Source organism: Salminus brasiliensis, chromosome 12 (assembly GCF_030463535.1).
Source record: "Salminus brasiliensis chromosome 12, fSalBra1.hap2, whole genome shotgun sequence".
Lineage (NCBI taxonomy): Eukaryota > Metazoa > Chordata > Actinopteri > Characiformes > Bryconidae > Salminus > Salminus brasiliensis.
In genome coordinates, this window is record NC_132889.1 from 11,859,906 (window position 1) to 11,996,725 (window position 136,820).

Below are 136,820 nucleotides of genomic sequence, written 5' to 3' on the forward strand. Positions count from 1 at the left end.
TTGCAGGAGGCCTATCGGAAATAATACGAACACCAGGGCCTTCGCTAAACTAACCCGTCGAGTCCGGTGCATTTCGATAGCCTGCGGAATCAGGAGTGCAGTGGGATACGAGGCTCTCAAACGCCTTTCAAAACATTCTGCCCAGAGGAACGGATTGAGAGGGAATGGACCTGGCAAAGGAAGCTAGGCTGCCAACCCACACACACTGGCAAAATAGCCTGCATGTACCACAGCTCCACTTTGAGAGAAAAAGTACATTTGTTTTAGCATAATAAACGGGCCCCACACCTCACATCGATACGCTCAGCTAAGCTTTTCATCTGAACACCATCATCCAACATATTGAAGCTGATCATGCATAAAGTACACTGCTAGAGAATGCCAAACCTTTCACACTAAATAAGATGACATAATAGCTGACAACCAACGATTAGAAGGGGAAAGGAAGACTCACCCAAATGGAGCTATTACAGTCGCGTGGTGGAGTGGTGAGTGTGCTTTAGAGATGGACACACGTATTGGAACCATATTAGTATTGACTGATTTAGATGTGAATTTGACCGATATATCTAATCATTTGATTTTACACCATCTGTAGTCCTTTACAAATGTTACATAAAAATGCAAAATGACATATGTTGGCCAGTAACTCTCTTGTGATGACTTTACTCGATCAGCTGTTGGGGTAATAGAGTGTTGGAGAGGTTCTACACGATAGCCCACTTTAGATGTTCATCTTTGATAAAGTGCTAAGATCAGTATCATACCATTTCTAAGCAAAGTACCTTAAAGCTTAAGTATGTGTTTGCCTGCCCTGTAACAAATTGGAGAATATTCTTGGAGCTGTGTTGTAAGTTCCAAGCTGTTAATAAGCTTTAAATAAAGAATAGGCAGTGTTGCAGTCTAAATCGAAAGAGTCCCGTTTGCTCCTGTTAAAAAGCAAATATCACTAGAGGCTACATTAATGAACTTGTTCTGAGCAAACCAAATTTGCTTGAATTAATATGTCCTCTCAAATAATTTATGACTGGTTAATAACTGCACATTGTGTTGTACTAACCAGTAATACACAGGGGGACACAAGGGAACTGTAGTTCTCTGAAATCCTGATGAAACTGTATCAAACATAGTTTCGTCAGATGATTGTAACCGTGATGGACCATCATGAAACTACGTTTGACAAGGAAACACTGCGGAAAATGGTAGCTTCGTTTGCGTTCCATTACTGCAAAGCCAACAACATCTGCACCTAAAACACACATCCCTCCACAGAGAGCCGCTTTGAAAGTGCAACATAGCAACAGCAGGCGCAAGAAAGTGCGAAGCCCACACTTGCAGCGAGTTTCATCATCAGCATCCCCTCCCAACACCCCCCAAATATTCCTCTTGATCTTCGCTTTTTTCCCCACTCTGTACTCTTCATGGCTTTCGCTCTAGGCTCTCTCAATTCTCTATGCAGATTTAGCTGTACTTTTAAGGACATGACCCCCCCCCCCCAAATCAAACTCAAGACTTTCTCAAGGACTGTCGATGATGTAGGAATGGCATTAGTAACTTCTGAACGTGCTGCATGAGCCATGCAAGACAGTGTGCAATACATTTCCTCCATGCGCTAAACTCTTTCTCCTGGTTTCATCAACTTCTCCCCCCACCCCCTCCTCTTCTCTCTCTCTGCCCAAGCACACCTTAGCCAATGAGCTCCAGCTTCAGCATCACCCGGGAGTAGGAGCAGCGCTTATACACACTGCTGTGCACTGCGATTGGTCTTGTGGTAGCCAGTTGTATGTGATGGACCATAAATCTCTCAGCCAATGCCCACAGCCTAGTCCCCCACAGGTCCACACCACATCCCCTCTCCCCACCTTCCCAACACACAAATACACCCATACTCCCCCTTTTTACCCACACCACCCCCTGCTGCAAAGTGAAGTCCCCCATCTGTTCTTGTAACCTGATGTGGCAGTAGAAAGAGAAATTACAGAGAGCCAGGCTGGGTCTGCTGACACAAAAGGGTGTCCAGCCGAGAATGCCTGGAGCGAGGGAGCAATGGGATACATTGCAACGGTGCCCATGTGGCATCCTCATTCCTCCATTCTGAGTGGTGAGGGTGTTGAAATCCATTAGCTGGTCAGACCTGGCAGTCCAAAAGCGGCGCAGGCCAGCCCATCGTGACCGCCACGCAAAGGTGTGGCACAGATTACAATCCTCCTTCTTCCCGTCAGAAACCAAAGAGCTTCGACTGAAGCCCTACGCGTCCGCTTCTAAAAGCTTTTACATTCAGAAGTTTGACCGCAGCCTAGAAATAGAGAGCGCGTTCATCTTAATTGGGAGCCCTATTGCAGCCACTCAGAATCTGCAGTCACCAGAGAGAGGCTATTGCAGGCTTGAGGAGCCACTGCTCCTGAATGTTTAATGATGATCATATTCTTGGGAGTAAACATAGACACAGGAGATGAGAGTGGAAATGATACAGTTATTGCAACCAGAAGCCATTTACAGGGAGTTCGTCTTCATGTTGGATTAAGGCTTCAGGCAAATTCAAGGGAAAGTGAAACACACTCAAGATACATTCTAACAGGTCCCCTTTCTTCCAGCTGTTTATAAGGGAGGATGGCAGCTTCTCATAGAAGACCCAACCTGGCCTGAAATCAGAAATAAACAAAGCTAAACAAAGCTCCAGCTAAAGATAAGCACCCCGATAAGCTCATGGTCAGTGCCCCCCATTCCCCTCCCGAGACCAAGGAGAGAGACAGATGCCCGGCTTCGGTCCCCGTTCTCTCCTCTCGTCTGTCTCTGGTCAGACCTTTGTCCGCTCGCCTGGTTATGATGAATCAGCACGGGGGAAACAAAAGCGCGTTCGCGACGCCGGCATCTCGCCGTAAACAATGCGGCGTGAACGCGCATCCACAACGTAAAGCTCGTCGGCGAAGCGGCGGCGCCGACGGTTAATTAACCTTCAGCTTGAACGCGATGTCTAGAGAGAGAGAGAGAGAGAGAGAGAGCGTCGAAGAGCCGGGAGGCTCGTCTCTTCTCCTGTCCCTCAGTCTGTTTTCCATTTCTCTGCTCGAATTTGACTTACATTTGATTACACAGGAGCGCAAGACAGAAGGTACTTTCCGCTCGCATCGATTAAAAACAAACGCAGGCAGCCCTACCTGATGGCGCCGTGTGTGCCTGAATGAGGAGCTCCGGATCTCGCCCGACGAAGCAGCAGCAGCAGCAGCAGCAGCAGCCGTGCGAGCAGGCTGAGGACATCAGCTACTGTCCACCACTGAGTCCTAGACTAGCCCTAGTCGCACGTTTCTCGACACAAAAAGCCCCTCTCTAGCTGTCACTCTGCCTCCCACCCGTGGCGATAGAAGGGAGAGAAGGGAATCCCCCTAAACTAAGCCCCCTTCTCCGCAGCTCGGCTTCAACGGTTTTAACGGAAACCTCGCGCGCGTCAATCGAACGTCGGGCTCGCTCTGGAAATGAGCGATGAATCAGCACGGGCTGTTTCAAAGCGCGAGCTCAGGTGGCCGGAGCGCTATGAGCTCACAGCACAGCGCGTACCAGGAGTGAATGGGAGGAGGCGGCGTGCGCGTGCACACTCAGCATAACGGGGAGACATCTCGCCACGCAACTTCCACTGCTTACACTCACCGGAGGGAGAGACGGTCGCCCCGCTCGGAATCTCTCGGTGTGTGTGTTTGTGTGTATGTGTGCGAACGAGCGGTCGTCGTGTCCTCTGTGACCCCGAGCGCGTACAGATGCACATTTGGGGGGGTGGGGGGGTGGGGGGGGGTGTTCTTCGCGCTCCTCGTCCCCCCCTTGTTGATTCCCTTGTAGCGACGCCGCACGTCATATGATGTTTGGTCACGTGGGTTCATTCATGAAGCCCTTTACGCAACTGGCTAATTTAAAGGAGTCCGGCACCACGGAGCTGAAGTTAAGAAACACTTTTATTCCCATAAAGAACCAGGTTTAATCAGTGAGATCTTCACACAGTGTATACATGTATAAAAGAGTCTAAGAAACTATACATTACTGTGGCATGCAAAGGTTTGGGCACCCCGGTCAAAATATCTACTACTGCGAACAGTGAAGTAAAATATTTCATACAAAAAAGTATGAAGTTGAAGACGTCACATTTCTTTATTATTTTTAAGCAATATTAGTTTTTATCACCAAAATAGCTGAAAAGGAGAATGGACAGAAGGAAAACTCTATGCTACTCTACGGTATAGATGTGGGCACCTAAGAAAGCGAGAAGAAGAGACCTGTTCCCTCAGTGCTCCCTCCAATCACGCAAATAACGACTGCTGTACTGAGAGTTGAGCTTGGGTTCGTTTTCTACAGCATGATTTTTATGTCGCACAAACTTTTTTACCCTATCCCCCCCCCCCTTTTAACAGCAGGGGATGCTACTAAAACCTGAAGGTTTGACAGATTCTTTAAGAAGCAAGCATAGTGGCCAAAATAGATGTAAATACAGCAGGTCTCAAACATATATATACATACACACACACACACACACACACACACATATATATATATATAGAGAGAGAGAGAGAGGGAATAGCAAGGTATGCTCAAAAAATGTTAAAATTGTTGTGGCATTATGGGAATATGATGAGAATTGGGCTAAATAAACTAACCTTCCGTGTGGAATTTTTAAAAAGTATACACTGAATTTTCTCGCCATTTACAGTGGTTATAACAGTTGTGGCAAAAAATAGTATACAGTGAAGTTTCCCCAACTTTGCACTGGTGGTCAAACCGCTGTGGCATTGTGGTAAACATTCTGAGAAATTCCAATAAATTGAATAGCAGTTAAGATGGATTTATATATATATAATTGCTTATAAGTGTGCGTATAAAGCCAGTCACATATTTACCTTTACTTTTCGATGTGGTAAGTAAATTTAATCTATTTGCCTTTGCCTTGTTACAGTATTTATCTGTGTGAATGTAAAATAATAAATTAAATATGTTATAGTCCCATCTTCTCTCTGCTTTTTGGGAATATTCACAGGCATATATATATGAATTATATGTGAAATATACACTGCTCAATAAAGGGAACACTTAAACAACACAATATAACTCCAAATAAAAAAAAATATCTGTGAAATCAAACTGTCCACTTAGGAAGCAACACTGATTCACAATCAATTTCACATGCTGTTGTGCAAATGGAATAGACAACAGGTGGAAATTATTGGCAATTAGCAAGACACACTCAATAAAAGAGTGGTTCTGCAGGTGGGGACCACAGACCACTTCTCAGTACCTATGCTTTCTGGCTGATGTTTTGATTACTTTTGAATGTTGGTGGTGCTTTCACACTCGTGGTAGCATGAGACGGACTCTACAACCCACACAAGTGACTCAGGTAGTGCAGCTCATCCAGGATGGCACATCAATGCGAGCTGTGGCAAGAAGGTTTGCTGTGTCGGTCAGTACACCAGGAGACGTGGAGGAGGCCGTAGGAGGGCAACAACCCAGCAGCAGGACCGCTACCTCCGCCTTTCTGCAAGGAGGAACAGGAGGAGCACTGCCAGAGCCCTGCAAAATGACCTCCAGCAGGCCACAAATGTGCATGTGTCTGCACAAACGGTTAGAAACCGACTCCATGAGGATGGTATGAGGGCCCGACGTCCACAAATGGGGTTGTGCTCACAGCCCAACACCGTGCAGGACGCTTGGCATTTGCCAGAGAACACCAGGATTGGCAAATTCGCCACTGGCGCCCTGTGCTCTTCACAGATGAAAGCAGGTTCACACTGAGCACATGTGACAGACGTGACAGAGTCTGGAGACGCCGTGGAGAGCGATCTGCTGCCTGCAACATCCTTCAGCATGACCGGTTTGGCAGTGGGTCAGTAATGATGTGGGGTGGCATTTCTTTGGAGGGCCGCACAGCCCTCCATGTGCTCGCCAGTATAGGTATAGGTAGCCTGACTGCCAATAGGTACCGAGATGAGATCCTCAGACCCCTTGTGAGACCACATGCTGGTGCGGTTGGCCCTGGGTTCCTCCTAATGCAGGACAATGCTAGACCTCATGTGGCTGGAGTGTGTCAGCAGTTCCTGCAAGATGAAGGCATTGAAGCTATGGACTGGCCCGCCTGTTCCCCAGACCTGAATCCGATTGAGCACATCTGGGACATCATGTCTCGCTCCATCCACCAACGTCACGTTGGACCACAGACTGCCCAGGAGTTGGCGGATGCTTTAGTCCAGGTCTGGGAGGAGATCCTCATCAGGAGCATGCCCAGGCGTTGTAGGGAGGTTATACAGGGGGGGAAGTGGTGGCTCAGCGGTTAGAGCGCCGGGATATCGATAACAGGGTTGTGGGTTGTGGGTTCGATTCCCGGGCTTGGCAAGCTGGCTTGAGCTCGGCAAGCTGGCTTGAGCTCGGCTTGAGCAAGGCCCTTTACCCTCTCTGCTCCCCGGGCGCTGGCTGCCCACCGTTGTGTGTGTGTGTGTGTGTATGTGTGTGTTCACTACCAGATGGGTTAAATGCAGAAGACGCATTTCGCTGTACAGTGACAAATACGTGCACCTATACAGGCACGTGGAGGCCACACACAATACTGAGCCTCATTTTGACTTGTTTTAAGGACATTACATCAAAGTTGGATCAGCCTGTAGTGTGTTTTTCCACTTTAATTTTGTGTGTGACAAATCCAGGCCTCTATTGGTTAATAAATTTGTTTCCAATGATGATTTTGTGTGATTTTGTTGTCGGCACATTCAACTTTGTACAGAACAAAGTATTCATTGAGAATATTTCATTCATTCAGATCTAGGATGTGTTAGAGTGTTATTTTTTTGAGCAGTGTATATTGAAGCACAGATGGCTTGACTGAATCGTCAAAGCACAGATAGCTTTTTATGAACTATTTGGAGCTAGAAAAAGAAATGAAAAGAATGATAGGACTGGTAAGAATTCTTCATTTCACTATAGTTAAGGTTAGGCTAAGAATAAGGGTTAAGCTAAGGTTAACCTGTAGATTAAGGTGTAGGTTAAGGTTAGGTCTACATTGAGTTTAGGTGTAAATTAAGGTAATCAAATTACATTTTACTTTTTTGTAGTTTTTCCTTGGTTACATTAAAGTTGGGTTTGAAGAGTCAACTCTAAGAGGGGTCATTTGTAGTCTTTTCTTTGCTGATAGAAGTCAGGTTTCCTCTTGTACACAGCAATGGGTTGTAAAACAGTAGACATTTTCGCTAGAAGATCAGTCTCGACATCTCAAAAGCCAGTTCAACGTATTAATAGAAACATTCATATTCTAGTTTAAAAGGCTAATAAGTCAATAATGAAATGCTAAATGTATTATAATAAACATGTTTATTGTAGCATCTATTAAAATGACAGTCAATATATTCTGTAACAAAACTGTGCAATAAATCCTTACAGGGTTAGGTATGTCAGTTCAGTTAATACATAAAACAATCCTGACATTTTACAAAAATCCATTGATGTGATCATGCATAATAAAGAAGTATAACAAAAATATATAAGATATCAAAAGTATATATACATACACAGGTAAAATATGACACCCAAAAGCATTGCTTGTTAATAAGTTTAGACATGTTTGCCAGTAGAAATGTCTTGTTACATACCATGATAGCTACACAAAAATCTCATCCAATCCCATCTGTTTTTCAGACTTATTCAATATAGATCTTCTTTTTACTCATTAGTGAGTCTGTCTGGATCTTGCCTCTACTTTCTCACTGTGATGTCATATGCAACAGGTCCTCTGAAGGTAAAGCCCAGATAGAATGAGACATTTTCATTGCCATAGGGCACTGAGGGTACATATAGAGCCTGAATAGGAAGCTTTTTCTTTTTTGGACCCTCAAGGTACACATTTCCATTCTCTGTCCAGCCACTGACGCGCTTCAGCATTTTAGCAATTTCTGGTGTTCTGAACAATTCCCCATGTAACCACCTGAGACGTTTTTCCGAAACGGAGGAAAGTTCTGTGGTTATTTCAATCTTACTCTTGTGGACAAATTTGTCATATCCAACTCCATGCCCCAAGAAGAAGTGGGTGTAAATCCTTCTCCTTCTGCGAGGGATGTCCTTCATTTTCTTCCAGTACACAGGCTGGAGATAGTCAACAGCTGAGAGGATGGTTTCATATTTGCTCTCCTTTTCATCATCATTGTCATGCTCTTCCGGCCAGTATAACAGGATGCTTAAGAAAAGAGAACTTGCCATGCACCTTGATTTGTCTTGAGGAAACTGGCGGCTGAGCCTCCGTAAGTCATTGAGGGGAGCCAGCTTCGATGAATGGGTTGAGGCTGTACTTAAGGCAATGTGGGAAGCTATGCAGTTAACAATATCCACCTGATCCATTTTAGCACCTGCTGGGTTTTTTGGATACAGTGAGATGATTTCCTCTAAAATGTCTACTGCATCTTTCTCTTTCTCCCTTGATTTTTCGTCATGCTTTCCTGTCTTTTTATCTTTCTCTTCTGTCTTTTTGTCTTTCTTGTCTAGGATACAAAAGATTGTTGTGATGTTTCCTCCACCAAGACGATTGATGATCATGCGCTTACTGAAAGGAGTCAGTTTAGCTGGATCAGACTGATACTGGACAGGTACATTACTGAAGAACTTGCCATAAACAGAGGACTTATTTACCAACCAACTCTTTGGGTGACGTATTTTCAGCTCAACAGTCTCAGAGGTTTCCTCATCTGCACTTATGTCTGTCTGGAAATAACTCAAGTCTTCTGATATCCACTCCAGCGACTTTTGCATTGTAGCTTGAAGGCTTTTAAGCTTGTAATGAAAATCCTTCCACGGTTTTTCGATTTCTTTGGGAATGTGTTCCGTAACCAAGTATTTCACACATTCAGAATGGCCATTCATTTTGTTTGAGAACATGCGAAGTGAAAAAATTAGCTCCAACAAGCTGCATCCTACCTCTACAGTTGCAAAAAATCCTGAATTGTTCATTGTCTCAGCGTCTTCAACTGCTGCTTTCTCACTTGCTTCAAAGCATTCCATGGCTTTAAGAGCAGTTTCAATGAGCTTGGCTGTGTTCTCAGGTGTTTTGACCTGACTATCCACTGCTTTGCATTTTGCTATGAACCATCTTCTATATACCTGACCTTTGGTGTCAAGAATGTAAGAGTTGTTCGGCTGTTTTGTTGCTGCAATGTCTGCCCAGTGTTCTGCATGTTCAAAATTCTCATACTTGTAACTGAGACGAGCTATTTGCTGAGCAAAAAATGCATCCTTGTTGAATCTTTTGTATGCCTCCTTGAGAAGCTCAATAGCCTTTTCTGGCTTTTCATTTTTTCTCACATGCTCAATCAGGGGAGAGAAGAGGCTGTCTGATTTATCACCTCTGCTGATCCTGTAACGCCTCATGAAAAGTGCACGCAGGAATTTCATGTAATCTTCTCTCCCAAATCTGTGTTCAAAAAGTACATCGTTGTTGAGAAGTTCAAGTGCAAGGTCACTTTGTTGTCGCTTGTAACCTAAAAGCTGATGAAGAATTTCCTTTGCAACCAATGGGTGAATGATTCTGATAGACTGAATGTGGGTTTTTTCATCTCTTAGGTGTATAAAGACCAATTTTGCCTGGTCACTTAGAGAACCCTCAAAAGTGTGTTGTCGAAATCTCTCTGTTGTGTTTTTAATCTTGACGGATAAAGCAAGGAGGTCTTCACAATGTGACTGAGAGATGAAGGAGTTCTGGACATAAGTGTTGAGTAGAGCTACGTAGCAAATGAGTTGCGTGACAACAGATGCATGATCAATGTCTTGCAGCAAGTGTTCAACAAATTGTTTGACATATGTAGCAATGGTCTTATGTTCAAATTCCTCACTCATCAGTATGAATGTCAGGATGAACTCTGGCGAGAAGTGCTGCTCAAGCGTCTGTCGTTTTCTTGCAAAATGTCTTTTCTCTTCTTCTGAAAGTTTGTGAGTCACAGACACATTCTGCAGAGGTGAAGCCTTACACATTTTCTCTGGGCTGTAGGATCGTCTACAGCTGAGGAGAATGAAGCACACTGTTCCATGTGGAATTTTGTGGGCGTAGACAGCCATTTCTAATTCATTCTTCAAGTCTTCTATATACTCCTTATCACAATCCTCAATAAGCAAGAGGATAGGGAGGGATTTCTGTGGATCTTTTTCCTCGTACTTCCAAAGCTTGACAGCATGTTCCGAGACGGTATTAACGGAGTATGATGTTTTCACAACTGCACACCTCAGCTCTTTTTTGTGGTTCCAAAGCACCTGCCTTGCCACTGTGCTTCCACCACTGCCAGGATGATGGTATATGTTGATGCAATGAATGTGCAGCTGATCTGGACTCCACTTGCGAGAATCCTTCAGAAGGTTGGTCACTTCGTGGTAGGCATCTCTGTGAATAAGGTCACCGACATACTTTTTCTCTGCAAGCCAAAAGTTCATCCAAGTCACTTTTCCTCCAAGGTAAAACTGTCTCTCTATATCCTCCTTCTGTGAATCAATGACCTCAGGGATGGTGTCTTCACACTGGTTGCTGCTCAAAATCTCTAATGAACACATCATTTCCTCCTCACGCTTCTCAAGATAGCACTCTCCCTTGAAATGCACAGGTAAGAGCTTAGCTGCACGGATTGTGGTGGTCTGGATTCGCTGTAAAGTTGCGTTGATGTGGCTCATTTTCATCCCGACAACACTTGAATCGTTCACAGTTTGTTCTTCACAAGATCCAAGAGCAAAGCTCTTCCATTTTTGAAAATTCTCTTCGGACTCTGAGATGCAGATAATGTCTTCATGCCCTTCCATGTCAGTGAAGAACTCATAGAATGTGTTCAGGAGGGGGGTCTCAACTGGAGAGGTGAGGAGGAAAATCACAAGAAAGGTTCCCTTGGGCAAGATGTCTTTGCAGAGCAAGGAGACACAGTCTTTTAGGAAGGTCCTCCTTGTTTTAGACCAAGTATGTTCATCACAGGGAGGCTCGTTGCCTTTGAAATCACTCCGTCCATTACAAAATATCCAACTTATTTGTTCAAACAAATGGAGATGAGACTCAAATTCTCTGATGCTCATGCCACTTGGAGGTTTGTAGTTCTGCATGAAATGAACATTCACTGCATGGTGTTTATCATATTCTTGACATAATCCAGAAACTTTGGAATCTGGGTCAAAGTCAAACACGCAGAAAATGTTCATGTTCAGCAAGAAATTGATGTTGTCAAGATCTTTCTTGGGAAACCTGTTTGTAACAAGTATGTACCATTTCTCTTTTTGCATGATTTTCTTCCCACTTGTTACAAGCATGATGAGTTTTCTTCCAAGATCTTGGCAAACTTCAGGATTTGCCTGCTCTTGCGCTTGCTCTTGTCCTTCTCTGTAGGCATCCCTGGTCTGAATTCCTTGGTAAAATACATTTGCATCAACTGGGGTTGTTCTGGAACCTTGTCTGCAATAGATGGTTTCCTTTTCCAATTCAATTTTGTTCGATGTCTCTCTAAAGTTTGGCAAGCGGACAGAAAACATTTTATTTCTGACAATGCTTATTGACGGAACAATGTCAAACTCAACTACATACCGTTCTTCTTCATTGTCTGTGCGAGATACTGGAACGAACTCTGGTGGTCGAATGCACTGCTGGATTAGCTCAGTGTCAGTGGTGGAGAAACTTCTGTTAATGAGGTTCAACGCGTCAACGTACCAGCTCTTTTTTTGAATCGGAACACCAATGATTTCACCGTGTACATAAGAAGAATCATCCTGTCCGTCCATGACACCAAAGTGTATTGTGCCATTTGATCGTATGTTTATGCAGCCTGTGGCAAATTTGAAAACTTCATTTGCCAGTTTTGCTTGAATTCTTGGGCAGTCCAGTGTAGCAGCATCAGTAAAGGCCTTGTACTCGTGACATGGAGTTATAAGATCAATGGGACCGGATTCAGGCTGAAGAACATTGTGCTGCACATATGTAAAGTCACTACCGCTTTTACAGAAAGGTCGAGGCTTTGAATCCATTTTTGTCTGCACTGAATGTCGTTTCAGCTTTCCTTTCTTAGCAGTGCTGATGGCTGAATCACCCTTGCTGGGTGCTGTTCTTTGGTCACTCTTTTCAGCATTCCTTACATGCATCTTATCGTGTTGCCCCTGAACTTTGTGTACCATTCTAACTAACTCATTTCGTTTTGTAATTATCAAATGTGCTGGGCCAGATTTCATTCCAGTCTCTTTTTTCAGAAAATCCTCTGTGATTTCAAGCAGGATCTGACCATCCACTTCTTCGTCATGAAGTTTTTTAATGTACTGTTCTTTCACTCCTATTGATTGTAACCATTTGCCCACCATGGACTCTGTCCATTTTTCAATTGGAATGTTGTAAAGTTCTTCTGTGAGGAAAAGAAAAACAATAGATACTGGCACATTTGATATAATAATACTAATAAAAAAAAACAATATATATTTGGGTTCATTTGACATTAAAGTTGGAGTATGGTGCATATCATAATACTTGCCCATTCTTCGTTGTGCATTAACAATTTCCACAAATTTTCATTTTAAGGCACCTGAAAGAGGGAAGCATAATTAAGTGATTAGGTAAATCATTAGTCACACATTTTAAAGATTTCTTTATTTGAATCCCAACTTCAACCCATTCCTTACAAAGCTATCACAATGTAACATTCCCAGTGCATGCACATGCATCCCGCCTCCAGCCATCATTAACATTAACAATAACAATAAACGTAAAACTGAACCTTAGAAGGAAAGATGACACAACTGATTTTTTTTTTCCTGTTAGGAACATTAAAGCTACATTGTGGTAAATTAGCATAAGTTAAGTTAATCTGTTGATCAATTCACAATTTAGAGTTAAAATATTTGAATTATGAACAGATTTTTAGAATTAGGATTATTACTATTTTGACATTATGATGTTCAGGGTCAAAATAATAATAATTATTTAGTTTTTTTAATACACTGAAGACATTTGGGTTTAAGGTCAAAAGATGAATATGATGATAAAGAGCCTATAAAAAGTATTTACCTCCTTGTATGTTTTTCCCTTTTATTGTTTTTACAAATGGAATTGTGGGCAATATAGTATTTACAAAAAAACTCAACACAAATTTCTACAAAGTTATGTCATTAAATAATGTAAATTAAGTGATTGCATAAATGTTCACCCCCTGCTAGTATTCTCACAATTACTAAAATGGAGATCAGCAGGAGTGCAGTGAATGTGTCTCAAGTCTCACTGCAGTAAAAAGGTTACTGAAGAGTATAGAAAAAGGGGTGGATATAAAAAAAGTCACTGAACACCCCCTGGAGTTCAGTTAAATCAATCATTTAAAAAATTAAAGGAAAATGGCACTTTTCTAAGTCTACCTACAGTAAGTCGTCCTCATAAACTGGGTGACCATGCGAGAAGGAAACTCGTGAGGGAGGCCACTATGACAAAAAAAAGCTTTGACTGTTGAAAACCCTGGACATCTCAGCTGCTGAAGCCTTTAACTCCTTCAGAGTTGTCATAGGTCTCTTGGTGACCTCCCTTACTGGTTTCCTTCTTGCACGGCCACTTAGTTTGTAGAAACTAATGACCCAAAGCCTTCACTTCATAAGTATAGCACTGGTGTGAGAGCTCTGGCTTTAATTCAAAGTGTAATAATTACGTTTTTCTCATCTGTGTGTAGAGCAATCCCTGTGGTTCCTGTGAACTATAAGAATAAGCCTTTTGGACCTTTTCTGGTGTGCCTTCTAGGGTCGGATCACGCTGGAAGACATTATTACTAAAACACTGGTATTAGGTTATGTGGTAGTATTGCCTGCACTGGTGGCTCGTGCAGTTCTTTCCTCAGGGCACGTACATGCTCTATACTGCATGTTTTGCACTGGGTGAATCAGCATATAACCACAGTTTTCTGAGCAGAAGGAGGGAGGTACAGCACGTACTGTGACTCATTTGCTGTTTTACTCTGTGAAAAGTCGCACGGCATGCTGAACTGAGGGAAGATCAGGGACAAGGGGTTTACAGGTAAGGCAGGGCCATCTGTTCTCGTGACTATGAGTCATCTGTATACAGGTGTCTGCAGCTTATGACAAAGGCCATATTTGACACATATAACATTTCTACATACTCCACATATAGAGATTTACTTTTTTTTTCAGTTTGGTGTCTGCAGACCGTAAGTAAATTTACATACAAACGGTAAAATTTGACATCTTGCCTGAATCTAATAGCCCAAAGTGCCCGTTTTTCACCAATAGCTGGCGATAATTACACAGAAGTTTATTTACTCAGATAACTACAATTATTACTACAATAATAAACCCCGAAGTGGCAGTTTTCCACCAATAGCTGGCGATAATTACTCAGATCTAACAGATGCAGGTCTATTGTGAGGCTTTGAGCACAAACTGTGGGTGTGTGTAAATGTATTGTGCATCATTTTGTACTTTTATCAATGTCGTCTTTGCTAGTTCGAGGTTTCAGATTAATCTTAGATCAGAGTTTTCAGGCAAAACATATCTAGCCAAGCAAAAAAAAAAAAAAAAAAAAAAAAAAATGACTAAAATAAAAATAATAAAAAAAAGTGCTGCTTAAATTTGCTATAGACAAACTATAGACAACCATGAACATTAACCGCTTAAAGTAAACATAATTCAATCTGATAACTTGACACTGGAGTCTGCCTCAGGGGTAAAAAAAAAGAAGAAGCTGCAGAACTGCCCTGGTCGGCAGAAGTGGGGAGAGGTGTTGACTCGCTGGGTGAACCAGACTGGGGTTACCATTTCCCTCACTGTTACACCAATCTAACCGCTGTATTTAAGGTGGAACGGAAAACTTGAATACCACTCCACCTCTATGAGAAAGTTTCCAATCCCGAGGGAATAAACAGGGAACACGTCTAAATTTTCGCCACAAAAACGGTCAGCCAGCCCCAGGACAGTGTCCAGAAATGACGCAAGTGTGGATCAACAGGAGAGGAGAATCAGTGTGTGTGTGTGTGTGTGTGTGAGAATCAGGAAATGAATAGCTAACAAGATAAAAAGCACAGACGAGGAACTACAGATATGTACATTTTGTTCAAGGACCATTTCTCCAAGTCCGTAACTACTGAAACCAGCAAACATGTAGCTAGCTTAGCTAAAAGCTAATGCAGCACAAGCTCGGAATGTAACAGTTAGCTACTTCGAAAATAAAGCAAATCACACTAAATCAGCTTAATCAGGCACTTCTGCACAAATTCACAAACCTTTCGAGGAAATAATCTCCCGCAGATTGATGTGATCAGAGCAGTGTCTCCCCGCTCCTCTTCCTCCTCCTCCTCTCTGAAGCTAATCTCCTGGATCAGTTTCTATAGCTAGGACAGACCCGTCAAAACACTAACAAGCTCTGATCAGTGTGGAGATAATCTGCTCAGGTTTCCACTAAAGGTATCATCAAGTGAGACCTGTGACCACTTCCACTAGCTCATCTAAAATACGACAGAATACGCAGCCCCGCAGTGTGCTCTCTAGCACAGCTTCCTCTGCATTGTTGTAGGATGACCCATGGCAGGCTGCTGAGCCCAGCCCAACTCTCATTTGCCTGAAAACGAAAGTGAGATCTCTCCAGCCCGAGTAAAGCGGACAGGCCCAGAATAAGATGTAGATCAGAAATTGTAATGCTTTATTTTGCATTTTGGCATTGTACAGTAGCAGCTTGTACAAAAGTAAGTCTCCTCCAAGAACAAAAACAAAAAAATATTTAATAAATTAATGTGTATAAAATAAACCATTGGGAAAGCCACTACATATATAGTGACAGTTTAACGTGATTATTCATTTTTTCCCTATTAATGCATTGAAAAATGCCCAAAATAAATTCCATGTGTGCTCAAATTGAATAGTGTCAGCAGAGAGGAGAGAAACTGTAGCTACATATTTCCTGAACATTTCCTGTGATAAGTAGTATTTCTCTTTAACCCTTTTTTGAAAGGCTCAGCAGACAGCTGAACTGAAATCTCATTATATAAACCACACGACCCTGTGTTTTCATTAGGGATGCATGAAGATATCAAAACTTATCAGTAGATATGTGCTTAACTAAGTATTAGTATCAGACATGATTAGATTTGGCTGACATTGTCAGCTGATGATGAGAAAGACTATTGTATTTTCAGGTGTATTTTAGGTATTAAGGTGATGCAGGACTACTATGCTAAATGTTTGCGGTGTTAAACACTGCTAGAATATCTGCATCTGCCCAAAGAATTAAATAAAATAAAATAAAAAAATACATCAGACATCAACCCACAATTCTCACATCGGCACATCCCTAGTTTTCATGTTCCTGCTGATCGATTAGTCTGCCTTCAAATAAAATGCACACGTTTACTGGCAATGAGCTGTGAGAATATACTGAATTGCACTGACTTTTTCCCCCCTTGGATTCAACAAAGGTCAAGAACCAACAGCAGCACAGCGACAGGCAAAATAATACCTTCCCTGACCTCACAGCTAAGCCACAGAGCACAGTGGGATTTAAAAAGGCACAGTGGCCACACGGACTGATTATCACCGATCAAAATATGTACAAAAATATATACTCAACAGTGAGGTCTCTCACCAAGCATCACTGACATTGCACAGCAGAATTACTCTTGACCACTTTTGTGTTTAACTAAATTAATCATTGCCTCATACATGTGAGCATCACAGTATTCAGCCTTTACAAAACAGTTCTTTAGAAAGTGAAATAACAATTAAAAAAAGATTCTTAAGGAGAACATGGTCCAAAAAACAGGATCAAATTCAGGCATCCTCCAGCCTAGCTTCACCAGGAATCGCTAGGCAGCTCTGAAAAGAGCCGTTTTGTCTAAAATGAACACATAAGGCACTTAAGACGGGGCGGCTGCTCCCGTAGAGACATGGTCGGGCACTGCAGGCCCGGACCACGCACCCTCAGAGAGGCCGCACCCTGGAATGTGTCTATTCGGAACAGCAAAAGACTCCCAAAGGGGTCGCAGTCGAGCAATCTTACAGAGCACCGTCTTCTCGCTTGGGTGCCATGGACGGAGCGGGTAACTCTGCAACAGGTTTGTACAGTTCAGTTTGATCTGATAGCGGGGAGACGTCCAGACTGGCTGGAGGTGCCGTTTGTGTGGATAGACGTGGATCCTGCTGGCTTGTGGGTTGCTGTAGCTCTGGGGGCTTGGGCTCAGGCTGTGTGTGAACAGTCCGGGGGAGCAGCTCGGAGCTGTGGTAGTAGGGCAGGAAGGGACGCTCCTGGGCACACAAGCGCATGGCCAGGTGCGTGTGTAGCAGCAGGTGTGGGAAGCGGGAGGTGAAGTAGGAGACAAAGTCATCTGGAATGGAGCCCAGAGTCTCCTGAACCTCCTCAGGTAATTCCCTGTAATGGTGCTTCTGCAATGGGGAAAAAAGCAGCTTGAATTGCATGGCTGAATGAAGTGTTTCACAAAGTTTCACAAAAATATGATCATGCTAATCATGAACTGTAATGTGGCCGTTTAAACTTCTTTTAAAATAGTAGGACTGTCTTAAATATCATAATTCAGCATTTATTTGCCCAAATTTGACCATAAATATATATTTTACCACCATTTCAGTCCTTTTTTTTTGCACAGCGGAGAAAATAAGATGCATCAATGTATTGCTTTCAATAATTTAGTACACCATTTTGAACATGTGAATCAGGGATTAAACTGAACAAGAAAAGCATGTGATTTCAACATATGGAACTATTGGAAACTACAATTGCAGATGTCAGGAAGACTGCATCTTCCAATCAATCTATGATATACACAAGTACAGGCTTTAAAAGCCACATTTGAATGAGAGATACTATTTAGTCAGAGCAAATTAGCCTGCATTAGCAGTATTACAGATGGTGTGAAGGGTGTTGTAGTAAAATGTTTATTATACCTTGTGTTTGTTGACAAATTATCCTTAAATAATGATTACTCAACTTAGTATCAACAACTACATAATCATTGTGTGAAACCTTGTATTTTATATGCATCTATACAAATGATTATCCGATACTTATATCATGTAGGCTTACACACATAGCTAACAATGTATGGCTTGTTTCTAACCCACATAATACCCACTTGTAACACGTATTGGTGTGCGACATATAGAGTCACTTTGCATGGCATATTACTCACCCACTTACTAACTTACATGATATTTACTCATAAGATATATTATAACCTTATTACATTGTATGGCCTACTAACTCACATGACATGGCCTCCTGAGACACATTAACATGTAACATATGGAGTTCTATGGTAAAGGCGGGTGATTCACGCTTAAAGACATTTGCGTTACTAAAACTATACATCAGCATGACAAGTGAGGCCACTCCATGTGTCCGAAGTCACTGTCATGGACCATCGTGTTGGCCCCAATTGGGACTGGTGTACTTTGTTTGAACTGAAGTGATATGGAGGGGATGCTGATAGGGTCGGACGGAGCGGCCTTCTCTCTGTGTGGGTAGAGGGGATGCTGATAGGGTCGGACAAAGCGGCCTTCTCTCTGTGTGGGTAACTCCCTAACCTGCAGCTGCCTCGCACACACATAGAGAACGCTACACTGTCCAGCTTTGAGAAAATACAAAACATAGTCAAGGTCAAGCATGATGGTGGAGTCAGACACGTGAATCTGAGTACTAACATGTGCCATCTTGCATATTCACATAGACTAATCTGTAGAAACGCCTCATCGGCAGGTTTCACGTCATTTGGGGTATAAACGTGGAGTCAGATGAGAACGGGGTCAGAACTTTGCTTTGGGATGGTTGATACACTGTCTTTAATGCATTTGTTCTCCTGGATGCAGCATTCTTAAATAAATACTTTGGTTTGCTTCTAACTTCACTCCACTCGTCTGCGACTCTTTCCACAAAACGAACACGCAAGGTGTTGCGCCCCGGAAGAGGGGTGGGGTACGGGCAACACTATGTAGACATTTTTCTACAAGGGTCAAGCCAGGAAAATGCAATAGCGTTTATATATTAAAAAAAGTTCATGTAAAAAAAAAAAAAAAAAATTTGAATTCAAATGAAGCACCCTTACCTTGTTTCTCATGGCACGCAGAAGATCTCGAACAGACCCACCTTTGTATGAGCGAAATTTGCGTAGATCTGTAACAAACAGAGGTGTAAGCACAATCACAGCAAATCCTCCAATGCATTTATTACCAGCATGGGCCAGCACAAGCAAACCCATATAGACATTTTATTTAGAATTATATAAACAATTTAATAATACTTATACCTAATAAGTAGAACAGTCGTGCGTAACACTGTAATAAGAATGAACAGATTCACAACTGACATGCCCCATCTTTTATCCCTTACCTGTTTGTAGAGGCACAGTGATATGTTCCCTCCAGTCTCCTTTGACCACAGCCCGTCCTCCCCTCTCCAGCTGCCTTACAATTGGGCCATCTAGTGGCTCCTTCTCTATTCTGTCGCTCACGTCCTATAAGAAAGATCAGAATTGCACATCACATTACAGTGGTCACTTTCTGTCAAGCAGCTTAGAGAGTCTGCTTTGCTACAGGCTTAGATGTCCTTCCTATATAAAATGAAGATTATTCGAGACTGTCCACTATTAACCAGCGATGGATCTCCCTGTTGGTTGTACATGACGTACACGCACAAAAAAGTATTTAGTCAGCCACCGATGGTGCAAGTTCTCCTACATAACAAGATGAGAGAGGTCTGTAATTTTAATCATAGGTACACTTCAACTATAACAGACAAAATAAGAAAAACAAATCCAGGAAATCACATTGTAGGATTTTTAAAGAATGTTTTTGTAAATTATGGTGGAAAATAAGTACCGCATAAGTAATGCGTGTGTGTGTATATATATATAAAAATATTCATCTAGTTTGTTGTTTTTAAACACAGAAATAGTGTCCGCCAATTCTGCCCCATGTCTCGTGTTCAGGTATGTCTCAGTGCAGGTTTAGAAAATTGAAGATGTTGATGTGAAGCTGTTAGGGTCAATATTTCATTACGTTTTGTCCAATGTGATTATTATTCTAGTTTGCATTGTAAAATCAGGTCTCCATCCATTTAGTTACAGCTGCAGACTGTATATGTGCATGACTGTTAATGTGTGAAATGCATTTTCACAACTATTTACAATGTCATTTTGTTGCATTATTTACATTACATTTCCAGATTGCTATTTGTTGCTGTGTAATGGCATACACTTTATAGGAAACAGGACGATGGAAAAAAACAAAAACAACACGGTGAATATTCAACGGGCTAGAGAAAGTGTACATCAGAGTGTGTGTGTGTGTGTGTGCAGTAATTTTGCCCCACGTGACTGATTGCTAAAGCCCTGAACTGTCTCTTCCATTCTGTTGATGCCTGCTACATTAGCACAAAGATGATTCTTAAAAAGCGAGCATTACACTGGTCTCCCACTTTGCCAGTTAAGATGTATCTGAAAACTAAAAGGCTTGTTGGAATCTGGGACCCAACTAGGACTCATTTTAACATCGCCAATTCAACAAAAGGGAAAGTATTGCATTCTCTTCTGAAACTGAATCAACTGGTTTGAAGACATTTTAGAGAAACATTGGCTGCTCATACCTGGAAGAACTGCAGTTCTTTTTCCAGGGACCAAAAGAAAGGGTGTTTGAGAACTCTTTCTGCTGATGGCCTCTTCTCGGGCTCCATACTCAGCATCTGCTCTATTAGGTTCATGGCCACAACATCTTCTGCAAAAAAAAAAAAAAAAAAAAAAAAACCCTTAAAGCACAGATTACATTTATTTATTTATTTTATACTTCTTATTACTTTTACTTGTTCATAGAGGTTCATATGGTACAGTTCACAAAAAGAACTAAGCCTGATACCTCAGAACAGTGCTCTTTTGCTTACATACCATGTTTGTCTGGCTGTAACAGGGCTAAAGAATAGGCCCCCATGAGTATGTTGGCTTGACGCTGTAAGGACTTTCCAAATGGGTGACTGCCCTGCGACACCACATAGTAAAAAACACAGCCAGCAGAGAAGATGTCCACCTTGCAGGTCTGTAATGGAAAGAGACCAGAGATGATCATGAGCAGTGAAAAGGGAGATACATAAACCAGTACCCTGTAGTGGGATCTGGCAGCACCATTAACAGAAATGAAATATTTACTTTTATGATTTTAACAAGAAATAAATCATAATTTCAGACCAGAACTAAAATATACACTGACTTATATACTTATACTTACTGTACTACAAATATTAAATACTACAATTGTAGGTTGGGTGAATAATAATGTGAGCTGCTTAATGGCCACTGCTAGCATTGCACTGCATGGACATTACACATGCAATTAAACTGTTTATTTCCCGGTGAAGAAGGAAAAAAAAGAAAAGAAAAAAGGATTGCTCACTGGGTTGTGCTTAGCATCCTCACTGAGAACTTCAGGAGCAATCCAACCCTCAGTGCCTGGAACTCCAGACCTCCTGCTGAAGCTATGTCTGCCCACTGCCAGCTTCTTACACAGGCCAAAGTCAGAAATCATGGCACGCACACGCCCGTGAGCGTTCGGCATGGACACAAGGATGTTGTGCGGCTTCAGGTCTCTGTGAACTAGGAAAAGGGCAGAATGAGTCTCTGAACTACTGAACTTTGAACCTTTACTCAGATTAAAAAAAAATAATAATAATCCCTTAATAAGTCCCTCAATAAGTCTTATTTGTTTTGTATTGAGTACCTATATTAAGAGAATGAAGATGTGCTAGTCCCGACATGGTTTGCTGCAGCAGAGTCACTGGCTCCAGACCATGGCGATTAAAATCCTTCTGCTCCACATACTGAAAGAAACACAGGATTTAAACAGACTGAAAAAAAACTTTACAATCGTGATTCTAAAAATTAATCAATTATGCAGACCGGAATGTCTAAACTAGTTTAAACATACAGTTACCGAGTAATTCATTAGGAAGACCGGTACACCTATTTATTAATGCAAGCATTTCATTTGCGTGTCTAAATGCTTGCGGACACCCCTGCTAATGAATGCATTCAGCTACTTTAAGTTGCACCCATTGCTGACACAGATGCGTAAATACAAATATTTGCAGCTTGTCTAGTCCCCATAGAGAATCCATGAGCAGATAAAACACAAACATATTGACAACAGCACTAAGCTGTGGAGAAGTCGAACTGTGTTTTCTGGAATGATAGTGCTCCATTCAATACTTCTGGAATGAGCTGGGGAGGCAGTCAATCAAACATCCCGACCTCACTAATGTTCTTGTTGCTTAATGCAATCAAATCCTCACATCAAATCTAGTAAAAAGCCTTCAAATATACAGTGGGGAAAAAGTATTTAGTCAGTCACCAATTGTGCAAGTTCTCCCACTTAAAAAAATGAGAGAGGCCTGTAATTGACATCATAGGTAGACCTCAACTATGAGAGACAAAATGAGAAAAGAAATTTAGAAAATCACATTGTCTGATTTTTAAAGACTTTATTTGCAAATAATGGTGGAAAATAAGTATTTGGTCACCTACAAACAAGCAAGATTTCTGGCTGTCAGACCTGTACCTTCTTCTTTAAGAGGTTTCTCTGTCCTCCACTCATTACCTGTATTAATGGCACCTGTTTGAACTCGTTAACAGTATAACTATACTGTAGACCTATATATTGCAGACCTGCACCAGGCTGGGAAGACTGAATCTGCAATAGGCAAGCAGCTTGGTGTGAAGAAATCTACTGTGGGAGCAATAATCAGAAAATGGGAGACCTACAAGACCACTGCTAATCTCCCTCGATCAGGGGCTCCACGCAAGATCTCAGCCCGAGGGGTCAAAATGATCACAAGAACGGTGAGCAAAAATCCCAGAACAACACGGGGGGACCTAGTGAATGACCTGCAGAAAGCTGGGACCAACGTTACAAAGGCTACAGTCAGTAACACACTACACCGCCAGGGACTCAGATCTTGCAGTGCCAGACGTGTTCCCCTGCTTAAGCCAGTACATATCTGGGCGCGTCTGAAGTTTGTTAGAGAGCATTTGGATGTTCTGGAAGAGTATTGGGAGAATGTCTTATGGTCAGATGAAACCAAAGTAGAACTGTTTGGTACAAACACAACTCGTTGTGTTTGGAAGAGAGTGAATGCTGAGTTACATCCAAAGAACACCATACCAACTGTGAGGCATGGGGTTGCAACATCATGCTTTGGGGCTGTTTCTCTGCCAAGGGACTCGGACGACTGGTCCTTGTACATGAAAGAATGAATGGGGCCATGTATTGTGAGATTTTGAGTGCAAACCTCCTTCCATCAGCAAGGGCATTGAAGATGAAACGTGGCTGGGTCTTTCAGCATGACAATGATCCCAAGCACACTGCCAGGGCAACAAAGGAGTGGCTTCGTAAGAAGCATTTCAAGGTCCTGGAGTGGCCTAGCCAGTCTCCAGATCTCAACCCCATAGAAAACCTTTGGAGGGAGTTGAAAGTCTGTGTTGCCAGCCGACAGCCCCAAAACAATCACTGCTCTAGAGGAGATCTGCATGGAGGAATGGGCCAACATACCAGCAACAGTGTGTGCCAACCTTGTGAAGACTTACAGAAAACGTTTGACCTCAGTCATTGCCAACAAAGGATATATAACAAAGTATTGAGATGAACTTTTGTTATTGACCAAATACTTATTTTCCACCATTATTTGCAAATACATTCTTTGAAAAATCAGACAATGTGATTTTCAGATTCCTCATTTTGTCTCTCATAGTTGAGGTCTACCTATGATGTCAATTACATGCCTCTCTCATTTTTTTAAGTGGGAGAACTTGCACAATTGGTGACTGACTAAATACTTTTTTTCCCCCACTGTAAGTCAGTAATGAAATGCTATATTATCGTACGAGTACCTGATAAAATGGTCAATGAGTGTAGGCACAAGGTAGGTGGCCAATAAATTATAATTATATTAGTGCAAACAGTACCAATCAATCAGACCAATCAATTAGATACACATTGTGTCCTATACCTCCTGCAGTGTAGCATTGCATAACTCAATGGCAATGTACTGGAACTGGCGGTCCCGTTCAGTGCAGAAGTAGCGGATGACATTGGGATGCTCGTCTGACTCACGCAACAGCTGCACCTCTCGGTCTGCAAAACTGAAGCATTCTGGGAGAATTCTCTTCACGGCCACTGGTCGGTTATCAAACTGACCCCTGGCACAGAAAGAACAGAACTAAAATAATTACCACACAAAGACAAAAGAGACTAATCTAGAATAAAAGCATTGAGATGAGAAAGGATCAAACTCAAGAACAATCTGGCCACCCCCCCCCCCCCCCCCCCTTCTTACCTGTACACAATGGTCCCTTCAGCACCATGTCCTAGAACATTCTTTGGTTTGAAAGTTATGTTTCCAACTCGAACAATGTTGGACTCATCCTCTGTTAAAAATAAAAATAAATAAATAAATAAAAAATCAGAGTGTGTGTTAACAGATAGATCAATATGCAAGACAAGGGTTTGGACCGAATTAGGTCAAGCAGGGACATCCTTACCTCCATCCTCATGCTCGGTGGCAGAGCTACCCAGCTCGGACACAGAGAGGTTGGAGTGATTGGAGGCACGCGGTGTACCGTTGGGGGTGCTGTGGGTGGAGCTCTCTGTGCGGGTGCGGGCCACCTCCAGGAAGTCTGCGTCAGTCAGCAGATCATTGGGCGGCTGGAAGAGCATCTGCTGCTTCTGCAGGAGCTCCAACTTTTCCTCCATTTGCCGCTGGAACTGTTGGTGCTGGAGCTGCTGCTGCTTCTGCATGCTCTAGGCACAGAACAAGGAACCACAATCATTAGTTCCAATTTGGGACACTTTCACATGTGCAAGACATGTGCAGGCAGTCAGTGAAAACAAATAAACATGGCACTGTCTAAAGATAGTTCAAACTAATCAGCAATTCAAACATTAGCCCAAAACAGTGATGTGTAAAGCTTGTTTAATGTTATGGGTTTTTAGTTTACCAACAAATGCTTTCTTGCATCTTGCAGACTTTAGCCTCTGGAATTTTACACATTTCACTGGACTTATACTGGGCCAATATAAAATGACCAAGCTATAAAGAAATAACACAAAAATCCACAGAGATTCAAACGAATAAAGCACAACAAATCCTACTGAAAGGTGGCTTCAAAGCCAGAATTACATACTTCTACATTATAAAGCAGGTGACCCTAAAGGAAAACTAAACAAACCATCCATCTCTCAGTCTATTGTTGCAAATGTTTTGGCAAATATGGGCTTATGTCCATTCACTGAACATAAACCATCTGTGTTTTTTTCCTTTACTTTGGGGTAGGTGATGATGAAGGCCACCCAGCCAGCAAGAAGAAAGGTGCTGAAGATGATCGTGGCCATGTCTTTGAGCATGCTGTCCACAGGGGCCTCTGTGCGGGGCAAGCGCCCAGGCTTTTCCTGAAGAGAACGGATGGGAGGGGGCAGGGGGGTGCTGTCATCCATCCCACTGTCATTTACCTTCTGATTCAAAGGAGAACAAATATTTATTTATTTTTTAATAAATATATATATATATATATATATATATATATATATATATATATATATATATATATATATATATAAAATAAGTCTGAGAGACAGCGGTGTAAAAAATGTCTTATAATCTAATAATTAATATACAGGACACACAGTTAAAATGAACAGAGACACTAAAACATGTCAACTCCATACAAAGCAGATTAAGGAGTCCCCCCTCCTTCCGCACTTAAACCTTCCTGGTTGCTAGCTTGTGCATAACCAAGCGTAAGAAGGGAGATGGCTGCAGTGTCTGCAGAAGCAATTATCAATAGTTTTTACATCTTTGCCAGAGACAAGCAACTTCTCCTGGTCATTTTAATTTGGTTTGGAAGGCTGGCCCTGGCTCTGCTGCCACACTACAGACTGGAATTACTTTAATCATTTTAGAAGTAGAATTTCTATCAGAGAAGTGATCAGAAGTCACCTAGACTCTCTGAACATGGGATTTTCTTATTCTGCAAACATCCGCTTCACCTGGAGAATTTTCAGCTATATGTGCCACTTCTGAACCACTGTGTATGTTAACAGAGGTAACATATGTAGTTATTTTACACACACACACACGCCACCTACTGGACAAGGTATGAATTACTTATTTACTGTAGATTGCACTTAGTTCTAATAAATGAAAACAAGGGACAGTCTTTAGATTTTTCCACCATCCTTTAAAAAACATTAAAAAAATAAAAAAGTACCTGTTTATATTAAAACACATATTAACAAAAGCTTAAACAATAAATATATATTTATTTTTTGTTTTGGTATATTTATTTGCTACTAATAGCATGCTGGTTGGAGTCAAGTTAAAGTCAGTGCACCATAAATATACAGTTCTCACCTCTTCAATAGTTTTCTCTGTGGTGGGAGGGATAACATTGCTGTGTTGGCGAGGAATACTTTCTGGAAATCTTTCCAGAATCTTTGTATGAGCCTCAGGTGGAGTCTCATGATGACCTAGTAAAAACAAATGTCTTTACTTATTACTTACAATGACTTATTAACTTGTGATACTAATGTTACATGTAAATGTTATATTATGTTTTATATACACTATTATCTGTAGGTAAACAGTACACAAGCATAGTCACGCTTCTACAGATCAGGATAAAAAAATAAATAATAATAAAATCTTTTCATGCACTAGGGGGCAGAACAACCACAATGTTTATGCAGACAGTGCATCTCTAGTGTACAGGCTATTCAACATGACACTGTTTAAATGACACTGACATTGACACACAGTCTAGCTGTCATGGCTGTAGATTTATTTGTGGTATAGTCATCCCAGGTAATGGAATCTCTAGGTAAAAACAGAAACTGAAAGATCTGCATAACTGCAAAAGTACCTATAAGGAGAAGATAGTTCCTCATATAATTAATGTGATTTCGCTTCTTCAGGGCTGCATTGAATGTTACACTGGTGCTGGGAGTGATGACACACTCCTGGTCCTCCTCCACATTTGTTTTTTGGCTATTGGGGCCCTCCAGCATGGGAAAGGTGCTACCACGTGGCTGAGTAACACAAAGTAACAATGGTTTAGTGGTGAAATCAGGTGTTTTGTTTCTCAATGTTGTCTTTTCACTTTTGCCATACTGTTAAACTGCCAGTTATTTACATTGTTTCAAAATTTCATTGAAAACGAAAGGTTTTTTTCAGAACAAGTCCCTTTAGGACCACTCTAATTCCAATGAACACATACTGAGAAATACAGCTATTTCCTCCTGTAAGCATTCTCTAGACAGACCCTAGCCAGAAGTCAAGTACAATCTATATGGCACAGATTCAAACTGCTAAAACTGGTCACCTTGCAGGGCATGATCACTGTGACTTAAAGCAAGCATTGGGGCAAAAGACCAACACAGCTAGCCAGAGGCTTTCTTAAAGTGAAAAAAGCCTGGTCCTAAATTTACAATTAATACAAGTGGAGTTTTACTCACCACAACAGTAACACCATCATGTACCAGAGAGGGAGAAGCATACAGGCTGGTGGAATACTCGCCCACATAAAGGGTAGACCTGCAGAAAATATATACATGCTCATCCCCACACTTTTATTTGTGGTTCCTAAATAGATCCTCATCTGTACATTTGATTAAAAAGAATATTAAAGTGTAAATATATGAAACACAAAGCTTTCCAGAAAGAAAACTTCCAACTTGACACATGCTGGACTTACATGACAACACTCCCACAAACAAAATGTGCTTGTGGATCTTGCCAAATGTAGCATGTGTGAGCATTAGTTTCATCCTCAACAGATAATCTACCATGAATATGTTTACATAAGAGGGAGTTTAAGGAGGAATCTACCTTAGTATTTAGTACTACTTTAAAAATTCAAGTTCTGAAATTCTGAATCTTTATATTATTAAAAAAAAAAAGGAGCCAGAGATGGCACTGCTATCAACAGTGCTCTGAACATGAGGATTTTCAAGGTAAGTGAGGTCGTGCATTCTTAAATCAATCATCAGTGACACGGCTGCTTACATGAGCTTGTCATCTGTTTTTTTCTCTCGAGGGAAAGGGTACTTCCACTGTGTGATGCGGCCCATTTCACCAGATTTAAAGGTGAGGTAGCGCAGTGTTTCCACGGCCACATTGGTGTGTGGCACCTTGCGCAGACCCTCACGCTGCCAGATGTACATGGCCACCACAGGTGAGTTGTAGTTTTGCACCCACTTCACATCACCTGACTCACTGTCCACTGTCACCACCAGGCCTTCACCATTTGACACGAAATGGGCCATTTCTGGGGAGGGGGAAACAAGCGCATCAGCATGAGTGGAACTATGGACCATCTTCAAGCAGATATCCAAAATTTCACTATATGATCTTACCACAAAAATATAATTTAGTGGGAATTAAGTAAATCAAAATAAAAGATGGCAGTATGGCTTGTTACACTGTTAGATACACTTCCCCTATGCTCTTCCTTATCACTTGGATGACAACTCATGCAAAAACAACAAGTTCAGTTTGAAGAAGCAGAACAACTTGACTCAGGATTTCCCACAAGACTAATTTAAAGTGGAAAACCTAGCTTGCTCGTTACAGAATTTAGCAACATACATGGCAACTCAAATTGCAAAAAAATATGGAAGTTGCACAAACTTACTGTATTTGGTGTCATCATCTGGCAGTGTGGAAGCATAGTCTGAATAAGTAGCATTCCACCTCAGTTCTCGGCTCTTGGTGTCATACATGGTGATGGTGTACTCTTAATAAATTTCAGAGGACAGAGACACATTATGACCTTGCACTGCAAAGCTAACATAATAAATAACACCAATCACAAGGTTCTATCAAGCTCTGGTTAAAGGTGAAAAGGACAAAGGTGCATTTTCCTGTCTTTCTACTACACATCATTTATCTTGTGTTGTATTATTGTGACAGGTTGAAGTTTCCACATTGCACTGTCAAAACAGGTGAAACAAAAACAGTGGGATGCCATCCTAATGTTAGTAGTTCTCCATTCCTATGACATTTTGTTACTACAGGAATCCAATAAGTGAGATTCTAAAATACAGTTTTTGATCCAGCATTAGTTTTTAGTAGCACAACCAGCACAACTAGCGTATACCGTGAAGCAAGCTCATCACAGTCAAATTTGTGGATCTGGAGCTCGAGTCACCAAAACAACCAAACAACGAGTGACCAAAACAATACCAGTTCGCTTAATCAATATGACAAAAGTGGATACAGATTACAGAGTCCAATGTATAGGCAATAACATTTCAGTTGCAGATAAAGGGAATGCTGGCTGTGTTCTTTGGGCTTAGCTTTCAGAGTAATATAGACGAGGCAAGCCTCACATTATGTTATAGCTAGAGTTGGGCAGATCAGTGTTTTTGGGTCAATCCTGATCGCAGATCGTCTTTAAGCGCTGTGTAGCTAAAAGGGTCATTACTTGTCTTTGTTAACACGGCTGTTAACAATTAAAATTTTATAGAATCTGACCAGCTCTCATGATTTATATCATTTGCATTCTACATAGCTGATCGAATCTTTTGTTAAAAAAAAGAAAAAAGAAAGAAAAAACAGAACATATATTTTAAAATGAAAAAGCACATTTGTGGATAAGCTGCAGAAGAGGAAAGAAGAAAAAAGATTTATTTATTTGATCATGCATGCATGTTGGTTCCAACTATGGCTTTAAAATATAGAACTCTGTAAAAGTAAAGACAGTCAGCATAATGGTCATCACAACATAGGATCGATGACTGCACTAAATTTGCTTGCTAACTCAAATATACAGTACATGGTATTCCACACAAGGAGGAGCCGACTGGCAGTCAACAGTATGCTGCCGAGACATTTAAAGAAGTATGTCTCCAGACTCACCAGTGCGCCCCAGATAGAGTAGAGATGATGACGGGCACAGCATCTCAGCAAAGGAGGAGGTCAGAGTCTGCTGTTTCTCTCCCGTCAGCAGATCTACCACATACCACACATCCTGCTTCTTACCTGGAAGCAAACAGACAAAATACACTCGCGTCAGCACATACATGTGTGGACACGATAACAGTGATGTGCTACCAGAAGCAAAACAATACAGGATCTGGTTTATAATGTAGTAACAAGATATTTTGGTTGTAGTAATATAACATCACTTAATGACATGCTCCCTTACTATGTTTCTTCAGTAAAATTGTCTGGCAGGGGCTTAAGTGCTTCAGTAAAGCCTTGCAAAGTTTCAAAGCCAAGCCTGCACATAGTGGTCAACAATTTCAGCTCTATTTCATCAGACGACTTCTTCAAAAAAGCTTTACACCATTCACCACAGGGATTCCTACAGCATTTGCTGGGTTGCAGCAACACATATTCAGTCCCCACACGTTAACCACACACACACACAAAAAAGAGAAAACTTTCAGTGGAGCAAAATTTCTAACCTCAATCGTAAACAGATAAGAACTGGGCAGAACGCCATGTGTTTTTATCCACCTCAAACTGAGGTGTCAAATTAGGCGACTTCCTGAGGTTATCGGTAGTGAAGTGTTAAGACCCAAACTGCAGACAGTGCAAAGCACATCTTAAGAAACATTAAACCTTTGGATAATCCTCATTCACAATCACTTAACAAGTAATTGGATTAAGTCATTATTTGCTTCTCTGAATCAATGGCTGATTAAATCACTATTTAACCTACATCCCAATGGTGATGGATGAGTGTCACTTCAAATACGTATGTGTTGATTGCACTATGAGATTATGCAACAAGGACACAGCCCATCCGGGTGGAGGCCACAATGAACAGATTGGTTCCTTAAGGGAGCTTAGCTCCAGTGTGTCTCCCCATTTAACAGAAAGTCGGTTTGTCCAACAGTTGGGGGTGGAAGGAACAATTGGAAAGTGAGGTCACTGGTCTCTTAAGCTTATTTAGTTTAACTGGGTAGCAAACAGTAAGTGGGTTTGGTGTGGCACATACTAACCATCCGGTATAGCCAAATAAAGGTGCTGAGTAACAAACTAAAATGGGGAGGAACAGGAGCCGTTTATGGTCAAACAGAGACAACTCAAATGCTGTGGTCATCTGGGGGGAAACCCACTTCTGACCACATGCACAATCTGTCTTTCCCCTCCCAGGGCTCTGACTGGTTGGTTTAAGTGGTTAAGAAACACAGAGGTGGAAATAACAAAGAGTAGTGTTCTATTTTCACTGCTTTTGTGGCAGCTCTCCTACACAGTTCCGGTTTTACTCCAGCATTTTAAAATAGTATTTCAGTAGTTCCTTTTCATATGCCAGGTCAATCAATGGCTGGTGTTATCTACAGGCAAAAAAAGGATATAAAATTCATGAGCAGTGAAAAAGGTGACAAGTTCATAAACCAGTCCTAAGTTGGGACCAGTGGTATTGTTTCTATGAGAAAAAAATAAATTATTTGAACATAAAAAATTCCACTGCAAAATTCGGACTCACCTAGAATAACCTAAAGACATAGCAGCTTTGGCATTATGAGTTGAATTTGCGTAGTGTTTGAAGTCGTGCCTTTTATTATTAACAAAGGAAATTTAAAACAGCATGGTATGTTTGACACCAATGGCTGCCACTTGTAATGTTATTTTAAGGGGGATGCTCAAAAAACAGGGAAGTCAAAAGAAAAGGCCTGCTATCGATATGGGGTGTTATAAATTCATATTATGCCCCATGATGTCACAGCAATATTAAAAGGAGCATTTAACAGAAGAATGTTTTCTTTTTCAGTTCTCCTGAAACCTCTCTGAGGAAGTGAAGAAAGTTTCGGGCCCTTACCCATATAAAGGATGCCATCAGAACTGCGACAGGGAGAAGCCTGGACCAACTCAGGGATGGTGAAGGGGAGTTTCTGCAATGACACCCAAATACATCAGTCATTCGTTACACCACACAATCAACCCACTCAAACATTCATATACTTTTAAACAAAAACACAGATGGAGTTTCCCAATCGGTCAAGAACCAGACCTGTTGTGGCTCTTTCCCACAAGTGTAAACGAGACAGTAACATAAACCGTTTCTGCACGCTGTCCATAGCAACTGACCAATATTGGACCACAATTCTAAACTAGAGTTTCCTTCAAAGCCCCTATACTTACAGCCCTGTGGGCAAGAAAATCAGTTTGAGCGTTCTTCAGAAAAGGGAAGCATTACTTTTGTATGCATGCTTGCGCTTACCGTTAGTCCCTCATTGTTCTTGCCTCCCAGAGAGTACAGGCTGCCATCATTGGGGTCAGGAAGAAACGCAGGCCTGTAAACAAAAGGCAGACATAACCAATATGAAACGTTCAAAAGTGACCTGCAGCCCACTGAGAATTATCAGAATTATTTGATTCTTTGTTTTCATAAGTAGAAGCCTCATAAAATGATCACACTATATGATACACTCAGGAAGAGTCATGCAAGCTCAGCAACTTGCACAGTTCCTGTTTTCTTTCTCTTCCTTTTACAGACACATACACACACAATCAAACAGTGAAAAACTACTTACTCGGCCACATGGGTTGGAACTTGAAGAACAGGATCTGCAAAGGTAAAAAGGCAGATGCTTTTCAGTTACATGTGAATGGTGCTATCGCAGAGACATACAAATGTGTGAGCAGTTACGCACAGATAAATGACCTGGGGTGAAGGCCAACCGATAGAGTAGGTACTGCACATCTTACTCTAAGGAGTAGCCCTGACAACTACCTTCTCATCCTCAACTTACACAGACAAATCTTTAAGACCCAGTATGTAAATAGTTACACTACTTACTGTGAACCTGCATTAGCTTACACTAAAAGCACACACATTACAAATATTTAAATACTCTATATACTGCATTGAGAAAGACACGAAAGTGAGACCGAAAGACAAGAGTGCCTGGGACATCCAGCACACTGCTAAGAGACTGCTACTACTACACAGCTGGAAAACAACAGCATGTGCATACAAGGTTGGACTTAACAGCCTGAAACCTAACAATCCCAACAACCACTTGGAGAAAATGCTGCACATGTATTACCCCACCCACAGATTCTGCCAGTGTGTGGGACTTGCTAAGCTAGTGCATCTGGTTTCCGAGACCATTCTTCATGACTGTGAATGCAAAAATCACGTGGCAAGAGGTCGAATCACAATCTGCTCCATGCTATGTGAATATTAAAGAAGCGGACCACATCTGATGGGAAAATGTCCAGTTTTGATGCATTTTAAAAAGGGACATTGAGCGTGTGCAATCAGGAAAGACAAAGGGGGCACTGCAGGTGGAGGCAATGTGCTCCTGCCCGCCGCTTGGCCTTGACAATGCAATGTTTGTGCCCTACTAGATGGGTTAATGATTGCCTGTGAGCATGTGTGACAGAAGCGTGGACTGTATTTAAACACGCATGACGGCGGCAATGTAGAGGGCACCCTAAAAAGCCAACAAACATACAACAAACTTCTGCTCTAAGCTAAAACTGTGGAAATGTAAAACCAAATAGACTGTAAGCCTGCCACGCAATCATATTTCCAGTTCACAGCATGTTCATTAGCACTGTCTGCTGTGTCTGAATGTCATGATACTGTAGGCTTGAGGGCTAAAGCCCCTTTCCTGAAAGAGAAATGCTGCCTTGACTTCACCATGAGATACAATGTGCTACATGCCGATGTTTTTCACCTGAGACAATAGCAGACTTGTATTCAGGACCTCAAAGCAGCCACTGCCCTCCATGCGCTTTCCCATAGCAGTGGCATTGTTGCAGAAGTGTAACTGAACACTGGATAGGGATGGAATGCCAGGACAATAGCACTAGGTCTCATAGGACAGGGTTCACTTACCTTCCTTCAGCGTCCACTTGATCAAGCCAGACAGTTTGTTAACGGCGTGGAGGTTGCCATCCAGTGTGGAGACAAAGAGTAAGCTCTCGGGCAGGGAGACAGTGCTGGCGTTGCAACGTTCCTGAAAGACAGAAAAGAAGTAAAGTCAATTTGACAGATCATAAATTTAACCTAAATGATAAAACAGCATAAACATGCAAATAAAATCATTTATCACAGGTTTTATGCAGTTCATAAAATGACACGTTGGTAGCATCTAGAAGACTCACGATTGCAACTGCAGCACAGTCAATAGTGCTACATATAGGACTCCCAACCACAATTTTAACTATGAAGTCATCAGCTTGAGGAGTTGGGAAGCTTTAGAAAAACACACAGGAAATTACACTGACTAGACAGATGCTGTTAACCCAGAGCCAAACCCACAGTGTGATGAAGGCAATAAGCTGAAAAGCATTTTAGAGCCTTTCACAGGCCAGGTGCTGCGTAGGCCGAGCACCACTTATTTCCATGTGGATGTCAATCATTCCAAGTTCTCTCTTCAGGCAGGAGAACTGGCTCACATGGGGAGGCTTGGATTTAATTGCAGAAAAGACATGAGGGAGTATTTGGTACATTTGGAGAAAGAAGAGAGAGTGAGTGAGAGTGAGCGAGTGAGAGCGAAATAAAGAAAAAGAAGAGAGAGAGAGAGACAAAGAAGGAAAGAGACAAGACAGAAAGAAAGAAGAAATTAACCACTGGTCTATGAGTCAGCCATTTCAGACAAAGCAAGGGGGTTGTACATATAAAACTGATGTGCTTGTTTCACCGAGTTGTTGGCAGAGAAACTAATCAGAAGGGTGGGGTGGCAGGATTGCAGAATCTTCTTAGTTGGAGGGCCTCTGCTTCTTAATATTCCCCTAGAGGCACCATTAGGTTACAGCAGCTGTCCTCTGAGACGTGTACGTATGTCATAACAGATAAGTTGAAGGTGGTCTTTTGAGAGGACAACCCCTCCCAGTAATAAGACAGACTTCTTGAACTTGAGTCTAAAGATTGGAGGCGGGTCTCTTCCCAGTTGTTAAAAATGGTCAGCTAGCCTGGAGAAAGGTCTAATCACCCTGCTGTCATCAGGTTCTTCAACTGAAATACAACTCAACCAGGAACAATGACACATTCAGTTGAACTACAACCGTCTCTCATACAGAACCTCTCCCTGCTGTCAGCAAACTTGTCCGGCAGGCACTGTTTGTGTGTTAGAATCCTAAACCTCTCTTTGATCAAGGCCAATATTTTCAGTTGCATAAAATATCTAGTTTATCTAATCAACCCTTCATTAAAGCAAATCAGATGAGCTGCAACCAAACCTGTTTTATTCTAACCAACATATCATTAACATCACTGACAACATATCACCACATTCAGACAACTTTTTTCAGGCATTCTTTATTTTTACTGTATCAAAAAACTGCGCTGAACTCAGACACAGCTATACTGCGTCTCAATTCGTAATGTAATCCTGATGTCATCGATTTCAAAATAATATTATACATTACCGTAGTTTAATTTATTTTCTTATATTCCAATTTTAATATTTGAACATTGCTAATAACTTAGACTCAAAATTACAATATCATTTATCACACTTATTTCTGAGACAGTATACTAAATCATTAATTTTGTAAACTGTAACACCCTTTAAACAAACCTCATTTAGCAAAATAGCAAAAATAAACGGTAATCAATTATTTATTTTAATCGACTAAAATCCTAAAAGATTCAGCTAAAAGGACAAGGTGACTCGTTTTCTTGTATCAGTATTTGTATAGCTGGGATGAAAGGACAAAGTATGCACATTTTTCCTTTGTTTCATTACTCTGACTTGGCAGCGTGCAGTGCTAAGCCTGTGCAAACACCACACACCTGCAAGCTCTCCCACTCTCAGGCCTCACACGGACCTGAAGACACTTGAGAGATCACAACCTGCTCTCCCTCCTCAGCGAAAAAGTCAAGTTCTCAGTTTCTGAAGAACACAAAAATACAGAACATCTGCGCACCCCACAACTTCCACCATGCCAGGTGCCTCAACTAACTACGCTGACTGAAGCACAGCCTTATTTTCAGAGCCCAGCTCTAAACTAGAACCAGGCTGATGTCAGTGCAGGAGAAAGCCAAAGTTGCACATTCCTCTGATATCAACGCTATGAAGCCTTTTCATCCGACCCAGGCAGACATCGCGTAATCCCATTGCGTAATAATGTACACATGCAGCAAAGGCAAAACAAAACATTTCTTTTGGCAGTTTTTAATACTCCAAGAAGAACGACTTCTGCTCTGCATGTTGTGTCCACCCACTAATTTAATACAACGGTTGGGTGCTGGAGGCTTTACGAACCATGTGATTAGCAGGCCCTCCCTCCATTTTTAAAAGAAGCCAAAACATTTCCGAGGCCTGTAACTTGAGCATCTAAAATCGAATCTGCATTTCCATTGTTTCTGTAAAATAAAAAGCACAACTGATCCAAGACAAGATCTGATTTTTGTACGCTGAAGTGGCCTGAGACTTTATTATTAGCATTCATAATTTCTCTACAGCTGCTGAGAGAACTACTACAAAACGGAAGTGGAAAAATGTTATGTTAAATAGCGGCAAAGTGTGTCCGCTTAGAGACAGAGATGCTATATCAGACCAACAGTAGCAAAAAGGTGCTGGATGAGGTAGTGTAGCAACTATTTCCATTCTCATGAACATATAGTGGACAGTTTTATTCATTAAATACAGATAAGGTTGCAGGCGGTGCAGACTCTAACAACATTACCATCCTTATGGTATACCGGACTGAAGTTTGATTCCCTGGCCAAACAATCACACCACAAAGAAGAATCTTTGGGCAAGGCTCCATACACTACATTCGACAACCTGTGTCAGCTAGAGGCCATAAATGTACATAATATATAAAAGATTTGAAGTGCCTCTTTTCACATGTATCAATTTTGAAAATCTCAATGGTTATTATTGGTCATCAAACCTGTTTACCCCATTAGTCGTTGTACTCCCAGTGTACTCATGTAACTCCGCCCCATCCATGAAAGCAAAATGGAGAAGTCAAACACAAAGCCGACTGAGCAACTCAAGCAGCTTATATAATTGTTTATTAATTATAATAACGGTAAAATGTTTAATAAATTGTGAAACTTATTTGTGGTCTTATCACCCAGCACTACTGCAGCCACACTGAGCCTTTCCGGAAAAGATTGGTGAGCCCTGCTCCACAGCGTAACCAATGAAAAGTGAAAACATGCAATTCTGCATAAGCGCCTCTTCTGAGGAACTCCTGTACTGTGCAAATTTGACATATAAATGGAATGAATATATTGTTAATAGAGAAGTGATATCACATTCATGGCATGATTTTGGAATGGTTCACAGATATCCCCTCACATCTCCCATCAAGTCAAGCAATGTGCATCATTACCGGAAAAGAATAAAGGGGTATCTTGCCATCTCCACTGAGAGAATTTTTTTTTACTCAGTTAATGTGTTAAATAAGAAACCGTCATCAATGTTAAACATAGTCAAACTGGATTTTAAACTTCTTTACACTAGTACAAGTTCACACAGCTACTCCAGCTTTAGATAAACATTGCTTGGAACCTTAACAGGTATCTCAGTGAACAGGATGTGTTTAGGAAGGGGAAACAAGACTGCAAAACTAACAGCCATAAAAAAACAATTAACCCACATAAAACCCAAAGCAGAAGTCACCTTGTTTCAAACGGCCACTCCCTCCCTTAAATGACCTAATAAATGCTATAAAATTAATAAAATGCTAAAATAATGCTTTTGGGCGCAAAGTTAATTAAGACAAGCTTGTTCTCCAGTCTAATAAGAGCACTCTAACTGCAGTCTGGGCCTATCTCACGTGGCAACACCGTTCAGGGGTCACACACTTTGCTTACACACACACGCACACACAAGATCCTGTGATAAGACTTAGTACACAGACCTCAACGTACTCTGCTGACTGTTTACAGAAAAGCAGCCATACGCTCTCCAGCATAAGTCAGTCACTTCTTATTCATGGCCATGAACTGACTTGTTCCACAACACACTCTGCATATTCAGCTGAACCTGGAAAAAGGTGGACTATAAGAGGGCAATAGATGATTAAAAGATTAATTAGATGCTTATAAGAGAAATTAGACAAAACCACGAACATAAAACCAGTATCAGACCTTCACATGAACATACTGGACCCAGTTTCCCCAAAAGCATCTTAGTGTTAAGATCATCTTAACTGGTGGAGGGACTTTTTCAGAGAAATATGCTGAAATTATTTGCCAAGGTGCTCTGCCAAACCCAGCCCTGATCAGAAACGTGAGAAAACTTGACTGAGGGGAACCACTGACATGTAGATCATCGCACGTAGTAGACAAACAATACTGGAAGCTACATTTCAGGTTCTGGATCATTTAAGAAGAAGAATGCACTCCCGTCCAGGAAAAAAAGCAACATCTGCTATGTTTGGTGGCATTGCATGTTAAAATCTGGCGGGTTTCCAAAACAGTTAAATCCATGCCCACCTACTGTCTGGATTAGTCACAATTTCGCAAGGTATCAATGACGGCCTTGCCGGTAAACAGCACCATCAGCGATGGGTTGAGTATCTCCAACCAGTACGAAACTAATATAGCTAGCTAAACATCCAATATGTACGCTGCCTTGTTCAAATACACAATGTTACACTAAGTAAGTAAGTACGTGGTGTGATGTACCAAGGCCAAGACAGTCACGCTTCTTTATCTGATGTTCATTGTGTGCTAGCGTTAAATTAGCTGTGAAAGAAGTGTTGCTTTCGGGGCTAATTATAGACTTGGTTTCACTGCATTCACAAGTCGTGGCATCTACCTTATAACTGGACACTATCACTCGCTACATGCTATCTATAACATCTTTAAAATAAGTCAAGCGACACGTTTTCGTTGAGTTATTACCTGTGACTCGATCATTAATACGTGCTGTCTGAACTAGCCACCAACGTTAGCTCCCTATCCAGAGAAAAGCACCCTCTTTCGTTTCAAACCTTTCTAAGTTAGCTAGCAGCTATCTAGCTATAACTACACCACTGGAGTGTAAGAACTGGTCTTATAGATGTCACCGCCTTGAGTTGTAATGTTAACAGTATGGGCACCATCATTAACAGTTCATTCATTTTTCAAATTCAGAGAATAAAGCTCCCCGACAGCTGTGTAGCAGCGGAGCTAATCTCCCCAGCGCTAACATTAGCTAGCTAGCTAGCAATCGTACTCACCGTTAGAAGCAGGTTGCTGAAAAGCGCCGTAAAAATGCACCACACAAGGGCCCTGCTACACACACCCCAGTTCATTTTGGACGAATAAACCCAAGTTCACATAGAGTACGACTATATAACGCGTTTCTCAGAAGACTGGCTGAAGAGCATCAACACCCAGCGTTTTCCATGCCGTTCGTTTCCTACTCTGGAGCTATTGAGCCGAATCCATTTCTCCTGTGGCGATGTGCGACTCGCGAACGAATCGTTCTGTTGAGCTGATTCTTTCAAATGACTCCGTCGAGCCGATTCACACGTCCAAACTCCTTTGACGCACTATTTAAACGTTGCACGATGCACTAAACATTACAGGTGATTATATGCTACACTGTCTGCTTTTATTTTGATTCAGTTCCAACAGTAATGTTTTGCAGCAGACGGAAATGACAAAATATACCGCCCCTACCCTGCACTTCTATTTAATAGCCACTTTATTAGAAACGAATCCCTTGGACTTTCACTCACGGGGCAGTTTATTTTTTACTAATCCATGTCAGAACAACAACAAAATATTTTTTACCTTTTCTTTGTTTTCTTTGTAGAGGCAGGGGGTCCTAATTAATATGTCCGGGACCTAAACATGGTGTTACGCCCCGGGCAATTTCTCTTACTTAATTTTTCAGCTGTAGTACATCTGTGCATTAAACAGTGAATTGTAACCAATTGCATTGTCCATTGTAAACATGTTAGTTACACTAAAAGTGTCTCTACAGTTGTTGTTGTTTTTTTTCTTAATGTTGCTGTATTTATTAAAGTATAGAAATAAAAGTTAGATTTATTTAATCTATTCGGATGTAGTATCACTTTCTGTATTTTATAAATGTTTATTCATTAATATGGGCAGAGATATGTATACGACCCACTGATTCTCATAATAGGTGCTTTTTTATATACATATAAACAAAAAAATACTATTACAATTTAATCTCATAAAATAAAAATAATCATTCTGTAAAACAGGTTCAGAACACGGTTGACATCGCTCATAGGCTATGTTTGTGAATCAGATGTTTGATTAATTTAATCAGAAGCTTTGGAGGAATCGGTTTATTGAACTGATTCGAAAAAACTCTCCTGTCGTGTGCGCGTGCGCAGATTTCGTCAGGGGGTGGGGTTTAAAAGAGACCCAACTTCCGCTTTTATCAATTCCAGAAAAATTGTCCTCGGGTGTTTTTCGCTTCAGCCATGAACCTCGACGTGCAGCGTATAGCTATGCTCTCCAAAAAGATCGCATCGCTTCGTTTAATCTACCTTTTTAATGGTTGTGACGGAAACGCACACACTGCTCCAGTGTTCCGCTGAGATGAGCTTTTGTCGTGCTGCCAGACCACGCCGGCGTAGGCGTCAGTAAGGTTAGCTATATTGCTTAAATTATACATCGTATGTTGTCTTTAATTACGTTGTGGCTGTGTCCTTAACGTGTAATTCTTAATAGGTTTTAGCTAACTGCATGAGAATTGTGCATTTACATGGTTTTCTGTGGCGTTTTAGGAGGCGGAATCTGAAATCCTGACCCTCAGTGCTAAATGGCACGTGGACAAAGCATGGTTGAATGAGGTAACGAGCCATTTTAAAATGCGAGGTGGGGCTTTTTATGAGAAAAAAAACATTTATAATAATTGTGTATGACTATTGCATATCTTAGTTCAGGTTAAAATAATAGCTATTTTGTTTGCGGTAAACTTGCTGAAAGGTAAATCTTCAGGAGGGGGTTGATGATCTGATTTGATGCGGTGTTTGTACTTGCACTGATCAGATCAGCTATTTAATAAATGTTTTTGACTGAATTTCACAAATGTGGCTCGTTTTTACCACAGGAAAAGACGTTTGACCTGAAGCAAGTCTTCACGTGAAGAGGCCCTATCCTGGCCCGAGATTGGTAAGTTGCAGAAAAGGTCCTGTTCAGGCTTGGTCTGAGATGATGTGACTAACGCGTTAGACTTCTGATTACCAGTGAGGTCACTTTTAGTGTCTGATCAGACCAAATTGCTTGCTTTAATTTAGTTGAACAAAAATGTGCATTGTTAAAACTACCCCCCCCCCCACCCCCTCTCTTTTTTTTTTTTTTTTTTTTTTTTTTTTTGTGCAGGGTTTAATGGACTTGGAGTTTAATGGAAAGGAGTGTCATGTAGCATCATGACTTGAGGATCGTCAATGCATCAAATAAACCTTGATACATAAACATGTACTTCGCGTCTTGAGTATTTTCTTCCCCCCCCCTCTGTGTTTAATGGCACTGTCTTTGAACCTTTGCCGCCCTTCTCATGGCGTCTGAGGCCAAGCTACAGTGCAAAATCAAACGTTTGTTATAACTGGGGCTTCTTGGCATTTCACCCCCCCAAGTTGCTCTTTTAAAAGCAAACTACAGTCCTCGCAAACAATCTGTGGCGTACATCTGAGCGTAGTTTCAGTCTTGACCCACAAAATATATTGTGAAGAGATTGTATTGAAGTAGTCCAGGCAACAGTTGCCATGTTTAAGTACTGTATTACTCTACTATAAGATCTAAAGCAAGGTCCTATTTGCTCTGTAGGTAGAGCTTTACTCCTCAGTAGAACGCAATAATTCTCAGAAGCTGCTTACAAATTAAAGCTTGTTAAATGGAAAAGTGAGTGAAATGCTTATTGCTAGTTTTTAGTAACTTTTAATAGACTAGTTAAGCTTTAGAGGGAACAGGCAGATCTATACTTTCAGCAGTTGTTGCTACTGGTGTGTTAATGGGAAATGACCACCCATTATTGATAAGGAGATATATATAATTTTTTTTTTACATGATTCTAGTGGCAGGGAGCTCAAGCATGGTTTCGGGCTCTCCTGAAGCCTATACAATAGTTACGCAAAGGATTTCACACTTAAGCAAAGTCATTTTACCAAAATCTGTTTATAGATCCCCACACACAACAATATGGCTGAACACAATCACTTAAAAACTGCAATAATTCTCACAAAGTGCAAATGAAATAAGCAGTTGGCAAAGAGAAGCACATACATTGTTTAACATTGGCTGGATTTACACAAAAAACAATGGCACAAACAGTATGGCAAGAATGAGATGAGTAGAATGAGACGATTTGAAGTCATTGTGGAAAAACTCTGAACAGTATTATGGAAACTAAATGATTGCAGCTGCTTCTGCCTCAGTATAAGTGCAGACAGTGGAACAGTATTCTGTTCTTTCTCAGAGGTTTTGAATTGGAACAAGAACTGATTTGGGAACTCCTACTTTGTCAGCAAGCCAGACAGTATTGTATGTTCAGAGATCACTGAAATAAAGCAAAATTATAATAACTGCTATGCAGATAAAACAACTCCACAGTCTTTATCAACACAACCTTAAGAAACAACACATTGTCAGCAGCAAATTGCTGGTTCAAATCATCAAGAAAAGCAAACAAAAACAGAGATGATCAGGCAATTATTTATACATTCAGATGGCTTCTCCATATTGCACAATGATCTACAAGTTCATGGCAGAGAAAGTTTGTTTGTAAAATTCCCTCATTTCTTTTGGCACTTGGAGGTGCCACTTCATTTCCAGACAGTTGCAGAAAGGCAATGGTTGAGAGAAGACACTCAAGGTCTACAGAAAGCGCCTTGTTTGTACCCACTATAATAGCCAGCTTGGGTAGGGACACTTTTTGGGGTGAATGGGGTAGTAGCTGGTGTCCTTGAGCACAGTGAAATTGATCTAATTGCATAATTAGATGCCACATAGATGCCTCAGGCAGCGATGTGATTGGCAGAGGTCGGTGGCTGTAAGTACCTATCTATATGTTGGTGGCTAGGTTGACAAAGCACATTTTCATCAGATGCAAAAAGCAGGTAATCTCCCATCTTGTCTTACAATCTGACATAAAAATCCATTCATCCTTCATAGTTTACATTATTAAGAGATTGCTGGGCTGCAGGGCACTAAATTAGGACCCTCCAAGACTGTAAGTATGCACTATGTATATACTACCAAAAAGTGCATCCCACGGCCATGAACGATCTCAGTACAGAGTAGGAGGGACAGGTAATGCATGGTTTGAAACGAGGCATTGGGATATTGCAGTGGCCAGCACAGAGCCTGACCTGAGCAAGAGCAAGATGGCCATCCATCCCCACTTGCAAATGAGAGAGGTAAAAAGCTTCTGACTTTGCCAGAAAAGCACAAGAGCAGGGGCCTTCCATAGGATAGTGGGCATCACAATTAGCTTACAGGTTTGCACACCAACAAGAGGTCTCCAGTCCAGATGTTTGGTGCAGCTGCTGTTTTTTATACATTTATTCCACTGCTGTATGGTATGTCACATACCATCAAACGGTCTCTGACTTGTTTACCAGGACTCCATTAACTTAGTTGTATCTGCTTCATTCTGTGATAAATGCATTATTAGTTTGCATTTAAACCCATCAAAATGTCCGATTAGAATCTAACCACTTTTGTGGGAATGTAAGGATAATTACCCTGACTAGACATGACTGGTAACATGTTCCTCAGTTTTTCACCATTTAATGAGCTTTCACAGGTCATCTGTACTTTCTTCAAGGTCCAGGGTCTCCTCACCTTTCATGGCATCGGTTGTCACAGTAGCCAAGTTCAGGTTAGACCGTGTGTCCATGGGTGAGTGCATGATTGGTAGCCATACGTCATCCATGTTTGGCATAACAAATATTTTCTGTGACAGAGTAACAGAAGCAAAGCAATGTTTTTGTTTATCTGCAGACATACTTCAAAAGAGCTGTGTATGCAGGATGGCCCAAGAATCTGAACTGCCAATTCTGTTATGTCAACTAACAGTCACCTGCATTGGCTAGTATTGTGCTTTTCTGCTTTTGAGTGCCACAACTGTCTTAAACTATTTCATAATCAACTGAACATGTCAAATTGTGGTGTAATAACAGTGAGGGGGAGGGGGCATCCAATCCACCTAGAGAGAGTGGGCAATTGTTAGACTTGTGACTACAGATGGCTGTGGCATTACTGGGGATCAAAATTGCAATATTCTGCTGATGGGGAGAAGATAGTTCTGCCACTCAAGGGTCCCAAATATCATATGATCACCAGCCTAATTCCTGGTGAAAACCCAACAATGCAGTTTTAGGCCTCTGTGGCAGCCTATGTGAGATAATATTTTCTATATTTTAGTTAGATGAATGATCTTAGATGTGTTAAAGCACTGAAGCTCATTATAGGTGTACTCTAGGGCCAACAATGGAAAAAAACAAGAAGTGCCTGTAACTATGAACTACTTTAATCGAAATGACTGGTATTAGAGTGGAATTCCAACAATTGAATTATGCAGGAAAATGGGTAAAATTCTCCTTTAGGCAAAAATATATGGCACACCTCTTTTCTTTGAAGTTGAAAGTAATTACTTTGTATTTATACATAAACATAATCCATAAAGTGTACCTGAAAATCCAGTTCATCTTCTGATGACAGGCTTAAAAAATAATTGTAAAAATAACATGCTTCTAAACCACTCCCAGTAAAAGAAAATTAACTGAATCTGGTTGTACCTGAAACTCCTGATCCAATTTCTTCTCTATCCAGTCTGTCACATGGGCTAATGTGACTTCCCGCTCCCCGAGCTTAGGTCGGGCCTTTAGCTCTAGATGTGGTGGACTTCTGAATCCATACCTGGAGAACAAACCAGAAACAGTCCAGAAACAGGCAAAATCCCATATCCCAAAAGGGTCATGGTGTAACGATGAGTGTACAAGCAGTAATAAGGGGAATACAAAGTTCCAAAGACACATTACAGTAGTTAACTTTTCTTTTGTTATGTTAGTTAAATGTACAGTGTTTTCTATTTCCACTGACTAGATTCTGGATCAATAATAAAAAAAAAGCAGCATAAACTGTTCATATTTTAATCTGCATAACTTGGAGTGTGTTCTCAGTGAAGGCAGGTGACTGGCTATTTCTTTGTAAATGGAAGTACTGTTTCACTTGTACCTTTCAGTAGGTATAAATGTGTTTTAGACAAGACAAACACCGTTTGTGTTGGACACAAATGTAATTCTCCATTTAACCTATTCATGCAGTGAGCACATGTGGGTATCCACTGCTGCCATTAAAAGCTGCCTTGCTCAAGAGCCCAACAGAGCCTAAGGGCCCAAGGGCCCAAACCCGGGTATCGAACCCACAACCCAGTCATCAATAGCCCGGTGCTCTAACCGCTGAGCCACCATTGCTATTAGAGAGTAATGTAGAAGTGTGTAATGTAATGTAGTAAATTCCATTACTATGTTTTTTTTACCAAGAAAAGAGTAAAGTAACCCCGTTAAAGTTTGAGAGATGTCATTGGAAATTACTTTTTAAGGAACTACACCAACAGTGGTTACAAGCTGCATAGCATACAAAGTCACAAAAGAGCACACAAAGAGTGATTTCCATATACTGGTTGCTGTTGCGCAGTGACTGTTTACCATGTGTCTATCAGATCAGAATTCAGATGTATATTTCACAAAGCAGTTACATAATGTAGGCTAAACTTAAACTCTATCCAATAGGAGAGGTAGGTGGCCCTCATTTTGGTCCGTTATGTAGCTTAGAGAAAACTTTGTAAGAGAAATGCTTTGTAAAAAAACAAAAAAACAAAAAAAACCCTCCAGTCTGGAATCAGACGTAGCCTGGGATTTCTCTCTATAAGGGTTCTTTAGTAAAGGCAATGGTTCTATGTAGAACCTTAACAATGTAAATAATTATATGACATGGTTCATTAAAGAAGCTTTTAAAATGGTTTACTATAGCACCAAAAAAAAATTTGAGTCAAAAAACCTTAAATTGTACCTTACACGACCAGCAGAGGGCACACAAAGAACAGAGAGAGAGAGAATTCAGGCAGGCCTGTATTTATACAAAAGGCAAGTTTCATGAAGCTAAATAAACTATGCTGATCATACCATATTCTGTCTGTAGGTGGAGGCGGAATGTTGACGGCCAGCGTGCCTCGACACTCCTGCACTTCAACAGTCAGAAGTAGAGGGGTATTGGACACCTCCTCCATCTTCTTCTTGATGAACTCAGTCTCAGTGGCCTTCTGGAAATATTTTGACTTAGCGATCTTGTCCACAAAGCGCATGATCTTGCTTGGCCGGTGTCCCCCGACGTAGCTGCAGGGTAAGGGAGACGCAAGCTGACTGTGAGTCAGGGTCATCACTTATTCATTTAGCTCTTTCTCCTGCTGCCCACAATGAACAGCAGCAATGACTTGGCCATTTGAGTGGGCTGCTCAGGTCAGTGGGGCATTTTGTAAGGCAATAGAGTGTTCCTGTTCCTGAGACATCAAATGTAGATTAAATGAATACTACAATACTGGAAGACTACATAGGCTAGGCTACTGGTTCCCAAACCTAGATCTGGAGAACCACCAGCAATATATACTGGTAACATTGATCTAATATCCCTAATCCATGTAATTGGCCAGTTCACAAGTCCTTGCTGGGGTCAATCGGGCAACACATTTGTGCAAGGTTGGGATGATTCAGGATTAGGACTGGAAATATGTGAGGTTCACCTTCTGGGCCCAGTTTCCCAAATGCATCAGTCTCTTCCAAGAGCCTATTGATTATCTCTATCTCAAAACTAGGCTTCTGAATGCAATCCATTAGAATAAAGTGGGTGGCGAGTATAGCGGCTCTGCCCACACCCATAAAAATAATATCCTGTACAAATGTTGACATATGTGACGTGAGTGGTCATTTTATGACATTAAACAGATACTTAATAACTATGAATCAGCCAGTTAAATCTTTTACAAACTACAATAGCTCTTCGGACTCACCCCTCAACTCCCGATATTTCAGGTACTTCTGCTGGATCCTCTTCATCGGACGATCCTGCACTGGACGACTCCTCATCACTGTCAGCCAGACAGTATGTGCGTGGTCTGGGCCTGGCATACACACATCTTTTTTAAAAATCTAGCCCTCTGGCTATTCCCTCTTGTAGCTCTAGATTTATTCCCTATATCTGCGCAATTAGTACACAAATCTGGACCTTCTGTTCAGTACTCCATTAGTACACCCACACATGCAGCAGAAATGGATGTATTATTTTATTAATGCACACACAGAATGCTGCAGATTCCACTTCTCAGGTTCAAGCGTTACAGATTTTCAGAGGCGCGGCTGTTATGCAGTAGCACAGCCTCTGCACAGTACAGTAGTGAGCAGTAGCCATAAAACTCAAGAGGCGAGAGGGTCTTAATAAAACTGAGATTCAGGAGATGGGCAGAGTGCCTGGCTCAACTCACCAATAAGCGAACAGTTCCACATAGGGTTGAGTCCACAGACAGCAGAATAGTACAAGAGAGAACGAGAGAGAGAATGAAAGAGAGGGAGAGAGAAATGCAAAAATCACAATACAGGAGATTTAAGATGACTAGATTAGTGTAATAACCATGTACCCAAACTGTCTTTCTTTCTGTGTTCATAACTCTGTGATGTGCCATTAAAAAAAAAACAGCCCTTACCCCTCTTTTCCTTGTTCTCCTAAGCCCTCTCCTTCCTTCCCAAGCCTGGAAAGGTTCATCTTGGTCTCCAGAGTCATCAGAAAAGAACCACTGTAGGAGATCTCCAAGTCAAACCATAGGCCTTAAATAGAAGAGGCAAAAGCAATCAATGACTGTTGTACTTAAGTGCATGTAAGAGAGCCTGGATTGCTCCCAGGATGCCATGTTGCCTCTTTATATTACCCTATGTCTTTTAATGCCATGAGCATGGGTAAATCTTATTTTAATGAAATCTATTTTAAACACTCTTCAGAGAAAAAGATGGTACCCCATCCCCCTTATACAAACAGCAGAATGCTACTAAATTAAATAAATTACTGAATTAATCTACAGTCACTCTACATTCCGAAGCTTCACATTTGAAGAAAAATGTAATGCACATGTCTAATACTTGTGTGCTACGTGAAAATGTGCATTTAGGGGAAAAAAATCTTCACACTTTATTATAACTTTAACAGATTTTTGGGTAACTGAGTGTTCTTCAGTTCTGATGAAGACCCAACAGGGTGAAACATCTGGAAGCTAATGACCAACCAAAGATTTTTCTATTTGTATTTTGTTCAGGAACCTTGCCACTGTGAACTAGAAACCTGACAACTGCTGGTAATACAAACAGACAAGTAGAAGGGGTTTGTGCACAACAAGCCCTCCCAACACTTTACATTACATCATCCTTCTCAACTTTCCATTAACTTTCACAATCAGACTGGTGCACTAGTATGTGAGGAATCCAATTAGGATTCATACATTCCCTGTACCAGTACAGAGTCCTGCTGGCCCTCAAGTAGATGTTCCTCTAATGACACATCACACTGCCGCTCCCTGCGGCTCTGTCCTAAATGAGGAAAGACTTCAAGCCTTCACTGTCACGAAGCACCCCTCTTCCCTCACACCAGCCCATGAAAGGTCAATTCTCAGACGCACTCATCTTCGATTGGCTCAGAGGCACGCAGATCCTTTGAGCTCGGCGGGCAGCTTCCTGAACGTCAACAGAGAAGTTCACTAGCCCAGCATGAGCATGGCTGCCTGCCCAGCAGCACTCTCCTGCTCTCCCTACTGGTGAGGAGAGCATGCTGCTGGAAACGTCTTATTTTAACGCAGCCACATGAAGAGACTGCATGCTGTTCACAAACAGTAATATGTTAATGCTAGTTAGACAACTTGACTTTCATATTAGGTAGGTGATCAGCTTATTGCTTTTTTAGTGTAATAATGGTGTATTAATAAAAGCTTGTAATTCAGAATTTCACCTTTTTTTACACCAGCTTCTCTTTGCAATGTGTGAACACTTCATGATTACTTAAATTTAAATGCTTGGTGTTAGATTACATAAACATAGAGTTAACATACCAGTGCTTAAAAGTATCGCTATGGATCCAACAAAAGCAGTAAATGCTGGATCAGATATGGGAGGAAAAAATTTATCCAATCCAATATCCACACTGTGTGATATCATGATGTTGAATGTGTATTTCTTCGTAGGCAGGGGTAGACATTAACTATTGCCCAGTACTCCTGGCTACAACAGTTCGCATTTTGTCTTTAAAAATGCAGCCTGGGATCAAAGTATGCATATTGGTTTTGGTATCAAAAAAAGAAAAAAAAAAAAAAGAGAGATATCATGCCATTTCTGTTAAGAACATCTTTGTCCTTCTCTCTAAGGTGTGTCTCTGTCTCTTCGGAAAGAGACAGAGACACAACGCACAAATCAAATATATAGTAGACTTCACATATTTTTGCTTTTAAATTCAGAAGAATTCCATAAAGACAAAATGCAATAGAGCTTTGGTAACCAAATACCTCGAAGAGCTCATAATAATTGCACTGTCTGCACAGATTAAATCCTTTTATCGACTTAAACTGAGACTCGAGGGACTTGAGAGAACATGGAGTGAAAAATTTACACTAATCCCAATGGTCTCATTATGAGTTAGCAAGAGTACTGATAACACCAGAGTGAAATCCTGAGCTCAAACCAAGCCTTCCAGGTCACACTATTTTCCTACAGCTGTAATCGTTATAATTCGCAAAACAGTAGGTTTAAAAACTATATATAAAATGTTATTGTTAATAAAAGATTATTGTTATTATTTGTTGGTATACTATATTATGGCCATCTCATATAATATTAAATGGCAAAGTCTTCATACCCATTGATTCACAAAATCAATTTTATAAATCACAAAATATTTAAATTATATATGAGAAAGCAGACATCTAAATCCAGAGAGAAGAGCAGAAAGCTCCCATTAATATTAATATATGCAATCCAACAAGATGTGTCTGGTGTAAAACAAACATGTTGAGTAATGAAATAATCAGAATTACAAGTATTAGACATAGTGGACAGTGGCTTACCTTGATGGTCCACTGAAGGCTCAGAGGACCGAAGGATCTTGGGTATGGCCATGCCCATGTCTAGCTCAGTAAGTGTCAGCTCGTTCATGAAGTATGGCAACTAAAATGTTTAAAGATTCAGTTTCAGACTCAACAAGCAACAAGATGCCCAAAGAATAAGTCCGGGAACAAGAGCTGAAGTACCTACCCGGATCTTGCTCAACTTCATTTGGATTTTTTTTGACACCACATCAGCCCAGTACTTCTCCCTGAGGAAGTCCCAAAAGATGCGCCCCAGGAGAGCATTGACCCAGGCCTCAGACGCAGCCTCTGCACTCAAGCCATCTGAAAACTGCAAAGCATGTGCAAATAAAGACCATAACAAGTGCCTGTAGAACAAATGCAGTGAGTTGTAACATGCAATATCACAACACAACAAAAAAATGTGCTGAAAGCTTTCGGATAGGCTTTGACATTGGGTTTCACAGAGACGTTATCCCCGGAGTAGTCTCTATTGGCGAGGTGCCAATATAATAGAGTCTTCAAGAATCCTCTCACATATCTTCTATATTTCTTATAGAAGCAATGCCCAGTCTTGTCAACAAAGGGGGGTTTTGGCCAAAGCCTTCAATCTGACAACGGTCATTAGACAGACATTGTAAATGAGATCCGAAGCCGTGTGATTGGCAAGCTTAAAGTATATTTACAGACAAGACTGGATACAAACGCCTAAAAGGAAAGCCAACTGTCCATTAGTAGTATTCAATACCTTCTTTACAGTCCTTGGGCTGCTATCTGTACTGTGACCAGGGCTGGCAGTAGGGCTTCCTGAGGAGTGGCTGATGTATTTTGCCATGTAGACATTGTAGTCCAGAACTTTTAGTTTGACCCCCACTCCTACATCTTTCTGCCGGGACTGAGACTGAGACTGGAGCAGGTCTTCCAGGCTGCCCCGACTACTACTGCGACTGTGAGAGAGGGTGCCCGATTGGCTACTGCTGCGGCCATGGGAGGGGAGGAAAGCTGTTGGTAGAAAGAACATGCAAAGTTTTGCATGCAGTCTCATCTGAAATAATTGGAACAGCAAGGCCAGTTGTTTTGTTTTTTGGCTGTACACTGAAGACATTTGAGTTTGAGATCAAAAAGTGAATATGAGACCATAGATCAGAATTTCAATGTAATCAGCTTTCATTATTGCTGTTATTTACAACTAGATATGTTAAACAACTTATAGAGCAACTTTGCAGCATAAGCCATCCCAATTTTTAGGTGAGCAAATATGTGGGAACAAAAGAAAATTAATAGTAATAAAACACTAATAAATGTTTACGTAGACTTCTACATTTATTCTGCTGCAACCACAATCAAAAGGGCCTCATCTTCCAATTGCAATTTGGCCTTCTGATGCTAGTGTACAGGAAAAAAGTAAAAACAAAATAATCAATGTCAGATTAAATGCAAACAGTACATTGTAATTTTATACACGGGTGTGTAAGCTTATCCTCTTTATAAGCTCTTGTCGAGGAAGTACAGTATTTACCATAGAATACCTAGTTTATCTAAACAACCCTGCATTAAAGTAAACCAGGTGACCTGCTGGTGCACCTGAACACATTTTTCTCCTAAAGACATAATAACATTACTTATAACATCCTTCTTTATTTTTACTGTATTTATGCTTATTTGTGTTCTTCTATTTTTCCAGGAACTTCTTGCTATGATAAACAGTTTTTAGCAACTGTATGTTGCACATGGGTGGCCAGTATGCAATAGTCATCAGAGATCTGAGCTAGCAGCCAGGCAGACGTCTGAGAGTTCTTGATCTACCTAAAAGACTAATTACTAACATCCTGAGTTTAACTGGGTGTGTTTTATAAAGGAATGTGGACAGCAGAGGTGCTCAAAACCAGAGCCAGAAACCACTGTAAAGAAGCCATTTAAACACGTGTTGTGAATTAAGATCTATACTGCCTCCGGTCTTACATGAAGGAAGGCTGGAGGGCTTCTTGATCTCAGCTTTGAGCCTGGAAGCCAGCAGTATCCTTCTGAACCATTCCTCCTTCTCCCTTCCTGTTCTCCCAAACAGGAACAGGATGGGGTCGGTGGAAGGCCGCTTGTTCTCCTCGCTACCCGCTAAGCCCTCTGTCTTCTCCACAGCAGCGAAGGGCTTCTCCTCCGTGGCTTCAGACCTGTCTCCCTGGGCCTTGGACATGAAGTCATCCTGCTTGGCCAGCTCGATGCAGATGGGATATTTCTTGTTCCACACACGTTTCCTTGCAAGGCTGTGGGGTACCAAGTAGATCTGTGGGGCCAATAACACAGTTCATTGGTTTTGCACAGTTCTATACTGAATACAACACATTGGTATTTATTATTATGAGGATCAGGAACGAAGGCTGTGCTAAGAACACTGCCCCAGGTGCAACTAAACATCCCTCTGAACACAAAACAGATGTTTGTAGGATGGGGTCTTGAATTTGAATCAAGAAGAGAACAGTTTATCAGTTTCCAAAATGAGTCCAAGTTTTTTTTTTCATTGTTTTTCCTACGAGACTGATATCTAAACTAAAAAAATCTAATTTTCTTCAGAATTATATAGTTTCGATTTTTTATTCAGAGTGGTCTGAGGTGAAATGATGCATTGTAGAGGTAGAGTCTTACAATGGCAAATATGTCAACTTGACAATGTAAAAGGGTAGTAAATCTGTGCTATTTTGTATCAAATGTATTTATACCAAAATACATTTTATGTCAAAAGCTTTGTGTAAGCCTCTTGTAAAATAATGTTGCAGACATCAGGCAACATATTCAAGACCACTTCATGCACTTTCTGTGAGGCAGCTTTTAAAGCTTTTAGCCTGTTAATCATTAATGTCTGGTTCCTATCACTACCACTGTAAACAATTCTGACTCTAGTAAGTTTTTTATGATCTAATTATAGAGGCCTGCAAAACGCTGCATATCTTATCTAAATTTATATTATTGTTGTACATAGTACATAGTTGAAGATTAAGTAATACATTAAGTAAATTTCTTAAAGTAAAGTCTGGGCACCCAAAAAGCTCCTAGATATCTTAGATCCTAAATAACTTCTTAAGAGCTATGGCTTGTTCACAAAATGCCAGGTAAAGACATTTTCCAAGCTTTATATCTATAACCTTCTCCTCAAAAACGAGCAGCAATGGCCTCCTATAAGCAGCCGCCCAGCACTGATGCCAGAGCAGGGGAAGGCATGAAGCTGAAATTCCACCTTAAAACAGCACTGCGTTCTGCACCATGTAAGGTGGGACAGAAAACTGCAGTAAGAAACTGTAAGAATAGCTCCTGCCTCGCTGCTGCAGCCGTGTTTGTTTAGCCTGTCCTGAATCACCATATTCTGAATTTAAAGGCAGAAATGTTATACTGAGGTTATAAGACTAGATTTCCAGAAGCACAACCAACAAAACCCTGCTTTAGAGAATAACAAGAGAAGCACATCACAGGAGTGTATGTTAAGCACAGAGCTTAAACTAGCGAGCGCATTGATTAACACAAGTGTTTCTGTGTTTAAGGGACGTGCTGCGTGCTGGCAGAGGCAGGTTAGATAAACTAGTGGAATCATCTAGTGGAATCAAGGTAGGTGGCTTAAACATATTGCTAACTCTGATTGGTTCTTTTATTTAGTTTAGTTCCACCCCACTTAAAACAGAGGAAATCTCCAAAAACTGTGAAAACTCTCTTCACAGAAAACACCAATATCAGTTATTCTGTGCCAGTTCAAAGTAAATCCATCACAACAACTATAAATAATAGTTAATAAATAACAGGGAATTATTAGACAGGGGCACTTACTCACAGTCTACCCAAATAAACTGTGGCAAACTATAAAATGCATTAAAAAAACAAAACAAACGTAAATGTTCCCCCACCCTTAACCAATTTTGCATTTTTTCACCAAATGTATAACATGGTAACCTCAGTGTCCCACCTTGCTGTTGGTCAGGTCGTAGATCTTCTGGCTGATGTATGTGACATCAGGTTTGGGCTCACTGAAGCTGGCACGACGGGGAATGTTGCGGTTGGGTTTGGAGAGGCGCAACACTGAGCCCTCCAGACGTACGTATACTGAATGAGTGAGTGTGGCATGATATGTCTCTGGGTCATAGCTGTGGATCTCATTCATCCAACCCTGCACACAGCACACATTGCACATTTGTACATAGTTACTTAAAGGGCTTCTGTTTTCACCTTAAATAATGTTCATTTTTTTCCCATTTAATTGTTCACCATGTTGTAGTAGTGGAAAAGCATTAAAGTTTCAATAGCTCTTACAACACTAGAATAGACAGGCTCAGACAGATGCACAAACACACCATCACTGCAGGATCAAATGAGATGGGAAGATAAACCCTTATTGCCACCCAAAGCTTTGGGAGTTCTGTGGTTTAAGTATAAGTTACCAATTAGACCTCCAAGCAGAAGTCATTGAAAACAGCAAAGGAGTGATGTGCATAATCACTCCTCATTATGTCAAAGGGATTTCTGCAAGGCATTTAAGTGCTGGAGAGAGTATGTGATGTAGTGCGGGAGGGGAGTGATGGCATAATGTTGAGTGGTAAGCAAGAGGAGAACAGGTACAATTCTGCATGACCTACACTCTTCTGCAGCACTGACACCTCCTCTCTTCTCTCTCTGTGTCGTTCTCCCTCCACTCTCTCTCTCTTTCACCCTCACTCTCTCTCTAGCTCCCCACTCTTTTGCAAAGCAGCTGACTTCAGGCTCCAGCCCACACACACAGGTTCAAAACACTTGCATAAGCTCACAGGTCATACACACCTACACTAGACACACACACACACACACACACACACACAAACACACATACACACACGCTTACAATGTAAGTACATTTGCTATGCCAAAGGCAGCAGTCTCACATCTGTGTGTGTAACCTCCCTTGTAGCATTTGCATCTTGTTCCCTGTTAGCACATCAGCATTTCTCATCAAACAATGTCAGAATGTGATATCACCATCATCCATCCTTTGGGTGCTACCTTTGCTGGCCGCAGCGGTTATCAATAGTGTATGTGTGTATTTCAAAGCTTGGGTAGAGCACTTTTCCAGGCTTAGATTTCACCTGACAGCTTTAGACTCTGCTGTGCTGGTGCGCCTACTATCTGTATGATGAATTGCATTTTTATTTTCTGCTCGCAGGTAAAACACTGTGTTTGCAAAACTGGGGAGAATAAAAGGACACATCGTGCATGATGGGTAAAATTTCACTGCAACAACAGCTGTAGACCCAGGCCAGCCTGGAGCTTGTTTTTTTTTTTAAGGTCAGGCAGCCTGCTGTTAACACGCTAATGGCAAAACCAAATAAGAGCAGTGGATAGGAGAGCAGCAAAAGAGAGCAACATGACCTACCTTGTAGATGCCTGGCTCTTTGATGTCCAAGGGGACACCAGTCCAGCGCTCTGTCCTAGACCGGCTAAAGCAGCGACCCCACGAGGGCCGGCGTGGGGCAGAGAGCCACAACACCAATATTGCTAGCATGAAGCCAGCAGCTACTCCCAGCAACACCCCACCTATGTACGCGGGCAGTGGCAGCACAAAGTAGCCATACACAATGGAAACGAGCAGTATAAGTCCGTTTTGTGGTACTGCCGGAGACTCATCTTCCTCCTCTTCCTCCTCCTCTTCCTCACCCTCAGTTAGTTCCTCGCTGCCTGCTGTGCTTCCCTGCTGGAGTAGGGTTGAGCCAGCAGGCTCCCCTTCAGCCTCTGTGTCTGTGCACAGCTCAAAATCTTCACTGTAAAGTTCACAAAACTCCTCGTCCTCCTGCCGGGCCAGGGCAGACATGAAGCACCTGTCTAGGCCCAGTGAGGGTGACCTGGGCAGGGCCGGTACTGGTTCAGCACCCCCTAGAGGACTGTCACCCTCCACATCCTCCTCCTCCTTGATGCAATAGTCATTGTTGCTTTCCAAGTGGCCATTGAGGGTGGCCAGAGTAGACAGCTCTGTGGCACTGGTGGAGAGGCTTTTGGGTCGGTGGCTGCCCCCTGGCGTCCCAGTTGTGGAAGTGCCGGTGGTGGTGCTTCCTCCTTCTTCACCGATGATCTTGCTTAGCAACTGCAGAGGATCACACATGACCTCTGAGAGACGTCGCTTGGTGTCCTCGATACGCGCCTCCACTTCCTGCACTTTAAAGAAGGAACGCCCATCAGGTGAGGTTAGAGGCGAGGATGGCGCTGTCTTAGAGTCACCACCAGGCGCCGCGGTGACTCGTGGCTGGGTGAAAGGCTTAAAAAGGTGTAAGTTGAGGCGAGAATCTGGCTGCCGATGGGATGGGATTTCTTGTTCAGGACGGGCAGTGTCGGTGGACAAAGACTTCACCAGGGTTTTCATCAGGTGCCGATGGCGCATGGGTTGAGGGGCAGGGACTGACACACTGCTTTCTCGAGACTCCACATCAGTGGAGAGAGACTTGACCAGGCTGAGGAATGGCTTTGAATGCACAGTTGAGGACTTCGCTGGAGAACTGGTGGAAGAGGTGGCGTAGGTTACAGGGGGAGGGGGTTGGGGCCGTTGGTGCTCTAAGGGCCAGGAGGAGCTGGCAGGGCTACACGCAGATAAGGGGGAGCCTGATAAGGGCTGGATGGCAAGGGCTGTACTAAAGGTATGGGTGGCCGGGAGAGAGGACATCATGGCAGAAGAAACAGGAAGGTCTCCTGGACATGCCCCCATTCCTGCCCCCTCAAACAGTAACTCCTCACTGGCTTCCACAGCTGTGACTATGCCCTGATCATCTCCTACAAGTCCAGAGGAGGTGACAGCCAGCCCATAGAGCTCCTCATCCTCTTCTTCCTCCTCCTTGCCCTGAGCTGAGAAGTGGATGGTAATTGTGTCGCGGGATAGCGAGCGCTGCACTTGCAGCTTTGGGCCTGCAGACTGCCTGAGGAATGAAGAAGAAGAGGAGGAAGGCGGGGGGGTGGGTGTGTCCCCACTGCCACCACCCTGACTGGTCATGGCAGTACTCCAGAAGGCTCAGAGCCTGTGGATAAAAAAGGACATTGAGGTTACATAGCCATATGCACGCAGTTCTAAATGTTACTATACATCATTACAGCCAATGAATACCACCAGCTCTAACAAATCCAATCCTATCAGTCAGACAGTCTGTACCCTATTATATATCGCTATATACAGACCAATGCAGACTAATTACCAGAGCTCCTCCTGGACAAAACATTGAGCTCCGGCATTGAAAATGACAGGATGACATTTTCCTGCTTTAATGTGTAAAAAGCTTAAGAAAGCCTCGGAGAGAAGGCATCCAAATGGAGTAGCCAGGTACACTTTCAGGCTCTCATCCATTAAGGCTAATTAAACCAGGATGGCTTGGAGAGTCTGTGTCATTTCAAAACTACAGTCTTTGATTTCTCAACACTGGGAAAAAAGATTACTGCGCTTCCTTAGAAAGTGGAACCAAAGGAAGCTAGGGATGCATTTACGCCACTAACTGCTCTCCCTAAGGATGCTAGGTCTCTGATCCACAGGGAGGATAATTCAGGTTATTAAGGAAATGTTCCACACAAAAATACAGATAAGGCCATATGGACAAAAGCATGTTCTGCAATTATTTCCTCTATAGTGCCACAGTGCTCCAGTAATTAATAATCATTTTACACACTCCATAGTCACATCAAATTACAAGAGCTAGAAACTTAGGGACCTCTAAAACGTAATTCTCCACTCCAGTGATCAATAAGAAACGTAATATAGTCATGTGAAAAAATGAGAACACCCCATGAAAACCACTGTCTTTTGTCGCTATTGTTATACAACTAAAGAAATGTCTAAACATAATTTGTAAAATACAGTTTATAGAAAAAAATGCCTACATTTAGAATCAGGGGCACCACATCAGCTGCAGATGATTAGAACATCATTCGAGGAGATTTTGGAGGAGCCTGTTTTATTGAAACCTCAAACCTTGAGTTTGGTTTGGTTTGCTCTTGATTTGAGTGATTGTTGTAGATTCATACGCCAGGAAAGGGATTTAAAAAGATCTCAGAAGTCGTAAACAATCCTAAAATGTCCTCCCAGGACCTATAGTTATCTCTTGCCACAGTTAAAGTCAAAGTACATGTATCTTTCATCAGAAAGAGGCTGCACAAGTTTGACTTTTGCTGTCGAAAAAAAAGAACAAAAACAACAACAAAACAAACATCAGGGCAAGACTCAGGATTCATATGTCTAAAGCACACTGGTTCAGAAGTCATAATCCTTGTTTAGGTGTTCTCTGGTGAACTGTAGTCTTGCCCTATTATTTTCTATATGTTAAAATATGTTAAATAAGTTGTTCTCAGTGGTGTGTTAGTGTTTTACATGACTGCATCCTAAAACAGATTAAATAGTTTCCCTTCTGTTACACAGTGAACGCAGTTGATGCCTTATGAAGACCATGTTTGACGATTTATAAAACAAGGCTGGACTACAAGGCTGAGAGGTTGGACACTTCAAGTAAAGAGAGGTCAAAGAGGAGGTGTGGAAGTTAGAAAGACCATAGGAGCTGATCAATACACTCAGAACCACTGAAGAAGAAAAAAAGAAGCAAGGAGGTGAACTGATGAATCAAACCTAGTATAATTGCTGCATTCCACAGTCTAGTGGACAAGCAGGGAAGAAAGCCAAGAACAGCCTGAGGAGCCCACTCACAATCAATACATCACAAAGGGCCAATACTGCACTGGACCATACTTCAGGAAATACACTACCAGAAATCTGTAAACTAGCCCTGACAGTGGAGTCTGTTCATTAACCCCTTAATGCAGTAAGGCTTATTACACACTAAGGCGAATTATTCAGTAACTACAGGGACTTCTATACAAAGTGGTGGGCTATTCTTTGGTAATTACAATTTATAACACCTCTGGCCCGTCGGCTATTTAAGGGGGTATAGGGTCTAAAACAGCATTTTGTTCAGCACCTGTCTACCACAGGCAATAAAATGTAATGTTGGAATTCCTTTCAGAAGCAGAATCATGCAAGAACGTGACATCACCATGACTGAGCGAATAGTGAGAAATCCATTTACAGGGCATTTTGCCCAGAGAGAGTGAGAGTGAGAGTATTTAACTGGACAAAGGCAGCGAACAGCTCCTCGGCACTGAAGCACAAATCTGCAGAGTTGGCACCGGCACAGCACACACATTCAATTAATCATAGCAACCTGAGCCAATCTCCACCACGTCAAGACTAGACCTGACTTCGGTCACACACCCAGGAGACACACCAAGGACTAATCGTAATTAGGAGGTCTAGTCTTGAGGTCTAAGCATAGTTAACAGGGCGGCGTAGGACTCGACTGTGAGGCAGTACGAGAATGATGGGTGAAAAGAGAGCCATATTTATTGGTGCAAGTGTATTGGTGTGGTAGGAAATGAATTATGGATATGCTAGCTGTGATTTGAGACTGTGGGGCTGGCAGCTGAGCTTAAGGTCATTTTGTAGCTTTATCAGCCTCAACTCTTAAAAATACACGACTGCAGGAACACACTACGCAGACGTACAGCACACCAGTGAATCACAATGACCCATCAAGGATATACAAAGGTTACACCAGAATACAGTTAAAGGAATTACAGCGTATGTGTACATTCAACGAGTGCAAAGCTGGTGCACTAGTTTGATATGTAATAAAAAAAACCTTCATACATAACAACCTGTTCCTCAGAGGCCTGAAAATGTCACCGCCAGACATGATCAGGTCACATCAACAAGAGCAGTTTGTTAACAACCCCAACAGAGTCGAACTGCAGTATATGGTGTTCCCAGAAGACAAGAATGTCCACAACAGAAATATCCTTCTGTCTCTGACAATGGTCTGCAATTAGACAAACATACCTGCATTATTTCTCATTTCTTCACACAGCTGTGCAGCATTTATCATTTAAACAACAAAGATGAACATACACAGTAGTCACATGTAGCCTTCTATGCCTTCATATAGCATATGATATTGATATAGATATAGCAAAATGTTACTATGCATACTAGAGCTGCACAATTTTGGGGTAAAATCTGCAATATATATTGCAATATTTATTGATTTTACAGTTTTATGAGATATCATTATGGTATTAATGATGGAACTGGGCATATATAATGTGCCTCCCATAGATATGGCACTGGTAATGAGAACAAGGGGAATTTTTTCTTTTGTATCATGCAGTAAAAACGTGCAGAAAGACGTGCTTGATTTCAGCACCTGATATTGCATGTCCTGTGATGTGACTATTGTGCATGTGACTATTGTGCATGTGCACATTGCGATGCTGAAACGATATGCTGTACAGCCCTAATGGAATAATGAAAAGCTGATGATTGGTACGTTTAAGGGTAAATTGTACATGGTTAAATGTGCATTTAAGTAGTTCATTTAAGTACAGAAAATGTAATTCCACAGACTGAAACAATGTTTAATGAATGTTCTATTTACATTCAGCCCCAGTGCTAGCAGTTTCAGAGAGTATGCAGAGCCACCAGTAAAAAAGCATTATAAATCAACCAGAAGATTATGGCATTGGTGGAATATAACCAGCTTCATCAAACAACATATTATGTCCTTGTAATCACAGGAAAACTTTCTCATGGGACAGTAGTTCAACCCTCCTCCAACAACTACAGGGTTTTGGTAGTCACCAGATCTCAGCCCAGTTAAACACCTAAGACTGACAGTGCTCTCCACCATAATCATCAATAATGAAATGATATGAGGTTCAGGCATCTCAGCATGTACTTATAACCGTTTAAAAATTCCTTAGTTCGAAAAATAACATGTATCATGTATCTAGATATCTTGTGTGCTAGTTTGAGGAACGCACCCACTTAATGCACACCCTTTGTTAAGATAATAAAGTACCGATACCTAAACCAGGTACTGGATGATAGCTACATTAGTACATTTAATCCTGAGCTGCCACGATGAGAGATTTGAAAAGGGTTAGACAAGCACAGCAATACACATAAAACATGTGTCATTTTCAAGTTTGAACCCCCCTCTTTAAAATACTGAACACTGTTCCTACCTAGCCTCAAAGTCATTATCCATTGGGCCCCATTATCCACATGGGGTGTGCTGCCAAACAGCTGAAAGCAAGCATGAGAACCATAAGAAGCATATCTTCTCACATCCTTCTAGCAGACCTAGGTACATGTGCCTGCTTGAGCTGACCTGTATAGTTTACATTCCAGCAGTTCAGGGGATCTGTGAGATCCAAGAGATTTGAGACATGCTTGGTGTTTTCCTGGTGGTCAAACACATATCCCAATCCTTCTAGATAAACAGTCCAGGATTATGCTACAATTTTAGGTTCCCCACAGACAGCCAGCAGACATTATAACAGTGGTCTCCAACCATGCTCCTTAAGAGCTACCTACTCGCAGACATTGGATCTCATTGGATCTTCAGAAGTCTTGATTGGCTGGCTTGGAGTTGACACCTACAAGAAAGTAGCTCTTTATGAAGGTATGTTGGAGACCACTGCTTCAGGGTAAGCAAGTCAGCCAGTCAACTGCCCCTAAACAAACAAAGCAAGAGGGGGCTTCCAATCTAAACAGATCAACACAAATGCCCTGCACAGGCATGGTCTAACATTAGCATTAAAAAAACAGCTTGCTACATATGATGTTTATAACATGCCCTCTGCCTCAAGCTTTCTTTCTGCTTGTCTGACTTGAGGGATCTCAAATTTATTCTTCTTATTAATGGATGAGCTGCTGAGCATTCAGCACACTGGGGGAGCACTGAGAACAAGAGTACGACAGCCCTGTGACTGGCCACATCACCATGTGACTATCTCTGACACCTGTGTCCAAATAGCCTAACATGCTGGAAAAGTAGTTCTGATGTTGGAATAGAATGAATTTTGAAGGGTTCTGATTGGGTCTCTAGAAGAAGCAGTGACATATTTGCCTGCTAATTAGTAGTAATTAATTAGTGTCTATTGAGGTGTCCAGATATTACTTTTTAAAATAGAGATTTCCCTCCCTCTATTTTTGAAAATACTTCCATCGAAATATTTCCATCAAAAAACAAAAAAGAATAAGAAAGAAAACATAGGGATTTAATCCCAAATTACACACTACTCCCTGTGTAGTGTACTATACAAGTCTCGAAATGACGGATTAATAAACTGTTATATATTTGCAATAGAAAAGTATTTACATTTAGCAATTTGAGATTCAGCCATATGCACGCATTGTGATGTCAGTGTTTCATAAAGTTCTGTTTTCCCCCCATTTTAGCATCTTGCCTTCCATCAACAAACATAACATTCCCTAGAACAAAATGAAAAACTAGTTAATCCCATTCCTTTCACATATGCCATGTGTAGACTAGCTGTTTCGTAATGATCCTGATGTTCACAAACACAGTCCAGTGAATTTTGCTTGTTTTTAGTAACTAGATAGTCGAGGAGACTGGCCACCTCTTACTTAGCTAGCTGAGCTCTTTTTACACCCCCCCCCCTTTTTAATAAGTGCAGTGGAACATTAACAAGCAGGTTGATATCTAGATTATTTTGAGACAATATTTAGAGTAAGTTCAGTTTACCTTATTTCCTCATCCTCATCCAAAATCTTGTAACCCTATAGTCTGTGCTGCACCATATGTATAAAATGATGGAATGAAATTAGGCAATACATGATATTTATATTAAAATTTTGAGAGTTTGGAGATAATACATGAATACTACTGCATTCCTGTTCCAGAACAATTGAGTTATACATTTCTTAACAATGCATCAAGACTAAATATCCAAAGAGTCTCCTTATATACAAATGCCCAGAGATTATTCCAGTGGTACAAGCTGAACTAATAGTGGGGCAAATCATCAAAAAGACTGCGTTGGCTGTGGAGTAATGGTCTGGATGTGAAATGGACCTCATAAATGCCTTATCTGAGATTGCCTGTGGCATTGGCCCACAGCATCCACAGTGAGTGAGTGTGTGTTGTGCATGGATGTGTGAGGTAGTCATGGTTATGTAGATGCAGACCACAAGAGCAGCCAGTAGGCACTAATGCAGCACACACACACACACTCACACACACACACACACACACACACACACACACACACACACACACACACACACACACACACAGGATCATTCTGCAGGCAGATGGAGTGCTGTAGGGGAAAAACAGCAAGGAAGCTATACTCTGCAGGGGGATTCTCCACCTCTGTGGAGTGAGATGTGAAAAATAGATACAATACAAAAAAATAGATCTCAGTTCATATGAAGAATATAAATGGGATACAGGAGATAAAACAAGCAGTCATACAAAGGAATGAGAGAGAGAAAGAGAGAGAGTCACAGATACATTTTCCTCAGAAAGCAAGATCATCTACAGGAATACAGGTGTAGAGGACAAGATAGCAAAGTAGCAAATCACAACACAGCTATGTCTTATATGTCCAAAAGGTTGAAGCATACGCTAATCTAACATTTACTCCAAATTCTGGGTTATTAATAAGTAGATTGTCCCCTTTGATGCAGTAACGACCTCTAGTCTTCTTTTTATATTAGTTCTTCAAATATTTCTCTGAGGATTTTACTACTTTTAGGATGATTAGTTCTGGATCACAACACGCCAACCGCCAACTCATCTCAGAGTTTCTGACTGGATGGTGCTTCACCACTCCAAAGAACGCAGTTCCACTGCTTCATAGCCCAGTACATTCTAGCTGATGTTTGGCAAAAGGCATTGTGACTTCATGATGGCTTCAGAGTGTCAATATGTTTCTATGGAGATTATACAACCTGTGTGCGCACCTGTGCCTGTGTCAGCAATAAGTGCAAGTTAGGGTAACGGTCATAAATGAAAATGGCGTCTGAATACTTTTGGACATATAGTGCTGTATGTGGCAAAATGTGCATATACATTGTAGGAGCAAACACATAAAAAAGTAGAAAGTACAAATGCAAACTTGTCCTGAGGGCCTAGAGTTCAGACGTTCCTTCAGCCAGCAGACAGTTGGGAACCACCCATATTTAAGTGCTATGTTCATATTCATGGTTCTTTGAATGCATGTCGTGAAAGATTATGTGTTGCTAAAAAAAGGTAAAACCTGACAATATAGTCTGTTTCTTTACACCTGTTTTTAAGCCCTATTCAGACAGGATTAGTTGTAGATAGGGAAGTGAAGTAATGTAATTTTGCTGCAGGACATCTGTAAAATATATGACATTCGCACAGGATAAGAAATCTCTGCATAAATGAATGAAATGGGAGTGTCCACTTGATTTACACACTGCAGTCACATCCAAAAAAGTGACAATAACAAATCTTATAACCACTTCTAGTAATAATAAAATTTTATTTAAAAATTAGCAGCTTCATGTACATAACAAGTATGTAGGCTCCAGGCTTTGTTACACAATGACCTGCCAAAACCTGCCAAAAGGGTTGTGCCTCTGAGGAGTCCTTTGATTGACCACTGAGGTCTTTTCCACAGGATATGATGAAATATTCACCCGCATGTCGAGTCGCACAAGATTTATATAACCTGATGTTATTTTTATGACTCATTTTACAGAAAGTAGAATCTTTACTGATGCTGGAGTGCGCAGTCCATAAACCAAAACTAATCCCATCCGAATAGAGCTTAAGAATGGGGTTTGGCACACAGACTGACAAAAGCTCTGCAATAAAATCTTTGCCTCTTACCTTACATCTCGTGGCCTAAGCAATGAATTTACAACAACAATGATAAAAATAAAAGCTGGCAGGAATCCAGAAGCATTGTCCCCCAGGTGACATTTTGAAATATATTTCAAAATAACTAGTATTTTGTAAGTATTTGACTTATACTGCTTACCCTGCCAATGCCAATTTGTGTATCGTTTCTCTTTAACAGTTAACAATCTCTATAAACAGAGACCATTCTAACAACTCCGCCCTTCAATGTTATTCAGCTCAAGCACACACCCTGAAGCCTTTCAACTTCACTGCTAGCTTCACAGTAACACTGATTTGGCAATTTATGTTTAGTAGAAGTTAGATATATACACCTAGTTAAAGTGTATAATTATGCATAGCAATAAGCAAGAATATTTTTTTTAAATATTGCTTAAAAATAAATGTTTTTTTTAAATCAGTGATATGGAAAACAAAATAAATGAGTACCTGCTTCAAATTTCCTGATGACAAAAATGATGAAGCCCATTTAATCTTGTTGACTCATGAAAATAAAAAACTATTTGTGGACTATCTAAATATATAAATGACCTCACCCTCCTTCCTTTTCCACATAAAAAAACATACATCTACACAATTCACATAACTGGCATATTGATCAGTTCACTTCGAGCATGTAATACCATTCTGCAACCAGGTCATTATACGTAATTGTAAACAATCTTATTCTTCTATAAAACAATTTTTATTTTACTTTTCATTTCTATATACATTTGAGTTTATATTGCCCACAGCTTCTCACTGCAGGTTATTATTAAAACAAAATCAAGTTTCATGAGAGTGAGAGAGAGGACAGTGATGACGCAGGTAATCACTGAAACAGGTAAACAGCTCCCACAGGCACCAGTGATATCCCTCTCCCTCTCTCACACATCAATCAGTCACTCAGCCAAAGCAGACACTGACTAGCTTACAACTAATCTGCACAGCCTTCAATATTTCTGACACTCAGACACACATCATTCATGACTAATTCTCTCTTAAACAGAAAGACCTACCAGTAATTGTTGCAGCACAGCATTAATAGTGGTAATAGGCCTTCATGCTTTTATAGCACTCTATAACCTGCACTGTGACAGAACATCACATAGACCTATTTTATTTTCACATTAGCTTGTAGACCCTATCATACGGGGTAACAACGAGCAAGGCCAAGTCATACTCAGCAGTGTAATAGTGCTGGAGGATGTGGGTGGTTAAACATGTATCACAGCTGCGTGGCTATGTAATAGCTGTCTGGGGAGCCGTGAGGCGTGGAGGTAGGGTTAGAGAGGGCAATGTCCTCGACCAGGAAGCACTGAGCTATTCCAGGAAATTCCCAATGAGCTTTCCAGTCGTTGCATGCGCACACAAACTTGCTCTGCTTAACATTTCTCCAAATTCCTCCCTTTTTGGGGTGGTATTTTTAGGCTGTATTATTGTGGCCACATAATGGGTGACTTCCTGAATCTAATTACCAATCAGACAAAATTGCCTATATATTGAGGCAGAGGTTGTTGGAACAGAGGGAGGCACTGCTGCAATGATATCTAAGGGCAGAGACTATGTGACTAACGTAAAACACCTGATTTAAAAGTGGGTTTTCTGGCTAGGAGGCTATACGCTACCTCTAGTTCAATAGACAATTGGTAATTTCAATGATTACAGTCTTCTGAGCAGTGTAGAGCAGCATGTGCATCAAAGCATTTAAATCAAACCCTTTCAAAATAGAGTACTAGGGGAAGCACTTGGAGATGCATCTGTGCAAGAAGCAAAATAGACTGAAGTGATAGAAGAGATGAAAGAAAGGCCACTACTGCATACAAAACTATTCAGATGGTTAAAAAAATAACAACTATAAAGGCCAGACTCATCTTATTTGGTGACATCAATGCAGTAATGCAAGTGTTTTCGCTGATTTTGCTGGGTTTGCTTGTTTGCGTGCACCAAAGCATTCTTCAAAGAGTAGGCCTTCCTTTATGTCTTTGTCAAATGTCACTCAATATTACTGCATAAATCATTTGTCTCTGTCAATGAAATTGCACATGCTGTCACAGAATGTGAGAAATTACACATCTAGACAATCCACACTGTGTGTCCACACACTGGTGCATCTGGTCATGGCAATGCTTGTCCCATTCAACATACCATTCAGTCACTTTGGGCATTGGAATCATTATAAAAAAATAAATAAAAGGGGAGACTCTTTAAAAGAGAAAGAAGAAAAAACACTTAATTACCATTTGTCGAGCACACATGGGAATATAACCTCTGATTTTAATCCATAAGTGCAGTGAACATTCACATAAACATACTAGTGAGAGTACACACACTTAGGAGGACAGTGAGTACACAAACTGGAGTGGTGGGCAGTCCAAGCTGCGGCACCCGGGGAGCAGTTAGGGGTTAGATGTCCTGAGGGCACATCAGTCGCGTCCTCTCGGGTTCAGGGGATGAAACTGGAATCTTCACAATGCCGCTTCTCTAATCTTCAGACACCACTTCCTCTTTTTCAAGTTTATCACACTTGTGACCGAAAGAAGTACAAGACTTAAAAGTAAGGCTGTTGTGTGATGGAAAGAGTTTGTGTCATCATTTCCAGTGTGAAAATGCAGTTAGCATTTTGGCTGCTTCTTTATGTCGATTTTGTTTGCTTGTTCTCCATCTGTATTATGCTTTTGATTTTTTTTTCCAGCGGTGACTGAGAACTGGACAAGAGATTTTGTCCTGTAGCAGATGAGTTTGGTAGTTTGCCTGGGCTGGAGAGGTTTCACAAGACCACTGGCAGAAATACTTTACAAAGCACAGGAGGATTTTGTTTGATGCACAGGCTGAGAGACTTTATTTGACTGTGAAGCTGTTTGTCTGGGCTGCTAGCTGATAGACTTTACAACACAGGGAGAGTTTGTCTGGGTCATGAGCCAAGAGCCTTTAAAACACCAAAAAATAAGTTTTTCTGTGCCACTGGCTCAGAGACTTTATATCACTGTGGAGCTGTTTGGGCCATGAGCCGAGAGATTGTACATCACTGAAGAGGAGTTTGTCTGTACTGCCAGATGTAAGGGTCAAGAAACTTTTTGTATAGGCCACAGGGCTGAGTGACTTTACATCATTCTGGAGTCTGTCTGGGCTATGGGGTCAGAGATTTTACATTGCTGTGGAAAAGAGTCTGTCTGGGCCACAGGGTCAAAAGACTTTACACTGCTGTGAAGGAGTGTCTGGGCCACAGGGACAAGTGACTTCACATCATCACAAGGCCATGCGCTGAGAGATTTTACATCACACTGTAATCCATATATGAAGTGTAATGCAAGTTGCAGTCATTTTACAGTCATAGCTATGACATTTACTGCAAACATATTTAGCTGATACTAATTTTTAGGGCTGTGAATTACATAATTACTTATGTATATGTTCTTTCATGGTTAATCATCAATGAAAAGTTGACAATATTACTTTTTTTTTTTGTTTTATAATAGAATTTAATTTCCACAAAGGTGAACTTCTAGCACTTTTCTGTGTATTTTTGAAATGGTAGAGACCTTACCAGTAGGATCTTACAGATGAATCTATCTTTGTGATCACAAATTGCATGTATATGAAGTAAATGGGCTGAAAATATTCTAAATATACCATAGGTAAAATGCAGTTTTGTTTAACAAGGTCTAGCACAGCTGACCAGCACAACACAAGACCTAGTTAACAGGCTTCTTCAGTAATATGGGTTATGCAGTTGAATTTAAATATTCCCTATAACACTGCAACATAAAAAAGTAAATATAGTACACCCCTAAAACTTACTTACTTACTTTTCCATAATGCAGGGAAGGTAGTAGGAAAAAGTCTGGATAGGGTCTGGCTTGAACTGATGAATAAATGAATGGATTGACAGATGGATAAATGGATGAATAGATAGTAGAGCATCTATCTGCAACCAGATGGCCATCAAAACATCAATGACTGCACTGATAAATGGAAATACACTTATTATGCCAACATCCGCATGTACTTCATACCAACACCCACCATCAATTATTGTTTTTCTCTCCTTATTTGCAAGAACTCTCAGATTTGCCTTCTATTTTGCCAACTTACAGTTTTCTAAGAACACTGGGTTCTAACCTAAACAGTTTGAATTTGTGTTTAAGGAGAAAGAAAAAAAGATAAAATTGAAAGATTAATAAAATATGGACATGGAACTGTATATTAACATGGAACTGTTAATATTTCAAAGCACTGCGTAGCATTCGTAACAATTAAAACTATAAGCAGTTTTCTCTGTATTTTACTTTTCATTGATTTATTAACATTTTTGTTATAGTATGATTTCTGTAACTGAAGAATAGCACAAGAATAGCTAGTAGTGAATGGGGATCTAAATAAACCAATAAATCCCAACGGAGAGTGATGAGTGTCAGCTGAGAATGTAAGATAGGGTATCTACAGTAATGTCATTTAAGACACACATATACCTATTGAAGGAAAAGAAGAAGAATAACATAGGGATTATTGCATCTCAGGAAAGTAGGAGGAATAAAGCCTGCTTGAGCAAGGCTTTGCATAAACTGTAAAGCTCTTAGGAAAGAGAGACAGTGGAGAAGAAGCTTGAAGGTGCTTGAAATAAACTGTGTGTGGCAAGAGGAAGGAGGGAAAAGGGGAGTGAGAAAAGAGGAGTTGTCAAATATAACGGCTGAACAGAGACGATCGTTCGAGGGTGACATGGCTGCTGTTGTCTCGCTGGCCTACTTTGCAAGCGGCAAACTTCAGTAAGAAACAACTGCATTTACTCTGCAAGTATATTAGAAATCTTTTTAGCATGCTCTGCACTGAATAAAATGGCTTGTCAGTTTAACCCCCAAAAACACTGAACTGCTTTTCCTCATATTCTTTTTTATGAAACACAAAAATACAAAGTAAAATAATAGATAAGATTCATTAATAATCTTTGACTATGTGCAACAAGTGCAGACTCATTTTTTGATGTCTAATATTTTGCTTTTTATCCTCAAACATTTTCACATCTATGCTCCTGGTTAAATTTTAGGTTGCACCCATTGTTGGCACAGATGTGCAAATGCACACACAGCTTGTCCAGTCCATGGAGTCTCTGGAGCAGATAAACATGAACCTATTGGCTCCATGTCTAATGCTAGGCATGGACTAGCTGCACTGAGCTGTGGAGCAGTGGAACTGTGTTCTCTGGGACAATGGTACTCCATTCAATGCTTCTGGGATGAGGTCTAGTGATAATCATCCAACATTGTGGAGTTGGATGATCACACGCTCTTGTCACTAAATGCTGTCAAATCCTCACATCAATGCTCCAAAATCTAGTAGTAAGCCTTCCCTGGACAGTAAATACAGTTACAGTTACACTCTTTTTTAAATACCGTTGATTACAGAAGAAACAATGAATGAACAGCTGTCCCACACTTTTTGTCTATATAGTGTGCCATGCTGATACTGTACTGAATGCTACTGAATATTTTAATCACATTTCTCCATTGTACATTTCTTGTTGTATTACACTGAAGAGTACTGCTACTTTTCTTAGAATCTGTGGATCTAATGCGGAGATGTTTGACATAGCAGGTTCATATCAGGCTGATAACTGGTCTGATGACTTTATGAATAAGGCTTCAATATAGTGCATGTTTACTATAGAGTGTGAAGTGCTGTTACCATGGAGTTTTATGAATCTGGCTCTGTGTCTTGACTGGATCATGATTCATGTTGATCAGATGTTAATGCCAATTTTTAACAGGACATTAGATTAAATCAATTTAATCCACTAATGATTGCCTATGTTGTTACATTAGACACAGTAATAATGTAACCACTTAGGAAAAATAATATAATCTATCATTAGCTAGTCATCAAAGACTGTAGAATTTTCCATGTGTGTTTTTAAAAGACTGTATGAGAACTTAAAAAGAACGGTCGAAACGAAAGAAATAAAGATAATAGAAGCTACAAAGCAGACCATACAAGCACCTAGCTGTCTTCCAGTGTGGAGATCAGCTAACCACACTTTCTTTACTAGATCAATGTACTCACCCCATTACCCTGAATGAACATGGGGGGCAGAAGACACTAGACAGAAACATACAACTGGAAAGCTGGAATGAAAAGAAAGAGATTAAGCTACTACATCCAGTTAGAATCAGCACCGGTCACCTTTATTCATGGACACAAGGCCAATTCACTCTTCCAGGTGGACTTTCTGACATCAAGGCTCATTACTAGATCTTCCTGTACTAGAGAAGATCGCCTACCTTGGACCACATACTGGTAAACCACTCAATTTTTTACAGTATGATGACCCAGATCAGGTGTTCTATAACTGCTGCAAAAGAGAAGCAATCATAGCACAGGACTGGGAGATCCAAGCACTGTACCAGTTCCACCATAGTGATGATCACATTCACCCTAGCCATTAGAGAGTTGGAATCTGTTTCAGGAATCAGTGTGCTCCGAGTTGCAGAAGAAAAGTTGAAAAAAAGGAACTGCTCAGTATCAGTCAGTATCATATTGCTTGACAAGCATCACTGGTAACCTAATTCCATTAACATTAGCATTATTAAGAGATTATGTGCATTTGAAATATGGCTTGAATTAACTCAATTATTCAGAATGTGCTGTATAAACTAGGACAATAATTCTTAACCAGCAGTGACACCCAACTCCCCAAGAATGTAGGTTGGGGCTTATACATATATACATAGTCAAAAACTGTGCACTGAAAATACAAGGAACTTCTAATGCTACAAAGGTGGAGGTTTCACATACGAAAGGGTACTGCACATAAAGTCATTTGCTAGACAACACGTAACTATGTAAATGGCAAACAGTAGTGGTGTCTGGCAAATTGGATTTGGCAGTTTCAGAAAATGCACCAAGCGCAACTCTAAGTTGCATGCAAGAAAGCATTTTTTTTGTTTTAGTGCGTTTTCCACTAGTGTGTGGTCCCTGTCCCTATCGGTCTAAGCATGTTGTCTAGCTACAGAATGTTCTGCAACAGTTCAACATTGCACTTTTTAAACAATACCTCAAAAAATACAAATACCTAAAACCAGAGAACCACTATGGGAGAATACAGAGGTGTCAAGTAACGAAGTATAAATACTTTGTTATCTTACTTAAGTAGATATTTTGGTTATCTATACTTTACTGGAGTAATAATTTTTCAGTCGACTTTTTACTTTTACTACTTACATTTTCACTCATATTATCTGTACTTTCTACTCCTTACATTTTAAAAATAGCCTTGTTACTTCTATTTCATTTCCGTTTGTTTTTATTCCGGCTTGTCATCGCTCCAAAAAAAAAAAACCTATTCAGAGAACTTGCGCTATCCAGAAAGTGTGACATAGCGTATTTATGTAGCCTAGTATGAAGATGTCCGAGACTCAAGAGAACTCGAGTGAAATGTCCCAACTAAGCTCCACATTTACATTCCAGTAAAGGTTATTGATAACATGCCTCTGAAGTTTGACTTTTTGCAGCATTACAATACTTATTGGCAACTACTCATCATATTTTCCGCTCCATGAAACACGTTAATGCTCAGTAGTAAACATAGATGCTCCTTTGATAATCTGATATTACTAAAATGCATTCATTTTCAATGGGCAGATATGCAGCTAAAACAGGTAGGCTAGTGCATCCCAACAAATTTCAACATCAACATTTTAATATAACATTATAGTCATTAGGACTTTTGGAAAAATGTTATTTTGGGGGAAGCGGTGTAGTGCACTATAGGCCCCTGTGGCGTGGCCTAAGCTTTTGGCCTTTGTTTCCTTACATTACTTTTACTTTCAGACTTTACGTAGTTGTGAAACCAGTACTTTTACACTTTCACTTAAGTAAAAAGCTTAAGTTGATACTTCAACATCTATAGAAGTCTTGTCAAACCCTAGTATCTACACTTCTACCTGAGTAATGAATGTGAATACTTTTGACACCTTTGGGAGAATATAATGCTGTTATAACAAGAGTGATTCAGACTGAAGCTAGTACTTATTCTACACTTGCTGATATGCTCATACAAGGCACCATTACTAGGATCAGCATCCCTTATATTGTCAGTTCAGCTACATCCCTACTAGTCTGATGCAGTACCACAGTAAGTGCCAAGGATGCTGATGACGTTTCCATTGAAATGTTAACTTTATCAACATCATTTCTAACAGAGAGTTAATACAACAGGTGCCTAACAAGGTGGGGGAAATGATGACATGCCTTATAGCTCAGCAGGGCAAACCTAAAATGAACCAGAAAGCTGACCAGACAAATCTATGTGCCTGTGAGATCTGAACATGTGTAAAATGGATTGGAACATAATCTGATCATCAAAACACAATAGAGGGGAAGAGGTGGAGAGCAAGAGAGAGAGGGACACAGATAGATAGATAGAGAGAGAGAGAGAGAGAGAGAGAGAGAGAGAGAGAGAGAGAGAGAAAGAGAAAGAGGGTTGTTGGTAGCATGGCTATGAGCTTTTCACTAAGTTTGTTCTGCTGAGAGAAAGCACACCTGTGGTCCTACACACACACACACACACACATACACACACACACACAGGCCCACAGGAACAGCAAGAAACCACAATGCAGCCTGTTAGACAAACAAATTCCATTTGCATGTTCCGCATGGGCACCTGGTTCCACATTTTTTTTCTAGAGTATATATAAACAATAGTACAGGATGCAAGAAACCAAGTGAGGATGTTTCTTGAGAGCTTAACCCGGAGGGAACGATCAGCTGTTAAAAATCAAAATCACGCTGTGAACACGTGTTGTAAAACAAAGTCAGTCTGACGTTCCCCAATCAATAGTAGAGTTGTGATTTCTTTGGAAACTGACAAGCAGTAAATCATCAGGACTTGACAACTCTTTGAATGCTTAAATTGTTCCATGTGGGAAAGCCGTTTGCAAATGATTCTATATTTCATTGATTTTTTGACAGCCACAGTGCTCATTAATCAACAGAAAAGTACTGAAAATTAGCCCTAACGGCTAATTTTGGCATTATATAGTGCTAAAAAGGGTTCCACTATTGTTCACTAGTCATAGATCCCTCAGTACCCCATAGAATTCTTTCTATTCAACCAAAAATCCGCCCCACGCAGTGCGTCGCTGAACACGTGAGCCGTGTCTGTAAGGAAGGTAATGATGGACAGCAACCATCTTCAGCAGAGACTGAATGGGTAAACAACTGGTTGCTGCGTAACAAGCTAATTTGCATATTCCGTCCCACACAGCAATCTGATATCAGTCTGACTAACGAAAGACGCATTTGAATCCCTAGTGTAAATGCATGTAGCTAAAATCTTATCAAGATACAATACAAATACTAGTCACATTAAGTCACCAGGTGTAAACAGGGTCTTTCATATGTGGCCCTAGATTGGATACTTATCCAAATCTGGGGCATACCACATGACTGAACGGTTAGATCGGATTTCATGATCCTTTTTGCTTGTATGCATGCGCATTGGCAGTGCAGCAAAACAACAATGGATGCAAGGAATGTTATATCTTGTTGGTGATGGAGGCTATGTACATCAATAGATTAGCGTATCAACATGTGCATGCATGCTGTTTCAGGGCTGGACTGGTTCATTTATGAACGTGAACCGCCAAGATAGCAAAAAATTGATTAATGAAGCTTGTAATGTGAACGTAGCCAAAGAGACTGAACTACAGTTCGACAGTTGGATCTGTTCTGTGGCATCTAGCTTACGCACACTTGACCACATAGCAGTCTCGCAAGCCAGACCTCTAACTGTGAGAAGAGAGTCTGGTAGGTTTTGTTTGACAGGAAGTGGCTATCTGATGGGACATGTAGGCCATTGTTTTTGCACAATATGTAGGGTCTGGCCAGTCTACAAAAAAAACAAATAAAGTGGTACACCCATCGACAAACAATTTATAATTTACTTACTACTAACAGCTTCTGACAAAATTCATCATTATGACTTAATGATTCATTATTAATCATTAATTATCTTCATTATTATGGTGTTATTTTATTGTGAAAGGCTCATTGTAGTCACAGCGTGCAGAGTTGAAAACTGAACGCTAGCATTTAGCTTGATAAACAAATTTACAACAATGTATACAAACATAATAATTGTGCCCATTCTAGCATAAAAATATATACTAGATGGAAGCTACCCACACAATAACACACATAGAAAAGAGGTAATAAAACACAATTTCGCAATATTTATTTATCACAATATTTTGATATGCAGACCAAATGCACCAATAGAGACTTGGATTCTTTAAAAAACGCAATTTACATACTCACCTATATTGTGTATAGTGACTTGTAAACAAAATCTGCTGCACTCTGTCTAATTAACCACCTCTAATTACACTCTCTGTACTGAAATGTGCTGTTGGTCAGTGTTCTTTAAGCACTGATATGCTCACTTGTGTCATGATAACAAAATGTCACAATTCCGATAAAATATTTTCATATTGCCCACAGTGGTGTGGTTCAGTGGCTCAGCAGTGGGCTCAGAGGTTAGAGCTCCAGGCTATTGATGACAGGGTTGTGGGTTCGAAACCCGAGCTTGGCAAGCTGCCACTGTTGGGCCCTTGAGCAAGGCCCTTCACCCTCTCTGCTCCCCGGGCACTGGAGTTTACTGCCCACTGCTCTGTGTGTATGTCCTCACTGCTCCTAGTTCACTAGTGAGTGTTTGTGCATGTTCACTACCACGGATGAGTCAAATGCGGAGGGCACATTTCACTATACTCAGTAAAGTGACAAATACTTGCACCTTTACTTGTCAGCTGCTGAAACAACTGCACCTCTCTCAACCCTGGGACAGTACTATGATCCTCAATATTCAGGATTTGCTTTGTTCATCTGCAGCTGTCAAAATGTATTTTACTGAGATGAGCACATGTTCATACTTCCCATGGAAGTCCCAGAAAACAGCATGACCGGCCAACATCTTTCAATACTGAATCACGTAAAAAATACACTCCTGTGAGTGTTTCCTCTGAGGAAAATTGAAGGCTGTACAATCAAGCTCTACCAAAAACGCAACACACTTATGTCGCTTTTCTTGTTGTTCTGCATTGGAGTTTTTTTGGCTCAGAAATGACCATTCAGAAAAGAAGGGTAAAGTTTTCTATTTTTCTTCAGAATCACACACAAAAACACACTCCTGATTTCACTCAAGAAACTCGAGAGAAAAAAGCAAATATATAATAGACAAGTCATAGAAACATTACATCTTGCTGGATGCAATACACACATCCAAGGATTTCATCTCCATTTAATTAATGCTAAATTATCAGGTAAAAGTGCATGCATGAAAGTGATTAATGCTGAGCCAGTCAATTTGAGCACTATCCTGATATGTATTTCTGTTGCATGTTTACTACATACACCCCTTTCCTGGCACAGGAATCCCTAGTGCTTTTACAATAAAGAAAGAGTACAAGAAAACAATAAAAACAAGAAATGTAGTGTTTCTTAACCTCCTGCTTCAACATTTAGGCCAATGATGATGGCCTATGTCTGGACTGGGTAAATGTTGGACAACATACCCTAAGAAAATAAGAGTGATTTAAAACTGATTCAAAATAACTTGCAGTTGCATGTCAATCTACTTGTTTAAATAATGACCACCCTATGTAGTTTTTCTGTCTGACCCTTACAGTGCAGTGACATACCATTAGCATAACACGGCAAGACAGCAGGAGGAGCAGGGATGAACAAGCCTAGGGTCATAAATCAGCTGATCAGTTTAGCCCATGCGAGGTCAGCCAGGCTCCAGATCAATATAAGTTCAGATTCCTAGCAAAGACACTCACCTTGAGACTTCAGCAGCATTCAATCTCCCCCTGCAACTGTGTCCGCATTGGGCCACAGGGGCACGTCATGCCTCATGGTTCCCGAGAACCTATGAAAGAGCAAAATAAAAGTTACATGCAAATCCACAACCATTTGCAGACTCCAATATACAGATGTATATTACAGGCACCAGTAGTGTTACTAGCTTTCATTTTGGCTTTATTTTTTAACAAGCCAACACTTACATCAAACTGAATCAAACTGCACATGCTTATTTGCTTTGGACTAGCAGAGACGTAACCACCAAAAAAGCCCTATGCTGCCATGTCCATACACTTATTCGTGTCCAGGATGAGTGTATGTAAACTTCAGATGGCAACTGTATAGATACAGAGTGAATTTGAGATCAGACTATTTCTGACTATTGGTTCTATAAGCATTGGATGATGACAAGTGATTTTATTTTTTGTGGCTGAAGAGCCTGAAAACACAGTTCCACCTCCGGTTTATCACAGCACTCAATAATCACAAAAATACACTATTTCAAACTAAAGTCATGCTTATACAGTGGAGGAAATAAGTATTTGACCCCCCACTGACTTTAAAAGTTTTAATACATAAAAATTATTGAAACGTTTCATTTTATGCCAGCTTTATTTTAACAGTGACACATAGAATATCAAAAGAAAACTTAAAAGTAAGAAAATTACATGAAATGAGAAATAAAATATAACTTGAATTTCATTGAAGGAAATAAGTATTTGACCCCCTAGTAAAACATAATTTAATACTTGGTGGCAAAACCTTTGTTGGCAAGCACAGCAGTCAGATGTTTGCACACACTTCAGGAGTAATTTTGGCCCACTCCTCTCTGCAGATCATCTCCAAATCTTTAAGGTTTTTAGGCATGCATTTGGAAACGCGAAGCTTCAGCTCTCTCCATAGATTTTCTATGGGATTGAGGTCAGGAGACTGGCCAGGCCATTCCATGACCTTGATATGCTTCTTATGGAGCCACTCCTTTGTTTCCTTGGCTGTATGTTTTGGGTCATTGTCGTGCTGGAAGACCCATCCACGATCCATTTTCAGTGCCCTGGCAAGGAGGTTGTCACCCAGGATTTTGCAATACATGGCCCCGTTCATCTTCCTGTCGATGCGGTGAAGTTGGCCTGTGCCCTTAAAAGAAAAACACCCCCAAAACATAATACTTCCACCACCATGCTTGACGGTGGTGTTCTTAGGGTCATATTCTGTATTTTTCTTCCTCCAAACACGTCGAGTTGAGTTGAGGCCAAAGAGCTCAATTTTGGTCTCAGCTGACCACAGCACCTTCTCCCAATCTCTCTCAGAGTCATTAATATGTTCATTGGCGAACTTGAGGCGGGCCTGGACATGAGCCTTCTTGAGCAGAGGAACCTTGCGTGCACTGCAGGTTTTTAAACCATTACGTCTCAGTGTATTACCAATGTTTTTTTTGAAGACTGTGGTCCCAGCTGCCTTGAGATCATTAACCAGCTTCTCCCGTGTAGGTCTTGGCTGATTTGTAACCTCTCATGATCAGTGAGACTCCACGAGGTGATATCTTGCATGGAGCTCCAGGCCTAGGTCGATTGACAGTAGTGTTGTACTTTTTCCTCTTCCGAATAATTGCACCAACAGTTGTCACCTTCTCATCCAGCTTCTTACTTATGGCTTTGTAGCCCATTCCAGCCTTGTGTAGGTCAACAATTGTCCCTGACATCTTTAGACAGCTCTTTAGTCTTGCCCATGGTGGAGATGTTGGAGTGTCACTGAGTCTCTTGGCAGATGGCCTTTTACACAGGTACAATTTGGGACAGGTGTCTCTCATGCAGGTAACGAGTTCACTGAGATTTGGGTGTGTCAGTGGTCTGTGAGAGCCAACATTAGTCATGGTTTTTAGGGGATCAAATACTTAGTTCCCTCAATGAAATGCAAATTATTTTTATTTAAATATTATTTCATTTTCTAGATTTTCTTTGATATTCCATCTCTCACTGTTAAAATGAAGCTACCATAAAAATCATAGACTGTTTCATTATTTGTCAGAGTACAAACTTTCAAAATCAGTGGGGGATCAAATACTTATTTCCTCCACTGTAGATGTACCTCTGTGGGTGGAGCTTCTGAGTAGGAGACTAGCCATGTACTGACGCACAGCAATCCATGATATATAAGCTTGACTTGTTTGCCTGCACTTGTTATACAATAGAGGTCATAGTTGGCTGCCTGCTGAGTGGCCCAAGGTGGCAAGTTCTGTCTTCCTCCTGTCACTTCGATGGGTGTGAGAGTAGTTTTCATTCAACACACAGGGGATCATGCAACTTTAATGAGTGCAATGTGTTTGCAGGTTCCATGTGCAACCGTGTAGTGCTGTGCACCACTCAGCTACTGCAATTAATGGATTAGATGTACAGATAGAATGTACTGATCCTCTAGCTTGTTTTTTTTGGAGGGGGGGGGGCATTTATCTGGTATTTGGACAAGGACACAATTTTCTTTTTTGGTCAAGTTAAGAACATTCTCAAGGAAGTAGGAGCACCAAATCTACAATCAAGAGATGCCTCACATAAACACTCAAGAACAGTAAGGCCAGATTAGACTTATAGAAAACATCTAAAAAGCCTAACTAGTTATGGTACAAGATTCTTTGCACAAGTGAACAGATTAAAATAAGTATGGCGAAGGAAAGAAAATGTTTATGATCCAAAGCAACAACACATTATCTGTCAAAAATAATGGAGGCACTGTGATTGCATGGGCATATATTGCTGCCAATGGAACTGGGTCACTGGTGTTTATGGATGATGTGCTGATGTCTACTGATAGATGTAGCAGGAATTATGAATTCTGAAGTGTACAGAGCTTTACTTTGCTCAGATTCAGTAAACCCAAAAAGCAACCCAAGAGCTTTTCAAAGAAAAGAGTATTCTTAAATGGCCATGTCAGTCACCTGACCTCAATCCAAATGAGCATGCTTTTCACTTACTGAAGACAAGAAGACTGATTAACTGATTAACTAAACGATTCACGCAAAATGATTCATACCCCTGTTGAAATAAAGCTGAAAGTCAACCTTTGCTGGAAAAACAGCTAAAATCCACACACATCGCCTTCAGCAGCCTGCTCTGTTTACTCAAGAGCAGAGCAGGGAGGAGGGGCGAGCAGGGGATCTCTCACACACAGGCACACATGCAGGCAGACAAAAGTGTCCAAAAACATCAGATTGCATGTTGGTCACTAAATATCACAATATTCCAGAAATAATTTCCCCAAGGCAATTTTTAAAGCCACAGCCTTTTGCTGTTTCTGACGATTTCAGCGATAGAGAGAGACTAAAGCAGAACTGTTCGGTTGAATACTTGCATCTGAGGACAGCCGAGTGCGAGGAGTAATGCTATCACTGCCACAGCTGGTAATAAGGAGATAATATAAGGAGAACTGAGAAGGAAGGATCTGCTAGCCGTTTTTTGGTCTCACAGACTTTGAACTTCAGTCATTTATCTTCAGCCATCATCTTGCTAATAATTACATACAATGATGCTATGCTAACCTTTATCATGAGAACAATGTGACACCAAAACAAAGACTGCAAAGAACTTTGCCCCTAGTACTGCAAATAAAGGTTCCATCCAAAGGTTCCATCTGTCCATCTTCCTGGACAGGGTCACAGAGGGTCCAGAGCCTACTCAGAATCTAGCTGGCCACTAGTCCATTGTAGGGTACCGTTCATTCAAACACTTACATCTAAGCGACAATTTAGCATGGCCAATTCATCTGCCCAGTAAAAACCCACACAGACATGGGAAGAAACATCACACCAAACTCCTTACAGACAGTGACCAGAGCGGACACACACTACCTGCGTCTACTATCAGGAGAATGGGAGTTTCATCCCAGTGATGCCACAGCCACCCAAAGCAGGAAGTCTAAGAGAGTATATTTATCCTCACTCTCTCTCTCCTTCTCTCCCTCTCTCCCTCTCCCCCATTATTCATTGTTATACTAGCCAGGGCTAGCATCTGTAAGCTTATGTAAAAGAATTGGCAGTTAGTGTTCTCCTGCAAGAGGATTCAGCTGCCTTCACCCTCAGAGTACTGGCAGTGTCGTGATGGAGAAGAGACCTAGCAAAAAGATATAAATTGACAGAAAACTAAGAAAAATCTAAAAGGTTTACTCAAATTTAAGAACTGTGACAATTAACACCTGTCAAATATTTTCCTAAAACTATTTAAAATGATATGGATTGATATGATTAGATATCCTAATTCTTGGCCCCCTAAAATCAGTCAGATCAGATTTTTGGCCCCCTAAAATCAGTCAGTCAGAATCAGTCAGTGTTATTTGTAATAACAGAAGAATAAAGGATAAAGGTGCTAATAGAATACATATGCAACCAACACAGTTGTAAGGTGCTATAATCTATCTAAAGCTGCAACAGATATAACAGATAACTCACTATACTTCAAGCTCTAACCAGTTTTTCGAGAAATAGATCGTTCTGGAGTAATTTCCGTTGTCTCAGACAGGAAATGATTCTCGCCAGACTGGATAAATCAGTGCGTCTCAGTCCCTGGGGACCCTTGCACTTAATGATTTCAATACATCAGTTAATTACTGTGTTAAATCAGGTGGGTTTGAGAACTAATCTTGTGAGGGTCTCAAGCAGGAGTCCCCTTGGATTATACCAGAATTACTGGGATGAACAGTTACGCGTGCCACCCGGAAATAGGGCCTTACACAGTCTGAACAGCTGTGCCACTGGGGAACCCAATTTAAAACTTTACCTGTTTACCTACACTCTAAGCAAAAAAGCTTCTACACAGTACCAAAAAGGAGCTTTTTTAACATGGTGCTTTTAAGAACCACAAATTCAATAAGTTAAAAAAACATATGCAGGGAGTTTTCTATCATAATAATTCATTTAAGCATCAAAATATTTATATAATGTTGCTTTACTATCTATATTGGGGAAAAACATTGTGTCCAGTATACATACATTTTGATAACCTTTTTACCCGTATATCCTCAATGTTTCCACCTGAATAAATACTGCAATTAGCAGGAAACAAATGAAAAAGAATGATTCACTGAAAAATCTATTTTATGCCATTTTCCTTAAATAAATCAACCAAACACTAACAAACTACTATTTTCAGATCATGAGGAAATCACTACGTACCTCATTGGGACTACAAACTAATAAAGAGAAGTGAGGCGTAGGTCATAGACTGAGAGAATCAAGGCCTGCATCAGGAAGCCATGCCAACACTCGTTTTGTGTGCCAAAACACAACAGTTCCTGTGAGTCTGGCGTACACTTTCAGGTTAGCCATGAGCAAAAAACAAACAAACAAACATACAAACAAAATAGATGGTAACTCGCTATAATTACCAGGGGTGGGTGAGTAAAGATTTAACATCACGATCCACGAGAAGACAATTTCAAGACACACAGAACACGTTGATACGCTGGACTGAACAAATGAACATGAAAAACAATAACCAAACCTGTGTACAAAAATTTATTTCACTAATTTCACTTTTCATGAAATGAATCATGCAGTCATTCAGTAATCTGTAAATGCAGATGACATCCACAATATGCTCAGAAATAACAGCAGAGGGGATCCGATCCTGGCCTGCAGCAGCACACGCTCGCACTGTGTGATGTGATGATGTTAGCAGTGTGTCTCACACAGAGTGTTTGTGTAGTTTAAACATGATGGTTTACTTTCAGATGCTCATTTTAAGTGAAGTGATTAAATTAAAAAGCTTGGCCATTTTGATCAGCAGCTCATCAGCCGATACTCGAGGTTTCAATATTAGCACCAATATTGATAAGCGAATCTGTGGCATAGTACCATCTCTACAGTCCATGAACCTCTGCCTGCATAGGCAACATACATAATGGAGAACATACTTACATAAGAACTCTCAGAGTGGCATTCATCTACAGCACTGTTAGGCAGGTATGGTGGTCTTTATACATAGCTCTCTAATCTCTTTTTGACCCAGTGGTCATCCTTTTGAGATTTCCAGCAATCCTTTCTGCCTTAATACTTGTAACTTGCAGTGTGAAATCCGGACGTTCTCGCTGTGTCCGCTGGAGCGGTCAGGTGTGCAATGGCGCTCCAGTGGAAGCAGCGGAGACGTTCCGGATGGGGACACTGATGCTGAACACTGAACATAAGACACAGGCTGCAGAGGCTAAGTTACGGATGGGAGTGCCGATAAAGAACACAGTCTATCCCACAGTACAGACTCTGACTTACTGATGGCTGTGTCGCTCTGTCTCACTGCTCCCAACAACCAAGACCTGAACCGCATCTGCTTTGTTGATGTGGGGGCGAAAGCAGACAGCAGCTAGAAAACGCAGGGAACAAGCGCGCGTGAATGATAAAACAGGTGATATGGTGTCTCGCTGAGCCCCTTCATAAAAAGCAACGCACCCCCCATCTGTATCAGACTCCCAGCAACCAAAGTAACGCTACAAAGAAACGGCTCCCAGATGGGCGTGAGCCCGGTCTCACCGTTCAGCGTCTTCGTTTCGCGTATTATTTTTCCCCAGGGTTTTTGACGAAAGTTCGTCACATCCCTTGCAGCACGTCTGTAAAACACCAGCCGATGGATTCCGTGCTGTTTTGAACCATTTCTGTCTTCAGAGAAATGACAGCACCTCAAGGAAGAGTCGTACGAGAGGAAAAAACGGATTCGCTCCTCTAAGGCCAACCTAATCGACAACAGATCCCCAGATTGCCCTTCATTCACACGATCGACGATCGATTAAGACCGTTGGGTAGCAGGAGCGTGTCGTTTGTTTTGGTAAAAGGGACGCTAGCTATGATAGATACGCCCCCCCTCCCAGCCCCCTTCACCGCCGTAGGTGTAAACACTCAACGAAATTAGCTTTTATTTATTTATATTGAACTATTAATTAATTTTGTCTTTATTATTACAAAATAATGCTAAAATGTGGTTAAAATATAGGTAGTTTTCGGAAAAGGTTTGGGCATCTTTGGGCAATTTACTGAATTTGTCTTGTTTTTTATTAATGAGAAGTATTAAATTAAGCTTCTGTGGCTAATAAAAAAAGATCACAGTGTTTTCAGCAAATCCACAGCAATGCACATTTACCCTCTTTGGTAAAACCCACAGCTGTCTGTATTTCTGTATTTCTATTTCTATTCTATTCTATTCTTATTAGATTTTCCCCCCACTAGAAAAGATTTTCTTGGGGGCTCTTTCATTGACATATTGTTTAAGGTATAACCTCTAATTGTCTATGATCAGAGGTCAGGAGACTGTAAGGACCTTTCCAAAAGCTTCCGTTTGTCTCCTCAGGTACTCTATGGTGTTTTATTGGTATGGATGTAATTACACAAGTCACGGATCATTTCAAACTGCGGTTTATACCTCAAGGTTTGGAATGACAATGGAAAAAGCAACAAAACTCCCAAATGCTTAAGGCTAGTCTTTTTCATTTATTCTGAACTGGCAGTAGTGCAAGATACAGCAGCAGAAAGAAGGAGCGAGAGAGAGATGGAGGGAAGAGGGAGCAGGGGCAATGAAAAATGACTAAAGTTATCATAACGATCCAGTACAATTCCCATAAACCATGCAAATAAAAGCTTTACTTATTAACAGCTTACAACCTAAGGTCCGTTTGGTCTAGTGCTTATCATCTACCGTGTATTCTCCATGAAGCCTGAAGGCACCAAACAGTGATGTCTGTACCATGAAAGCTCAGTATATATAAAAACCTTCTTAACTCATCTAAACCTTCATGCAGGTTCTTGGCAGTCATGGGGGTTTGTTGGCCTGTCTTATCAGCATATGAAAAGTTCTCTCTGAGAGTGTTCTTGGTCCAGATGTCATCTTGAACTGCCATTTCTTCATAATATTCTGCAATGTAGAAGCCACAAGCTGAAAACACTCATAGCCTTCCCCCTTCAGATCTTCAGACAGTTGCTTATTATTTTACAGTGTTATTTCACTACATTTCCTAGAGAAAATGTGTTCATTTTAGTCCTGTTATCTTGGTTCTTTTTTGTTACTTTTTACATATCCTAAAGTATAGGAGTTTTTTTTCTGTTTAATGAGTTGTTTTTACTGAAATAGTCAACCAAATTTATACCAGTGTAAAAATAAAATCAGCCCACATTTGTGCTAGTACAAGGACCACCCATGAGTCACTGGCAACACACACACACACACACACACACACACACACACACACACAAAACACACACACATTTTTTAGTTTTAGTACACAACTTGTAATTGATCTGCTGAGTCTGTACTGTTCATGGGCTTAAACTAAGGCTGGTTCACTGACTAACCTTAGGACCTCATGGTAAAACAACAGCAGTGTTAGTATGTGTTGACTATCCTTATCTCAGCCTTTCTTATAGACAGCAAACAAAAATATTGGCAGTTAAATATGGAGTACATTAAAGTTGGAAAAAGTTCCAGTTGACTTTTCAAATCACTATGTCTTGAATTGAATTCTTGAATAGAATCTGAAGACCACTAAGAGTATAGAACAAGTGCAATACATCCATTCTGACAAGATTCTACTACTGCTGTTATTTATGCAACACAATACGATTGTAAAATCAGTCTGCAAAAGAGCAGGGTGTTCAGTCCTGTCCTAGCATAGTGCAGTAAAACAAAGCACCATATACAACCTTTATACTGAGTAAATATATAATTTAGCAATAAATAAATAAACAAAATATATGACTAATCACTAGGTTCTGGTCCTGGCGGTCAACCACCCGGCAGAGCCTTGCCAAAACCCTAATCTAACACACCCAGTCCAAGTAAAGAACACCTTCTGGGGCATACGACTCTGGTGTGTTGGATGTGAACTCTCCAGGGTGTCATTTTAGGTCCTGGATTTGGAGTGGTGTGAATCCTACATCCCTCAGGATTGTGAGTGTAAAAGCACTGAAATACAGTAGCTTTGCCAGCAACATTGTCAAAGACTGCCATCAGGTGGTAATGTAAATGTAGGTGGTTCCTCAAGAGCTATTTCACTAATTGCTTGACTGTGGCATGTGGGGGTACAGTTTGGACTCACATACTTTAGAGACCTTTCAGAAAAGGTAAAACCACATGATTGCCATTACTTTTCATCATTTGAGTTCCAGTACAGATTACACAGATAGACCTTTATTTTGTTCTTCCTCTGTGATTCTCTCTCTGTAAAACTGCAGAAACATTTGACCTGTATTACAAACATGTGCTTCTAAACAAGGTCAAAAGTTTGGAGACACTTCCTTTAAACCTAACGTCTTTCAAACACATATTTCTTGAATTATATTTAGATTCTGCTTATGTTTATCAAAGTGCCTCTCTTGGTATTGAGAGCAGACTTTGGCTTTGATTAAATACTGCGTTTTCTTTTCCAAACAATTGTATAAAGCACATAAAAATCTTTGTGGATGAATGCTGAGTGGATAAGTCATGTGGAAGTTGTGGCCTAATGGTAAAGAAGTGGGCTTGAGAGCGGAAGGTCAGCAGTTTCTCCTCTTGGCAGGTAAGAATTGGTGGTGGGGTAGATTGAGGGAGGCTGAAGAGAGCAAGGCACCTAACCCCCAACTGCTCCCCCGGTTTGGAGTTGGCTGCTCCAGGTTTGTGTGCTCACTGTCCCTAGTACACTGTGTATGTGTTCATTACCATTGATGGGACAAATGCAGAGAAAACATTATACTGCACATTGTACAGTGACAAATCCTTGCACCTTTATAAATGTGTGAAATACAACATTATTTCAGTTCAGCAAAGAAACATTTAAACAATGTTATATTTAATATAGAAGTACATTATTGGTCATAAATTGGAAATCTGTGTTCAGCTACAATGATAAATACACAATAATGTTACTAGTTATATATTTTATGCATATTTGCAAATATAAATGGAGCAAATACATGAATTGAAAATGAAAATGAATTTTAGATGAAAAATGAATTGATTATTGTATTATAAACTAGATCCATACCATCCATATATGGAAACTAAGCTGGAATCTATAAGCTGTTTTTTTTTTTATTTCTGATTTTTTTTGTGATATCACAAAAATCAATACGTTTAAATACACTATATAGACAAAAGTATTGGGACACTTTTAAAAATCAAGGGTATTAATAAAAATAAATAAATAAATAGTTTATGCTTTTGATCTATCTCTATCTGCCCAGGGAGGGCTTTCTACTATTTGTTGGAGCATTGCTGTGAGGATTTGATTGCATTTAGCGACAAGAGCCTTAGTGAGGTCAGGAAGTTGGGGTGAAGTTGGGGTGAGGTCACCACCTCACCTCATCATGGATCAAGGAGCACCATCATTCCAAAGAGCACAGTTACACTGCTCCACAGCTCAGTGCTGGTGGGCATTATACCCACACCTGGCATTAGGCATATGTTTGTGTTTGTCTGCTCCAGAGATTCTATCCTATTCTATTGGCAATACCTCTTTGCACGGAAACACACAGATGTGCACATCTGTGTCAGCAATGTGTGCAACTTAAAATGTCTGAATGCATTAATTACAAGGGGTGTCCACAAATATTTGGACATACAGTAGCTGAGTCTACTTGTTTATGTTACAGTTTCAGACTTTTCTCAAATACGGATTATACAGGGCAGCCAATCAGATCAGAGATCATTTAACTATATGTCAGTGTTAAAGAAATGAGATATAGTTTAAAAATGAATTACAGCTATTTTTGGTACATAAACCCACACATATAGTTGTAAGTTGACCTTAGAACAATAGAAAACAAATGTAGAATATGTGTTCTTTAAGTCATTGCAAACAGTTAGGTTAATTTACTGATATTCAAATTCATAGTACATTTAGTAATATGCTAGCATATATGTTTCAGTGTTAACAGCTTCATAAAACAAATAGAGAGAGACACAATCAAAGACAGATTGTTATTTGTTTTGCCAAAATTTAGATTGAAACACTTGAAGGCGAGAAAGACTGGAGTGAATGTTAACTGCTGTAGTGCATAACCAGAAGGTGTCTACTTACGTCCTGGTTTCATATGACTGTAGCGCCATCTAGTGGACATGTGTCAAACATGCGTTCATAGAAGGCTGCAGCAACACTCTGCTTTAACACACATGATTTTGTTCATCAGCTAATCATTAGATCCTTCAAGATTTGAAATATGTGTGTTAGAACAAGCAGAACAGCAAAAAAAAAAAAAGAACTGACCCCCTAGAAATACAGTTTCACACAATTGATTAACAGTAATGGCATATCAAATGTTGGATCATGTTGGAGCAGTACAGGGACACCTTGTGGATAAAGTATGTAGTGCGCCAACACAATAAGTCACCCAGTTCTAGAGACCTCCACTGTACTGTTATAATGCTTTGCCTGCTCTAATACACCTGATTAGCTCATGCTAATACTTATATACTGAGCCACCACCTATGTTGTACATAATGCGTAATACATATTATCGTGATTTGTTAATATCACATTTTACACTACCCAGCATAAACCAAAGATATATATATATATATACTACCCCAATATATCCAATCAATAACAGCAGTAAAAATGATGTGGATGGATGGGGAGAAGAGAGTGGCTGATAAATTAAGCAACAGATGGACTACAGTCAGCCATTATATACCTTCACAGTGAACCTGCATGGTGTGTACATAATAAAACATAAACATAAAGTATAACACTTAATTCATTAGTAATCATAAAACACAAACTTCCAGCTGTTCAGCAATAAACCAATCAAACAAGAGCAATTTAAATAGCTCAAAACAACTAATATAACAAGTGCTTTCTCCACATTCCACACAAAATGCCACTTGCAGTCTCAGACTTATTCATCCCCTTCATGACAAACATCTTTATCACATAGTACAAAACCATACTGCTGTTATGCATAGGCATAGGCATAGACACCAGCTTCTGGCAGTGTTCCTATGGAATCTTAGCTCATTCCTCATGGGCAATGCCCTCCAGTTCACTAATATTCTTGGGTTTGTGTGCTATGACAACCTCTCCAAAATCTTCCAGGACTTCTTCTAAAACCATTTGATGGAATCCATCTTGCTCTGCACGCACTCCAGGTGTCCAGGGCCAGAGGAAGCAAAGCAGCCCTAGAGTATTACTGAGCCACCGCCATGCTTCACTGTTCTTTTCAGCAGATGCTCCATTCTTCCTCCTCCAGACATATCACTGAACAATAGACCTGAAAGGTTCCAGTTTTGTTTCATCGCTCCACAGAACGGAATCCTAAACTTTGGTATAACTTTTTTATACAGTTTTAAGCAGATTGACCTTTCTCATGCTTTTGGGTCAGTAGAGGTGTACAGGCATGGGGACTTTTAGCACTTTGTATTTGCCTTACTGTGCAAACTGAAACCTCAGTGCCTGCTGTCACTAAATCTTCCTGCAAGTGTTTTGCAGTCACTCAAGGGTTCTGACTACCTGTGAACTTCCAACTGTATGTCTAGGAACATTAAGTGCTTTGCTCTCTTTTTGTATCATTTTCCTTGTTTGTGCAAGGCAGTTATCTCTTCCCTGAACTTTTTAGACCTAAACTCATTTGACTCTCTTTGCCAAACTGTTTAACATGCAATCAGAAGTTACAGTCAACAAACCTTGAGCCAGTTCAGGTGTTGGATCTATTTTGATCTTAAGCACACCAGATGCAACTAATGCACTAATAAATGTATACTGATTTGCAAATGTGTGCTCGGATGAGTGATTGTATGCAGGGGGTTAAATCCTTCTGAGACTGATTGTGTTGGACTAACTAAAATTAACCCTATATTTTCAAAAAACATTTCAGTATGTTTTGAAGGAAATGTATACTTTTTTGAGAGGAGCCAGCTAAGGTGATCTGAGCCTTTGAAGAGGACGAACGAATGGAAGGAGACCCTGGGAAACATCCACTGATGGATTATAGGACTGAGGATTATATCTCCCGGCTGGTCTGGGAGCATCTGGAGATCCCTATTTGGAACAGGTGGAGGTGGTCGGGGACAGGGATGCCTGGGCTTCTTTGGTCGCCCTACTGCCACTACAATCCTGTACGGGATCACATGTAAAAGATGTTGAATGCATGAATAATTAAAGGTGGTTAACGATCATAATGCATTCCTTGGTAGGTCAAGGCCACTGAAAATTACGTTCATTGAAAACAAGTCTAAAAGAGCCCCGGGAAATATGATACCCATGCTAACCTGAAACTCAAAAAAACAATCTCTTCATGTAACCTGCTGCTCCTGTAACTGCCATGAGTCAATTTTGCAGCACTTGGGATGTACTGAGTGTGGACACGTCACAACTAGCGGAGGAGAGAGTTCATGTAGTTTAGCAGTGCCATTAGGAGGAGGATTTAGATACGCCATGCGTCATTTGCTTCAGGAGGGAGAGGGAAATGGGGGGAGAGAGAGAGAGAGAGTGAGAGTTAGTGAGCGAGAGTTAATAATTGATGTGGCCCTGGTCCCAGTAGCTCCTACTGTCTCACAAAAGACATTTAGCAGTGATTGAGATCAAAGCCGCAGAGCCTCCTGCTGCTAAGCTGAAAGGCGAAACTAGCGATCGCCTTCTTCTCTCTCTAATAGCGTCCCTTTTATGAAGTTAATAAACTGCGCACTTCAGTCAAACTACATCAGCACAAATGGCTGTGGGAGCTAATAACTTGAAAGTAGAGAGCCACCTCTAACGCCTGCTTTGAACTGAACCACTGAGTGTGTGTATGTGTGTTGGTGTTGGGGGGGGCTACATCAAAGCCCTGCAGTGGTGTGTCAAAATCAGGAGCCTACACACTTTGCTTCAGTCGCTACCAGGAGGAGAAAAAAAAAACAGCATTAAAGATGCAGGATTTATCGGCCACAAATTTCGCAGGTGCTTCCTCTACGGGCTGGACAGCAGCTGACCGCTTAGAGCGAGATGAACCTTGCAAAGAGGAGGACTAGAGGCTTTTTCTAATGAGGCCAATCTTTGTTGTGTCACCTTTTGATCTTCTGATCTGAAACCAGGAGAGAGGTTGCTGATTGAGATAGAGAGACGGAGACAGAGAGAGACCAACAGTGTATACACCAAAATATTCATTTCCATTAAGGTTTCTGCAGAGAAACTGCAATATTTCACAGATATTTTTGATGAATTATTTTAATTGAACACCTTCAATGGGGTGAAGGGGAAACTTTCTGCAACAAAATAACCTATCTGTCCAATACCGACAGAATAATCTGTGGTGGCATGAGAGTGAACACTTGCACACAGCCAGCACAGTTTTGCTGCAGAAATATGTGTTGTCACTTTTATGAAGGTGTGCAATTGTAATAATTAATGTAATATAATGTCATATATATATGAGTTAGACACCTATGAGACATATATGAGACATATATGGAAAGAGACAGGCAGATAGATATAGTGAGAGATGGGACAATAAAGAGGAGAAAGAGAAAGATAGAAAGAGGACAGAGAAAGAATCAGACACAGGGAGAGTGAGAAAGAGAGAATTGCAGAGCTGTTAGGCGACTGTCTTCCCTGGCCCCCCTTCTCTTGCTTTCATGAAGAATGTCAGCTCCAATAACACTTCAGTCATTTGCATATCATAACTTATCAGGTGTGATCAGGTGTGCTGTGAAAGAATACATTATTTGTTGCCTTTGAAAGTCTTTTGATGTGCACAGGCAAATGTAATATGAAATAAAAAAAATATTCTGATGAGGGCACGCACACACACACACATACTCTCTCTCTCTCTTTCTCCCTTAAAGGGTCTTAAAGGGTCTTCAGTTACAGTTTGAACAAAGCAAGCGACCTTTCGAACACCCTGAGGAAATTCATTTCACAATGTCTGGACGCTTGTCTTCCGTGGATCTTAAAGGATGATGGATCAAGCCGAGCCGTACTGGATGCTCGAAGGGCTCTTGGTACTGATCGGATTTTGACCGTTGCCATCAAGTACGGAGGGGCTCATCCATTCTTGGCTTTGTAGGCCAGCTCCAGGGTTTTGAATCTCATGTGGGAAGCAGCTACAGGAAAGTTTCCCCTTCACTCCTCTTTTGCCATTGAGGAGAACGCAGCAGAGGAGTTACAGTTACAGGAACTACAGGCTGTGCAGTGAGTGAAAGAGTGATGTTCATTATTGGGACGTAGCAACATATTAAGTGTAACATGTTAAGTGTAACCCCCTTTTACACCTAGTCACTCATGTGTCTTGAGTATCAGGATTGTATCTGGATAAGGCCATGCCACATTTAAAAGTGTAAACACACTCAAGACGTCTAGGGTTTCAAAGGGGTGAACCATTCCCAATAAATTTCCAGTTAATAACCTGAATCTTTCCATGGGAACTTTGGAAATATTCCAAAATGTAAACTTTCCATTGACATTTGGGGAACTTGTTGGGAGAAATGTTGGGAATTTATTAGAATTAATAGGAAATATTGGATACTTTAAAGGAACTTTATCATACACTATCATCAAACAGCAGACATAAAGGGGTAAGTATGGAAAAAGAATTGGAATATTCCAATGTAAAGATGAGAAATGTACATATAGTTGGTAAAAACATACTGAAGCAAAACCTTTGCTAAAATAATTTGATATGATACCAAAACAGTTGAATAGCAAAGCTGTTCCTCAATTCCAGGCACATGAAGGGCTATTGAAACCCACCCTCTGCATGCACAGTTCATTCCAACATCACATGTCCAGCATATGTTCATGTTTCCAGAAACCTGACCTTAGAATATTCCCATTTTATTCCCATTCATTCCCATTAATTTCCATGCAAAATTTCAGAAATTTGAAAATTCCCAAAATATTGCAACCTTGTTTAAACCAGATCCAAATCTAATCGCTCAAACCATTTTAGGAGGTGGAATGAGACGTATTTGTACCAGCAGTGTAAACACATCTGTCTCTCCAAAATGCTTCGAATAATTGTCCTGTTGGAAGGTCCAATGATGCCCAAGCTCTAGCTTCCTCACAGATTGTATGATGTTTTCTTCCAGGATTTCCTGATACTTGATTGAATCCATCTTGCCCTGCACTGCAGGTTTCCAGTGCCAGAGTAAGCAAAGCAGCCTCTAGGCACCACCGAGCTTCCACCATGCTTCACTGTACGCAGGGGGTTCTTCTCAGCATATGCTCTATTCTTCCTCTTCATGGCCAATACCACTGAGTCACAGGCCCGAAAAGGGCGAGTTTTGTTTCATCGCTCCACAGAAGACTATCCCAAATATGTATACGGTTTTGAGCAGATTCGAGACAACGTTTCTTGTGCTTTCGGGTACAGGCATGGAGACCTTCAATACTCAGAATACGTCTTACTGTGCAAACTGAAACCTCAGTGCCTGCGGCCACAAAATCTTACTGCAGTCACTGGTGTTGGACTACCTGACTCCTCAGAAATTTGATGGCAGTCGGTGACAGCTTCCCCTTTCTCCCACATCCAGGTAGTGTAGCCAGTGTTCCTTTAACTTTCAACCTGTAAACCATGCTTCCAACTGCATCTCAAGGAACATTCAGTGCTTTGTTCTCTTTTTGTCTTAGAGATCAAACATATCCAATAGCTGGACAGTGTATGAGTTTGTTGATTCTAGGGTTTGACTGCATGTTAAAGATTTTCTTGGACAAATTTGGCAAGAGAGTTGTCCAAAACATTCAGAGAGGAAATCACTGTCTCGCACAAACAAGGACAATTGTTTGTGCGAGGCAGTGATTTCCTCTCTGAATAAACTAATGAAGCCCTTGATTTGACACCTCATTTGCAAATGTGTTCTCCTATGGTTGATTCTTTTCAGGGGGGTTGAATAATTCTGAGACTGCAGTCGTCATTAAAACAACACAAGTATTTTGTGTTGAATTTGGAGAAAGTGCTTGTTATATTAGTTGTGATGAACCATTTATATTGCTCTTGTTGTTGGTTTATTATTATTTATAAAGTTTCCATTAGTTTAAGCTAGTAAGCTGCCAAGTCAGTGGATGACTGGAAACAACAGCAGGGAAAACATGTGATGTGTTGACCAATGTCCAGCATGAGCAAACCAATTCCCTGAATAGTCTTTAATTGAAATGAATAGTCACTTAGATATTGGGCCTAAAGTTGATTAACATTCAGAAACAGTAGGTTGTTCACTTTGTGTTGCGCGCACATGTGCATGTGTGTGTGTGCTTGCATGCTTGTGTGAGAGAGACAGACTTCAAACTCTGTGTTGGACTGCCTTCCTCATACCCAGTTGGAGACTCCTGAGCGAGGGTGGTCTTTGACAGAGGACCTCACACTCAGGCAACAAACTCAGCGTGACACACACTCACACACTGAGTGCTTTCAAATGGACTTGTCACTTAATCCCACAACAGAAAAACAGAGGAAACGATGCCAGAGAGCGCTTCCTTTCAAGAACACACACACATCTCTCAAGCATATTCTGTCCCTTCGCTCACGCTCGCTCTTAGCTCTTGGTGCAGTGGAGGTCGAGCACTGCCTTTCATTTACATTTATCTGTTGTTCCTTACTATTAGGATGAAGGCTCTATTTCCTGCCTCTCTCTCCATTCATACGTGCACAATGCATTACTTGTTTGTCATACCTATTTGTGCTTTCTGTGGTCAAGGCTGAAAGCCAATCTATACCATACAGACAAAAGTATTGGGACACTCGCTCATTTGTTTCCTTTTGAAATCAAGCATATTAAAAAAGAGTATTCTGATGTTGGCTGTTTTTGGAAGGCTTTTTGCTAAATGTTTGAGAGCATTGTTGTGAGAATTTGATTGCATTCAGTGACAAGAACGTTAGTGAGGTCAGGGTGTCGGATGATCACCACCTCCAACTCCTAAATCATCCCAAAAGTTTAGAGGGTATCTATGGATGTCACATTCCCACTGGAACACGTCCCCTTGTTTGTTAGGAAAAACGGCCAAATTGGGAATGAAACAAGAGTCAAGTCAAGTCAAGTCAAGTGGGTTTATTGTCATTTCAACTACATACAGAGTACACAGTGAAACGAAACAACGTTCCTCCAGGACCATGGTGCAACATAGACACAGTGCATACAAGACACAAGTGCAACACAAACAAACAAGTGCGGACAGACAACACAACACAGTACAGACAGAGGATAATAAATAATGACGGTAGTGTGCAAGTTGTGCAATGTGCAATAAATAGAGTCCAGTGAGGTAGTAAAGTTATTAGTGCAAATGCTTGTGCAAAAAATGCTTCCCATGTTATCTGGGGTAAATGGTTGGAAAGAGAGAGAGAGGGAGAGTGTACATGTACCAGAAAGACTCAGGAGTTGAGTTGTGTTGAGGAGTCTGATGGCTTGGGGGAAGAAGCTGTTGCAGAGTCTGGTCGTGTTGGACCGGATGCTGCGGTACCTTCTTCCTGATGGCAGGAGGGAGAACAGTCTGTGTGAAGGGTGGGTGGAGTCATCCACAATGCTGGTTGCTTTGCGGATGCAGCGGGTGGTGTAAATGTCCATGACGGAGGGGAGAGAGACTCCGATGATCTTCTCAGCTGTCCTCACAATGCGTTGGAGTGACTTGCGGTCAGAGGCTGTGCAGGTCCCAAACCAGGCAGTGATGCAGCTGCTTAGGATGCTCTCTATGGTTCCCCTATAGAAGAGGGTGAGGATGGGTGGAGGGAGGCGGGCCTTTCTCAGCTTCCGGAGGAAGTAGAGTAGAGAGATCATCTATTTAAGGTAAAGGCAGCTGGACTCAACAGCAATCCATTTTAATTATAAAAGAACCAATAGTCCATGGACAGTGTTGTGGAGCCTGGAACGTCAGCTAACTGAGGCGCAAATCACACGTTTGAGGATAAAACCTCATACCTGAGAGCACAAAGTCGAGTGAATGGGCTTAGGAGTGTTTTAGTGTTTTCCTCAGCTTTGCTAGCTTTCTTTTAGCATGTTGCTAAATTTGCAACTACAGTGGGATAAGTTTTTTTTTTTTTTTTAACCTCGTTTTCAGAGTGTGACTTCACCACACAGTGAGCTTCTGCACATTTTGGTGGCTGGATTCCAGTTGTTTATGCGAATTGCAGCAATCCAGTAGTTTTTCTTTTCTTCTGAATCTTTCTTTTGCTGCTGAATCCACATTGACACTCCACATGTGATGTCACATGCATACCCTCTTTTGGGTTGTGCACCATCACGTTCCAACATATAGTGTAGCACGATGGCAATGTAAGTAATGTAGCAATTGTTCTCTTGTGCTACTTGCCTCGATCTTTGGTCGCAGTAATGAGAATGCGACATGACTTTCCTAATCTGCACACCTGATCCAAGTAAGGTCTTCAGGAGCCTTTGATGATGTTATGGCCAGGTGTGTTGGATCTGAACTCTCCAGAGTGATAGATCTCCAGGACCAGATTCTTTCATTTGTTCTGCATTGAGTACTGGTTGTTGAAAGTGGGTGTTACACAGTAACGCAAAAACACATTGAGTTTGAATAGAATGACCCTGGTTTGCAATGCATTTATAGAGCATCGCTTATTTGCATTCACGGTACTGGTGTTATGTTTTCTGGACTAAAGCTAATCATCATATAATGTTTGACACTAAACATTCTACACTGAATGTCTGAATCCCATGGATGGGACTGTATTAGAACTGGGACTTGTACTTGTAGAAAGGTGCTTTTGCTGTTGTTGTCCGTTTGTCTTAAGGTTTGATGTGTTGTGCCTTCTGGGATGTTTTTTTGCTCAACACAATCGCGCGGAATGATTTGTATGAATTAGTCCGCCCTTACCATCAGGTTGTGCAGTACTTTTTTTTTTGGTCATAGTCCACTTTTGACTCTCTGTATTCTCTCAAAGTTCAGTAAAGCCACAAACGACACACAGAGCTTCTTTTATCAGCTGTCTATTTTCTAGCAGACTAGCATGTTATCATCTTTAACACACAGCCCACGTCAAACTTGTACAATCAACCACTTTCTCCATTCTGTTTGTGTTTAGCTGAGACACAAATCGACAGTCAGGACTTCTCCGCTAGCTAGCACTCTGACATGAAAGCTCAGACCCAGAGCCGCAGGGGCCAAGCGGGGCCTTCGTTTGCAGTGAAAAGAGGGAAAAGCGCTCCCACATTTGCTTTGAAACGCTGCTCTCCCACCGAAAAAGTGGGATTAGATTCCACATCGCAAGTTCCCATGGAACAAACAGGGCGAGAGCTGGGGTTTCTGGGTTAGCCCTCTTCCCTCCCTCCTAACTCCCCCCAAAGGGCTTTAGAGAGCAGGGTACAGAGAGAAGCAGCCTGGCCTAGGTCTCTGGAGAAACAGCTCGCTCTCAGCATGGCTGCTCCACATTAGAGGAAAAGGCTTGCACAGTGAAGCTATTCAGCTCTCTCTCTCTCACACATGCTCTTACCCCCTGCACACTCTCTCACTCTCTCTCTCCCTTGTGCACTGCCTTGCTCTCCACATCCTTCCTTCTACCCCCCATGCCCCCCCTGCCCTTCCTCATCCTCTCTTTTTCTTGGAGAGAAAGCTCTGAAGTATGGAGGGAGGGAGAGAGTTTGAGAGTTTCTGAAACGCCCCCTCCACCCTCCCCCACGCCTCTGATCAAGATGTTCGTGGTTCCATGCAGAGTCAAGTCAGATTATTATGACAAAACACAAACATCTTAGGCATAGAATCACGGGACTTTGAGGGAAAAAAGGAATATGCATTTTTGGGAGGGGGAGGGTTTTTGTACTGAAATGTACGTTTTCCATCAATGTGAGGTAATCCGTTTGAAAGTTGTCTCGGCCTTTGAAGACTTAATTAGCTTCTGACAAGCAGATGAAAGATTTTTGCGTCAGATGTCTTTTCGATTTTAATCATTATTCCCACTGAGAAGCAAACAGAGGGAGAGAGAGAGATAAAGAGGGCGAGAGATAGATACAGATATACAGAGAGATGGGCAATGGATGGAAAGAAAGCTAGAGGGGCAAGTGTACACAACCCAGGGGGTCTAAGAGTTGCCAGGGGGTCTTTGAAAGCGGCCTTGATTGACAGCATCCACGGATCAGGTGATACAACGCGGCATCCAATCAACTGGATGCGGCCGATTCATTAAAAGTTGGGTCGTGGAGCCGCAGGACCCCTGAGGATCTCAAAGCAGCCCACGGGGGGCAGGAAAAAAAACTGAAAGACGTTTTTGGACCAGCATCTCATTACTTAGCCAGGGAGAGAATTTTGGGCTAACCCCTCTCTTCTGCAGGACTACTGCCTTTCCTTAGGTCCAGAAGATGAAAAGCAGCATAGTTGGAAAAAAGGGAGGAAAGCCTGACTAGTCAGCACCAACAAACTATGTTGTTTGTGCAACTTTGAGGAGAAACTGAACGAAGAAATTGACTGTGTTCTCTAGATTTGCTAGGACAACTGTGACGAATCTGTTACAGATCAGATTTATTTCCTTTAATGCGACACAATTTTTTGGAGCTATGTGAATGGCATCAATTGAGCCACATTTATGTGTGACATTAAATCAGATACATGTCCAATACACAGCCATGTGACTTTAATGTGAACAGAATGAGACTGTAATGAGAACAGAGAACATATAATAATGACACTGGTTGACAGAGCAAGTTCATTAACAGCACTGACTTCAGATAAAGCTGGACACATAAGCTTCATGCCGTATCATAAATGATTACAACAAGGATGTTTTTATTCAGGCCGGGACTGTGTTGCTGTAGGTAGTGCGTGTGTCACACAGCTCCAGGGGGACTATGCTAAATTGCTTGTGGGTGTGAGTGTGGGTTTGAATGGTTGTGTGTGGAACTCAATGGACTGGTGCCCTGTCCATGGGAATATTTCTTCCATTTGTCCAATGATTCCAGGTAGGCCATGGACCTGCTATGACCCTAACCAGGAAGAAGTGGATAAGAACATGGATAACAAAGTGGGTTTTTATTATCGTCAAATTTAACTGGACCTGCCAAGTATAATGGAACACATTTCAGCAATGATCATTTATTACATTTGTTTATTACATTCATTACAGTAATTTCATAACATGACCGATGATGTATGTACACGCCTGTAGGCTCTGAAATGAATAGGAAATGTGTAGGTTGCTCCTTCAAGGCCTAAATGTTGTGACTTTCTAAATGTTTTATAAAATGACCCGAGAGGTGAGAGAGAAAAAGAGAGAGAGAGCGAGAGAGAGAGAGAGAGAGAGAGAAGACAGCATACATTAAAAGAGCAAAAGAAGCATCAGCTGTGGCTACTTGCCAGTGCCTGAAATGTATGAAAGTTCATTCCTCAAAGGTGCATGTTTTAGAAATACTGAACCAGTTTAGGGTTCGAGTTAGGACTGTTATTTATTTGGCCAAATGGAATGAAATGTCCTGTAGCTCTATATGGGACTTTATGGGGCTGTATATGGTCAGGAGACCATGGGATTTAAAGAATTGTAATGAATTGTGTAAAAAATTGTCTTACTTTACCTTGAAAAGACATATCGTGTTTCATAATAATAATAATAAAAAAACAATATTCCATACAGTTTCAACTAGAAGTCATTAAGAAGTCGACATCAGCTTCAAAACATATCAAATGTCACTCAAGTAGTTAATTCTATGCATGTTATGTGTTTTAGTTCATTTCAAGTATGCAAGAGTGTCAGAAATAATATAGTAACTAAAAAAACATTATAAATTCAATGCTAAATTAGATTGAAACATTCGTATTGTGCACAATACACAATAAAGTAAAAATAACTGGCCCATCTAACATCACTGGCCCTAGCCTTACCCTACCCACCACCCCCAGGTTCAAATGGTCTAGAATCTCCACTGAAAACAAGGCTGCTAACTAAATAATGCAACAGTTACATTGTGTACATTTCAACAGAAGAATGTAACTGGTGCCTTATTTAAGGTAGAATGTAAAGGGGCTTGAATAATTGAATAATGAGAGTGTGAGAAACCACGCAAGGAAGTCTGTTTATTCATATTACTGTACAACTCAAGTATGTGATTTAGCTTTATGGATCGCACACTGCTAACCTGTTAAATATTAACACAACATCACAATCCATATGAATGTACACCTTAGCTACATTTATCAAACCAAAATCTAAATTTATTTGTATAGCATTTTTTGTATAGCAACTGATGTCACAAAGATCAACAACACATTAAAGCCCTGGTGAGCAAGACAAATGTGACAGGAAAAACTCTCAGGGACTCCCTCAAAGCTGGAGGAAGAAATCTTGTGAGGAACAAGACTCACAACAGGGGACCCATCTTTCTCTGGTCAACACCACTTATAAATTATTGATAAAAAGTCATCGTACCACTAAATAAGCCTTAGAACTCCATGCCAAAACTAAAGGTCAAACACGTTATGACTTTCGCCAAACAGTTCCTCCAAAGCTCATAGTAGTAAAGAGGAGTGATTTGATGATTTCTCAGGCAGCTTCTTAAACAGATGTTTCTGTGTGGAGAAAGATGCTTCTCACATGGATGTGTGGGGTCCTTCGCCATCTTTCTGTGTGTGTGTCTGTCGGTTGTAATTTGTGAAGGCTGGATGAGTGACATGTTGATTGTGTCTCCACCTTCAGGGGGAGTGAGGTGGGGAGCAGAGAGCTTTAGTGAGAGGCATGTTGAGTCTTGGCATTTTTTGCACATGCTGAGGGTGAAGGAATAATAAACAGATGTGTTCAGCTTCAGACACACACAGACACACACATGGAAAACTCTCACTCCCTTTCTTCTAGAAGTAACACACTCAAGCACACCTGTACAGGATTAGCTGCGCCTTGGCATCTCTGTCTCTCTCTCTCTCTCTCTCTCTCTCTCTCTCTCTCTCTCTCTCTCTCTCTCTCTTTTTCTCTGCCATAACATTTCTCACCTTTCTCCCTTTCCTTTGCCGTCTCTCCAGCCTGGCCTACAGTTTCCTGTGTGATTGCCACACACATACACACACACACACCATGTCCTCTTTGTTTTCATTGCTGTTGCTGAGAGAGCCTAGATCTACATGTTGTTAACAGTCAGAACCAACATTAGATTTCATCTTTATGACAATAGATGTTTTTGATGTAGGGATTCAGTGGATTTTGTCATTTTTGAATGATTTTGAACTAAATAAAAGAAGAGCTTTATTTTAACTGATAAGTTTAGTGACGTTACCAGTCAGCAGGGGAGGACTATGGAATATAATGTAGCAATGAAACAGAAAACGTTATAAATTCAATGCTAAATTAGATTTAAACATTAACTTTTATTTCGTATTGTGCACAATACATGATAAAGTAAAAAATAACTGGCCCCTCTAACATCACTGGCCCCAGCCTTACCCTACTCACCACCCCCAGGTTCAAATGGTCTAGAATATCCACTGAAAACAAGGCAGCAGAACGTACCTGGTACATCATTTAAGGTAGAACGGAAAGGGGCTTGAATAATTCTGAGAGTCATTAAAATTAGCATTTTTCAAGCCTAGGCTAAAAAAAGTATAGGCTAGTTTAGCTATTCATAATTAATGTTTCCCTTCACAGAAAGGATGCAGATCCAGGGGTTTCCTGGGAATTGTGGTAAACTTAGATGTTGATGCTATTGTCCTGCCTGTGAAGTACTACTGACAGTAGTCCTCTACAGGGACTAAACAAGCTATGTGTGTGTGTGTGTGTGTGTGTGTGTGTGTGTGCATTTACACACCTGTGATAGCAAATAAAAAGTAGTTAAGTGCATTTATTAGGAGGAGTGTTCAAACATTCAGACATATAATGTATCTTACCGTTTCACACATTGCTACACTATACACACCACAGCAATGAATGCACATTAATGGGTGGCACCTAATTTTTACACCCTTTTTAGTGTAGTAGTCTGTAATCTGAATCGGCTGGCAGAACTTCAGGTGCGAGAATGCCACCAAACTGTGCCTTCAATCCAGGAATAGTTTTACAAGTTTTTGCATAGCAGCATATTTATCATTTACAGCCAATTACACAGGGCACTAATAAATAAAATTAACTAATAATTTAGCACCATACCCCCTACCACCCTACCACTACCCCCGACCCCCTGTGTGCACACCAGTGCATGTCAGTGCATAGAATGGGAAGAAGAAAATCCATCACTGCAGACTTTAAACAAATAGTGAAGGAGGACTGTTTATAGTAGGTTTGAATCATGACACCAGATGTGGAAAGGGTTTACCAGACATGAGTAAAATGATTGATCCGATATGATTGGAGGAAGAGCTGAAAGTCAGCTCTACGACACCCCGACAACAACCAAAGCTCTGAGACTGGAAGCACACTTGCATCAATTGCCTTATATGTGAGTTGCTGTCAATCAGCATGGCATAATGGTATGGAACTGGCACAGGCATAAAAGCAGAGCAAAGCTGAAAGGAATATAGCATCTGGGGCAGGAGATGAGAGAGAGCGAAGGCGGGGGGGTGTAGAGCAGAGAGCGGAAGAGAAGCTTACAAATCACAATTCAAGGGAAGAAGAGAAAATAAAGGAGGAAGGAGAGGACTGAAAGGAAAAAGTTAAAGGGATCCTTCAGTACTTCTGCATTTATCAACCTAATATCTGTCTACTGCATCTGTGGTATACAGTTGTTTACCATGCATCGCAGTTTCAGAAATCCTGTTTCTTCAGACACACTCATAGAACACACTCAGTGGGCAGCCTGGCATGTGTTTTGAGTCAATGGGTTTTCAGTTCTTACTTGCTGTGAAATTGTTGGTGCTACTGTAATAAAAGGGCTTCAATGAGCAGATACTATCTGTCTGGCAGCATCCACTTACTTTCAAAAGAAAGTAAAGAAAGTAAATATCCAGTGCTCTCCATTACGACACTCGCATGGGGAGGCATGTGGGTAGAGTGCCTGATCTTCAGTTTTAAAAAGTGTCAATTGTTTTTTTGTTGTTTTACCAAATATGGAAGAGCAGGGCAATATTTTTACTTAAAGCAGCATGATTTAGCATTTTTACCTTAAATACCGGCTTCAAAACCATGTTGATCCTAAAATGACCCGTAATAACTGAATGACGCTGCTAACTGTCCTATGTAACTTTGGTGGAGCATGTAGGACAATGCATGCGAGAACTGCAGAGTCATATTCTTGTAAAATCAGGTAATATTACTGTACCCCATCAATCCACATGCATAGTGTTGTGGAACAGCCTGCCACAAATTATGATTCAGTGTTTCTGGAGCAGCAATGATAGAGTGGAGTGGAGCATAAACCTGATTCTGAAGTTGTTAAGTAGGTAAGTAGCATCAAAATCAGATAAGGTAGGTAAGGTAAAATGCTTCATAGTACTGCTTTAACAAATATTTTTGATTTTTATTAATAAGCAAGAGAACACATGCGACTGATGCGATGGCACCCATTTTTTTCCCCAAAATGAATGTCCGCTTACCAGGTGAGTCATCTTACCCCACTTTTCCCAGACAGAGCAATATAGCTCTGTGCTAACTGACCATGTCTAACACTGCAGCAGGGTATTCTCTAAACTGAGAGCAGAAAAGGCCGGAATAGGAAAGATGTGGGAGGAGAGTGAAAAGGATGGAGGGAAGACGTGCAACAGAACAAATGCTGGGGAAGAAGGAGGAGAGAGAAAGACGGCGTGTGTGAAAGCGTGTCAGACATCACAGCGTCTCTCTGTGCGCAGAGGCACCATAAGAGTAGACTGAGCGCGCTTTATTGTCTGCTTTCAGTCTGACAACACAGAGAGACAGGAGCTTGAGCTGGCTCAGATGAAGGCTGACACTTATTCCATCGCCTGCTGATTTGTATAGGTGGCTTACAGACACACACACACACACTGAAGACGCTGCACGAGGAACCTGCAAGGTGACAAACAAAGGCATAAACAAAGCAAATAACGGATACCCGTCCTAATTACTGCAAAAGAGCGACGGATTTTGAGGAAGGGGCACTCACAGACAACTTCCTCACTCTTACAGTCTCTCCCTCTCTTTCTCTTCTGTAGCTGCTGTGCTTTCATCCGGTGGAGGAATTTCACTGGCAAAGTGATCAAAGCGGCAGCAGGACAGCAGGTGTGAAGACACTTCATTTCTGACAACAGAAAACAGAACTGAGGGAGGAGCTGCAGGAACCTCTCTCAGGAGTCAAGAAAAGAGAGAACCGAAGAGTGAGTGAGAGAGAGAGAGAGGGACAGAGAAACAGAGAGCTAGAGAGAGTGAGAATGAGTTACTTCTTGCCTTGTTTTCATGCCAAATTGTGAGGGATGGACAAGGCTGGTCAACACACACTTCAAGTTGAGGTGTAAGGGTCTGAAGGGGAGCACCACAATCTAGCTACAGACACTATATGACACGATATGATTTTGCATTGCTCTCTCTGGCCACTTCTTTGTTTGTCTGAAGAGAAGTCAAGCAGATCCCAATCATGTTTTGATGAAGGATCACTGGATTATTAATGCTTTATCTTTGCTCCTTGCCCCTGGGCTCCCTGTACAGTCAAGAAGGGTTATTCAGGCTTTAAGGATCTCCCTAAGAACATATGATATGTAGATATGTAGATATGTAGTCTTTTGCAGTTCAGTTTCCTTCCTGGTTAATTAAAGTTATATCGTACAGTTAGCAATGGGCTGAACCCGGAGTAGCAGCGTTACTATTAAGTCAGTCCCTATTAAGTAGGTGGAGCATCACTATGATTTTGAAGCTGTCATTTTAAGGTAAAAATGCTAGTGTTGCTTTAACTGTAGACATCACACCCAACAACAACACATTTCAGGGAGGTAGCACAATGTTGCAAATGAGAAACGCATTCAGCAGGTGTGGTGTGGGGATTAGTCTGGCCCTTTGCCTTTAAGGAGATTGCTCCTTGAGACTGACACCCCTAGTCTACCTATTGCCTTAAGTAGGCCTAAGTATTCCTTTTTGTCTGGTTTTATAGCTAGTGTTACCTGAAGATCCACTTCTTAAGACCCCACATTATACACATTTTAACCAGCACATGTAACGTAAGTTCTTTTAATTAAAAAGAAAACAAGTAATTTGCAGAGTATGGGGTGCCCATGACTGATTTTGGGAAACCCTGGGCTATAGTCTCCACCTGTGCTGCTTTAAATGTCCCATATCGTAAAATAATTTGATGTAGTATTTTATCAAGTCTCAAACTTTTTATGTCTCAGTGCATAAAGATGAAACTAACCTTCAAACGTTTTAAATTCAGCCATTAGAAGTGTGGATTAGCCTGGAAGGATTGTTTTGCACAAGACAGCCAATAAGAACTGAGATTATTTACATATACAAAATCTTAAAGGCACTAAAAATGGTGGAAAATGCTCATGGAAAAATGCATATAAAAATATATGTTTTTTGTTTTTTTTTAGACACAAAGTCATGAGGAAAGGAACTAAAAACAAGACATTATAAGACATGGACCCTTAAAAGCTGCACACTGTAATGCTAACTTAAGCTGTTCTCATGTATGAACTCCGGAGAGTGAGAATCAGGTCTGGACATTATCTAGAGTTACTCTTTCGCACATGCAGCCAGAGATTTTCCATGTCAAGCGTGTTCTCACTACAGGAAATGTTCAGTGTGGTTTAGGCAAGAGGCAGCGCCATATGTAGCAGGTGCAGGAGGCATGGCAGGACGCAAAGAGTCCACTGTGGAAATAGCAGTGTTTTGTTTACTGCACATCAAAGATGGCAAACGAGGATACCAACTCATCCATAATGATATCATCCTTGTTATTTGTCTATTTATATTTATACTTTTTATTCTATGACATCCAATGTGGGCAGCAAAGTAAGAATTTCGTTGTACAGGGAAACTAGTTTCCTTACTGTGCATATGACAATAAAGCTTTGAATCTTGAATCTTGAATCTTGAAACACGTCCACTGTGAATTTCTCTGGAAAATGACATGCTCTATTCACTCACGGTGAACATTACCCGGACTTTGTACTGGGGAGCTGGCAGGATAAAGTCCTAGTAATGTACAAATGATCCACTAATGATCAACAAATGATGTACATCTGTAATACAATTCATAGTTCCCACACTAGAAGTGGTGCTTGGAAATGGAGAACACTCTGGCTGAGAGAGAAAGAAAGAGAGAGAGGAGAAATACAGACAAGGGCTTGGAAAACCCAACTCTTTTTAGTGCTGCCCAGGACAGAAGGAAGTCTCCAATCTTTCTCAGATCAAAGCTGTGCTCAGCAAACTGTTCACCGTAGTGGCCCCTGCCTCTGTGCACAGAGCAGTGACTTGTGTGAGTCTTCAAGTCTGGTGCACAGCTGATGCAAGAACTATGTACATAAGCACATAAACCAAGCCTTTTGAGTTCTTTGAAAGCGTACTTTATCAGGGTGTGTAAAAGCTCCGATAGGGACTTGTTGTTGTTGGTGCTGCTATAATAAATGGGCCTTGGACAGCAACAATGATGCAGTTAGAATAAGCTCTCCAAAACTACAAATTGAATAAATTTGCCGTTCTAACCATTAGCAAACTTTATTAATTGACACCTGTTTCCCATGAACAGCGGTGTGCTTTCAGTCTAGGATAGCAACAGATGGCCTTGGCACAACTGGCTTAGACAGTTGGGCCACTTGAAAGCTTTCTTTAAATTTCAATGTAAGATAAGGTAACAAGATGTTTTGGATCATTTTGGACCTGTGACAGCGGAGGAAGGGTCAAGAGTCAACTGTGAGCCGGTGAGAGAGATATGCTAAGTGAATGAATGGGCTGATTAGGCTGTGAGCGGCACCTCTGTGCAGGTCTCTCAGTTAGTATCAGAGGCAAGAGACTCCTGTTGCAGGGCAGAGCTGAGCCAAGCCTAAAAGGAACTAAAAAGACTGAAAAGCTGCTGCCGTATACTTACATTTACATTTAAGGCATTTATCAGACACTCTTATCCAGTGCTTTGTTATTTACCCAAGGATAACCTCAGCTAGTTTGAATAGGCTAAAAATTCAAAGATTCCTCTAAGCTTAGATACTACTAAACACAAGTCAATAAGGTGACCACTCTACTATTCATTCAAGTATTCTCGGAAGAGGTGGGTTTTCAGTCTGCGTTTGAAGACAGTGAGCGACTCTGCCGTTCGGACACCCAGGGGAAGTTTGTTCCACCACTTTGGTGCCAGGACAGAAAAAAGCCTGGACGCTTGTCTTCAGTGGACTTTGAGGAATGGCGGGTCGAGCCGAGCCGTACTTGAAGCTCAAAGGGCTCTTGGTGCAGATCGGCTTTTGACCATTGCCATCAAGTATGGAGGGGCTGCTCCCTTCTGGGCTTTGTAGGCCAGCATCAGGGTTTTGAATCTGATGCCGGCAGCCACGAGAAGCCAGTGAAGAGAACGCAGCAGTGGAGTGACATTGAAGACGACCCATGCCACTGCATTCTGGATGAGTTGCAGGGGCCTGATGGTGCGCAGAGGGAGACCAGCCAGAAGCGAGTTGCAGTAGTCAAGTCTTGAAGTGACGAGAGACTGAACGAGCACCTGGGCGGCTTCTCTAGAGAGGAAGGGTCGAATTCTCTGGATGTTGTACAGGTGAAATCTGCATGACCGAGTTACGTTTGCAACATGACTTTAGAACGATAACTGATCATCCATGACTACACCAAGGCTTCGAGCTTCTGTAGAAGGAGTGACCAGTGAGTCCTCAAAGGAGATGGCAAGATCGTTTTTAAGTAGTCCCAGCAGTTCCTGGGATGTACAGCAGCTTTGTCTTGCTGAGATGCGGGTAGAAACCTGCGTGTCAGACGGTGGAAAAGAAAGGATGAGTTGAGTATCGTCAGCAGTCGTAAGAGAACCTATGAGAGGATATCACTTTACCAAGAGAGCCAGTGTAGAGTGAGAAAAGAAGAGGACCAAGAACCGAGCCTTGTGGAACGCCGGTGGAGAGACTACAAGGAGCGGACATGTCCCCCTGCCATGTTACCTGGTATGAGCGCCCCTGCAGGTACGATGCAAACCATCGCCATGCAGAGCCGGTAATTCCAAGGCCGGCAAGGGTAGACAGAAGGATCTTGTGGTCCACTGTGGTGGTACACAAAAGCTGCAGAGTGGTCGAGGAGGATCAGAACCAATAACAGTTTGGCAGCTTTAGCTGCATGGAGCTTCTCTGTAACTGCAATGAGAGCAGTTTCAGTAGAGTGTGCTGCTGTACCACAATCCATTTCTGTTGGACCTTCCTCATAATATTTTGACACAGTGTGAAGGTCAACTGATGTATTTGAATGATGTACAAATAATAGAAAACCACAAGATTTGTTCCAACAATTTTTCAATTAGAAACTGTGACTTACCAGCCATTTTATTAGAAACATCTACTTTGTAGCTCTACTTTGCAGGATCATCATTGTCCATCACTTTCTAGTCCAAATTTCTTACCATGAAGCCCATTTGTGGGACCATTCTCACCTTAGCAGCTGCTGTGTTTCAGCTCTTACAGAGAGAGATGTCCAGAAACGGCTGCAGCTGCTCTAAATGCAATGTCCTCAAGGAGTACAGAGATGTGATTTTTCAATAAACTACTCTAAAAGAGAAGAGTCAAATAAAATGATCTGTGAGACATCAAGGAAGCCAACAGTATGGAATTTGAGACATATGTGAAATTAGAAATGGAAATAGGTTGAACCTTTTCTAATGATGAATCTTTTGCAGGAAGGTATTATTACATAGTTTACATACAGTTTGATAAAAACCAATCAGAATTTCAGTTAATGCTGGGAGCGGTACTACAGAGAGTCAAACTAACGCAATAGCAGAACCAATTACAATTCTAATTTTGTAATTTACATCTTTAGCGCCAGGGCCCTCTTCAGCTGACTCATCCGGTATGTTCATACAGCGATAAATGAGCTAGTATTAATGCACTTGGTCACAGTTTGTGTTTTCCACACAGTGAAATTAAAAAAATGAAAAGCTCAGCTGCAGTGAACACTGACGTTTGTAAGTGTTTAACAGCAGGTGACGGAGCTGAGAAGATATAAATGTAAACGTTAAGTCTAGCCACCCATAGTCTTACATGTATCCTAGCTCACCAAAATGCAGCTAAAACAAATGGCATTCACTTGGTTGGTTAGCATTCACTCAGCTCACCACCTCAAACTTAACCCCAGTAAGATGGAGCTGCTTTACATCCCGGGAACTGCTGGACCTAAAAACGATCTTGCCATCTCCTTTGAGGACTCACTGGTCACTCCTTCTACAGAAGCTCGAAGTCTTGGTGTAGTCATGGATGATCAGTTATCGTTCTCAAGTCATGTTGCAAACATAACTCGGTCATGCAGATTCCTCCTGTACAACATTCTGAGAATTCGACCCTTCCTCTCTAGAGTGGCCGCTCAGGTGCATGTTCAGTCTCTCGTCACTTCAAGACTTGAGTACTGCAACTCTCTTCTGGCTGGTCTCCCTTTACGCACCATCAGGCCCCTGCAACTTATCCAGAATGCAGCGGCACGGGTCGTCTTCAACGTTTCTAAATTCAGCCATGTCACTCCACTGCTGCGTTCTCTTCACTGGCTTCCCGTAGCTGCTTCCTGCATCAGATTCAAAACCCTGACTCTGGCCTACAAAGCCCAGAAGGGACCAGCCCCTCCATACCTGATGGCAATGTTCAAAAGCCGATCCACACCAAGAGCTCTTCGAGCTTCAAGTACGGCTCGGCTCGACCCGCCATCCTTCAAAATCCACTAAAGACAAGCGTCCAGACTTTTTTCTGTCTTGGCACCAAAGTGGTGGAACGAGCTTCTCCTGGTCGTCCGAACGGCACAGTCGCTTGCTGTCTTCAAACGCAGACTGAAGACCCACCTCTTCAGAGAGTACTTAGGCGAATAGCAGAGTGGTCACCTTATTGACTTGTGTTTAGAGTCTAAACTCAGAGGTATCTTTAAATTATTAGTCTATTTAAACTAGCTGAGGTTTTTCTTGGGTAAATAGCAAAGCACTTTTGTAAGTCGCTCTGGATAAAAGTGTCTGCTAAATGCCTTAAATGTAAATGTAAATGACTTTTTTTCAGTTCTGTCACACAAAAATCCAACAGTCCTCCCAGGCACCAAAGTCATACTAATACTACACTAATTTACTGATAGTCCACAAGATAATTTTATATATACAAATACAAAACAAACAATATGTATCTGTATCTGCATAGATGTCTTTTTTTTTATTCTGTCTGTGATAATAGACATCTGTTGAAGAGACAGGACAAAAGGACATTTCCACCCCCTGCTGTTGAGTAGAGGAACTGCAGACATAAAAATGTAAATATCCTAGGTGTGTGTAGTGTGTTCTATTTTAACTAACCTGATTTGCTGACAGGTTAACACATGAAAACTGCTTGATTAATGTGAGAGCACGAGATTACATTGCCAACAGCTGATAGTGTTACTGAGTTGTGTTTCAATGACTGACAAATCTGAGCCCAGGCTGGTTATCATCTGACACATTATTACTTGACAGCAACAGAAATAGGCAGTGTTCTGCAAGTCCAAAAAAAAAAAGGGAGGATAGCAGCCCAATACAGACGGGTTCAGCAGCCTGCTCCCCTCTCCGCCAGTGACAGGAGACCAGAATAACCTCTTTACGCTGGCAAAACCGAACATCAAAGGTGCTGAAAGCATACAGTCAAGGCGAGGCTTCAGCGCCAGTAATTGTGCGAGATTTGATTAAAGAAGGATTATGATTTCAAACGGACTTCAAAAAGTCCTACACAACTAGGATGTAACATCTTAAGAAGTTCAATTGAGTGCCGCGCAGACATGAAGGGCCAACCTAATCCAACTATTATGCTCTCCAATTTCAGGACTCTTTCTTTCGTTCTCCTTATCCACAATGCTCACTTCAAAGCAAAGAGTGGCATTAATGATTTATGGTAAATGGGCATGTCCTAATGAAATTATGATGAAAGCGTTTTTCGCTAACCTGAGTTTTTGCTTCTTTTTTTTCCCCCGGTCGCTACATTGCCCATAATGGCTGTCCGCAAGTCGACTGAGTGGGAAAGTGGTTTGAGACGTGCTGTGGCCCTAGTATGGGGATTCTGTAGTCATGTGGGAGTGTTTATGCATGGATGCATGTGTGTGTGCGCGGCTGGTGAGACTGGAGAATAGGTAGCGGCCCCATTTCCCAGCTGTTGTTCACATGCACACACACACACACACACACACACACACACACACACACACACATACGTACATTTCAGCTCTGTGGGTGTTTCGACACCTCAAACGTTTCACACTTCAATCACAAAATATAGCCAGGTCTACAAACATCATCGCCGTCCCACCATAACCAGGAATCTCCAAACGACAGGACAAAAACCTAATTTACATTATTAAGCATATTAAGTTATATATATAATATGCTTTACTCATTTGAAGGCAATGTACACATTTGATTGAAGAGTAAACTGTTTACTGTTGGCTGTACCAGGACTTTCCGTACGTGCCGGCACCCTTTACAAGCAACCACTTCATGTCTTTTCTGCCCTCTCCATATATATATATATATATATATAGTGTATTCACAGTATATATGAACCTTATTTTTCAGTAAACAATGGGGGAGGCCATCTCTGTTTACTTTGTGTTAGAACCTCCGGTGCAACACAGAAGGCTTGCATTTACATTCTGTACTGTGTTGCATTGTATTGTTTCTGGTCCTTGTTGCACCGTGGTCCGGGAGGAATGTAATTCCACTGTGTACTTATACTCAGTTGGAATGACAATGAAAGCCTCTTGACTTGTCTTGAATCCATTGATATATAGAGTACAACCACAGCCATAATAAACATACAATAAGTAGTATAACATGCTCAATTAGAGGGTGTCACAATAATTGGAGGGAGAGGAGAATTTAGCTTGAACAACAACAGTGTTATGAACACTACGGTTAGGGTTAAGGTTTGATCAGAGTGTTGTGGGGCACCATGTAACTATCCACCACCTTCCAACGACCTGCATCTACGGTTGAAGGCCCTAAATTTAAAATATCCACCTAAACGTCCACACGTCTGATTTTAGCATTCTGTGCAGGGGAAACCAAAACCAGAACATCACATCTGCTTTACGAGAGCTTCATTACCTCCACAGAATGGTAGATGTATGGGTTTTTGGATGGATGTTTTAAATTTTGCGCCGTCAGCCACAGATCTAGGCCCTCTTTTTCTTTGGATGTGGTGCCTCACAACAGTCCAACTCCAACTTTTTGTGTTGTGTTGGAAAGCTAGTTAGCTCTGCTCTAAATAACATTAAATAGCTTGTTGCAATGTCTGGTTAACATAGCTAGCAATTTTATGACCCATGTCCACAGCAGTAGTTTCCTTCAGATTTCAGATAAATCTGTTCGATTTAAATACAATACGACCATAAACCATTTGAAAATGAGATGACTGAAAACTTTTGAAAGTGGGAATGGTGAAACAAAACGAATACAGTGACTATTCATGTACAGAAAAATATCCGGGATTTTACATTGATTTCACATCAATGTTTGCTTTTACATTTTATGAAAGATTCACCGCAGCTTAAAAGTGTCTAAAAGCCAAGGTAAACACACCAAACACACCAAACATGTAAATAAGGGAAGTACCAGCTCCTTTTGCCCCCTCGTGCCCCTGCACTGTATGAGGACTCATAGGGTGTTGTCATATTCTATGAACTGCTGTGATAAATCACCAAAGGACATTGCCATGGCTGAAAGACCATGTTTGCATTGTTTTCTTTATTATTTTGGGATGCTAATATCACAAACTCGACATTTTCCATCATTGCCTATATCGAGTCCATTGTCCACCTCTACAATATCACCAACATCAGAGCATTCCTCCCTCAGTCTGCTGCTGAAACTCTTTGTCATGCTTTCATCAGTTTTGTTCTGCTTAGGTCAATAAAGCTCTTACTGATCTTGCTCCTTCTTACCTGCCTGTTCTTCTTCTTCCCTACAAACTCTTCCTACACTCTCAGGTCTTCTTCAGCTGGGCTACTCACCATGCCTCCATACAACCTTCATGGGATCATTGTGATGAAACTTTCTCTAGATTTGCTCTTTGACTCTGGAACTCTGGATCTCCCTTCATTGGTCCAACAGTCTAACTCTTGCCCATGTCTGGTATTGTCCATTTGTAGGTTTTACTGTGTCTGTGCTCTGTGTACATGTCTTTGGATTATTGAGAAGCACTTTAAAATAATAAGTATTATTATTACTATTTCAAATATGACTAATATCTAATATGGAATATGCATTATTTATTACAACTAGTCAGACCCACATACAGAGTACTAAAGAAAATCATAATATGAAAAAAATACCCTCCTGAAACATCTCAGCCCCCCGGCCTTCCCAATTTTTTTTTTAATGTTTTTATTTTATCATTAATAGATTTTTATTTATTTTGAACAATGAATAGATTAACATAATTTAAATGTAGTTGTGATTTTCTGGAAACCTTTTTGCAAGAATTCAAATGCATCAAAACTATATCAGATATTGTGAAACTGAATTTTAGAGGTTTCATTTTAAGCAAGGCCTGCACACACACTTCACATTCTCCAACCACAGACCAATTCCAGCCATGACTCCAGCTGTGTCTCTGCCTCCTGCTAGCTCTATCTTACAGGAGTCCTTTTACATCCTCACATAAATGCATAAATCTTGAAGGGGTTTGCTTAGACAACAGCTTGGCGCTGAGCTTTTAAGCAGCAGGACATCACACCCGACCCAGAGCGACTGTCCCATGGGCCTTCAAATACAACTGTTTGCCTGTGAGACAGTTACTAGGAACCAAGAAAGGACAAAAGCCTTGTAGACTTGGAGGTGCCACACTAGTCTGCCCATCTTGACCCCAAAAAAGGACTCAAGACCAGGGCGAGAGAGAGGTCAACTCTCTGTGCAATTCCCATAGACAGTGCTCGCTTCATTGTTCTCCACCTCCATTATATTTATCATCTTCATTTTAATTGCTGGTTTTCTCTCAGGACTGACTGCTTAGATAATCCCCACCCCTATACTTTGTGTTTAGATGAGTGAAATTTGCAAATGTTTCAGATCATCAAACTAATTTTAAAGTAAGATAAAGACGGCGCACAATGCAAGCACACAGTGCAGATTTTAAATGATTATTACATTTATTGAAGTTAAAAATGTATTCAAAACCTATAAATCTTTATACCTTTTTTACTGGGCTGTAAAAATATAAACAGAATTTATTACATATCTTCTTTTTGGTCTTGTATTTATTTTAAGATTACATATATATTATCTACATGGTATAATGTATTATTGTTAGTTAGTTACAATTATTATTAAATAAAATAATTATTCTATTATTATTATTATTATTATTATTATTATTATTGTTATTATTCTACTATATGTACGATAAAATACTGTATTGTAAATTACATTGTATAACATATTGAACAAAATACCAATTATTAATATGGCTTTTGAATGTCACTGTATATTTTGGAGGAACATGCTTGGATAGAATGAATACAATCTATATATTAAAGACAATCTATGAAAGACAAAGTATATATATAAAGGGAATTTCTTTTAAATAAACAGGTAAATAAATAAACAAACAAACACAATTAGTATATATATATATATATATATATATATATATATATATATATATATATATATATATATTCTAATTGTGTTTGTTTGTTTATTTATTTACCTGTTTATTTAAAAGAAATTCCCTTTTTTTTTCCCCAATAACCCAACCCACTTGTTAGTACTCTTCTCGTATCACTTGTAATCCTCTTGATACCGGGACTAACACATCCCTTCTTCAACACATGCACGAAGAACCACTGCCTCATTTTGAACTGCCCCGATGCAGCAGCTAGCACCCGTGCCGGTCTGCATCACACTGAAGCCATCTACGTACCCGGACAGAGCAAAGCCCAGCAATCCTCAGGCCAAAGTGGTGACTTAATTATAATTTACAAATGATTAATGACATAAGTATTAGTGACATTCACTGACATGTGAGTGACTTTCATAGCAGAGATGAGCACTGTTGGTCATAATAATAAACACAAAGCTCTGCAAAATGGTGCATTCTGAACAACATACCATACAAAAGGCCATTGGCGAAAAGCTCCATGGGATCTCCCTGCAATGCACGCAAGAGGCTGAGGCCACAAGATGATTCACACATTCACAGAATGGGCTAAGATAAAAACAACTGTAAACAAGCAGGTGACTTCTGAGCTGCTCTTATAATGCATGCAGATCATCATCTAGGGCTTTTGTTCCACACGCTTCATATTGTCATGTATCCGGCACACAAATCAGCACTAAAGTGAGGAGAAATGAACAGGAGCTTTCGCCACGAGTGCCATCTGAAGTGTGTATGGGAGGAGGCGTGTGCATATTGATAATTTGACTTTGTGCGAAGTGTGGAGAAGTTCAATCGCAGAAGGAAATGAAGTCAAAAAGGAAAAAAAAAACAACAAAAAACACAAAGTGTTTTATCTATCCCGCTGCGTTAAATTGGCTGTGAATATAAAAGATTTAGAAGGCCCGGAAAGTAAAAGAAGAAAGCAGAAAAAGAAGAAGAAGAAGAAGAAGAAGAAAAAAAAGGACAACACAACAAAAACAAATTAACATCTAAAATGTGCGGGGCCCTTTCAACAGTTCTTTTCAAATCTCCATCAGGCTTCTAATGGGGGGCAAGTTCAAAGCAGCACAAGTCTCCCGCTGCTTCAGAGAGAGAGAAATGGAAACACAACACTTCCGTCTGCTCTCACTATCTCTTGCTCCCCTCCCTTCCTCTCTCTCTGTGTTTCTTGCCTCTCGTTCTCTGTGTCCGTGTTCTGCTGCTCTCCTCAAAAAAGCCTGGAAGGGAAAGAGAGCTGGAGATGGTGCCGTACAGTGTGTCTATGAAACCTGTAATGTCCCAAGGAGGTAAGGAGCAGGCAGCAATAAAAGAAGCTGAGGCAGAAAAGGAACCCCTGGATGAACAGCACTGGAGATATCTCCCAGCATCAAAGGAAGAGCGAGAGAGAGTCAGACAGACAGACAGACAGAATACTCTGCATCCCCTCTCCCCACACGCACACAGTGGAACATCCAAGTCCTAAATGCTTAACTCCAGCTATCTGCTCATTAAAAGGTCTTCAAAGCCTCCTATTGATGCAAAGGCATCCATTTGAATTTGTAATCGTGTTTAGTGGATGCTGTGCTCAGCACTGTGCCAGGGAAGGTTTCTGATGGACTGCGAAAATCTCTGGGAACTGAACACACAGGCGCGAGAAATATGATGCCTCCTGGCTTATTTGTTGCTGAAAGTGTGATAAAATTCCCGAAAAGATGGAAAGGTCAAAGACGATTTTGCTGGCTAATGGAGTTTGCGCTGATCAGGAGAGCTACATCACTACTGTACACAAGTCACTTTATTTATTTAATTTTCAGTCAGAATTGCAATCCAGTACAAAATTACAACAGAGAACCTAATGACTAAATGTACATAGAAATATTATTTTTTTATCATTATGGGGTGAACTTGCTTGTGTGCATCGGATCACTGTATTCTCATATGACTCAAAAACACTTCAGCTTTAGGTCATGATCAGATGACCTGATAATCTGTTGAAGGACTACCTCCACCATGCTTCACAACTGGTACAAGCACCTACAGATGAGTTCTTATTTTCATCTTTCCCTTCTTCCCCAGTATTTTTATAGTGGTTGAGTTATGAACACTGACATTATTGGGTTCTTTGTACTTCCTAAAAGAGTCTGTTAGAGAATATCAGATTGTCACACTTATTAAAAAATCTGTAGCGCAGCATACGGTCACCCAGACTGGGAATCGAAGCCTGGTCTCCCACATGGTGTAATAGCTTACTGGCAGCTAGTGGTTTTATCTGTTGCACCACACCAAATAGTCTAGAATGGCCTGGTCAGACCCTATTGAATGGCCTGGTCAGACCTAAAATGCCCAGAAGCGTACAAATGCTCAGTTCATGCTCAGAAGCCTACAAATGCAAAAAAACAACTACAGAAAGTGTTTGGTTGCGGTAAGGGGCGGTTACTTTTTCCACACAAAGTTTCAGACTCTGAAGGAGCTGAAAATCTTTTGCTTAGTAAGTACATAACATGTCAGTCAGTGTTTTTTTGTTTGTTTGTTTCTTGTTTACCTCAGGGTCCCTTTATGCATGATTTGAGTTCAGTTTAGGCTGTAAGGAAGTTTAGTATTTACAATGTGAACACATTCAGAAATTCAGACAAATTCAAACCCCTTCTCACAGCTCTGTAATATCAAATGATTCAGTATTTACTGAGCCCACCCTTAACCTTTAACACAGCTTTCATTCCTTTTAAGAGACATGCCTGTAGTTTTTTCAAAGAAATATGCAGGGAGACGTTTTCACACCTCTAAAGTTTAGTCTTAGAAGTTCCAGCAAGATCCAAATAATCCTGAATATATTCAGTGACGTTGACATCTAAACTCTGGGTTGGTCAGTCCACTGTTCTGGGAACACCAACAGCTTCAGCAGATTCTTTTGTCTCTTCTGTTTCTTTTTCTTTTTTTGATCATCTTCACATGCTCACATCTTCTCACACGGAAAGGATGGACAGAAACACTCTTTCTCTTAAAGATGAAAGCTTTAATTACTGTTTTGCTGAGAGAGGGGGTGGTGTTGGTGAACTACCACTTCTTCCATGGCGTTTAGAAGATCTTTTAATTGTTTTTCTTAATTCCAGATTTGTCACCTGTTGTGTTTGACTTTCTCTTTCCATAAGCAAGTGGATTATCTTATATTTAACCTCCTTGGATTTAATGGCTTAGATTTGACAGGAAATGAAACTGAAAGAGAGTCTCTAACTTTAACAGAGGTACTAACAGAGGCGGTGTTTCAAATCCAAGCCATAGATGGTTAAAAATAACTTGGATGAAAAGTGAGAAGCTCTCCTAATTTTTTTTGCAGGGTTTACAGGTGACGTTAATAGCTTTTCTGTAACCCAAAAGTTTCCAAAGTCCTTTGCATCATAAACTGCACCACACATCTAACAATAACATCTTCTGACAGGAGAGGCGAGCGAACGTATTTCTTGCTTAATCATCGCCTTCCATCTGCTGCAACTGTGCCAAATGAAGCCATGTCACTCAGCAATAACAGTGGGAAAAAAAAGAAGAAGAAGAAGAAGAAGTAGAAGAAAAAAAGAATCCCCTCAGATCCCTCTGGCAGAAGAACACCTTTAAATCTGGATTTCCTTGCCGGAAAGAAGCCTTTGAAACCTAATGCATAAACATTATCCTCCCCTCCTCCCTCTCTCACCTCAAGAGCCAGCTTCACAGTGACTTTGGAGAACTTTCCCTTTATGGAGCCCCCTTCAGTAACTTAAATAAGAACCTGCTTGGGCTTTGGGATCTCTTACGTTGCATCAAAGAAGGAGATGTGCAGGCACCGCTCGTCCTGTCAGCTCGGTGAGTGTCAGTCTCGGTGGTGTCAGCCTCCTCCCAACGTCACTCATTGTGCCTCTAGTCTCACTTTCCGAAACAGCATCCATCAGAACTGATTTTTTTGAGTCTCGGAGTTAGAGGAACGTGTGTTGTGCTAAGAAGTGGGACGCATTATTTAGGTGACAGACTTTTTTTTTTGCTACCGATTTCATCATGCAGATGTCACAATTTCAACAACACTAACTTTGGTAGTAATTCATTAAAACTCCTGGAAGCAATCAGATTTTGCTAACTGGTTCCACCTGGCTCTCACACCTTATTAGCATCTATATATTTATTGTCAGTGGTAGATATATCTGCAGGGTTATGGACAAAGGGCTTCTCCATTCTTGAGAGATTTTCTACAGCTGAAAATAGAGAGGAGAGACCTTGACCTGAGAGTTCATCAGCAATAACAATAACTGACAGGACCATGCAGCTCCTATTTACCATTCAATATATATCTGTATACATACATACATACATACATACATACACATACGGAAACATGCTGTGAGACAGTGGTTATCTGCTGGTCCCCAGGGACCCCCAGACAGTCTTTATTTTTGCTTGAGCACTATTTGTTGCGAGTGGATGTGGATCGCCTGGGGGGCCTTGAGGACCGATTTGAGAACCATTACTGGAAGAGCAGCAGTATTGGAGTTGTTGGCTGATGCTGAGACCCAACATTTTAAATGTACGTGTTTGCTGATGCTGAGGTTGAAGCTGAAGCATTAACAAATGTAGAAACAGGCACAAAATTCATGTGAATTGCCAATAAGGAGTAATCATTTTCCAAATTCCTAAACATTCTGCTCCTCTGAAGTTCAGTAAATACATCATCAATGGTTGGTTTGCAGTTTACTGAACTGTGCTCGAGAATTAGATGCTTTTTTTTTGGCTGCCTCCACTGTCCAGCGAAAGCGCTATGACGGAAATAAATTTGAATGCCAATGATTGGAGTTAATGTCACTAGCTATAGATCATTGCAAGTCCAACATATCTGATGCACAATTGTGATTTTTGACAATATGGGATTTATCTTCTCTTGTGTGTAAGCAAGCAAATAAGCAAGGGAACGCAGAATGAATGTTAAATAGGTAGAGATGCTAGTGCATTCAATCTCCTCATATTCCAAATTTAGGGGGTCACAATATAAAACTGTACAGTAATATTTACAGCTTTTTAATAATTTAGAGTTCAGTTCTCAGAAAATGCTCTTACAGGCATTTAAGTCTGGTGTAGAGTTCAGTTCTTAGGTCAAACAATGGGTTAAACAACAGTTATTGTTTTCTTATAACCATATAAGCATTTCTTATATGCTTTTAATGGCCTGTTTTTTGATATTTTTTTGATATATTCATAATTGGGTGTGAGATCTGGTTCGTCCATGCCATCACTCCCATTTCTGCATGTCTAGATCTGCATCATTTATTGTACAGTAGCATGGCTTGGTTTTGTGGGCTGCATATTGATACTTTATGTCTGACTGTTCTCATCATGATGTTTCTAAATAAGGCAGTCTGTTGTTTGCTTTGCTGATTAACTGCACATTTATTTGTGCTATATATTTGTTAAAGTATATAATAATTTAGTATATTGCAGTGTTGTTACTTAGCTGGTTGCAGTTGTTTTTCAGGTCTGTTGGCTGATCTAAAAATTCATGCAGTAGGGTAATTCGAGTTCGTGGTGGTGTTGTCTCTGGAATGTGCAAAAAACCTTAAACAATCTCTCTTGCTCATCACTCGCTTGCTGAGTAGTTGTATCTGTGTGTGATGGAACCTTACAGGTAGCCTAAATACTGGGTGGTTCTTGCGCTCACTATGAAATGTATTCCTGCTGGTGCAATTCGGTCTTTTATTCATTGTCAAGATTACAGCTTAATTCTATATGCAAATATCAATGTACGGGTCTCATTCACAACCTTTTTTGAGAACAAATTCTTCTTCTTAAAACTCACTTACACAGTTTCTGACATTCACCAATGTTTTCTTAATTGACATGTGTGTGTATTTGTGTGACTTTACAAGGACAATGGAATCCTTCATTATAAATGCATTATGAACAATTCTGAGGTTTACAAAAACTTGAATCTTTAGACTGTTTGCAAGGTCTTTTCCCAGGACCAAATGTAAGATAAATCTCAGGAAGATATTGATGTATTTGGCCCAACATAAGAGGAAAGATAAAAGAAACATGTAGTCTTAAAATGAGCTTAAAATGTTTTGAGACCCCTTCACTCACAGCAGAAGCTGACCACTTGCATTCTTGGAATAGCTGTACATAATGTTCCACATACGCTCTCAGGACACCCCTCTGGAACACAGGGAAAGTCAAGTTTCCCTACAGGAACAAGAGAAGGAAGGAAGTTCATAGTCTTACACTTAATTCGAGACACTATGAGGCTAACAAGCATTTTCCCTTCCTGATTCCCAAAGTGCTCATTAACCATACTGTTCTCTTCAAATATAAGCTTACCTGGCCAGACACATACTAAAGACAAACAAGAAAAACACATTAGCGCTTAATTGACCTACTGATTTTCAGTCTGGCTGAGTACCTAAATGAGTACCTCTCGGGTAAAGTAGGCCTAATACAGTAGTTCTCAATCCACTCTTGCATGTTTTTTGTGTTTAACAAAATTGTAACAGTCTGATCATCAAGTATAACTAACACTATGTTTTGGAAAGTGTTGGAAAGAGTCCAAATCTCACACACCTTAACTACCTCAATCATGTCAGTGATCCAGTGGTAAACCGAGACACACTACCTCTTGTACAATGTTGGAACTTTGTTTATGGCAGTGCTGTTTGAGATTTTTTGGTTGTTCTAGACTAAAATGGATGTTGCTTGATTCTCAGTCGATGTTTGCAGCGATACTAACTCTGCATGTTCCTTATTCTTTATAACTGCCCTGTCTTTCATCTCTGGTGGGTTTCAAATGCATTTAATGAATTTACATTTATTCTATTTATTGTTATTATTGTAATTATTGTATTGTATTACTATGCTGTTTTGTGCATATTTGTGTATCTGTCTACCTACCTACCCTATCTATCTATCTATCTATCTATCTATCTATCTATCTATCTATCCATCTATCTATCTATCTATCTATCTATCTATCTATCTATCTATCTATCGGATTTTGAATCCTGTAACAGACATAAACATCGATTTACATTGTGTGCTGCAGCTTAGCAGTGGCTCTTTAAGTAAAGAGTCCTGACACAGAGCTGCTCCCTCTGCTGTCTGACAACTGACTGAAACCTGGTTAGGATACTACTGGCATTCTCAGTCACTGACATATCTAGGCTATCGAGAAGACACAGAGCATGTGACAGACAGCTGGCAGACCAATGTCGAAATGGAAACCCAGCGACATGTTTCAGTGGGCTGAATTATACACTTGAAAAACTCAAATGGTGAGGCATCAGTAGAAGACCAGTGTTGCAGCGTATCCAATCACATGCATTTATGTAAATTGCACAGTGGACAGCAGCTTGTGGAAACAGAGGACGAAGACCAGATACAGGGCAGGGCATCAGGTTTATGCCCTATTAAATTAGTGGTCCGGAATAATTGTTAGTTTTCAAGCATGTAGTGGCAACTATTGTCACCATTGCTTTATATAAGTTTGTCATCCAAACATTTGTAAACAAGTTTATGTAACTGGACCATTACAAAGGTTGGTTAAATACCCCTGACCAGTGACGGTTTCCCACAAAATGTGCCCCACCCATTGCATATCTAAATGTGAATCCTCTGCCACTTTCTATGTTGAGTTTAAGAGAAAATCAACAAAATAAAACAAGTTTTATAACATATTGTTTTAATAAAAGCATGTCTCTTTAGACTTACCGAATTGCAGATGTATTTTTAAGTTCCTAGAAATCATTAGGCCTTTTCTGAAAGCCTATAAAGGCCCTGAGGATTCCCCACTGCCATGATCTGAGGAATGCTTAATGTCTTCCATTTAGGAAATGGCAAATTACCAATGATGGCTGTAAGAAGGTTCTTCCTTTGCCTTCGCTGACTACAAACCATGACCCCAGATGCTCTCTTTTCATCCCACCCTCTAATCACAATCCCCCAGAAGCACATTAAAGCAACATTCAAACTTCCCCAACCCTCAACTTTTTCATTGTTTCAGCAACTTCTGAATCTAGTACATGTGGGTGGGTCCTTCCCATCACTCACCTCTACTCTTAGGCCTGTTACGGAAAAATGTTTTTTTTTTCTCCAGAAAACCATATGGATTCAATCATGGCTTCCCAATTTTGACGTCAGCATCATGTGACACCATCTCTGGGTCTGCTGCAGGGACTCCTGAGGTTTCTTTGAAGCCCTGGCCACTCTGAAGATGCATCTGTGCCTCACCCCCTCCCCTTTCATTCAGGCGCTTTCATCCCGCTCCGTGCACCAACATCAAGGGAGATTCCATGCAAACATGTCATTTAGAGATGATGTCATGCCCATTGGGAGCTCTGTTTTGTCTGACAGCCGGCGCCGCCGGAAGAGAGAAACGACACGGGCTTGCTTTAGAAAAACCTCAATATAATCATGAAACGCCATAATCCGGTGGTCAGGCCGCCTCCAAACACACCCAGCCTGCCATTTTCTTGTTTACACTCTGCAATCTTTACATCTAGATGACTGTTGACAACGCTGATGGTGGCTCATTTGGACTACATTTCCCAAGGATCCCTGCAGCGCATTATACAGGAATCAGATTCTAAACAATGCACAATCTCAGGAAGGAATGGTTAATAAGAGATTTGCTCAGCCAATGAGCTTTTCAGTTCACCAACAATTTAGCACTTAGTAGTAGTACTGCTTGCACCCTTCTGCCTAAAATTAAACAGAAATGGAAAATACTGCAAACTGTTTTCACTGATATTTAGATATAATGCACACTCACACACTCACACATTTAGTGAGGTTGTGCAGAAGTGGGCACGATGAATAGCTTTTGGTGCTCCACATCAATGACTCTGTGTCCTTGTTTAAATAAAATGTTATTCTTTCCTAATTTCAAGTATTCTTTTGTGTTAAAGACTAGAGACATATTTAACATTGTTATCTGTTTAGGTACACTTACCCTCATACAATGAGGAGTTGCTCAAGGGCATCCTCTAGGTGTTCTTTACCACATTTTTGGTCAAAATAGGAAGAATGTGACTCTCCTGAAACTGGCTCTGCTGCTAGTCATGACCCAAGGACCTAGTTTCAGGTTAACTACAAACAACTTATTTTGCTCTGGTCCGTTCATTGTGTTGTTTGGTGCGCATGTGTACTGAATTGAGAGTCTTGAGAACACAATATGTTGTACTTTTACATCCCTAGTTCCAGCATCTTGGCATGCTGGACTACTGAGCAAGACTGATGGTAACAGGAAGCTTCATTAGGTCTGTAGGGCGGTCAAATTTGCGGGTGACAGTTTACACTGAGCTCTTTTAACTGTGCTTATAGGTAACAGAGCACCTGCTACACTTTCAATGTTTGCTCTTCCCTCTGAAGACAATTCTCAGCTCCAGCTCCCTCTTGAAAGCATGTGTATGCGTTAGCCAAAGAGCAGCCGCATCCCAGAGTTGAATAAGCGTCTTATTGTTGGGCACAGGTGTGTGCTTGTGCCAGTGGCCTTCAGTACAGGATAAGGGAACAATGCTGTGAGTAAGGAGACACCCTGAGTCAGCACATGGAGGTGAGGGAGGCAGATGGGATGAGATTACATGGGTTAGGACCTGCTAGAGAGAAAGAAAGAGGGAGAGAGAGACAGGTTATGTAGGAGAAGGGGTTGTCTCCGTGAAATGTCCATACAAAAAGGCAGTCACCTGCAGCATTCTTCACCCTTAATAGGTTAAACAGTGTGGAAGTGTATGCATGTGTGTGGGGGACTTGGGGTGGTCAGTGTTAGAATGTCTCGCTGACCTGACCCCGTGCTGGTGGTAGGGTCAACTATGATTCAGCAAATTGAAATGCTTTCCTAACACACCTGCACACATGCACACACACACCCACACACACACACCAGTTTTACTTGTCAGAGTAAAATCACTTTCAAAGAAGATTAAGTCTCCATAAGAAAAAAAAACAAGAAGCAAATTGGTAGTATTAAGCCTAACATCTTAGTGGTTGTCTCATTAAAAACAGACAGCTTGGGTTGTTGAGTGTGTGTTGGCTCTTCCCTGAGGCAGGAGAGCATAGTAGCTGATGTGAGAAGTGACACCCATGTCACCTGGATAAACAGGTCTGGAGACAGCGGAGGGCAATTAAGGTGTCGAGTGTCGGGGAGTGTGGCTTCCCCTGGCACCTATGAGCAATGTGGAGGACATGATCGTAAAGATCACAAGCCACATGTCTCCAGCCTCGGTGCGCCTGGAAAAATACTCCTTCCACTGACTTCCTCAACATTCTTCATTTTCTCATTAACATTCTTAAAAGAATGGGATGGGAAAAAAAAACTCATCTACACAATTTTTCATGTACCCAAAGACAGCCCACCAAAGATGGGTGTCCAAACTGTGTTTATTTTGTTTCAACTGGAGCTACAAGGCTAAAGAAGCAAATAAACAGATATGAATATCTAGTCAAAATGTTTCAAAATCCAATCTAGGTCTTTATTAAAGTCGTGCAGACTTACATTGATATGCTTTACATGGGTTCCTGGGGTAATTCCATTTTTTCTCTTTCACAGGAGCTTCACTGTGATTTTATGTATGTCCAGTTTAGCCATGTCTGTGTTATTTTACAGGCCAAATTACATACTGTTTTTCACAGAATTCAGAGATGGTCTGATTGCTTTAGTCTCATCTGGATACACAGCTCAGTGATTTTCCAGGCCGATATCATCTCAGATGCTACACTGCTACACACTGCATTGAGTCTCAGAGTGCGTGTCTTTATTAGAAATCCTGTTTTGAATATTAAAAACCTTTGAAATCTCAAAACAAAAATTGATGCTTCTGAAAAGTTACTTGGAGTGCATCCCAGTTGCATAGTAATTAGTAATACCATCGTTTTTGAACCCTTGGTCTCTGTGGTGAAACTTCAACACCACATTCCATATTGTGATTGGATTAGTTTATAATTGGCATGTCTGTAAAAAATGTTTTACATGTGGCCTCAGTGATAAACCTCTCGCATCTGGACAGCCACAGGACATTACCACAGGACAAGCAAGTTTTTAGAGCCTGAATGTTTGCATTACATAGTCACATGGCCAAAGGGACAAGCGAAGCAAAATTCCAACAACAATCTGATTTAATTTTCCTTTCGCAATTTGAAAAGTGTCGGAATCTTCAGATTTGAAATATCTAGCAGAGACTAGATCTGGGAGACTAAATATCTTTGGAAAACTACCCAGATTCAGTTTGTTTTAATGTTAGGTGGGGAACACAAGCAGAGCCAGATCCTTACTGTAATTAGCATGTTTATTCCTTGAGTCATTGTACTGTACATTTCAGTTTTTTCCTCCGGATCTTGTCAATGATACTTTACAAAGTAACCAATCTATAATCTACGCCATAACACAAAGCTAGAACATGCCTCCCCTGATTCCTTGTATATTTTCAAACTTCGGGACACATTTCTTCTTTGTCTTCTGTCTGTCCTTCGGAGACCCCTAGAGCTCGGCTTTGCCAACACATACAATGCGTGGAGGCATTATCAGATTCAATAAAGGCTAGAAAAACAAGGAAAAACAAGTCCCCTGAGTGGCATAACTTGCCTGCATCATTGGGACATTGCCAGTTTGATCCTCCGGATGTCGCAGCCATCCGTGGCTGGAAGTCTTAAACAGTCTCACCCTCTGATGTGGGAGCTGGTGGGCCACCCTCGCTCCATTACTCAGAGCTAGCCAAGCCATCCAGGATGGGTTTTGTTTAGCTGATGAACTACGACTGGCAGTTAACGTTCTCCAAACAAAGGTCACCATCTTGACTTCAAACCCAGGAGGCTAAGCACAGGTCCCAGGTCCATCTCCAAAGTGCTGCTTAGGGCTCTGCTTTTTATTCTGCATAGAGCTCAGCTACTGTACATATCTTGTGTACATTAACTACACCATTAACTGTCATGGGCCTGAATTCATTAAACAAGTAATGTAGCTCATGTACACTGCCACCCTGTCCTGTCTGAGACATGCTGAATCAAAGCAGAGGGCACAGTGCCTACACCTCACAGGAGCTGGTGTAAACGAAGCTGTGAAGGGCCAGGAGACGCCCTCCACCACTGCCGAGGTGATCTTGTCTGAGCTGGGGACGTGCCAAGCTCACAGCACTGCCAAACCAGCTATCTCACCAGAGGGAAGCAGAGGGGGTGGCTGGTTTCAGGATGAAATGAAACACCCTTCTGTATTCTCTCTTTTTGTTTCTGTGTTTCCAACATTTCTTCTTCCACTAATGCACCCGTATATCCATATATATACACACACACACACACACACACACATACACACATATATATTCTGTCTCACACACAGTCGCAAACAGATCAGGACAGGTCTTTCTTGAACTTGTCCCGCATAACCCCCACCCCCCACCCCCCCCACACACACACACACGCTCTCACTTCACAGACTTGCCTTGGTCTGTGGGACTGCAATTTTCCTCCCAAGATGAGAAGAGAAGCAGGGTTGTTCGCTCTCCCTGCGGCATCCCTGCACAACTCTCCTCCACCTTCCAGAGCAGGCTGTCATCGCAGGGCCGCTGTACTTCCTTTACACACCGACACCTCAACCTGCCCGGCGCTCTCACACACACACACGCACACACACACACTGCTGTCAGCCTTCCCTGACACAGCACGCAACAGCTAGCAGCAAATGCGCAGCTATTTCTGAGTTAAGTGGATGGGGGCCCATTATTCCGGCAGCAGCAGGGACGTGCAGATCCAAAAACCATGCAGAAGCGGCAATAGCGGAACATGATGAAAAGTGTTCTCCCAGCAAGGTCGGCTGGGCTTTGACTATTTTGGTCCCTTCCACCCCCCACCAGCTACAGCACTGTAGAAACTTTCAGAGCATTTCTTGAGTTGTGACAGAGGAAGCTTCTAATAGCTACAGTACTGTATGGAGAAATCATTGTTTGTGTAAGCAGATGTGCCGGCTGGGACTGAGAAGCATCTGTGTGATGGCCTTGTTATCCCTTTGCCATAGCTGAGAAGCGACAGGTTATTCGCTCTCTGTCGAGGGATATCCTTGCCGTTTGCTATTATTGCAGTTGGCCTTCCTACTTCATGGGAGCGCAGTTAATTTGTCATTAAGTATGAACGATTTTAGAATTCTTGGCTCTCGCTGCTCAAAGTCTTGTTTCTATCCCTTATGGTTGATAAATGGAACTCTTGAAATCAACTGGATGACAGTGGTTGGCAAGCAGGACAGATTTGCTTTTGTGCTTCATACTTCGGGAACCGCTTGTACACTTCACAAATAAAGTTTCATCTAGCTCGAACCTTCATCTGGGGATTAAACAGGCTTTGTTAACATGATGTCAAGCAACAAACAAGTTGCTGCTCCTTTGAAGTCTCTTTTTTTCCATCAGTAGGAAAACCACAGTGATTGGCAGAGATCACAAACCCTGGAATGATTTCTTTGGTGGAAAACAGCCGCTCTCTCCAGATTGGGCCATCCCTTAACACACTAACTCCACACACAACAAACAACACAGGTGATAACACACACAGACACACATACAATACTGTGCAAAAGTCAAAGGTTACCATTCATTTATTCCTGTCAAAATGGCCATTAAGTAAATTACTGTTTTTTTTCCAGGATTAGTAAAAAACCTATAGAAGCCTATATAACTAAATATAATATCACAAACTTCAGGATTTACTGCACTATATCCAGAACGTGCCCTTCTGCAGGGAGACTTTTTACACACCTTAAAAGTTAAATCTTTGATGATGTTGAGGTCTGGACTGGGGTTGTCAGTGCATGGTTCAGAAAACATCGGCACTCTATGATAAGCAAGGCTGTTTTCTATATTTTTGTCATTTTTAAAAAAAAACTTGTGTTAGAAACCTCTGTATGCTCAAATATGTAGGGACATCTAAGGGATGTTTTGACTGGAAATAAGTCAAACAGGATCCACTTTTGCACTTTTTTTACATGCATATATGGCACATATTTATTTATGCGCAGTTCACTTATAAAATCTGTGCTTGGCCTTTGTGCCAGGACTGGTGTACTCTCCTAAATTAGGTGAGTTCAGCACTAGCCTGAATGTGCCATAGAGTCTAATGGTTTGGAGGCCAGCTAATTAAAGTATGCGCACCCAGCGGGATAGACGCAGAGGCACGGTCCGCTCCATGATTGATTTGGACTGTCACGGTGCTCTGCCGGGTGCCTTCGTACACACCCCCTGACCCGAATAAAGAATCCCACTGTCGCGCCGTAACCTTCCCCAGCATTGTTTGCCCTGACATCAAAGCACGACGGGGCACATTAGCATTTTTAATCAGCAGCTGGGCGCCACGCTGGCACAGGATGCCTCTTCACTTTCATCAGCGCGGTCTGTCGCCCAGCCATCCCTCCCCTTTCTCCCCCCTCCGTACGCCCATTACCCTCTTGCCTGCAGGAAAGCCAAACAAAACGACTCCCTTTGAGTGCGCAAAGTGACCCGTCGCTGGAAATTAGTGAGACCCCCTTTCGGTACACTCTGCCGCTGCTTGGCGCTAGCTCATCTACGGGATCTCTTTTCATCTCCCTGCCTGCATTTGCAGATGGGCAGATGGGGAGTAATGAGAGCCGGGCTCAGCCCGTTTCCCTCATGCACTCCCTCGAACCCCAAACAATTAAAGGATGCACCGCAGGAGAGGGAGCTAACTCGTAAAGGTACACAAACTGTTGCTGTAGCCTAATTAGAAGGAGACACTTCAATTGCTGTTTATAGTTTGTTAAAAGTTAAGTAAAACATGACTAAAAACTGACTCCCCGCGACCTTTTAACCTAGGCATGAGTGTTGCGTCTGAAGGACCACATCAGTTTCTTCCCCGATTCGTAACAGTCCAAGCATGAAAGCAGCTGGCACAGCACAAAGGACAAGCAACAATATCTGTGGTGAAAAAGTGCCAAAGCACGCTGTTCTAAAACAAATGTGTCCACTGCATACGGAGCCAACACACCATGCAGCACAGCAGAAGTTTTTGACATCTTGTTTGTTTTCCTTGGTTGTGTGAATATGTATGATGCTACACAGTTCCTCAGATCAAATCGCTCTTACATTCTCTTGAATGCTTTAGAAGAATACCAATTGGGGCTGTAGGATTATTAATGTAGCCAATTTAATATGAAGCAATGTTCTGCCGCCTGAAGGGCTCTTTGGGGTTTGTTTGGGGTAGGATCCATATAAACAAAGAACTAAGATGAAATATCATAGCATTCAAGGAAGTCCGGCCATAAGGATACGTTTCAGAGACTTGGTACATGATACATTGGCATTGACATGTGCGAACAAGCCTTGTTGTAAAATACATACATATGGAAGTACATATGTATATAAGTCCAAGTTCCCTGGACTGAAAACTTGTCCCATGCAGCATTTCTTCTCAAATGCCTGGTTACACGTCCCTTTGCATTAACAACTTAACCACTTAATCAATTCTGTTGTTCTTGCTTTTGAGTGACACCAGTAGGGTACACAGAATCTGGTTGACTGGATCAACAGTCAGAAAGAATCATTTTCACATATGAACTCCAGAAAAAGTCCGGAGGTTTAGGCCCTGACATCTTCTCCACAGTTGTTCTTTCACACATCTAGTGTGAGATTGCTTTATTTACACATGGGCTTACTCTGACATTACCTGGACATTGTACAAGGAGGCATTGGAGTATAGTCCGAGTCATGTCTGGTACTTTTGCGTTCACATGTACAGCTCCTCCAGGTTATATCCAGTAAAGTTCTGGGTTACTGTTAATGTTTACAAGGGGCTACTGAGTTAAAATCTAAATCAGCAGTCAGTCCCAGTTATCATCTCGAACAGCATGTAAATTATTATATAGGTGCATATAAACTCTAGCTGAAATTTGCACCCAGTTTGTGGACAAGTGAATTCACATGGTCAGGAGACTGGTGTAATCCTAATCCCCAAACTGAGAGGACTGATGATGTTATTAAGGACAAATGGGACACATAATCAAGTATTAGAAAAGAAATGGTGAAAGCAGCAATTTTTGTCCAGAAAGCTTATGTTTACTGAAGTAACGAAAGAGCACTTCTTAGGGAATGGAAATCTGATGAACCACCGACTCTGAGCTTTTTCTTAAGTATGCACTTAAACACATAGTAGTACCTGCATGTAGCAACAACAACTTTTGGCAGTTTGAATGAAGTGGTTCCCAGGACCCAGCATCACTTATTCCTCAGTCATCACCACATTTAAACCAGTCTTTCATCCTTTTTCTGTTTTTTTAGTCCACCTATGTACACTATATGTCCAAACATTTGTGGACAGCACTTTTAATGAATGCATTCAGCTACTTTAAGTTGCACTCATTGCTGACACAGATGTGCAGTGCACACCCGCAGCTTGTCTAGACCCTGTAAAGAAGTAGTGTCAATAGAATAGGACAGTAGAGACAGGTACTCCATCAAAAGCAGGATGATTCAAAAGCTCTAAATGAATGAGCAGTTGTCCCAATACTTTTGTCCATATAGTGTATGATGTTTAGGGGACCAGAATGGACTTTCACTGTCAAAATTGTACTTCCAATATCTCTGATAAGCTTTTCAACATATATACATCTGTCTGCCCGTAAATAACTGGCCACTTATCCAGCCTGACCTGATGTCTGTCTGGTGACAGACCAGCTGCCCACCCACCAGACTGACCTCCAGGCTGTCTATGTTAAAGTTTACATGGACTATGGATCTGTCTATCTATCTATCTATCTATTATTATTACCACCGTTAACCATCATTACTTTTATTATTCTTACCATTTCCACTATGATTAAATTAATGATATACTATTATGATCACATCAGAAGTTCTGACCAGAGGAAGATGGGTCCCTCTTGTGAGTCTTGGTACCTCCCAAGGTTTCTTCCTCCAGCTCTGAGGGAGTTGTACTGTCACCACTGTCCCCTTTGGCTTACTCACTGGGCGTTTTAGGTTTTTGTGTTTTGTTGATCTCTTGTTCTGTTACTGAATCCTGTAAAGCTGTGCTATTCAAATTTGATTTGATTCCAAGGTAAAGAAGGTCACATAGGCTTTCCTACGTGTTTTGCTTGTCAAAAGGAGCCTTCCCTGCCATAGTTCTAGCTTGACACGTGACCTTGGGATTCAGGGGGTCAAAGAGCACTCAGCTGTCTAATGTATCTTGTGTTGACATGGATCTTTCACACGGTATCACGTGAAGGACAAGCCAGATGTAAATATGGGACAACTACCCCTTCCTAGAGTCACTGCTCACACGCGAACAAGTTCTGCTGTGGAAAACACATGCCATCTGCTAAACAATGCATGTCACAGGGCCATTAAAACTTCATCACAGGGAAGCACCCTTTACACACAGCTATACGTCAAACCCAAATGAGCCTTAGAGATACAAACAGCTGCAGCAGAGGTGAGAGAGCGAGATGCGACTAAAATGAATTCGTCATCTGGTTGTGGTTTTTATTATAAAATGTAAATTACCATGCAAGGTAGGCCATCGTCTTTGTGACTTTTGACAAATACATGATGGCAGCAGATTACACAGATCTCAGGAGCGCCTTTGAAAGAGGAAATGCTAATTTCTCTCTATCTTCTCTCTCTCTCTTATATATATATATATATATATATATATATATATATATATATATATATATACAAGATATGGGAATCGAGTTGAATGGAAGGTGGTAAATAGCCAGTCAGGCTTTCTTATCAGAGGAGCTTTATCTCTCCCAACACAGCCAGCATCTCAACCACAGCCGGAAAACCTCCACAAACAAACGCGCTTTTCAATCGGCAGAAATCCAGGGGCGCCATATCAGATCAGGTCTAAGGAAGCTTATCAACCTGCAGTAAATAAAACAAAGAGGTGCATATTCTCATCTACACGCCGTTTCCTTTTATCAAGGCCCCCTTTTTTTCCTCCCTCTTTCTTGTTTACCTTCAAATGTGAAGCCTTTGAAGTGCGTCTTCAAAGACGAGGTGCAGTAGTTGGATGGGCTCCCTGGTACACCCACTCTTGAATTGCTGCCATTTTTAGATGGGGCTGGCCATGGTTTCTGGGTGCGGTTCCTTAAAGCTTTGGTGCAAAATGATGAGTCAACGATGAGCAAGTGTTGAGTTTGAGGCAGCGAATCATAATGAGCCATCGGGTATAATTGCATTCCCGCTAGCAAGGTGACAATTAGGGATGCAGCAAAATTGGAAACCCTGGGTCGATGCTGATATCGGATGTTTTGTCATGTAGTTGGAAACCCTGAGTCGATGCTGATATCGGATGTTTTGTCATGTAGTTGGAAACCCTGAGTCGATGCTGATATCGGATGTTTTGTCATGTATGCACTTGCTAATACCAAACATTAATGAAATGTACTTATATCTACCTGGATTAGCATGACAGAGAATGTTAATTCCTTTCTGTCAGGTTTTAAATGCAGTATAAAAAGTATAAAATGCTTATGAAATGCATTTCCTGAATAGAAGACATACATCATTTAAAATATCCATCAAATCTGTCCAGTGGCACTTATTTGTTTAGGCAAACATCTGCCTATAGTGACCTATAGTGCCTATGATTCCAATACCATGGCTCATTTGTATAATAACCATATTTGTGACATTCTTTTTACATGTAGATTCTTCTTGCTAGCAAGGTGCAGTAAACATCATACATTGTGAACCTCTGAACTTGCCAGGTCCTTGAGAGCAGACATGAACATCCTTTACCCCTTTTGACCAAATGACCCAGTCGCACTTCCTCTATCCATTGCTGTTCTCCTCATCAGTCACTGCATAACTCCTTCCTGTGCCATCTCGTGATCGCTAGCCCTGACACAGACAGGCCGTCCTGCTGACTGGGGCACAGTGGTGGAAAAAAAAAAGAAAATGCGGTGGCTCAGTGTGGACCGAGAAGAAGAGGGAGAACAAACGGAGGCAGGCCAGGCTGGCTCTCACTAGCATCCTGCTTGCCTGACTTTAAAGCACAGGAAGGAGACTGCTCTCTCTTTATGGCCTGCAAGCTCCCCCAGATAAGAGCAGAAGGCCCAGGAGGAGCAGAAAGAAACGCAGCTGGACAGTTAGGGCCAAGGGGAGGAGGAGGTGGAGGTGGAGGCTAGTGGTCATTTCGCTGAGCAGGTTCCGAAGTTCTGATAAAGCCAGAGAAGAAAAGACGCCTGCACACTCCCATCAAAATGCCCCCCCCCCAAAAAAAAATAATGAAAGAATGAGCTTGCAGCCACACTGCTATTGATGTTAGGATACACACGCAGCGGGCTGGGAGAAAGGACTCAGATCAAAAAAGAGTAGGGGGCTCATTCCAATGAGATGACAGAACCACAGAGTAGGAGCCTGAAGATTGTTTAAAGACAACCAGCCACACAGTCATTAAAGAGTGACCTGGAAGCTACCGTCAAATGAGAGTGCCTGCAAACACTTCTCATTTGCATAAGTATCTCGTTCTGCTCAGAATGGAGATCACATTGTCACACTGGAATAAATGTAAGAACTGGGGGCCTGAAAATGTGTAAAATATTGATAAAAGATTTCAGGTATGAAATCTCACTGAAGGCAGGGAGGTTTTTCTATGTAAACAGATGTAATAAGGGTGAGAAAAGAAGCTAAGCAGAGGTGGGTAATGTAGTGTAAAGTCATATCTGAAGAGTACCTACATAGGACCTATGCATCAGAACGGCATAGTGTATTCAAAAAGCAATGCCTGAGTATTTATGAAAAGCTTGTGGAATAAATTAAATTGGCATGCATGAACTACAGTAACCTTTTTTATCTCTGCCTTATACGTTCCATTACATGGCAATGATACTTCATTAAGTTATTGTTTAAAAGAATACTGTATGTACATCAGTAGTTTAGGAATACTTTAGGAATCTCCTGTTCAACCAAACATGCTAATTGCTAGTTGCTAACAATTAATAGTAGTGGCCAATTAGAGTGATGTTATTCAACTAATGCTAATCAGTAACTATTGGGTCTGGGATGCGCTCTAAATCTCTATATAGCATTTCTAACATTTGCAAATATTTTCTCTAATAAAGGGACAAAGATAAGTGAATTCAGCTACGTATTTACTTCAGCGATCAGTCGATACCCAATAGCATCTCTCAAACTGCTCAAAACGCATCCAGTCCGCATAGCCAAATAGTGGGGCATCCCATGCAGCCGTTTAGAGTAGACATTTCCATTTTGAAGTATATGTCAGAAAAGGTGTGGAGGCCAAAAGGTATGTGTGAAATGTAAAGTATCCAAATATAAACATAATCAAGTACATAAAAGTATGAAGCAAGTAGTTTCATTAATACATTGCTTTGTGAATGTTTTGGTGATGTGCAATGTATCGGTGTGTGGTGCACAACTAACCAGCACAGCAAACTGAGCGGAATAATGTTATACAGATACACTGAAGTGGGATGTTGACAAGTGGCAAGTATTTGGCAGTTCTAATAGAGAATGTAGGCGTGGGAATGTAATTAAGTGAATCAAGAACAACCATTCAATTTCAAAAATAATGTATAACTTATAAAAGTCTTGGGATGTAGCGAATGGGAACTCTTTTTTTTCCACCCCAGGAGAAAGAACAAGACTTGAACTCTGCTCATTTAGGAACTATTCTATATATCAGTGATTTAAGAAGTGCATATTGAGTGCTTTAGGAGGAAATCAAGTGTGAATGAAGGAAATCAGCTTTTCCTTAATGACCTAACGTTGACGTTAATTCCTGGAGCGATTCGGCTAGCTTTAAAAAATCTTTGGTAGTTGCAGTGGCATTAGTTCAAAGGAGCACAGGGGGTCACCCTTTCAAGCATAACAAGAGAGAAGAGCAGAGACACCTCAGATATCTTTCTATTTTTTTTCTTACACACACACACACGCACACCCACCCACACACACACACACACACCCACGCATGCACACATGGACCTTTGTCCCTGGCTCTCCAGCTGGTCAGGGTCACGCCGGCGCAACGATCTTCATATCTTGCGATTAAGCCTGTGTGCCTCAAAAGGAAGACTTTGAAGTGACACCAAAGTCGGCCCCTTGTATCTCTCATCTAGGAGCTTTCTTTTAACACCAGAGGACCGACATTTCAGGCTTCTTTCTCTTTGTGTGCATGCTGCTTTGAATTCTTTTTTAAACACTAATTTTAACATCTTCAAGGCAGAGGCAAAGCCTCATAGTTAAGATTCCTCCCTTTGACATCTTCCTTTGGAGCCAAACAACAAGCGTTCAAAAGGTAGCTGAAGTCTTCAAAAAAAAAAAAAAAAAGTGAGGGAGGGTTTCTGCTGTTTGATATTCTAGGTCATTGGCCCTTGGCACACTCCATTGTTCTCACAGTTTTCCAAGCCCCCTATACAGTGATAATCAAGCTCATTATGTCCAATTATGAATGGGTGGTGACTTTACTAAACATGGATAAAATCTCATTTAATACCAGAGTCTTCCGTAGAGCAAATATTTGCCACTTTCTCAAATGTTGGAAATGCTATATTGAGATGTGTGTGGCATGCTTGGGCGCATCCTAGAGCCATGTGTTCTGAGCTTATTATGAGATGTATGTAGTTGAATGCTAGTACAACGATCAGCCCACTTTTAAGACAGAGTAATTCACACTGGGATTATAGTTGACATGAGCAACGTCCTAAACTTTATACCGCTCTCTGCCAAACCAAATGCACAGTTTTTGTTTTACGTTCAGATCCCGTCTATGGGCTGCTGGTCCGAACGTGTTATTACAAACTTCTAGCACCAAAGAATAGCCTCCACAAGTTTGTACAGAAGTCCCTGTAGTTACTGTATAATATGCCTTAGTGTGTAATAAGCCTTTCTGCATTAAGGGGTTAAAGGAAACCCAGGCTGTTAAGCCTCAAAGGCCTTAAAATGGTATAAATATAATGCAAACACCTAAATGCTGTTTCGTTATGTTTTGTTTATTATAAAAAAGAAAAGAAACTGTCAAAGCCCCTGTACTTTTACGCCACCATTGCCACACTGTAATGATATTGAATGGTTGCACTGGACTCCAGAACAGTTTAAGGTAATTAATGATGATGTTAAGTTTCTAGCCAAATACTGTTCTGGCAAAATAACGTAGGTTTGCATCTTTCCTTCCACATGTTCGATGATTATGTACATTCCTGCCTTTACTATAAGTTAACAGAGCTCTATTTCAGGGTTAACATGTGGCCAAGCAGTGAAAAATGTGCTTCAATAAACTGAGGATTGTGGCTTCAATTGCTGAGATGTAAAGCTAAGGTTGATTTAGTCCTGGAGAGCCGCTGGTTCAGGTTTCTCTTTTCCCTGAAACTGCTGACAAGCCCTTGAGCAAGACCTTAACCTCAAACGAGCCCCAGGGACACCATAGCCCGGCTTCTGAGCTCAAAGCATCTCACCTCTAAATGTGTATTTCATTTGGTGGTAAGATGACTGTATGCGCATTAAAATAAATAACTCAAACCAGCAAAAAATATAGATTTTTATAGGGAAAGTGGACAATTAGCATAATCCTTAATCTATACAGTCACACAAACATGATCTCTTGAAACCACTATCAACAAAAGCTACGTGTAGAGATGTCCACCAGTTTCCTGATGTCTTATTAGAACTTAGAATTGATAGGAAATCATGAGTATTCAGAGTATTCCGTCACGCAATACAGTTCATACATAACCTA

General features: G+C 41.1%; 4 protein-coding genes, 1 long non-coding RNA gene and 1 other non-coding gene across 13 annotated transcripts in view; 2 read left to right on the plus strand and 4 right to left on the minus strand.

Moving 5' to 3' along the window:
- The window catches only part of mafga (v-maf avian musculoaponeurotic fibrosarcoma oncogene homolog Ga), a 24,745-nt gene extending 20,989 nt beyond the window's left edge, over positions 1-3,756 (minus strand). For 2 of the 4 annotated variants that reach the window (XM_072694073.1, XM_072694071.1), the window contains exon 1: positions 3,156-3,510. The gene's annotated coding sequence lies outside the window, so the exon portion shown is untranslated. Of the gene's footprint in view, positions 1-3,155; positions 3,511-3,642 lie in introns of those variants that run through there. The other 2 variants (XM_072694074.1, XM_072694072.1) reach the window with 2 other exon arrangements.
- A 3,562-nt stretch (positions 3,757-7,318) lies between these two features.
- On the minus strand, positions 7,319-15,537 carry samd9l (sterile alpha motif domain containing 9 like). Of its 2 annotated transcripts, XM_072693810.1 has the most exons (3): positions 15,231-15,537; positions 12,489-12,539; positions 7,319-12,362 (listed from the first exon to the last, which is right to left on the minus strand). In XM_072693810.1, exons 2-3 carry the CDS (start codon positions 12,490-12,492, stop codon positions 7,717-7,719), a joined length of 4,650 nt encoding a protein of 1,549 aa, XP_072549911.1. In that variant the 5' UTR covers positions 12,493-12,539; positions 15,231-15,537; the 3' UTR covers positions 7,319-7,716. The 2 variants fall into 2 exon arrangements, with proteins under 2 accessions (XP_072549911.1, XP_072549910.1); XM_072693809.1 differs by having other exon boundaries at positions 7,319-12,539.
- Positions 15,538-15,625: 88 nt separating this feature from the next.
- On the minus strand, positions 15,626-39,347 carry ern1 (endoplasmic reticulum to nucleus signaling 1). Of its 2 annotated transcripts, none has more exons than XM_072693204.1 (22): positions 39,137-39,347; positions 33,846-33,966; positions 32,533-32,566; positions 32,220-32,292; positions 31,818-31,890; positions 29,906-30,028; positions 28,680-28,781; positions 28,052-28,313; positions 27,502-27,580; positions 26,910-27,075; positions 26,402-26,517; positions 25,315-25,500; positions 24,534-24,792; positions 24,329-24,419; positions 24,002-24,191; positions 21,718-21,817; positions 21,394-21,593; positions 20,892-21,039; positions 20,597-20,724; positions 19,343-19,466; positions 19,059-19,126; positions 15,626-17,382 (listed from the first exon to the last, which is right to left on the minus strand). In XM_072693204.1, the coding sequence occupies exons 1-22, from the start codon at positions 39,209-39,211 to the stop codon at positions 16,996-16,998; spliced, it is 3,105 nt and encodes a 1,034-aa protein (XP_072549305.1). In that variant the 5' UTR covers positions 39,212-39,347; the 3' UTR covers positions 15,626-16,995. The 2 variants fall into 2 exon arrangements, with proteins under 2 accessions (XP_072549305.1, XP_072549304.1); XM_072693203.1 differs by having other exon boundaries at positions 25,315-25,503.
- Positions 39,348-40,294: 947 nt separating this feature from the next.
- On the plus strand, positions 40,295-41,363 carry LOC140574388 (uncharacterized). Its single transcript, XR_011980726.1, has 4 exons — positions 40,295-40,527; positions 40,667-40,732; positions 40,993-41,054; positions 41,265-41,363. It is a non-coding gene; the product is annotated as an uncharacterized lncRNA (long non-coding RNA).
- A 43-nt stretch (positions 41,364-41,406) lies between these two features.
- On the plus strand, positions 41,407-41,545 carry LOC140574603 (small nucleolar RNA SNORA50). Its single transcript, XR_011980749.1, has one exon. It is a non-coding gene; the product is annotated as a small nucleolar RNA SNORA50 (small nucleolar RNA).
- A 492-nt stretch (positions 41,546-42,037) lies between these two features.
- tex2 (testis expressed 2) lies at positions 42,038-83,369 on the minus strand. Of its 3 annotated transcripts, none has more exons than XM_072693095.1 (14): positions 83,104-83,369; positions 76,574-76,662; positions 55,421-57,047; positions 53,984-54,184; positions 52,000-52,318; positions 50,786-51,039; positions 50,225-50,368; positions 50,038-50,137; positions 47,641-47,761; positions 46,951-47,055; positions 46,070-46,279; positions 44,681-44,801; positions 43,725-43,836; positions 42,038-42,438 (listed from the first exon to the last, which is right to left on the minus strand). In XM_072693095.1, exons 3-14 carry the CDS (start codon positions 57,020-57,022, stop codon positions 42,395-42,397), a joined length of 3,333 nt encoding a protein of 1,110 aa, XP_072549196.1. In that variant the 5' UTR covers positions 57,023-57,047; positions 76,574-76,662; positions 83,104-83,369; the 3' UTR covers positions 42,038-42,394. The 3 variants fall into 3 exon arrangements, with proteins under 3 accessions (XP_072549196.1, XP_072549195.1, XP_072549194.1); XM_072693094.1 differs by adding an exon at positions 82,846-82,936 and having other exon boundaries at positions 42,038-43,836; positions 83,104-83,368; XM_072693093.1 differs by having other exon boundaries at positions 42,038-43,836; positions 83,104-83,368.
- Between the last annotated feature and the right edge of the window lie 53,451 nt (positions 83,370-136,820).

Coding starts and splice junctions, on each gene's coding strand:
- ern1 (XM_072693203.1), bottom strand. CDS start 39,211: ATGAACTGGGGTGTGTGTAGCAGGGCCCTTGTGTGGTGCATTTTTACG. Junction 25,504..26,401: donor CAGAGAAAACTATTGAAGAG/GTGAGAACTGTA, acceptor CCTTTGAATCAG/AAGGTAAATGACAGTGGGAT. Junction 24,420..24,533: donor CACCGAGCATGAGGATGGAG/GTAAGGATGTCC, acceptor TATTTTTAACAG/AGGATGAGTCCAACATTGTT.
- tex2 (XM_072693095.1), bottom strand. CDS start 57,022: ATGACCAGTCAGGGTGGTGGCAGTGGGGACACACCCACCCCCCCGCCT. Junction 50,369..50,785: donor GCCCAAGGACTGTAAAGAAG/GTATTGAATACT, acceptor CATGCTTTGCAG/TTTTCAGATGGCTTGAGTGC. Junction 50,138..50,224: donor TGAAGTTGAGCAAGATCCGG/GTAGGTACTTCA, acceptor TAAACATTTTAG/TTGCCATACTTCATGAACGA.
- samd9l (XM_072693809.1), bottom strand. CDS start 12,492: ATGGGCAAGTATTATGATATGCACCATACTCCAACTTTAATGTCAAAT.